The sequence below is a fragment of the Microplitis mediator genome, chromosome 10 (genome assembly GCF_029852145.1).
Source record: "Microplitis mediator isolate UGA2020A chromosome 10, iyMicMedi2.1, whole genome shotgun sequence".
In the NCBI taxonomy this organism is placed as follows: Eukaryota; Metazoa; Arthropoda; class Insecta; order Hymenoptera; family Braconidae; genus Microplitis; species Microplitis mediator.
In genome coordinates, this window is record NC_079978.1 from 5,151,071 (window position 1) to 5,258,059 (window position 106,989).

Here is a 106,989-nt window from a genome sequence, read left to right on the forward strand (position 1 = left end):
GTATAGCTTTATATATTTATATGCCTTAAGTGTAATTATTTTTAAAATTTTTTCTATTTAATTTCATTACGTAATATATATATTGGGATACTTCTTTTGAAAGATATTATGTATTAAATAATATTTTAATGTCTATCAAACTTATAAATTTATTTTAGTAAGAATAATATACATATATGTGTATGTACATATATATATATAATTTTGAGAGTTAATATTTGTCGAAATAAATATGGTTACAACATAAGTTGTTAACATTGGCGGATGTCGATGTCCAAACAGGTTTGCCCTTCAAGATCACACGATACATAATATTTTTTTTAATAGTACTTTTGAATAATAAAATCATACACAGGGTTAAAATCACTCGGTTCAAATAATCATTAATTTATTCAATTAATTTTTTTAAATTTCTTATAAGAATTATTTTATTTTCTGCTAATCAACTAACGGATTAAAAATCATTGCTTATAAAGAAGTGAGCACATAATAATTTAGTAGGTATTGATGTCAATTTTCTTTTGAAATATAATAAAAATTTTTTGAACTAAATAGAAATGAGGATAATGGTGATAAATTTTAAACAAAAACCGTAATTTTATAACTTTTTTTTTCTTGCGCTGTAATTTAAAGCCATTTATTTAACTATTAATATTTTTATTTTGTCAATAATAATGAAAAATAAATTATTTTTCTATGGTATATTATTATTTTTATAAATAAGAAATTTGAAAAATAAAGACGCATTTGATTCTAAAGTAAATAATAAAAAAATTAAAGGTATGAATTTGCCGCCTAAAATTTTAAAAAATATGTTAAATTCTGGCGTTAATGGAGATGCAAAACTATGCAAATAAAATATTTCTTACAATAATATAGTCGGTAAAAAAAAAATATTTCATAATGATAAAATAAAACCGATGTTTCAAAGTAAAAAATTTACTGTAATTTTTATCTTTTTTTTTTCATAAGGAAAATTTTTCGCTTAAGCTTGTGACCGACACGGACAGTACATTTATTATTTCACTATCTCTTATCATTGTTATTAAGTAAACTCGTTTAAACTTTGAGTGAACGCAGAAACAATAACGAGCAAGAAATTTAAGGTAAATAAAAAAACAAGCAAATACTTTGGAAATTTTATAAAACCAGATTAGTGATAAATAATGATGTTACCTCCGGAAAAAACTTAAGGTTGATATTTAAATATATTTGTATATCTACAGATACCTGTTTATATATATTCGAAATCTTAAGGAATCATCGGGAATACCGTGAACAGGTAGTGGGAGATAGTTTTGTTAATGTTTTACGGGAGACAGAGTAACTCCCATAAGTGGGACATACGCTCTAACATCCCCGTACTTCGTTGTAAACTCGCGATCAGTTCGGATCGTTTTGCTCACCTTAAGTGATTTCAAATATTTCAAGTACATTAAATACATACATCTATTAATTATTCAACAAAGGACTAGGACTTTTTATTTTTTTTTTTTTTAAACTTTACACTGAGAATAGGAATTCAAATCGTAAGTTTAAACTTTTATTTTATTTTATAAATGTCTGATATTATTTAATTTTTAAACATATATATTTTTATATTTAGTCAATTAATAGTTATTTGGTGAATTAATTAATTGATTAAAAAAAAATTTTAGAGTTTGGATTTAAAAATTTATTTTTGATCGAGAAAATTTTCAATGCTAATTATAATTTTTTTTTTTTAATTAATTGTCAATTGTTGTGTTACCATTAGTATATATAAGTGAACTTGAACTTGTTAATTATTTTAAAAAATATAAACTAAGAATGTAGAAAGTTAAATTTGAGTTTTTTTAAGTAATTATAGAGCCGTTTCATTATACTGTTAAGAACACGTGTAACAAAATCCATCACGCGTCACTCTTTAGTCCGACATACTTTCATAAATATTAGAAATCCATCTCAAAGAAATAAAGTATAAAATCATCATCAAACATTCATCACTTTTTTTTTTTAAGATCCTAATTAACTATTTATGAGATTGTTGATGATTATTAGGCAATTTTTTAAATTACTAATTCAAATTTTTAACGGTCATGAACCCAAAGAAATAAATGTTTAGAATATTATAATATCGAACTTACTAAAACAACTTTTTCATAATTTACATAATCAATTTACTATTTAATTATCGTCTTCTCTAAAGAACTTTTTTTTCAATTTTTTTTACTGACGTAAAATTATTATCATTTTTAAAATTTTATATTTTAGAATATTATTTTAGTTTCTTTTGATACAAAATAAAATGTAAGTTTTCTTTATCAACTAGCCGCCAATAAATGCTAATAATTAGCGATAACAATAATAGATAACTGAAGTTAATAAGCGGTCATATTATCGCAAAGTCAACTCGTCAAAACTACGTCATGCTTAAATTAACATTTTTTTAAATTCCGATAATTTTAAACAACTTTTTTTTTTAACAAATAAAAAATAAATTTCTGTGGTGTAATTACAGCTAACGGAATTTTTAAATAGACAATAATTTGCAACGAAATGAGATAGAAAGTCAATAAAAGTAAATTAACAAAGTAACGTCTGATGAGAATGGTATAAAAATTAATATATGAATTGAGTGGAGATCGACCTGAAAAGCGCCATTGACCTCGATCTTCACTCAAAGAAGAACCCGTTTACGTTCTTGTCTCTCTGTACATGTTCTCTTTTCTTCGTTTTTATATCTATATACACAAATATTATTATATGCTGTCTTTACTTCTTCTCTTCCTCATTTCACTCCCAGTCCTCCCTCCCACTTTGATCACATCTCGTGCTCGATAATATAACGGCAAGTCCCGTTTTCTTCGTTCATTTATACCTTCTCGTCTCTAATCCCATCCATGCAGATGACGTCTTATCACTTTTTTTTTTTCACCACATACTTTTTATGTCAACGAGCAATAGTTATTTCTCGGTAGATATTTAAGAAAATAAAAAAAACATATATACGTATACATGTATATATTTTTTTCGTATTAGTTTCTATTAAAAATTTCGTATCCTAGATTTAAAATCACACATTTCTTAATTTGAATCTATAAATTATTATATTTAAATATAAGTCGTAAGTGATTTTACCATTTATTTGACGTAACATGTTTCATTAAAATTTATTTAACAGCGATCAAAAGTAAATTTACAGCACGTATAATTTATATAAGACATTGAAATTCGCTGGTAAAAATATTCAATCTTCTAATGGAATAAAAAAATTCAAATTTCAGTATTTTAAATTACTAACTGTTCAATTGACCTTTTGTCTCTGACCTTTTTACTAAAATTTTTTTTCATCTGACGAAATTACATTAAATTTAAATGTGTGATTATCAAATTTCGACATAGGAATCATAAATTAAATTTAAAAATTTCGTTTGTTTTCTTTGAAATTAGGAAATAGTATCACGTAATTATTAATTTATTTATTTACAGATAAATAATGGCGCCGAATCTTTTTGGCAATTCGGCGACCCTATTTTTGGAAGCATCACAAAATGTTGCTCAAGATAATAACAAACCTAATGTAGATATAAAAACTAATAAGCCAGTAAATGTAACCACCGAACAGTCAATTACAAATAACACAAATAATAATAATAATAATAAATATAAGTGGAGTATTGTGTGGAGAAATGTTATTGCATTTATTTATTTACACGTTGGATCTGTTTATGGTTTATATTTATTATTCACTGGAGCTAAATTTTTAACATTTCTTTGGAGTAAGTACTTACCATTTTAATTACATATTTAAATAAATTAAAATTAATTATCAAACAATTATTTTAGTATTTGTACTTGGATTTTTGGCTGGAGTTGGAATAACAGCAGGTGCCCACAGACTATGGGCGCATAAATCGTATAAAGCCAAATGGCCAATGAGGTTTCTTCTTATGATTCTTCAGACCGTCGCATTCCAAGTAATTACTTATGAATATAAATATATATTAATTATACTTACTATGTAACCGTAAATAACGAACAATTATTTATAGAATCATATTTATGAATGGGTAAGAGATCATCGTGTCCATCATAAATTTACAGACACAGACGCGGACCCTCATAATGCAAAACGCGGTTTCTTCTTTTCACATATGGGCTGGCTTTTGATTCGTAAACATCCAGATGTTATCAAAAAAGGAAAAACTGTTGATATGACTGATTTGGAACAAGATTTTGTTGTTGTTTGGCAACGAAGGTTTGTACTTTTAGTGTCGGATATTTTTTAAAAATAATCAGCTTTCGAAAACTAACAGTTTGAATTTTTTTATAGACTTTACATTCTTCTGATGCCGATCTTTTGTTTTTTGATACCGACATGGATACCGATACATTTTTGGGATGAGAAACCTTTGTATGCATGGTATGCAACCATATTTAGATATACATTATCACTTAATCTTACGTGGTTAGTTAATTCAGCTGCGCATATTTGGGGAATGAAACCTTATGACAGGTAAGATAATTATTTTTAATTATTATTATTTAAAAATTTTTCTAAAATCTAGCTGTTGTATTTGTCCTCATGGTCGATTTTTCACGAAATTTTTCCGTAACATTATTATTGGTCGAGTAGGTTTCAAAAATACTACTCGTTAAAAAAATTATGTTATATAACCAGCCTTGTCGCCACGATAGCGCCTACAATTCTTATAGAATCTTAGTAAAATTATCTACATATCCTATGGATAATTATCTTCATCAAGTTCAAAGATGGGCTAAATCGGTTGATAACTTTAGAAGTTACGGTGTTTGAAATTTTCCCGATTTTTCAAAAAAATCATTTTTTCGCTATTAAAGTTTATGAAACTTTAAAATTAAAACTTATAGACAATTTCTGTGAAGAGTTTTCTAAAGTTTGTTTAATAAGCTTCAATTTTCGTCCTTAAACTAAAAATTTTGATTATTTCTTCCAACAAAATCAAGAAAATTACTAACTATGGTTTTAATCACTGATAATTTTAATGATCCTGAGTTAGCAGACAGTTAACAATTTTAGGATTTTTTCTCAACAATGTAATTAAAAAAAAAAAATGCACATGTAGAGAATTCAGAAAACTATAGGTGCAATTTTTTGAAATTTATCGTTATTAAAAAAAATTCAAAACCTATCAGACGTCAAATAATTTCAGTATCATTAATTTTACTGTTACTATGAGAACTCAAAATTTTGAGAACGTCTTTAGAAAAATGTATCTTCCATTCCGGCTGCGAGATGGCATTTTTTTATTTTATTTTATATTTTTATTCTAGCTCGATAAGCCCAACAGACAATTTAAAAATAGCAATGGGTGCCTTCGGTGAAGGATGGCACAATTACCATCACGTTTTCCCATGGGACTACAAAGCGGCTGAGCTAGGAAATTACAGTGGGAACTTCACGACCGCATTTATAGATTTTTTCGCTTACATCGGTCAAGCTTATGACCTTAAAACCGTCCCGGTTGCGATGATTGAAAAACGTGCTGCTCGTACTGGTGATGGCTCCAGGGTCGCTAAAAATCACGACGAACATTCACACGAGGGAGCAATTTGGGGGTGGGGTGACACCGATATGTCCGCTGATGAAATAAATCTAGTTCAGATTAGTAAGAAAAGTGATTAAAATAAAAATTATCACTATTAATTGATTAATTAATTAATTATTATGCAATAAAAAGTTTAGATACTTTTCGGCTCAAATATTATTAAATTCAGGATTAAATTTTTATAATCAAGTCATGAATGTTAATTAATAGATTGAAAACTAATATAAGTAACAAAAGTGCTTATTACTTATTACATATTAAAAGTCTGCGATATATATATTACTTAAATCAATTTCAATACGCACAATTTTTATATACTATTGCCTGAGTATAAATTTTATTTAACAAAAATATTATTATGTCTTCCGGTATATTATATTTATGTTATTGATATAAATATTTAAATAATGTATAGTTAAGGGAGTACTCCCAAAAAAAATTTTATTATTATTATATTAAAAATTTTACGGAAATATAATTAAATATTTTAATTAGATGATAATTTAATTCGATTATTGTTAAATTACAAGAACATTTTATTAAAAAAAAACAAATAATTTTCATGTATTATTATTATCTTAAGTCCTCTGATTTTTTAACACCTCACATGTGAATAAAAAATTATAATAATAATTACATTGTATTTATGAATAAATTATTACTGTAAAAATACTAAATTGTAATAAATAATTTAGCGTTACCCTCATTATTATTTTTCAAACGACTTGCACACGATAAATTAATTTTTTATATATGCGTTATAATTTTATTAACAGACATGAAGGTCAATAATTAAAATAATGTATAAACTATTTATGATTTTTGAAAAAAATTTTGTGTAATCATGAGTGTGAATGTAGCAGACAGTTAATTCATAAATTTTAAATAAAAAAATTAAACTAATGAAATTGAACAAAATGCGCGAACGGATTTTACATTGATCTGAAAACGGATTTTAAAAATTTTTATTCTACTGATAATTTATTTGTTTACTAAAAAATTTGAAAAATTGCCACTTGTCAGTTACATTCGCACTCATGTGTAATTACATTTGATTTATCTATTATTATTTTATGCAAATATGGATACAAAGGCGTTAAACTTGATGCTTGACAATTTACTTTTATGCGCATGACCTCCATACGGTATCTTATTAAATCTCACATTTTTTTAAATTATACAAATTTCATGTAATAAAATGTCAAAGTTCTTTGGAATAACAAAAAATTTGTAAAAAATTAAAAAAAAAAAATTTGAATAAAAACAAATTTCATATCCGTTTATTCTTTTAAATATTCGCGATTATCATTAACGTCATATTCATGATGAATACAAATTAATGAATCCAATTGTTCTACTTGAAGCTATTAACCCTAATTACCTTTAATTGAAATTAAACATTAATTAATTACTGAAAAAATTTAATTAAAATTTGATCTCGTAATTTTTTTATTTCTTCCAAATTTAAAAAATATTTATGGTCAATTATTTTTTGTATGGAAAAAAAATTAACCGGCGTTTGAGAGCACATTGACAATTACTCAATTTATCTCAATTACTCAAAGACATTTTAAAACCTGTTCGTAAGCTAGATTACGTATACAACAATAAGAATAGTGGGGTAATAGGGAGCTAGATAAGTTTAGTCATATTTTCTATTCGTGTCATATAACTAACAGGTTTTAATTTCGTCTGTAAATTTAAATATCAATAATAAAAAAACAAATATATATATATTAAAATTATATGTCAATGAAGGATAATTTGAAAAGTATAGAATTTGAATAATACTTTTATTTGTTGTTATAAAAATAAAAGTTATAAGAAATGAATAAAATAAATTTAAAAATATAAACGTGAGAAAGAATCATCAGAGAAAGTAAAACATTGACTATACAATTATACTCGCGCTTAAGTCTAGTATTATATATATTTATATCTCGTTTCATATACAAATCGTGACATGACTACTAGTGTGTCAGTTTCACTTTATTTAAACTCAATGTGTTATTACAAATAAAATATATTGTAAATTTACACTGAAAAATTGATGCCTGTTAAAATATTTGTTCAAGTCGTTGCAGTCAGGTGATATTTCATTATTTCGACTTTTATATTTTGAATTACATAAATAAGTGGGTCAAGTATTTAACAATAATGTGAGATATTTTATTGTGAAAAGAAGTGTTTAGTAAAAATTTACAAAAGAGTAATTAGTGATCAGTAATTGTTACCTTTGTTTTTTTATTTTTGAATATAACCGCTGAAGTTACTAAGTTTTGGCGCGTGCGCATTTAAAATGTCGGTGGATTATGATACAAATCCAGAGGTCAATGAATCCCAGCAGTCTGACAACATACAGAAATTAGAGATTGAAAATATACGAGACCGGAGAAAAAGTTCGCGTCGTAGTTTACTGATAGGTTGCTTGTCTGGTCTCTCATTATTTCTTACTTTACTTTGTTGTTTTTTAATTGCTGTTATAGTATTACTGTACCGTAAAAGTAATTCTTCAGACTTTATTCAAGGTGAGAAACAAATAATTACTTTTAACTTTTTATTTTACACCGCGATAATTGTTGCTGTGCAGCTGAAAAACCTTTTTTCTGCGCACGCGCAAGTTAAAAATATTGGCGCGTATTTTAAATTATCCAATCGTATGATTTTAATTATAATTATTTTATGGTGTTTAAAATTGGAAATTTAAATTTTATTTATTATTTAATTTAAACAGAATAAAAAATGAGCATAAACATTTATCGGATTTTAATTCAAAAATTACCTCGAGCAGCGAGATTTAAAAATTCGAGATTTTTGTCTATTTTAAATAATAAATTATCATTTAATCATAATAATAGTCATATATTTGGTATGTATCAGTTATATTTTTAAGCATGGTACTGATACATTTGATAGTAAGTTTAAATTACACAGAAAAAAAATATTTCTTGGCGGGAAAAATTTTTATTTGCTCCTTGGGAAGAAATCTATTTTTTCTGTATACTAATAAAATTGAATTTTAAATTTTTTCATGGTAATTTTTAATGGAAAAATTTTTATAGACCCAAATAACCCGCAAGTGTACTACAGAATGTCTAATAAAAACCATCAGCAATCAGAGTTGTCATTTCGCCTGCCAAAAGAAGTGAAACCGCTTCATTATGATCTTTATCTCCATCCAAATTTAGTTGATGGAACATTCAAAGGTCAAGTTACGATCTTAATTGACGTGATGGAAGTTAAAAATTATATTGCGCTGCATCAAAAAGATCTTAACATAACTAAAACAACACTAAAAACTTATGACCGCGATGAAAACTTTGAAATATCACTAAGGGAAACGTATACTATCGATAAGCTCGAGGAATTGGTTGTTAGTTGCAATGATGACATACAAATAGGTCTTTATCAGTTGTATTTTGAATTCAATGGGGCATTGCAGCCAGATAAGATCGTTGGTTTTTATGCCAGTACATATAAAGATGAAAATAATGCCACGAGGTAATAAATGTTACCTTCACTTTAAATTTATTTTATAATAAGTTATTATTTATTATTTCTTTTTTAATGTATAGCTATATCTATATATATAATTATTAGACCGCAGGCAATCCCATATCTGGCCAACTGAGTCGAATTCAAATTCAAATTCAAATCAAATTTAATTTTAAATCAGATCAAATTCAGGTCGGCGACGGGACGAATCTCAGGACCAAAAGACCTCACACTTTTTGTGTGAAAAATTCTTATGGCTTCACTGGGATTCGAACCTACGCCTGGCCAGTGATCAAGTTCGAGAGTAAATAATAATAATCCTCGCAGATTTTAATCACGGTGGAAACACCGTGGAAGTGTAAACACCGTGGATCCACCATGGTTACACGGTGGGTTTGTTCCATTTCACCACCGGGTATACACAGTGTATCCACTGTGATTACGCGGTGTATCCACTGCGTAATCATAGTGGAAACACCGTGTATACATGGTGGTAAAGCCAACGTGAAATCACGGTGGATACACTGCGTAATCGCAGTGGTAAAATGGAACAAGCCCACCGTGTTTCCACCGTGATTCAAATTTGCAAGGGAAATTAATTTATTTTTATTTATAGAACTATAGCGACATCTAAATTCGAACCAACTTATGCTCGGAGATCATTTCCGTGCTTTGATGAGCCATCATTCAAAGCTGAATTTTCAGTAAAACTTGTTCATCCAACTGGCGATTGTTATGGAGCACTTTCTAGCATGAATGTTGAAGTAATTGATGTTTCAATATTTCAATACCTTAATATTTACTTAGTATTAATCCATTATTTTAAATTAAAACAGAGTACTCTTGTGGATAAACCGGAAACGGGAATGACGACAGTAACCTTTGCAAAAAGTGTGCCGATGTCAACATACTTAATTTGTTTTATCGTGAGCGATTTTGTGGCAGTAACAGCACCGGCTAAAAAATTAGACGGTAGTAAAAGTTTACCAATTAGTGTTTACACCAGGAGGGCGCAAAAAGAACGCGCATCATTTGCATTAGATATCGGAGTTAAAATAATTGAATATTACACTCAATTATTTAATATTGATTATCCATTGCCCAAGTTGGGTATGTATATTAAATTATAATATTTGTCAGTTTCAGTCTGCGTCATCAGTTAATCAATCAAATTTTAACTCTATGTTAATTAAATTAATTAGATATGGCTGCAATACCAGATTTTGTGTCTGGTGCAATGGAAAATTGGGGTTTAATTACATATCGCGAAGCACGAGTACTTTATGATGATAAAACAAGTTCTACGGATGATAAAGAGGGTGTTGTCCAAGTAATTGCTCATGAATTTGCGCACATGTGGTTTGGAAATTTAGGTAAAATAATTTAATAGAAAAAAAAAAAATTTATTTTGCAGTATATAAATTTTTGTTATTTAATTAAATAATTTATTTCAGTGACTATGAAATGGTGGAATGATTTATGGTTGAATGAAGGCTTTGCAAGTTACATGCAGTACAAAAGTGCCGATAATATCCTTCCGCAATGGGGATTAGTATGTACACCCTAATTATTTTTATTAATTAGTAATGCAGTAATAGTTACTGGTAATATTATAATTATGATTCATGTTGTTTGTAGATGGATAGTTTCTTAACTTCTACACTTCATAGTGTGCTCGTGACGGATGCTAAATTAAGTTCACATCCAATAGTACAAACTGTTGACAATCCAGATGAAATCACGGCTATTTTTGATGTCATAACTTACAACAAAGTATTTTATTTTTTTTTTATTATTGATATGTAAGGTCTTCTATGTCACATTACTGTGGTCAAGTCAATGGTCATCTTTGATTTAAACATTTTTTTATTTTTTCATAAATTTCAAAAGTAGCTTTCATATAAAATTTTTAGTTTTTATAGTCGTGTCAAAAGTGAAGCGATTTTTTTCGTCTTAAAATAAAAAAAATACAAGAATTCGAGATTTGTCATATATTTTGTGTCATTAAATTCAAAATAAAAAAAATTTTAACCGTGAATATTTTCGATTTTTTAATTCAAATTCAAAAAATCCATAGTAATGGATTGAAAATAAATTTCAATGTAAGAAAAATAATGTTCTTATTTTTGTCGTAATCATTAAATTTCAATAAAAGAATTGCAATTTTAAATTCTTAAGATTTTGAATCTCTAAAGATTCAAAAATATTAAATTTAAATTTTTCATAGACGTTATCTTTAACGCGAAAACATCAAATCAAAAAGGGATTCGTACCACGACACGGTGATTTGACATAAAATGCCCTATCTCCATATTTCAAATAAATGTCAATAATAAAAAATATTTTCAGGGTGCATCTGTACTACGAATGTTGGACAATTTTATCGGAACAGATGCATTTATCGCCGGTGTAACGACATATCTAAATCGTCATGCATACAATAATGCAGAGACGTCAGATTTATTTAAAATTCTTCAAGAATCAATAAATAGTAAGATAAATATAACAGCAATAATGGACACGTGGACCCGTCAAATGGGATTCCCCGTAGTAAATGTTGAAAAAACAGGTTTAAATTTAACGTTAACGCAAAAACGTTTCTTGCTCGACCCCGAGGCGACATATGATCCTCTTGAGTCAGATTATCACTACAAATGGACAATACCGATAACATATATCACCGATAAAAATTCAACTCCAACCCTCGTGTGGTTCGACAAAGACTCGCCGAAATTGAACATCAAATTAACGGAACCCGTCGAGTGGATTAAATTTAATTACAAACAAATCGGCTATTATCGCATTAATTATGACAAGCAGTCATGGGAAAATCTCCATGACGTATTGCGTTGGCATCACAAGCGTTTCAGTGTTTCCGATCGTACAAATTTGATAGAAGATGCGTTCAGTTTAGCGCAAGCATCCGAGCTGGATTATTCCGTAGCGTTAAACATGACGTCATATTTAGCACAAGAGCGTAATGCAGTTCCCTGGGATGTTGCGTCTTCAATGCTACTGAATATTGATAAATTATTATTTTCGACAAGTATATCATCTAAATTCCGCGATTACGTAAGAAATTTAGTCGAAATTCCTTATCACGATGTGACATGGCAAGTTGACAGCATTGAAGACCACGATATGTTGAAATTACGCCGGATTATTTTACATTTAGCTTGCACGGTAGAGCACACCGAGTGTTTGGATGAAGCTGGGGTGATTTTCAAACGCTGGATTGATGATCCGAATGACATCAGACCTCACCCTGACGTTCGCGGGTTCATATACAAGTATGGAATGAGTCATGTTGGAAAAGAAGCTGAATGGGACAAAATGTTTAAACGATTTATCAATGAGACAAATGCTAATGAAAAACTTAAACTGATGAGAGGTTTGGCTGGGGTCAGATCGAGTTATTTGTTAAATAAATTTATTGGTATTGCTGTTGATCTTAATTATGTTAAATCACAAGATACATTTAATTGTTTGCTGTCAATTGCTGCTAATCCTGTCGGCGGACCCCTGGTTTGGGACTGGGTACGGGAGAATTGGGAATTTTTAGTCAAGAGATACACATTAAATGACCGTTACTTGGGACAATTGGTACCGGGTATCGCTAAAAATTTTGCAACTGAAGCTAAGCTCAAAGAATTGAAAGCTTTCTTTGATAAGCATCCAGATGCGGGGGCGGGAAAAGCCTACAGGACCCGCGCACTTGAAACTGTTGCCAATAACATCAAGTGGTTGAAGAAAAATAGCGAGATATTAGAAAACTGGCTGAGTTCACATGTTAAATAATTTTTTTTTAATACTTTATATTAATTATTAAATTAATAAACTTCTGCATTTATTCAATTTATTATTTTTTTTTTTATTTTTATTTACTCATTCATTTACAGATATGTGTAATGTACTGATTAATATTAATCAATTTATTATTTTATTAAAACTCTGTTCCACTTTTAATAACTATTAATTAAAATAAAATTAATTTAAAAGATTAATGCGTTCTTATTTCATCTGATGCACGTACAGTAGTGCTGATATAAAAATATATGATGTAAAGAATTGAAAGAAACTTGTGATATCTTATCAGCAATTCGAGCAGGTAAAAATATTATTCTGATAGTAAGTACTTTAATACATACGTTGGATTTAAGTGCACAGTGTCTGTGTCATCGTCGCTCAGGTATTTTTAATTTTTAAAATCACGTCAATTATGTAGACTGATTATATAATTTTAAAAAAAATGACACGTCATAAATTTTTCGCAAACAAATATTTTAAAATTGTTTTTGCATTCTTTTTCTTTGGGTTTTTGTTTTTTTGTACCAGTTTTGTAAGTATTTTTTTTTAAATAAATTTTTTGATTAATCAGAACTTTTTTCCATACACTGTAAAAAATTTTCGGAGTGAATGCGGAGCAGATGATTGTTTATTTATTTGATCCCCTGGGAGTGAAATTTACTCCGAAGGGGAGTTTGTTTTAATATTAAAACTCCGTATCATGAATGCGGGCTTAAATAAAATCCAGATCACTCCACTGAGAAAACAAATTCTTTATTTACTCCGTAAATAAGAAGTGATTTGTTTGAAAAACTCCGAGTGACAGAGTGAGTTCGGATTTAAATAACATCCGTAATCACTCCCGATTTTTTAGTGTAATTATTTAGAATTTAAAAAATAAGGATGTGAAAAAAAAAATTTTATACGGGCGCTTATTAAAAATTTTAATGTAATTTTGTAAATTTTACTTTTCTTGCCTAAAGCGCGGAAATTGACCGATTTAAATTGATAAGAAATAATTCTTGTCATTAAATTCTCTACATTAAGAATTGATATTAATGATAATGTTAATTAAAAATTAATCTTCAACTTAGTAGAATTATTTTGTAATACAAATAATTTATTGCCCTAGATTCTAAAAAAAAAAAAAATGTAAGAAATCAATTTAAAAAATTGTTCCTGATAATCACAGCCAGATTATAAATCCCGCGCGAAAAAATAAATTTTAAATAAATTGCAATTAAAAAAATTAATAAATACACATCTAATTATTTTTATATATTTATTTGATTAAATAGCGAAATATTAAACTATCTCGTATATATAAATTCCAATCATCAATAATTGACATAATTGATTTGGAAATAAAATATATGCCAAATACAATTTATCCTGACTGGGATCACTGGACTCCAATTGAATCACTAGACGGTCATATATTTTCTGCATACTTAGACACCCGCCCCGAAGTGATTATCGAAAATTATGATTCTTATGCGAATATTGTTTGGGCCGTAGTACGAATCATAGCAATTTTACCCTCTGACACAAAGACTGAAGAAGTTGAATGTATTTTCAAATTTGAATCCGAAGATCGTAAGAATTTTTACAGAAAAAAAGCTGCGAGCAAAATTAAATTTCTTGATGCCGGCTGGAAATTGAAGTACTCGAGTGCAGTAGTAACTTGCGATTTAACTCATACGAATTATAATAATTATGATATATTTTATCAAGAAAAAAAATTACCGCAATCCGTCGGAATTGTTCATAAAAATTCAGACAATACTTCTTTACAATTAATTGATATAAATTATCCGAAGCACGGAGTCAATCAGCCAGACACGTTTTCAAATAAATTTATGGCGCTTTGTGTTTCAGGTTCGTTAAAAACTTTTTGTAATTTAAATGAATCAACTAATTTTTTATTAAAATTTTCTCAAATTATTAATTTAATATTTAAAATTTCAGTTCTTCATCATAAATTCGATCGTCCTTTAGAACTGATTGAATTTATTGAGTACTATCGATTGATGGGAGTAAGTCAATTTATTTTTTATAATTCATCAATATCAGAAAGTGTCAGTCGTGTGTTAAAACACTATCGTGCAATTGACTATGATTTAATTAAAATTTTACAATGGAATTTATCATCTTCATACATTTATGAGCAAACTCTCAGATTAGAAGGATTATACGCGGGATTAAATGATTGTCTCTATAGAAATTCACTACACGATTATTTTAAATATCTCGGAGTATTTAATGTCGATGAATTTCTAGTTACAAAAATTCATAAAAATTTTTCAAATCTTATGGATTATTTAGATCCATTGGAGTATGAAGAGAAAAATGGTAATGCTGTGTCCTTTTTATTTCAACATATTTTTTTTTATACCATGTATCCTGACGATGAAAATAATCTAGATGATAAAGGTAAGAAAAAAAATTTTAATTTATTAATAGAATTTTTTTTTTTTAATATACTGGTACTGTAATTAAATTATGAAAAATTAGAGTAATGTACCCGAGTCACAAAAGAAATTCGGATGATTGACAACAGTATAGAAAGTTATCCTAGTTTAGTCCTCAAAGTAGTAGTTACGACCCATTTTACCACTTTGAGGACTAAACTGGAATAACATAATCTGGATTAGAGCCTCAAAATACAGTCGAATCGCGTTATAAGTCCATCACAGGGGTGTAGGGGAATATAATTCTAAGAATTCCTGTACCCCTACTTCTACTCAGCAGTTGAACGCCGTAATTCACACTTCCCCTACTTTGCAAGCGTGTGAGTGTGCACATGATTATTTTCGTAGTCAAAGAGGGGGAATGTCTTCCAAGTTATTACTTGGAAGACATTACCCCTAATATGTCGGCGAACTTATAACGCGACTGGACTGTACTCAAAACATAAAGGAATAATTTTATCCGCATTTGAATCTCAAAAGTCTCATTCGACGTATTCTCTCCCCTCCCTTTTTTCGATCAAAAATTTTTCAAAGTCCAAAGTATAACTTTTTATTCGTTGAGCATTTTGAGGTCTTACTTATAATTTAAAATCGATAAATTATTCGTATTTAGACCTCATAGTTCTCATTAAGGATTTTGCGAGTACTAATATAGAGTTACTATTTGGGCGGCAAATAAAACATTAAAGGAATTGATGCTTTTGAGGATTAAACTAGAATTGGTATTTTGACTCAGGATATTTACTTACAGATTAATTATTTTGTGTTTAGTTAAAATATCAAATAATTGATGCAAAAAATCAATTATTGAGAAAATTTTTTTTTTTCTACAGAACCGTATCTTTATACAAAAGAAAAAATTCAGCGACTGCGAGATCCACATGCAGCAGGTGTAAAAAGTAGATACATCATTCGTACTCGCGATGTTGTTGAAATTGGCAATTATCAGTCTACTAAATTACTCAAAGGTACGTCGGTAAATCTAATAGCGAATATATAACGTACTCTGTAAAATTTGAGGATTGAACGTGGATTAAATCCTGAGTGCATGTATGGAAAAATTACAGTTTTTAGTGGAAAAACAGGGCTCTTGTATGAAAAACTTCAAGTATTAAAATTTGCACTGAAATAAAATTCTTAATCATTCGAATTTCCCCCCGATTTTTTAAAGTGTAGTAAATTAAACTAAACAATTTTTTATCATTAAAGAATTAGCCAATTAAAGTATTAAATTTGATTTGAAAATTGGAATAGTAAATTTTCATATTTTTGCAGATAAGTTTTACGAAGTGGTTGTTAGACCGGATATCGCACTTTTACACCATTACGCTCCATGTGAAGCAGAAGAAACGGGATGCTATTTGAAGCCAGTTGTAATCGATAGAACTGCTGTTAGATTTACTGACAAACTGGGTAAAAATGTTGCTATCGCTTGTCGAAAAATATTCGATAACAAACGATGCCCTCATCCTAGAAAACGTATTCCTGGGGAAATTAATTCCTGAGTTGTTTAAAAAATCTAGAAGTTTTTGAGATAAATTTAAAAAATAAAATGTGCATTTACTCGATAGGTTACAAATTTTAAATATTAATTCTATTATTATTATTAATTATTTTTTTACTTCTACAAGTGAGAGATAAATAAAATTCTAAGTTATTTTAAATAAAATAAATGTATGAGAATCTCTTAGGAAAATAATTATTGTACTGAAAAAACTTGAAATAAAACTATAACTATATTATAATAATCCGTAAGAAAAAGTTACAATTGTAAGATTTATCTTATAAAACTATTTATCTATATATTTAAGTTTAAATAAAATTTAATAATTTTGTAAATAAATTTGAATTGAAATTTTTTAATTATGTTTCAAAGTTTTCATTCGTTTACTAGATTGCATTTACGAGTTCAGTAAAATTGTAACTATTTTATGTTCAAGAGCTTTCTCTACATATATTAGTTTCATTTTGTATATACATATATCCGATTTCCATTGATTTTTAACAATGAACCGGAAATAAAATACGTTCTGCGCGGTCTTTTTTTTTGTTTTTCATTGAATGCAGCAATTTATATCGGCGCCAAAAAACATATACATGTAAAAAAAAATCAATTGCATAACCGTCTTGGTATTCTCAAAGTGAACCGATGGTTCATTAATCGAAAGTCTTTTAAGCACAAGTCGTTCTGGCCAAAAGAGGTATCTCGTTACGAAACGGCTAATAATTTGCATATTTTACTAAAATTTAAATTATTATCTGCACGACAATTTATCTTACCATTTTACTATATATTGTCCTGCTTAATTATATTACCCGCCATTTTTTAAATATATTCTTTATCATTATTACTCATAAATAATTATTAATGATTTCAAAATTACAAGGAAAAAAATATTTACGGACAATTTTTTAATATGAAATTTTTGTTTTTAAGATTTATTATCATTGTCAAATGAATAAGATTTTTTTTTGAAAAATCTTGACACTTTTTTCCTCTTTGGTTGCGCCATTTATTTCATGGATCTTAAGGATCTAGACTATGGCCGATTAGGTTGTCGACTACACAAAATCCTTAGCATTCCCAGTGGACGTGTGGATTTTCTCAACTGAATTCATGGCCATATATGAGTACAGTATATAAATATATAAATATATATATACCAAACAATTGGAGAATTTCCAGCATTGATTGGACATCTCTTAAATATTAAGATATAAAAACGAAAACTAAAAAATAATAGTTTGAAATCGATATTAAATTACAAATTATTGTTGTCATACAATAGCTAAAATATTTTGAAAATGTCATTGGATTTTTTCTGTGAAATATTTTCTAACGATAAAGGCAATGAAAAAAAATTAACGCGACAAATAATCGAATGGGTTGAGAGAACAATCGGTTTTATAAAATCTCGTAGTTTATGCATGAAAATAATTTGTGTGAGATGTTTATCTACCGAAACGCCCACGCGCAATATAACTAAATATATACATGTGAGTAAAAAAAAATACAGATATGAACAAACAATAATACACATGAAAATATTAACCTCTGGTTATTCATCATACTTTTCTACGCTATCTTTTGTGGAGTAAATAAATTTCAATTCAATCCTCCCGGGAATCCGTTGGCACACTGTATACAACAAAATAATAAAGTCGTGGCGTACCAAAAAAAAAAATAAATTGTTAAGATAAAAAAGGAAAATGCGTAAATCGAAATAAAAAAAAAGATAAGATAAAAAAATAGAAAATTTATATCTCATATCCTGTAATTTATAATAAAAATAAATATTAATATTCTTGTCAAATAATACAACAGAAAGATTTTTTTTTGTTTTAAATAAAATAAAGTTTACTATTGTTAATTGCAAATTGATGATCATTTTTTAGTCAGAAAACTTATGAGGAAAAAAACAAACGTACAAACAAACTTGACTTTTTTTTTATTCTTTACTTCTTGATTTTCTTAATTATCTGACTAGATATTTTATCCGGGTGCGAAATGAAACGAGATACTAAAGAGACTAGTGAGGGAGAAAAAAGTTGAGCCTAGCTTGTACAAGAAAAACTTTTTCCAAACTTTTTTTTCAATATTTTTTCTTACGGCCTAGATTTTCTTTTCAACAAAATCTAAAAAAATGTATCCGTAATTATTCTTTACACGAGATTTTTTTTTAAAATTCTGTGTTATGATAAAAAAAGAGCCAAAATTATATTTCAAAATTTTTACTATTAATTGTAAGTACCTCTGACAGTCGGTCTACTTCATACGTTAAAACGACAGAATTAATTCTGAATTATTTGAATAAAATTAAAATTTTATGATATCGAGTGAATAGAAATGTCATTTAAGTTCTTGACTATTAGTTATGTTAGACAACGCAATAAATTAAATACTCTAGCACAGATTAATGTAAAAGTCGATATTTTGACGACGTATATTAATGAGTTTCTGCGCTCAATGAAAATTACGACATCGTAACCGTTGTGTCCAGAATTTATATACAGTCCAGATGCATTTCCACATACAGAAAATAAACTACAGATCTTTTATTTGTTATTTTTTACAATAAACGGATAAAAAATTTCAAGTCAGAATAATAATAAAAATTTTTCTTGGCCGAAAAAAGGTCTAGGTACACTTGGCTGAAAACTATCTAGGCCTAGATAATTACGCCTTAAAAAAGACCGAAAATAGGCTGACTCAATTTATTGGCCAATTTTCGGCCTGTTTATTAAAAACAATAAAATTTCGACGTGTTTTCAGCCTCTTTCTATAAAACTCTACGGCTTCAGCGTGATTTCGACAAAATTTAGGTCTCATTAAATAAAAAGTATCCGAAAATTTCCAAAAAATTGTAAAATTTTCGAAAACAGAAAATTTGAGAACTTGAAATTATAAATAAATATCTTCCCTTTTTTTAAAAATTTGCAATTTCCTTAGCGGGAAGTTAAAAAGAGCCACCGTACTATGAGTCAAACTACTAATAATACACTGTAAAAAATCACCGGGGTAAGTCCAAGCGGTGTAGGTGTTAAAATAATCGGTGTTAAATGTACCCCCGAAAGCGGTGTGAAAATAACGCCGCCCCCGGTGTAAATATTTGGTACCGGTGTTAAAATAACACCGTCACCGGTGTAAATATTCTTTACCGGTGTTAAAATATTTTACTTTGTGAATATTTTTATTTACTCGATCACTATACTTGTTAATAAATAATATTTTTTATTAATTTTCATAAAGAACTGACATTTTTTGTGTTTTATAATCTTTAAAGTTAATACTCCAAGCGGACGCAATTTACCCCGCTTCTACACCGACATTACTCCACTTTTACACCGGTTTTACTCCGCTTTTACACCGGTTACCCCGATTTAACACCGGTATCTTTAACACCGGTGTATTACTCCTCCTACACCAGTGTAATTTCATTTTTACACCGGGCGGAGTTAAAACGAGTCCATTTTTAACACCGCTCTTTTTACAGTGTAATAGCAATAATTACAATTAATTTAATTACTACATCATTTTAATTAAATAATAAATTCAAATTTGACATCACTTGTCCTAATTCCTTGGAATACCTTTCAAATAAAAACAGTACGTTAATTTTTTTACAAAACTCTCATAAATATAATTATCATAATTCTGGATCTTTAAATTAAAAAAAAAAACATGACTTAAATATAATAATCATGCGATTCCATAAATATTTATGATGTAGAGATGAGTATTTGGAGGCTGTATATATCTTATTGTATTGTGCCGAGGATCGAAAGGCAAATCGTATTTATCGCGATGAATAGAAGGAGAAGCCAGAGATAAAAAACGGTAAGCGATAGTAATGATGAGAAAGCTAAATAAAAAATAAAGTTAATAAAAGGGGGTAAAGAGAATAAGAGATCGAGTATGTGTACGTAGAGTCAGAGTCAGAGTAAAATTCAGCAGCAGTGACCGCGGCAGCAGACACGCGAGTATGTGATGAGAGTCACTCGGTGTTAGCGCTGACGCGAACTTGGGCTCCCACCCTCGAGCTCAAAGTCGAGTTCCTCCGACACGCAACCAGTCAGACATTGCAACTGACACGGGATTCAACCTGTGAAACTGTGCTTTACTTTTGTCAAAAAATTTTATTAAACTATTTCACACCCGATAAATCTTATAAACTTACCGACACTTACACTTTTTTAAAAATTTAAAATAAACTGTGTTTTAAAAAATCGCGTGTAAATCGAATTTTATCGGTAATACTTTAATGGAAGTCACTAAGTATATAATTATATTTTATTTCGCAAAGATTTTGATAAAAAGTTGAGATAAAAAATATTAAATTTAAGTATGTAATTGAACAAAATAAATTAAAAGCTCAGGAGTTTTTTATACTCAATTGCTTCAGCAAGTCGTTAGTCAACTTAAACTTGTGCAACAGGTTACAGCAAACTGATGGTTAAATTTCTCAAGCTTACATATATATTTATACACATCTACAGTCAGCAATAAAAAAAAAAAAAAAAAAAAAAAACAATATTAGAGCATTAAGCTCAATAATTTATAATCAATACACGTACGCGGCATTTATATAAAATTTAATATTTCTCAATAAATTTTTCTACCACAATCTTTATTAAATTTATATACCATCAAGGAAATGTATTTTTTTTATGATTTATAATAAAAATGTGATTGAATTTGCAGTAGTAAAATATATTTTATTGCAGAGTAGATTTTCATAAAAATTACAGCCAAGTATCGAAAAATCAAAATCACACTATCGGAATACGCATACACACACATGTATATTTATGTATATATATGTACTCCCTCTTTCATACGTTCCATCCACGTTTCATTGGAAGAAAAAGCCCTCGATCTCTTGCAAGAAGACCGTATCTGGCAGTTGTCCTCGTACTCCAATCGGCACGTACGATACCAAACCGCGACATCAGTAGTGATGTAACGAGGGAGGACACAAGAGTTTAATTCCAGGGATGACATTTCACCTATTGAGCAAAGTCTTTAATCTTTTGTTTGAGTTCGCCGTTTCGTTTTCATTTACTTAATCCCCTTATATTTATTTTATTTTTATTTTTATTTTTATTTATACTTCAAGAAGCTTTGGTTTTTCGAGTTCTCTTACTATCAGTGTGATAAAATAACGTAACAGTGATCCAAGTGATTGAATAAAGTCGGGGAATAAATGAATAAAAAAAAGGATTTTTTATATACCGCCAGTGCAATTCTACTGTAAGAGAGTAATAGTACATAAAAATAATACAAATTGAAAGAGGGTAATTCAATTCACTTGGTCGAGTATATTGACCGCCGTTTTGTCCACAATTTATTGTCGTTACTTCATATTACAGTAAATAAATAAATTATTAATTTAAAAAAATAATCTACTGTGTTAATAATTACTGAGTTTACTTTACGGTTAAGTGATCGTTAAAAATGACTTTAATAATAATAACTTAAAAAACAAATTTTTTTTGACCATTGCGAGTTCAAGTTCACTGAGGATAACTTGCAAATAAATATAGACCGTCATGAAAGTATTTATATTATATAAAAATAAAGTTTACTCAGCCATTGAGAAAAATTGAGATATATTTTGTTATTTTATTTTTTCTGCTTTCTCAATTTACTCTATAGGGCCTATGTATATATACATATATACATAAATATAAATATATACAGTAGTGACATTGAATAACGTTAAAATAATATAACATGATAACACGATTTATTGAAGAGAAAAAGTTATGTTTTATTGTGTCACGTCGATAAAAAAAGTTAAGAAAAAACTAAATAAGTTTGGGTGAATATATATATATATATATATATATATATAAATATATATAAAAAAAATGATTGAAAACGAAAATATAGTTTGGGTGGATAGTGCACGTGAGAAGCATTTGACAATTGATTCGCTGATATTTAAAAACAAAAATATCATTACTACTGATAACAATGATAATGAGTGGTTAAAATTAATGAAAAGTGACAATTATACGAACTCATTAACTGCAATGCTGACAGCAAGTGTAGAATCGAGTTTCAATCAAACAACGAGTGAGAGACGCGATGCTCTTTATGTTGTCATCCCAGTGACAATTATTTATGGGATCATATTTTTCACCGGTTTGGTGGGTAATGTTTCGACTTGTGTTGTCATTGCGAGAAACCGTTCAATGCACACGGCAACGAATTACTATTTATTTAGTCTTGCTGTGTCGGATTTATTACTACTTGTTTCGGGTTTACCGCCAGAGATGTATTATATATGGTCACACTTTCCATATATTTTCGGTGAATCTTTTTGTATGATACAAAGTTTTGCTGCTGAAACATCTGCTAATGCAACTGTACTTACTATTACGGCATTTACGGTTGAAAGGTAAATTTTATTTTATTAATTGATATTTGTACTTTCAGTGTCAATTATTTATAATTTTAATAATTAATGATACTGAAGTTAGCCGACGTCTAATAATTTTTGGATTTTTTTTTAGACGGTAAATTATAAAAAAAAAAATTGCACTTAGTCTTTTAAATTTCTACATGTGCATATTTTTAATCTTTTTTTGTTCTTCAAATTTAATTGTTAAAACCCAAAAATTTTTAATTGTCTGCTAACTTCAGGATCGTAATAATTAATTCAATTAAAGTACTTTGTAAAAAATTTGCGGAGTGAACGTGGATTAAATCTGGAGTGAATTTTCAGCGGATTTTTAAATTTAATTTTCTAAGGAGCAAAATTCCCTCCGATAGGGAGATTATTTTAAAATTAAAATTACGATTCGGAGTAAAATGAACTCACATCACTCTGCTGAAAAAAAACTCCCTATTGACGTATGTAGATTTACACAAATCCAAATTTACTCTGAATCACTCCAGATTTTTTACGGTAAAAAAAAATTTTTTTTAAGTATAAAATTTTAATTTGATGAATTTTTTTCTGAAAAATTTTAAATAGATTCTTTAAATTAGTCCTTTAATTATTAAAATAAATATTTGCTTTTAAATTTCTTAATACGAAATAGACCCACTTACTTTAATTAAAGTAAATAAAAGTTAAGTTTGGGTTGGTTACGAACTTAATCGTTTGAGTGGATGCTTAACGAAAAATAAAAATATCCAAAGTAAATTTATTTTTAAAAAAATTGTAGAAGATTTTAATGTAAAAATGGTTGCGGATCTGGATTTTATTTAAATACGCATTTACTCCGATTTGAGTTTTAATATTTAAATTCGCTCCTTTAGAAGTGAATTTCACTCCGATCCGGAGTTTAAATTTAAAATAAACTTTTCGGAGTAAATTTTACTCCAAGGAAATTAAATAAATACAGTCATCCGCTCCGCATTCACTTTAAATTTACCCCGGATTTAATCCGCGAATGATAATGAAAAAAAAACTATTTAAATTGTTTGTATAGATACGTAGCAATTTGTCATCCTTTCCTGTCTCACACAATGTCCAAACTTTCACGGGCTGTCAAATACATTGTCGCGATTTGGCTTCTTGCTCTGTGCTTGGCTATACCACAGGCTATTCAATTTGGGGTTGTTTATTCACAAGAGATGAATGGGACGATGATAATGGATACAGCAATGTGTTCTGTCAAGTGGGTAATCATTGAGCACGCATTTGAAATATCGACAATTTTATTGTTTGTCGGGCCGATGACAATAATCACTGTACTCTACATACTCATTGCCATTAAATTGAGGCATTCAAGACTACTTACTACCATTAAGAGAAATCCATTTCCCGGCTGTCTCAATCATGGTGATAGTGGCAGATCACGGGGATTGGCTCAACGTAATGTCATAAGGATGCTTGGTACGTTTTTTTTTTATTTTTATTCTTATATATATTTTATTAGCGTATTTTTATTATTAATAAAGTAGTAATAAAACGAATTGCTGATTAATGTCGTCTTTATTTCTTTATTATGGGTCAGAAATAAATTGTGGATATGAAAAAAAAACGTATTAATTTAATGTTTCAATAAATATTGTCGTAAACAAAAATAATATTATAATATTATTTTAAATACCAAGGTGTTATATTAACAAATTTATCTTTATTTAAATAACGAGAATGCAATAAAGTCTATAAATAATTTTTTTATCTACGACCTTACATAAAATTATCTAGAAAAAATTTTCAGACGTTTTAAATATCCGGTAATTTTTTTACAAATGCCAGATAATTTTTTGTCAGGACACTTCCAGATAAAAATTTTTGAGTTATTATTAAAATTTTTTTTAAATCTGGCGCGAAGTAAAAGAAAGTTTTAAAATCAATTATTTTTTTTTTTTTTAATTAATTTATAACTAAAAATTAAAAAAAAAAAAAACTAAAATATGCACGTGTGGAAAATTAAAAAAACTAAAGGTACAATTTTTGAAAATAATTTTTTTTACACTCCATCATTTTAAAAAAAATCAAAAAATCATTAGACGTCGGTTAACTTCAGTATCAAAATAATAAATCGCGTTATTGATTTAATTATTTAATGAAATCTTTTGTATTTTCTTGTATCTGCAGTTACGAGTTTAATGTCGTAACTGATGTTTATTTTTAATCAGCAGCTTAAATGCAGCATAATCGCGACAGATGTCTGGAACTAATATCGAGAGATCGTTACCGGCGCGTGGCTTAATGATGCAGTAAATGATTGTAATTAAAGCTAAAGCTAATGTCAAGCCAAAGATATTATTATCGGTCTCATTGATGCAGTCGGCGTTAGTTTAATATACATAAAAATATATATTTATATAATTTTATGTGTTGAATCTTAAGATCGAGTTGACGATACTGCCACGTGAAAGATTTAACGGCTGCTGCAACTTCACGAAACCGGTTAAATAAATTTTTTTAAATACTTTTCGCAATGGGAGGCTCTTATACAAAAAATTATCTCGCTCGACTTGATTCTTGAAAAATCGTTTATGGGTAATGATCATTAAAGTCTTCTGTTCATTGAGTTCTATGAAATATTATTATAAGAAACCTAAAACTCATCTTCTTTTATATAAACATCACTTAGTTTTTGTAAAAACAGGAAGTACTTAATTACTTCTTAGAGATAATTTTTTTTTAATTTTATTTTATACACTTTTGAGATGATTTCAAAATTTGCAATATTTCTCTGAAGTTATCGAGAAAATTATTTAAATTTATTTCTTATGAAATTTAATTAATGTCATTTTTCAGAAATATTTTCGTCTACACGCAGAGAATTTTACGGTATTTTTTGCATAAAAAATTTATAGAAAAATTACTATAGCCATAGTAACATAAGGACTAGGGTGTTTCAGAAAAAACAAATTTTTTTTTGGTATTCAAAAATTGAAAGTACACCTGAAAATAAAAATTTTGGTGCCAATCCGAGCTCTTAATAATGATATTAAGGTTTGCCTCAATCCATTTTTCTATTTTCCATTTAAATAACATAGGAAAAAATTTTTTTTTTTTAGAATTTTCTAGCTTACAGACCACTCAACGGATTTTTATGCGCAATAAAACTTTTTGTAGGAAATTGAACGCTCTACAAAAAAAGTCTCTTATTATTTTTTGATAAATCCCACTGTTCAAAAGTTATTCAAGTTTCAAGTCAAATTTATAGTAAATTTTAAGATCTTTTCACTTTTCCGGCGAAACTATCAGTCTTATTACAAAATGCCATAGATACTTTTTTGTAGGTAATTTTATTTCTTACAAATTATTACGAATAAAATTTTTCGAAATTCCGCATTGTTTTCAATTTATTTTCATTTCAATGTCAAGCTCTTAAAATTAATCAGAAATCTATTTTTTTAAGAGCTTGACATTGAAATGGACATAACTTGAAAACAACGCAGAATTTCGAAAAACTTTATTCGTAATAATTTGTAAGGAATAAAATTATCTACAAAAAAGTTTCTACAATATTTTTCGATAAGACTCATAGTTCCGCCGGAAAAGTAAAAAAATTTCAAAATTTACTATAAATTTCACTTGAAGCTTAAATAACTTTTGAAGAATTTACCAGGTTCATTATAATTTTGACAAAGCAACAGATAAAATTTATACTAACTGCATACTAAATATTCTGATTTAACCTAATAAATTTTACTATGCAGTTGGTATAAATTTTATCTGTTGCTTTGTCAAAATTACAATGCACCTTGTAAATTCTGTTCGATGTATTTCAAAAATTTCAACAGTCACGGTAATTTGTACAATAATTCCATACTGTCCTCATGTTACTATAACTATAGTAATTTTTCAATAAATTTTTGATGCAAAAAATACCGTAAAATTTTTTGTGTGTATTTTTTTTTGTAAATAATTTTAATAGACGAAATACAATTATTTCTTCGGCTCATCGCAGACTCATTAAATCGTCACTAATTCTCCGTGAAGTTTTTAAACACACGGTTAAACTTAACGTAAAAAGTTTTTATAAATATATAAATGCTTATATATATACAGGCTAAAATAAAATTTGCATATCTTAATGACAAAATTATAACTTTATTATTATTTACTATTTTTATCATCATAAAAAATACGCCTCGTATACCATATGCTGTCTCGTACATTTGTCGTTAAATATTGTTTTTATGTTTTTCTTTTTTTTTTTTCATTTTACTGATTAAATAAAGAAAGTCATAAGGAAATAAAGAAAGATTTTATTGCTATGGTATACGTAAAAAAAAAAAACTCAATCGTTTGGAAATATTTTGTGAAGGTCAAGACCTTCAACCCCACGTTAATTGAATAGTTCAAGAGTTAATTTTCGTAAAACCAATCCTATTTCCAGCCACTATTTTTTTTTAATCAAAAAGAGTTGTCTAGCATAATTAGTGTTCTGTAGACAATAATTCAAAAGTCCTCGTCCAATATCTTTTACTCCATTAACGTTAAATAGCAAAGTCCAGAATTAAGAAAATAAATAAATTCAAATAAAACCAAATTGTTTCGTTTGAATTACATAAAATAACTTAAACTTGCTTATTTTATTTTGGCTATCTACAAATTCTTTATATACATATATATATATATATATGCATATATATGTCAGTTACATCTGCACACTGATATTGCGAAATCTACTTCCGGGAAAATGAGGAAATGCGACGATCCAAGTTTATTTACTCATCCAATAGCCACACACACACACACACACACTCACACATATATATATACATGTCCTATATCTACAAACGTAATCAACCAAACGGTAATGATGAGTACGTCTGTCAATGTATATATTCTCAGATCAGATCTAAACTTCATCTCTTCTTATTTTCATAGTATACTCATATATATATATATATATATATATATATATATATGTATAGTATATGTTCTCTCGACTGATTACTTCATTTAAAAATATTGTTGCTATTTCTTTATTGTTTAAATTACTCTAATAAAAGCAATGAAATGCATCTGACGAACGTGAGATAAAATTCGAAAAATGTAAATTACTTTTTTTTGCAATCAATAGAAAAAAAAAACATCTAACGCTTCAAGTCACGAATGCAAATGACGTGTTTATGAAACCGATATAATAGAAAATATTCTGCAAAACATCTGATTTTTCTGAAATCCAGTCACATTTTCCGTATATAGTAGCAGATATATCTATATACATATATAAAGTAACAATTTCGCGAAAATAATATTTTTCTGGTTAAAAAAGTTAAAAGTTTAAATAAGTACGTGAATTAAGTTCTTGTACGTGGATCAGACTTAGAACTTTTTGAAATTTAATATGAAAACGTGTGTGGGCATAAAAATATTTATCTCAACAAGAAAAACCTTGCGAAAAAATATATGAGTAAATATAAAATACTAAAAAAATAATGCGCTATATTTACGACATGTTAATAAATAAGAGAGTAATTTTTTAAAATTCATAAAATTTATTCGAAAATAATTTAGCCGTCATAAATATATATATATATATTGATAAATGGGATGCCCATAAAAATATTTTGATTAACGTCTTTTTTTTTCTTTTTTTCTACGTTTTTGGAAACATCTCCGGGGGCTACTAAATCTTAACCCTCATCTCTCCATTCAAATAATGAGATTGTGTACAAAAGTATCTCAACTTGGTATTTTATTTTTTACTTTGATTCATGGCTAATTTTTTTGATTTTTTTTTTTTTTAGTAAACACGATTTATGATACACAAAATCAGATTCAAAACTGTATAAGCTTTATCGGAATATATTCAATCCTTTAATAAAAAACTTATTTTAGTTATCGCTGTGTACGTAGATATCACTCTATTCTCTCGATTCTCTATTATACTTACAGTCATCCGATAACAGATAAAACTTTGTAAAGACAAAGAAAATTAAGGGGCTTCGATTTCTTTTATTTGTTCAATATAAAGTCTGGACTGACAATTTATTCCTTTGACAAACTTTTGCTACATTTCCAATCAGCAATTTAATTAATTCATTTAATTACATTAAATATTTTTAATTTAACAAGAAAATTTTTCATAATTTTTAATTTAAATTGAATTTACCGCCAAATAAATTTTAATTAGTTTCAGTTATCAAACAAATTTATTGTCATAAGAAAAATCCGTAGCAATAATAATAATTACGTCCGCTTTTCTCAGTTGTAAGTTTTAAATAAAGCCCTATAAGAATCAATTACTACACTAGCGGAGAATAAAAAGTAATAAAAGTCAGTATGAATGTACTTGTGTAATAAAAAAAATCCTTTAGTTGGCCGAGTGTAAGACGTAAATGAAAGCAAATGGGCTGTAGTATATTTAAAAGTATCTGGTAGTACATCAGTGTCATCTAATAATCTTTAGTAGTGCTGAAAATTCTTTTTCATTAAATTTCTAGGTCGTTTAACGGCAACTTCATTATTGAATTGTATTAATTGCTAATTATTTTTAAATGCTCTAGAGAAATTAATTTTTAGAAATATCGTGTTCTCTTCTTACGAAAAATTATGCTACTGGAAATTTTAAATCGAATACAGTTTTAGTGAAAAACATTGAAAATTTCGATCAAAATCATTTTCTTGGTCGAAGAAATCTGCCTAGCTCGAAATATGCTGGTCTACTTTTTTTTTTTAATTATGTAAATAAACTTCGATAGAAATACAATATTTATAAAATAGAAAAAAATAATTAGCAATTAATTATAATTCAAGTAAAAAGGGCAAGTAGAAAATTTTCTTGGGGTGTGTAAAAATTTTTCGTCACGAAGTCTTTTTTTTTGTGTACTTATTGGAGGGAGGAGCACAAAGGGGTACTTAAGGAAATACCAAGTTTTCGAGAAATTAAATACACTAAATCTTTTTAGTTTTAATGAAATTCAAAGTAAATAGAAAAAAATTTCAGTTAACGTTAAAAAAAAAAATTTGACAAAATTGGGTACCCCCTAAAAAAGGTAAAAAAAAAAATTCTGGATTTTAATTGAATTTCATTTTTTTTTTGCAATTAATTTACATGAAGAAAAATGATATTTTTCATGATTATTGGATACAAAAGAAGAAAAACAAATTTTTAATAGTTTTTATCATAAAACAAACGTCATTAAATATTCTTCAGTTTATGTACCTTTACGTATTGGAGAATTATTTCCTTTATGTTCTAAATATATATTATACTTACGTGATAGAACTAAAATGTTACAATTCTGTACTTGCCATTAGGCTCAATGCCTTGGCATATAAATTTAAAATAAAAAAAAAAAAAAATTAACATTTTTCGACAATTGATTTTTGGAAAAGTTTAACAACAAAATTTCAAACTAACGCTCAATTATATTTACAAAACCCTGCTTACAAAATCCGATAGATTCCTATAGCTGTATGTATAAGGCCCTATACTTAACTATAGAATTTCTTATAGAACTCATTCATTCTCATAAAATCTCTATAGGAATTTATGAGAATCTATTGGATTCTATGACAGTTTCTAAACAGGAAAGTGATTTTAAAATGTTTAAAAACCGTTTAAAATATAAAATTTTGGGTACCACATTTTGCTTACCCTACCCTCTTTTGCCCCCTTCCCCCATACACTGTAAAAAATTGGCGTAGTAAATACGGAGTGGATGACTATTCACTTAATCCCTCCGGAGTGAAATTTACTCCAAAACAAAGTTTAATTTAATATTCAAATTTCGGTCCGGAGTAAAATTCACTCCAATAAGGAGTTCATTTTAATATTAAAACTCCAAATCGGAGTAAATTCGGATTGAAATAAAATCCAGGTCACTCCGCTTACAAAACAAACTCCTTATTTACTCCGTATGTATAGTAATTTTCTTTTACTCCGAAACTCCGAGTGACGGAGTGAAATCAGATTTAAATAAAACCCATAATCACTCCGAATTCACTCGCAATTTTTTACAGTGTAATTATAAAGTAATAAAATATTATTACAGTTGCAGTTGTGGTAGCGTTTTTTATTTGCTGGGCGCCGTTTCATGCCCAAAGATTACTTGCTGTTTATGCCCAAAGTACTGGTAAAGAACCCCATGCTGTTTTAGTAACAGTCTACACAGTCTTGACATATATATCAGGAATATTTTATTATCTTTCGACGACTGTCAATCCTCTGCTGTACAACATAATGTCAAATAAATTTCGCGAAGCGTTTAAGGTAAAATATAATCCAGCGGTAAATAAATAAATAGATAATTAAATTAATAATAATAACAGAAAATATTTTTTTAGACGATGTTGGCGGAGCATTGTCGTACCAGATCTTCCAGATCATCACAAAGACACAGTCCGCAGTTATTACAAACTTACAGTAGTTTTTCACGCAATCAAAAGTCAACATTAAGGAGACATGATCCCCATTCATCTTCATCGGCAAGTGATGACACTCAACAATTAGCACCGCTGACTAAAAAAAATAATAAAGAACAAGTTATGATGCGGCATTATTTAGATAATATTAATCCGTCAAATTCGTCGTATTCGTCGGGCCAAGTTATTAATTGGCAGACGAAAAAAAAAATAAATAATAATAATAATAATAATAACAATAATAATAATAATTTTAAGTCGAGGTCACGGCCAGAAGAAATTACTTTAGTAACGTCTCTGGCGAAAGGTTTCAACGACAGCTGTAATAATAATGGAGGGATTTCTCATGCTATCAATAGATGTTACAGCAGGGACGAAATAGCTATTAAACCAGTGACAATTGGTAAATATACAAATAAATATATATTTATTTTTATTGGTTAAATTGTCGAATTTATTTACAACTTTAAATTCATTGCTTTCAGATATTTTTAGTGATAATGGTCATCAAAATGAACGATTCAAAAAAAAATGTTCTGTAGAAAATGAAATTTTATCGACAAATCATCAAGTTAATAAGATAAAAAGTTATCCATGCATTGAAAGTGCGAATACTATAAGTAATTCAAGCCTTCAAGATCTAGATAAAATTGAATTCATGGGTACTGAACTTGCGCGATATATGGGAGTATTGAATTTTGATCATGTCACTTGATCAGAGAACAGGAAAAAAATTGTATGACAAAAAAAAGTGTTATAAATATCTGTAACATATTTCAAATATTTATATCAAGGAGACTTTAAAAAATCTATATGATTGATATATGTGATAATTGAGATTGATTGCGGTACATTTTGATATTTTATAGATTTATATTTTATTTTATTGTTGTAATTATTCTTTTTTTTTACATTGTGGATTTATGTGTGATGTTGTATCTCTTGATAAGAGATGATAAATAATTAAAAAAATAGTACTTTTGATAAAGCGATTTTATAATTTATTTGTAATTATTAATTTGATTTTTTTTACGTGTATTAAATAATTAAAATATGTAACATGTAAATTATTGCGTATGAGCTACCTGTGATTTAATTAATGCTGTAAGAAGATTTTAAAAAATTAATAGTTAGGAATTAATTAATTTATTTGACTTTTAAATAATTAAATCCAAAGCTAAAACTGTACGGTAAAATTTTTTGCCTTTCATCTCATCAAATTTTTAAAACTGAATTATGAAAAACAAAATTTTGTAGTTTTTCTAAATTAATGACAAAGTAAAATTTAAAAACCAGTAAGTTATTAAACTTAAATTCTTACTAGTGTAATTTAAAAATAAACCGCTTGAAGATATGTAAAAAAAAGTCCAGTATCGCCCGAGTCAAAAAACAAATTCTAGTTTGGACCTCAGAAATTTTAATTCCTTTGATCTTTTATTTACTGCACGATGAATGATACGATATTGTCACTCTAAATCATCATTAAGAATTATGAGGTCTAAATTCAAACTCTGCATCGGTTTTAAATTCTAACGAAGCTCTCAAAACCCTCACAAAATAAATTACCGTTTTCTGGACTTCGAGTTAAAAAATTTTCCGCAAATTTATACTTAATTATTTATTTTTGGGTCAATTATATTGAGATTCTCAGTCTTGAGTATCAATTTAAAAAAAAAAAAAGTGAGAGAACCTATATATAGATTACGTCATTTGAGAAATTGAGGCCTAAACCTAGAGTAATCAATTTTATTATGTCACGAGGATTATGAGGCCCACACTAAATTTATTGAATACCATTTTAGCCCTCAATTATGTAAAATCGCCCGTAAGGACAACATTGAGGCCTAAAATGTAATTACTTTCTACACAGTTCTTAATCTCCGAAGTCTAACTTGTCCCTCAAAAACCTCACGTAGTATTTTGAGGTCCGAACTAGAATTTGTTTTTTGACTCGGATCAATCTGTAATTTAGTATCAGAAAATGATTTTAATTAAATCGCCTATCGCTAAAAACAATGCAGGTTTAAATAATAATAATAAAGTCGTATGCAAATTAGTAATTATTATTTCAAAGACATATTGATTATATAGTGCATATAAAAAAGTTTAATGTGCAAAATATCTGAACACCGCTTGGCACGATTTAGTATTTTATAGCTGAACTTTCGGACGTTTATCCAAGTAAGCCTTGACGTTAGGATGAGCACGAATTTTGTCCACAAGTTTCTTAAGTTCTGGATGATCCTTGTTTAAATCGTGACCAAGTACATTAGACAAGTACTCAGTATAGCCTGCATAAAGTAAATCCGCCCAAGACATCTATGGAATAAAATAAAATAACAGTGAGCAATTAATGTAAAATTAAATTAAATAAATTATTATTTAAACAAATATATATAGATATATATTGTACCTTATTATTGACGAAAAATCCTCCATTCTTTTTTACTTGATTTTCAAATTTAGCGAGCAGCATATCCTTTTTTTCGAATGCAGGTTTCTTAAGTGTTGCCTTGAATTCTTCGTTTTTTTCCCAGTGGTAAGTCGATAGAGCTGACATAAATATGATTTATAAGTTTACTAAAGTCTTTGTAAAAGTATGATATATATACACTGTAAAAAATTTTCAGAGTAAATTCGGAGCGGATCTGTTTATTCATTTAATCCCCTCGGAGTGAAATTTACTCCAAAGAGGAGTTTACTTTAATATAAAAACTCCCAATTGGAGTAAATGCGGATTAAAATAAAATCCAGGTCACTCCGAAATTACTCTAGTGAAAAGACAAATTCCCTATTTACTCCGATGCCGAGGAATGTTTATTAAAAACTCCGAGTGAATTCGGATTTAAATAAAATCTGTAATCAATTCGAATTCACTCCCGATTTTTTACAGTGTAGCATTTCAAACAAGAATAATTTCTCCATGTTTATATACAGTGGCGTCTACAGAAAGAGTATCTGTAATATAAATAGAAATAAAAATAAAAATGAACTTACGAACTCTCAAATCGTCAATAGCATCAGCAGTAGCATCAATTTCCCAAGCTTCATGATCATCCGACCCATAAAGACCGAATTTTTTAGCCAGGAATCGCATTATTGCTTTAGATTGATTGTACATTTTCCCATCGATCTCAAGAACCGGCATTTGGCCTTGAGGCATTTCTAAAATTTGTTTTAAATAAATCAACTGCTGTATCATCCTCTATAACCACTAATGAATTTAACAACTTTCATTACATTCAAATAAATAAATAATACATACGCTCTTTATATTTAGGCCATTCCTCAAAACTCAGACGTTTGTCTTCAAACGGAACGTTGTTGTAACTCAGCATATAGCGAATAGGTTCACCCAAACCGGTAATATTAAAATACCAAAGCTTGTAAGTCGGCATTTTTAATGGCAAGTTAATTATTCAATCTAAAAATAAATAAATATTTATTTATAGTTTATAAGAATACCAATAAATGATAATGAATCTGCGATCTGTTAAAATAATTAATTTATATAAAAAATTATATAACGACCGGTATAAAATTTAACCGTGTCAACTACAGTCGGCAAATCCTTGATACCTACACGCAACGAAAGTCGTGATTAAATATCCTGAATTTCGCGGAGGCAGGAAAGGCAGCTCTTGATGTGAGAACACTTGAGTTGCAACTGACTCACGTACTCATATTCGCTAAGCATAGAACCCAGCTTGTTATTGCATCTAAGCTAGTATATAGTTACATCACCATCACTATCATCATCATCATTATTATCATCATTATTATTATTATTATTAATATGTTATCTTCTCTAACAATCCCCTCTATATTTAAAAACGGGGTAATCGTTTCGCACAATGCTGACTCATGGTCATGTCTTTTTTATTATTCTACATACTGTAAACTGTGCATGTCTATTATATATTTTATATATACATATATCTATATCTATATTATATATACGTAATATCATAGCAAGCTATCAACTATTATAACGATGTTCAGAGACAACGTTTATTGTTAGCTTTCTGTTTAATAGAAATTTATACTCATTGTTTTTAAAATCAATACAATAATATCGAAGAACTCAATGATTAATTTTTTTTTTTTTTTATAAGAAAAAGTATTTGTGTTAATTATAAATGAATGAGTCATAAAAATCTATAGATCAATAACTTGTACATGTAAATTATAGATTTGAAAAAAAAAAGTTTCTATGACTTGTAACAATTACGCGGCCTTTGTTGAAAGAAAAATAATTAAAAAAAAATTTATAATTGAATAATAAGATAGTTTTTTTTTTTTTAGAATGATATTTCTTTAGAATAATAAAAAAAACTTATCCCTTTCAATAATCACGTGAGGATGTTGCAATTGAATGTAATATATATTGAATGAAATAAAATAACTTGTCTTCAATTGATACAGAAAGGAATGTTATATTCTTCGCACGAATGTAGAAGGTCTTAGATAATTAATTAAAATATTTTAATACGTAATTTCATTAATAATGAGGTTTAAAATAAAATAAAACGACGTTGTGTTGGTACAAAATATTTATTATAAAATTTTCTTAAGTAATTCATCACACGTTTAAATATCAGTAATTATTGTATATATATTACAATATATAAATATTTATATAGTAAGTAATGTATGTAAAAAATAAAATGCAAATATTGGGTCTTGTACTGACTATAATTAAATGATATGTACTTAAAGATCAGTTTGAGGACGTCGTTCAATCCATGATTTTATTCCAGGGATATCAAGAATTTTTTTTTTCAGACCCGTCAAGTTATCATATTTTTCTGTTATATCAAACTTGGCCATAAAGTTTAAGTAATCCAACAATGCGACGAATACCAAATCAGCCCATGTAAGTTTTCCATCTATCATGTATCCGCCATTGTTTTTTACTTGGGCATCCAAACGTGACAAGTAGAACGGAAGAATTTCAGTAACTAATGGTTCATATCTTGCTTCTTTAGCTTCAAGATGTGTTTCATAATGATAAGCAGCTATCTCTATTATTAAACAATTTTTAATTATTATTATTAATTTAGTTTTACAAAATTTTTATTGGTTAGTTTAAAAGGAAAGATGGATAAAAAGCTAATGTAAAACTTTTTATTTCATTCGCCGTTTCGTCAACTTTGTTGACTTCTTCAGGGCTCTACCATGAGAAACATTATTACAGATTATTAAAATTCACAATCATAAAACATATCTATATAAAGACAGATATGCTACGATAAATTATAAATACTAAAATATGTAACAAAACTCCCGTGTAAAAAAAATTATCAAAAAAAGGTTAAAAAAGTGTTGACTATTCTGAAATTCAGAACGTGACACAACGACGAACTTTTTTTGAACGTCTTTTAAGATTTTGAAAATTCAAGGGAAAAATCAATAAATGTCCTAATATTATTAAGATATGCTAAAACCGAAAAATGGTCAGACATAATTCGAAATCCGTTTTTTTCTGAACGTATTTTGTACTGAAAAATGTTAATTTGTAGTATTAGGTCAATTGTTTTTTTCTGTGCATTTTTAGAAGTTTGAAAATAGTTTAAAAAAAGTTCGTCATTGTGTCAAGTTTTGAAGTTTAGGATATTCAACACTTTTTTGACCTTTTTTCAATAGTTTTTTTTTACACGGACTATTTACCAAAAATTACACGTTTTACATATTAGTCAATGTCAAAGGTATTAAAATGAAAACCCACGTAGTACATAGTTGTTTATAACTGCTCCACATAACCATAACAATTTTTTATGTTGTTTTAATAGTATTCAGTTGTGTAAAAAAAAATAACAAAAAAAAATGTTAATGTTCTCTGTTATAACCGGTTCTAAAACTTTTACACATTAAAATGTTATCTGCAACACACTTACACACGTAAAGTGTTGATTCAACAATTTATGTGTTATTTTGACACATAAAAATTTATGTACATAAGCTTAACAAGTAACTTCAGAAAATTCAACACATTCTATGGGTTACTTTAATGAATTAACACGAGCTCTATTTTAAAGTTACATTTTCACGGAAAAAAGAGCAGTAGAAAAATTACAGTTTTGAGTGCGAAGACAAGGCTCTCGTATAAAAAACTTCAGGTATTTTAGTTTGCACTGTAATAATTGATACTATTTCTTATAATAAAGTAATTACAATTACAGATACCAAATTTTACAGTTTCTAATACACGGAAAAAAACGTAAGCAAAAATTACTATGTGGAAATGGATCTGTTTTTTTTTTCGTGATGTATTTTTAGATAAACGAAACTTTATTATGAATGAAACGCTACTAAGTACTGGCAAAAGTCTTGTATGAAACTGTAATAATTACTAAATAATTGCAGTGTCTCAGAAATAATGTAATTTTTACAGTTTCAAAGTAGAGGGACTTTGTTGATATTAGAAACTGTAATTTTCCACTATTCTTTTTTCCGTGTTAAAAGTATTGTTTGGACAGTAACACTGAGTAAATGTTACTTTTGTTTCAATAAGTATTTTTTTGTGTTAAAAATGAACTGATCAAACAACAAAAAATCAGTATGTTAAATTAACACAAAAAAAAGTTAAATATTTAACATAAAATTTTTAACACAGCCTTTTTTCATTACAGAAATACGAAAAAATTTTCACTGTGTATATAAATAAACTTGATAATTGATAAGTATTTTTATTTACTACATTGTTAACTTATCTCTTAAAATAAACATCTCATGACAAATAAAAATAATTTATGGATAAGACTTACTTGCACGAATGTCGTGTATGGTTTCGACAGTCGCGTCTATTTCGAGGTTCTGCCAATCATCTTTGCCGGCAAGTCCGTATTGTTTTGCTAAATACCGACAAATAGCCACTGATTGATTTATTTTTTTACCATCAACTTCAAGTACTGGCACTTGACCATACGGCATTGCTATTAATAATTTTATTTATTATAATTTCAAGTCATTCTTCGATAATTAATTCAATAAAACGCCAACTCATCATTGATTTTATTTTATTCAATTTCATTTATAAATACAAACTTACTGGGTTTAATTTTCGGCCAATTGTCTCGTTCAAATCGATCATCTTCAAACTCCACACCCGCATAGCTAAAGATAAAACGAATGGGCTCGGCCAATGCCTTGGAAGGGAAATAAGTTAACTTGAACTTAGGCTGCGGTTTTACTGCAACTATCATCAAAAAATTTCAAATATATTCAATTATCTAGAGCGAGCATTAGTACAAAAAATCGCACTATTTGCAATTGATAAAATAAAATCTATTAAATAAAAAAAAATGTAATTTTTTCTCTTACTTTGATAAGGTCGCTTATGACAACACAATCAGGTAATGTTATTTCACTTATCACTGTTATAGTTTGCGTATATGGTTGCAAGGAATATTCGCGAGTAAAAAATTTCATTTCTTAAAACAACTTCACAAAAATATATTAAGTACACAAGGAAAAAAAACATTCATGTAAATATTTATTCGTTTATGATTTTAATTGAATTACATCTCAGTAAATTTAAAAAAACTAATCAATCGTTTATATCAGAGGAACAAATAAATTAACAACAGTACAATAAATTAGTAATGATCGGGTGCATTTCAGTAAAAAATATTCCAATTAAATGTCGGGAAAATAACACACCAGTAAATATGTTTTGTAATTTAGTAGTAACATTTGTAACGATGGGTAATTTAAAAATACAAAAGGATAAATCAATAAAGGAATATTGTTTTATCATTACATTTAAAAATATTGGAATGCGTATTATAAAACAATGAAGATTGCGACAATAAAGTATGGGGTCAATGACCTACCAGCGGCGTGGGCTACACGCCGACAATGCATAGAAATGGCATTGAAAAATTTCGGTATCATTTTGTACTTAAATAATATAATTAAATATATACTATTTGATAAATCTAAGACGATAATCTAATCTTCTGGTAGTGAAGATGAGCTTGAACTGATTACTTACTACAATGTATTGTTGGGTACAACCGATTATATCTCTCGCTATAAATAATTACCGGAATGAAATATCCTTTAAAGGTCTGCTACAATTGTCGCAAATAAACTACGATATGTAATTTTTATTTTGTATTTGAGCTATACTTAAAGTACTGACGGCAAGTATAGTTGAATAAATAAACGTCAGATGACTCGAATAGTACCAGAAAAATTAACGCCCATTACCGGCTACATATGAGTACTAATTACTATTTATTTATAAATATGACATATGCCTTAGATTTGAAATTTACGAGGTTTTAATTGTAATGTCATTAAAATGACTTGCATATTTATCGTTATATAACATACTCATTTATCGTTCTCGAAATTTCACAATTTTCGATAATTGGCATTCATTTTTTTTTATTTTATGGCGGCTATCAAATTTAAAAATTCCTTATCAATTCTCCTAGAGATTAAAACGTTTAGTGATGATAAGTAATTTTGATTTATTGCGTCACTTTAAAATAATTTGCTCTGTAATTTGTAATGATGTTTTTTTTCTAACAATAGTGCTATTCAAAAAAACAGTAATCGTTTTACAAAGTGTCTCATTATCTATTTATTTTTTTTTATACTGTACTCCCACAACAATCATCATTTAATGTTATGACATTGTCAAAGAAAAAACTATTGTTCGCCTTCGATTTAATAGAAACTGATACTCTATTTACACAATTAATTTGATATTGTCATCAAATAGTTGCTATTTTAAATCAATTATTTTTTAAATTACAAAAAAACAAATTGATAGCTCAGTCAATGCAATAATCTGTCAGCTATTTTTAAACCGATAACAGTTTTATTAGTCATGATTAATGGTATACTTTTTGTTATTAACACATTTAATGTATGAATCTTACAATATACCTTGTACGGAAACGTTAAGCTTCTTATTTATTTATTAAAAGTTTCGATTACGTCATTTGACTAATGATTAGAAAAAAAAGTAACGCTTGTTTTATAGATATAAAATAAACATTGAGACATTAAAATACTGATTAATATGGATGTTGAAGTAAAAACACTTATAGCAAACCAGGAAAAAAAAAATAAATAAATAAGCGATGGCTCGTTTTTGCTCATTCTTATATGAATAAAAATTGCTTAGTATTCTGCCTGGAAATATTTTTATAGTGAGTTTTTATTTTCCATAAAACTTGTTCCTTGAAAATCTTTATAAGTTCTTATACTTTTTGGTTAGACAAAAGTTGACCATAAAGTTTTGGGAATCCAGTGACCTGACGAATAATAAGTCAGTTTATGACTAAATTACCATCAACAATAAGCCAACCATTTTTTTTTATCCTTAATCGCCTAAACAAACGAAACAAAATAGAATAATTCCTTTTTTCTGGGGATTAATATTTTACTTCCTGGTTCTGAAGACCCCTGATTAAAAGAAATGATTCGAAACGATTTGCAATGTCAAATGTCCATAAGAAGGGCGATTCAAAAGTATTCAAAAGTACTTAAAATTTTTTTTTTCCAATCATTTTAAATTGTTTCTTTTAATAAGGGACCAGCAATTGTATCATTAATGCGTCTTATAGATTTATTTCCAATTAAATGTCAATTTCCAAATTACTTCTGAGTAGATATTGATATTTATCAAATTATTTCAAGATAAAAGCAATAAGTTTCTTAGAAAATTTACATAGCTGTTAATAAATACGTGGCCTTGAACAAAAAAAAATCAGGAAAAGAAGGACGTAATTGGAAAATCAAACAGGTGAGTCATAGAACAAATATTTAATAACTGCAATAAAATTAATTCTTTTCAAAATCTCGTACTATGCATTGTAAAAATACTTAAATAAAATCAGTATCAAGGATTACAAAATAAAATACTTGATTAATTTTAGAAAATATTTATTGAAAAATATTTTTGATAATTCAACATTCACTTAATACGAATATCAAGTGAATATAATATAATAACGATTTGGTTATAAAATTTAGTATTAAAATAGTGCAAAATTTATAATGAAAAAGTACAAATGGAAGAATGTCGAGCCTCGTGTAGCTAATACTACTAAACATCAAACAACGTATTGACAATTGCTTAACATTCAGACTGAGGACGTTTTTCAACCCAAGCCTTGATCTTTGGCAGAGCAAGGACTTTTTCTTTCAGAGCCTTCAAGTTCTCGTGTTTCTCAGTGATGTCAAATTTGGCCATGAAGTTCAAGTAATCCAACAGAGCAACAAACACCAAGTCAGCCCATGTCAATTTACCACCGACCATGTATCCTCCATTTTTCTTAACTTGTTCGTCCAAACGATCCAATAGGAATGGAAGAGTTTCTTTCATCAATGGCTCATACTTTGCTTCCTTAGCTTCTGGATGTGACTCATAGTGCCAAGCACCGATTTCTTGAATAATAATAAAAATTACCAATTAGTTTATTTATTTCTTAACATAAATATTATTTTCACTTCCGTTTATAGTCAACCAGAAAATTGTTAATGGTTTAAATAAATTATGAATACTTACTAGCACGAAGATCATGAATATTATCAACGGCGACATCGATTTCAAGATTTTCCCAATCATCTTTACCAGCAAGGCCGTGTTCCTTAGCCAGGTAACGGCAAATAGCCGTGGATTGGTTTACCTTTTTACCGTCAATTTCAAGTACTGGTACTTGACCAAAGGGCATGGCTATGAAAATTATTTTTTGCTGTTATTATAATTCAAAAAAATAATTATTTGTAAATAATAACTCACTGGGCTTTATTTTTGGCCAATCATTCCTGTCGAAACGATCATCTTCAAACTCCACACCCGCATAGCTCAAGATAAAGCGGATGGGCTCGGCTAATGCCTTCACCGGAAAATAAGTCAACTTGTAGCTTGGCATTTTAAACTGTAATAATTACAGAATACCATCAAGATTAAATTATCTTTAATCAACGTTTAATAAATTATTAAAATGACAGTTTCTCAGATAAAAGTACTTATCAAAACATATTAGTCATTATTTACGTTCTACTTTTATATTAATAGGAATGATAACAGATTTCGAAATAAATGTTAACTAAAAGATCATAGAATCTAAGTATTCAATACCGAAAATTAAAAATTTCCATAACTTTTTTTAAAAGAAAAAAAATCCAATCACGTTCATTTTTAAAACATTAAAAGCTGTATTTCAGTTCAATAAAAATTCTGAAAAATCAAGTAATTAAGACCCTGCTGTAATTAAGTAGAATTATTCGAAATGATTCAAAACAATTTGAAATGATTTAAAATAATTTGAATCGACTGATATTTAGATATACACTTAGTATGGGTTAAATTATTTTTCATAATCAGGGTGATTAAGAAAAATTATTTGAAATTATTCAAAACAATTTGAAATGATTTGAAACAATTTGAATCAACTGATATATAGATAAACACTTAGCATGGGTTAAATTATTTTTAATAATCAGGGTGATGAAGAAAAATTATTTGAAATTATTCAAAACAATTTGAAATTATTCAAAACAATTTGAAATGATTTAAAACAATTTGAAATGATTTAAAATAATTTGAATCGACTAATACATAGATATACACTTATTAGCTTATTAGCATGGGTTGAATGATTTTTTTAAATCCGGCGTATAAAAAAAGTGTGGAAACCCTTACAAAGACGCAATAATAATTATAATAGCAAACTAAAGTGACAGTAATTAATCAATATTACAAATAAATATACCAAAACCCAACAATTATAAATTACAAATGAAAACTAAATTCCAGCAACAATAAAATGGGATCAATGATCTATATACGTCAACTTATCACACCGGCGTTGTTCCAAAATGGCATTCAAAACTGTAGTACATTGTTTTAAAATAATAAAATTAAATTAATAAAATAATCAATAACTTATGAACGGGTTTCTCTAATGAAATTATAGTCAATCACTACTTACCGAAATATTCGATCACTCGTAGCGAAAATTAGTGGACAATTGCCGCTCAATAAACCGAAGTGTAATAATACGACAAGACAATCAATGACAATCTGAACCTGAACTGAAAAAAAATGTTTGTTACTTTTGACTATATTATTTCAGCGATCGATCGTCAAGTGACTTTAGTAGTACCGCGGCGACCAAAGAGTACATATGTATCCCCTCTCGCTACCCAACATGTACTTACTTATGTGAGTGGGTTTTCAAGCACACAGACACACACCAGCCTAGACCAGCACCAGACCAAAGACCAATTCAGTTATACGGCTCAGAATATACCAACTGCCAACGAGAGGCCATCAGTTGAGCCGCAGTGACGTCACACCACCAAAGGTTTAATGCCGTTCAGCGATTTCTCAGCAAGTCCCACAATACGTCTATGCCTTGCCTTTGCCTTTGACTCATACTGAACGCAATCCTGAAAGCTTCATCAGGCATTGTTGCTATGGAAAGCTCTGCAAACCAAAACAACTACTGCAGAATTAACGTCCATTAAATTGATTTAATTTTTTTTCAGTTTCCTCAAGTAAATCAATGCATCATTTATGAGACAAGGAACCAGAAATTAGCAGAAGGTTTATTATTATAATTGCCGCTAAATTGTTATTGGGTCAATATTTGAACACATGAAATTTTTGGGGTTAATATTGTAGAGGTCAAAAAGCTTGACCCGAGTCAATTACCTTTAGGCAAATAAAATATACATTTATTTAATTTTCAAATAATTAACAATTATAAGACACTGAAAGTCGCGCGTGCGCAGATGTGCGGTATGTATAATAAAGAAAGATAGCGCCACCGTATTTTACTTGCAACACACTTTTTCCTAAAAAATTTGTCTCCTTACTGTCCTAATAAATATATTTTTATTCATATTTATTCAATTTACTGAAAAAATAAAATTTCAAGGATTTCTTGTTTCAAATTTTCAGACAAACATCTTCAGTGGAATTGAAAGTAGAAAGCTTATGAATCAAAAAACCTGCTCAAGTATCCAAAGTAAAATATATCGATCTTTCCCAACATTGCGAAAGCCACAAAAAAAATATTTTAATTATACCGAAGTACATAAATTAAGTTGCAGTACTTTACTCGTACTTCAAAACGACTGTAAAATTTTCTCAAAATTTATTATCGCGAAGCGTCAATGAGCAAAATAAGCATTGACACACTTCCTACCATACATATATATATACACATACATATACATACAACAACGAAAAAAAAATATTGTATATAAATGAGAAAATCCCAAAAACCCATGAGTTTTTCCAAAAATTTATTGCGCATGCGTAAAAATCGTATAGTCAAATAACGATCGTGAAATTTTTGAAAAATTATAAAATTGTATTTAAAATTATCGGGTAGGGTAATTAAAAATTAATGGCAGATAGATGCGATAGTTGGGTATTTATATAAACTGTTGTAATTAGTAAAAATAGTATTTATTAATTAATATATTGTTAAAATGTACAGGTTTATTGCGGGGTAACCACATTGGACACAATTGCAACACTGTGTGATCTGGCAACGTCGCATCAGCCTGTTCGGATTTTGCTGAGTTGCGTAGATTGTCGGATACAGCACATTGCGCGTCCAACTTGGCTGAAACTTCATTCACTGCGTGAAATATTTTATAATTTTAAAAATAGTTTTTAAATACGTGTATCGATAATATTACTTCTACTGAGTCCTGATATAATGTAAGTATAGTTTATATATCAATATCACTTATATTTAAGTAATAATGATTATTTTGTAAGATCTTGTTGAAATGCCGTGTGCTGTAGGATTGGTCGGGTAGAGGTGGAATGCTCGTACCCTTGAACTCTACATTGTTTATAACTATCACCTATTTTTAATAACAATTACTAATTATTATATTTATTTTATTGTGGGTTGACATTTTTAAAACAGGGTTCTCTTAAATCTCAGCTGTTATATATTTTTATATGGTATTGGGACACACTAAAAATTTTTAGGTTAGAATTGGGCTCGAGCCAATGTCGAGGTATCAACTCAAACTTTTGAATTTGATCATTATTTTCGATAGAGCGTATTAATAAATAATTTATTATTTAGTAACACGGCCTATCGAAAATTTTGACTTTACCCCCCAAATAATAATAATAATCAAAAATTTAATGGCCAAATAATGCTTAATTTTTGAGCTGTATTATATCGGAATCAAAAATTCCCCACCCTGTTAGAAATTGGTTTTAAAGAATTTAAAACTTAGCTATGCGGTATATATTCTACATATTTAATCTTGCGAAAGTATATGCGAATTCACAAATAAAAGCAACAGGAAATTCCCTGATAGTAAAAACTTTTGAATAAAACTTCTTTTCAACGATTGAGACCCTGGTCAATTTTAAATGGAACATCATTAGGGACAATTTCATTCTCTTATGAGATGAGCATACATGTTATATATATATGACTAATTTCGATAGTATCATTTAGCGGTTGTCGCGACTCGGAATAGTAGGGCAGTACAGTTACAGAAAAAGCTGTTTCGATATTTTTGGGCAGCCATCGATTAATTATTCGAATTTATTTAAAAAATATTATTATAAAAGCTTATCGATTTCTCGCAAGCTATAGTCGTATGTCGTGTGGTACAAATACTGCTCGTGGGGCCTTCTACATCAGTTTTTCATTGTCACGTGATCATTATCATATGACGAAAGTCCATACGAATATGAGCGAAGCAGCAGAGTCATTTTTTTAGAATTTCTCAGCGATTATTAAACCTGAATAATATAGTCGACAAAATTTTTTGATTTAACAGAAAACAATATCGTCAGCCATATAAATAAATCATATATATATTTACATATATATCTATGTATATAGAGTACTATTACATAATGCAAAGCGTAATTTTGTGAACGCGCAGAATCGATTAGTTTACGAATTGAACGTCACCGTCTACGAATACAAGTACAAAAAATTTACCGTTGGGGTAATTTATGCTAGGGTGTAGTACACACCATATTGATAACTATTTCTCGTACGATAATTACATTTTTTACTCCCATTGATACCAAATAATACCACCGTAGTAAGGCGCCCTATTAATGTGTGTGTCCATTCATGCACACATAGATATTCAATATATACCATTATATTAAATAATAATTGCGCAGACATTCATGACCAACGTATCAATAAATCAATGGAAAAATATACATGGGCGCCGTCTATCGTTCATTCGTCTACTAAACTCCTACTTCATTCTAATTCTAATAATTTTTGGCAGCAGTCAGTAGTCAATAGAAAATACATTCGCTTTATTTCGTCAAAATTTTATTATATTCAATTACAACAAACTAATCATTTGTAACTAATAATTAATCAATTACACGAAAATTATTCTGTAATACCTCTGATTAAAAGAAACGATTCGAAACGATTTGCAATGTTAAATGTCCATAAGAAGGGTGATTCGAAAGTATTCAAAGTATTCAAAAGTATTAAAAAGTATTTAAAATTTTTTTTTCTAATCATTTTAAATCAATTCTTTTGATAAGGGACCCTTCCATTTTTTTCTTTTGGTTCTCATTTTGGGCGCAAGGACCATTAGCCCTAAAGAACAATTTCGAATTATTTTTTTCGCCAATAGATGGGATAATTTTTTTTTTTTTTCTTACAATTGAACATCGAATGTTGATGAAATAATACGATGCCAGTAGTTTAAAATTGGGTAATTTAAAATTAGACAATTTACTGTATAATGATAATGGTCGCGGTTGATAGCCAGACCGAAAAGTAGTTAGGGAGTGATATAGATTGTTAAGTATCATGATTAAATAAATAGTCATTTAGTCAAAAATAAATGTATCTATATGTGTATTAGGTACGGATCGAAATGGATCCTTTTAGAGAGCATTATACCGCCATGTTTTTTGACTTCGTGTCCGTTCGGTAGAGTTCGGATTATATGGTACCCCGGGGCCTAGGTTCAGTGTTCTACGTAAAACTTGCAATGCCGTCGATAAATTCGCCTTGCTAACTTTGCTCATACACGTTATTTATTTACAACAGTATTCGAGTGTTTAATTGTAAATATTTTTAAATACACATGGGTGGCTTTGAGGTAATCAGTTTAATTATATTAATAATTGAGCTTTTATTTACTTAAATCATTAAACAATCGGATTTACATTTATTAGTACAGTAGTGTAAAGTACTAGATAGGGTTGTAGTAGTGGGGTACTTGCGCTGTGTACTGTAGAGTAAGACGCCACGACACGCTCAACTTTACCAGACTTTTACTTTCAGCTGTTTTTAAACCAGGGCCGGCACATTATCAGTTTTGTTTTAGTTTTTTTCTTGATTTCTCAAATGATAAGTTTTTCGAAAATTATTTCGTTCATTTTTTTCGAAATTTCAAAAAAAAATTATTCATTAATCAGACCTGGGGTAAATCAGCTCCGAAATTTTTGAAAATTCAATAAAAGTCAAAACTGGCGGCATTTTTATATAAAAATCTAATTTTTCATCTCAAAATCGAAACTGAATTTGAAAATTTTATTTTTTGTATGATTGGTTTTCTCTTTTGAAAATTTGAAGTTTTTTTTTCTGAAATTCAAACTTTTTTGGGTATTGAAAAAAAAATTTGAATATAATTTTGACAGGTGTTTATTTTTGAATAATTTTCGTGTGTCCTCATTGAAATTTGATGAATCAATTAGTTAGTTAGTTAATTAAATTGTTTGAAAATTGGTAAAATAAAGGAGGTTAGAAATCTCGAAGTGAAATTTGAATCGACTTCGATGTATCGTTTCGACCATGCGTTCGATTACATTTTGTTGAGCGCGCTCATAATATCCTACCCCAAAGTTGTGAATATTTATAACATGCGCGCCGCGGAACAACATTTTTTATATTGATGTTCACAATTTAAAATTAATTAATTAAAGTATGTGCCAATATTTGGAAAAAAAGTATTAGACCTTTTTTTGCTGTACAATATGAAATACAATTTTTTGTATTTTTTTTCTGTCCTAGAATTTGAAGCTCGCCTGTGAAGTACGAAAAAAATCAACTGCAATGTTGTTTATTTAGTTCAAATTTGATTTATAAATAATTAAGTATTAAACAATTCACTGCCTTCTATAAGGTAATAATCAATTGCAACATGAGTATCAATAATTAGTTTTGATTTGTAAATATTCAATAAATTTAATATTCTAGAGTCTTTTTTTTACCAATAACGAAACGAGCAGCTTTTGTTCACTCATAGTATCATTTCTTCTATAACTTGAAAAAAAAAACAAATATAAATAATAAAAATCGTTAAAAAACAATTGAATAAATGATGGAACCAATAAAAACACCAACAATGCATGTGAGCGAACCCAAAGCCCTTTGTTCTACTTTGTCATGCACTGGACGTGGAAACGATGAAATATCAAAAAAGTTAGAAGACGAATTATTGTATGATGCCGGTGAAGATGGAGACGAGGATGATGCACTTTCAGATGATAGTTTACGTTTGAGGCTATCAGATGATGAAGCAGATGCTGATGATGAAAGAACATCTTGTACTTCCAGTAATCATCACAAATCCTTAAAGACTGAGTCACTTGGTGAGTCATCAACCCTAAGAAAATATTCATTTTTTACTAACATTTTGTAGTTGTTGATTAATCGTTAATTAACAGTCAATCTTCCTATTTCTTTATTTTATATATATATTTTGTTTGTTTGTTTGTTTGTTTGTTTGTTTTGACTAACCCACATTTGAACAAAACTAGTTTAGCGCGTGGTAACTAACAGATTTATTACGTCCTTTTAAATAAAAGGGTAATTTTATTTTTTTGAAACATCTATGATCCAAAGTTTTGATCAGAAAACAAGGAAAACCTGTTTCATATATTTAAAATTCAAATAATTATTTTGTAATTAACAAAAATTATAAATCAATTTTTATTATTTATTTATTAATCTTTATATTGAAAGAATTAAAGCGCTCATACAATAAATCAATTATCGGATTAAAATTGATAAATAGTTTATTTTAATTCTCATTAATACGATTAATAAGTTTGAAAACTAAATTAATCGATATTAACTTGTCTGAAATAAGTTATTTATTAATTTTACAACATAACCTGTTTAAAATATAATATTTCTGTTGTTACCTGCAAGTAGAATTATTGTTATTTCAAAAGTTTAAAAATTTGAAAAAATTGTTTTGTGTTAAACAAAAGTTACTGTTATTATTAAATAACAAAAGTAGGGAAGAAATAAAATATTGCAAACAGGTTTTACAAAAATAATTGAAAAACCCTTGGAGAATATAAAAGTTAGAGGTTATTCCTTGTTGGTTGCAGACTCGGGATCTGATGTTGATGCTCCGGATAGTTCATTACACCATCGATTAATTAGAGACAATTATTATAATTATAATTATTACGATTATTATTATTATTATAATAATGATGCTCACTTAGTAGATTGTGATTTTACAAATGATTATGACTTGATGGAGCATTATTTGAGTGATGATAAAGAGCAAACCATGAGTTTACTAAACGAAACACCCGACGAATTTAATCGGTCCTTAAATACCAGATATAGAAGAAATAATTTCCATTCTAATTCATTTTCAATTAATAATAATAATAACAATTTAAATTCGTATTACAATAGTAATAATAATGATAATAGTATTGATGATAGTTCTAATAATTCCGGTGATAGTGATACTTATTATTACAATAAAATTTTAAATTACGGAAGATCAAAAAATTACAAAAAATATGGAATTCGTTACTTATCAAAGCCGTCTTCATCACCGTGGTCGTTTTATGATAGAAAATATAATTATAAAATGGGATTTAATTCCCTAAAAAATGTTTCAGCTGTTGCAAATTCATCCAGTACTGATGATCGTTTAAACGGAATAGATAATGCTCATTACAAGTTGGATAGTAACCAAGATGATAAAAAATTTAAATCACTAGGTGACAGTAATAGTTTTCCCGCTAAAAAAGAAAAGCAAGATAATAATGAAGAAGAACTCATTAAGGAAGATAAAATTGAACAAATAGAAGTTGAAGAGGATGAAAAAATAGACGTTAAAGTTGAAAAAGAAGATCAATTGTCTTTGGATAAATTAGATAACTCTTCATCGGTTAACGGTTTAAATATAAATGATAAAACTAATGAGGATAATGAAAAAACTTTAACTTGTGTTGACAAACAGGATGATAAAATAAATGATGAAAATATAACGTCAACTTCAACATCAACATCATTGTCATCGTCAACATTATCATCGAAAGCTTCATCGGTAGTTAATGAACCGGATGCTGTTGAATCGCGTGATTGTATCGTTGACGATTGTCAAGAAATAAATAATTGCGATTCGATAACTTTTGAAGAGGAAGAATTGGAAATTGAAGAAGATAAACAAGAAGAACATAACGTCGTTGAGGAATTGGAAGACGAAGTTGAAGAAGTCGAAGAAGAAGAAGTTATACATCTAGAACCTGCTGAAATGGAGACAGAAAAAGTAGCGACTAATGATATTAATTTTGATAATTCAAAGTCCCCTGTTGTGAATACTGATGATAATTCTGTGATTAATATTGATGATGATGAAAGTAGTAAAGTAAATAAACCAAGTGAAACTAATGCCAATGAATTGGATAAAAATAGTCGTGTTGATGATAAAGTAAACAATATTATTGTTGTCAAACCATTAACAAAACTAATGGGCAATAGTGAACCAGATACTACTGAAAAACCAACTGGCAAACGTCGTCTGAGTATTTCGGATGACGTTTTTGAGAACGCGAATAAAAAAATAAACTGTATTGATACTTCGATTTCGTCTAGCACAACAATTCCGTCATCGACAACAATGACTACAGCAGCTACGAAAAAGTTTGATGATAAAAAACAAAATGATGTTGAAAATGTTGATGTTGAGGATGACAATATGAATGTTGAAATAGTTGAGATTCAAAAGGATACTATTGAAGTTTATGATGTTAGCAACAGTGATAGTGCTCAGAAGACTGTTAAAAATGGCGAGATACTGAATAATGTCAATGGTAGTACAGATTGTAATAAACAAGATGTTGCCAGTGGTATAGAAACAAATGACACTGCCAGTACAGTAACGGAAACGGAAAAAAATCTAGAAAGATCTAGCCCGGAACGTCAAAATGACGTCCATCCGAAAAGAAAACTTAGACGTAAGAAAAGGAAAAGTTCACCTGCTAGTAGTACTCTTCATCAAGGCCAAGGTAAATATTTTATTTCAATTATTTTTTATTAAATTAATCAATTTTTTATTGACAATTTAATTAATTATTTCATGCTCAGACAATGCCCCCACTTTTTAAAAATATGCAATGACTTTCAACTGTCATAAAGTTATTCAAATTTTATAAATTAATTGAGGAAAAATTAAATCCTTAATTGAAAAACGGACAATTTCGCCGAGATATAGAATTTAAAAAAAATTACATGCAGTTGTCATCAATTAGAAATTAAACGAAATTCGTTGAATAAATTTTAGCCTACAAAATTTGAATTACAAAATTGACATGATTTTACTGAAAATTATTTTCCAAATTTCGTTCAACTCCCAATTGACATCAACTGTAAGTAATTTTTTTTTAAATTCTACATCTCAACGAAATTGCACGTTGTACTTTTCAAAATTAATGCTTTAATTTTTTTTTAATTAATTGATAAAATTTTGATACGCTACTGACAGTTTAAAGTCATTAAAATTTTTTTCAAAAGTGGGGACACTGAGAATGGACTTAAGGGCCAGTTTTTCAGAGGAGGTTTAAATTAATAATAATTAAAACCCGGATTAAAAATAAACTCGGTTTGAAAAACTGGCCCTAACTTACCTCAATTATTTGTTTTATTTTTCCTACATCCGGTATGAAGTTGGTCGATATTAAACAGACATTACTTTGATGTCTTTTTGTTTTTTTAAATTGAGTAATTCTGTAACGTTAATTAAAGACAAATGAATATGGTTGTTATTAGTAAATAAAAAATGTATGTGATTGTTGATGAAAAAATTAATGAAACAAATATTATTCTAATTACAGAGAAAGAAAATGTTCGACAAAAACGTGAAACTGCACAAAAAGCTCAGGAAATGATTCGTAAATACAATAATGAAAGTGATTCAGAATCTAGTGAACAATCATCGTTAATTCAATATAATAAACCCAATAGTCATAATAATAGTAATAATAATAATAGTAGTAATAATAATAATGTTAATAATAGTAGTAATAATAACAATCAGCACAATGCACGATCGACATCACCACCGGCGTTAAAACGTAACTGTTTTGATAAAGACGAGACACTTAATATTGGTGCTGCGTTAAAAAAACCAAAGAGGGATATGGATAATGATGACAAAAGCGACATTAAAAATATTACTACCCCGGAAAGTAAACAAAAATCTCTGGAACATGTTAGAAAATTTTTCTTGAGAGATTGTAAACAAAAATTGTCAAAATTTACACAAGAGGTAGGCAATTTATTTAATAGATTTTTATTTAATTATAATTTAAATTAACAAACAATAAATATTTTTATTTACTTTGATAGGAGTTAGAGGAGTTGTTGGTTCAAAAAATAGTTGAGACAATAACGATGCGTGATGAAATTGGTAAATTACGTGAGCAAGCTAAAATATCAGAACGTAATCAAGAAGCGACGCGTTTAAAATGTCAGCAATTAGCTAAGCATGTTAAAGATTTTGATATGGTATTAAAACGTTATGAAAATGATCGTAGACAACATGATAAAACTGATAAACTCATATCGCCAATAAAAATTAACAGATCTGTTGGATTACAAGTAAACTTTGTAACGGTAAGTTTATATTTTTTTTAATATTATGATTTTTAAATTGAATAATCAAATGATTTATCATCAACAGGATCATGGATTGCAAAACTTGCGGCAATTGATGCACAGTAAACCAACACCAGGAACGATTATTAATGGCGCGACTTATCCAATAAAAACAAATGAGGAATCGGTTAATAATATCAATAGTAATATCGGTCCCGCGACTAGAGGTGTCAAGGGAATTAAAGTACGATCACCACGTAAGAATGATAGTCCTGGAAGTTCACCAAGTGTATCAACGACATGCATAATACCGATTGCAAGTCATATTCAGACTCAGCCGCCCCAAGTTGTTATACCAACAGCAACATTGCCACCACAACAACAGTTGCAACAGCATCAGCAGCAACAACAACAGCTTCAACAGCAGCAGCTTCAACAGCAACAACAGCAGCAGCAACAACAACAACAGCCTATTCAACAACATAAACAACAACAGCAACAATCAATACCTATTCATTTAGCACACCCTGTCGCAAGCGTAACACCAGCGGCTTTAGTCGTTTCTAAACCACTTGATAACCGGCATCCAATAACTTCAACCGCACAAATTATTAATCATCAATTACTGCCTAATGTAAATATAAATATATATGGGCCGTTCATAAAATACGTTCGCACTTATAGAGGTGGAGGAGGTGACTCTTACTGAGACAAGGAGGGCCGGGGGGTCTCAGGAAACGACGTTCGCAGCTCATCAAAAAATTTTGCAAATTTTTCTCTCGATTTACTTTAATTTTAAGGAAATGTGACGAAGGGGGGAGGGGGTCTAAAAATGTAAAATTTTGCGTGACGTATTTTATGAAGGGGCCCTAGAATATTTAAAAAATCTAATAACATGGTTGTAATTAATTATCTTATTTTAGCAAACCATTTCGTTTAATGGAGTGATGACAACTACTCAAAATGCAATCAATCGATCAGCGAAAGTGCTTAATGTAAGAAGTAATAATGTTAATGATAACACATTAATCGATCTTACTGGTGAAGAAGAAAAGAATAAAAGTATGTTAATTTTTTTTTTAGTACTAGTAATAGTAATATTTAGTAGACACATTTGATGTGGAAGAAACATTTATTTATTTATAAATTTAATTTTAATTTTTTTGTAGAACCACCACCACTGGCTGCGATCGCACCCACCCCTAAAGATCCTTCAGCTACGATTATGCCTAAAGGCCCACCTCGTTTCCAGCGAATGGTTCAATCGGCACCAGCACAAGCTATGACACTAGGGCAACCTGCTAATATTAAAGTCATACAACCCTCAGACCGGCCTACGCCGACTGCATTAGTTGTAAGTATTTTAATTCTTTATAAGTATTAAATTATAATAATTAATAATAATAATCATCCTTTTTTTTTTTTAAGAATAATATGAACATAAATTCATCTAAACAATTATTCGTCATGAAAGGAAATGGTACTGGACAACAATTACTTATAGCTAATCATCAGGTAAATAGAAGAAAAAAAAATATAGTAAATATTAATATATAAATTACGAGTACTTAATATTATCTGATTATTTTATTTAGATTCGGCCAGCGGTTACAACAAATTCCCGACAATCTTTTCCTGGAATTGCTTATTCAGGTAAGGATTAAATACTATTAATTATTTAAAATTATCGTAATTAATTACTACAGATTTACTTATTCATATTTATTTATTTATCAGGTGTACAAACATTAACGAATGCTTCATTACGAGTTGTACAAGCCCCAAATAATATTGTACCAGCAGCACTAAAAGCTAAAGTAAAATATTTTATAATTCATTAATAATTACACTGAGAAAAAATAACAGAAATATTATACTTTATTTCTACAAGAAATTATGCTACAGTAAATTTTCAACTTAAACTTTATATATTTCTAGTTTCATAATTTGAATATTTCATTCAAAATAATTTTCTTAATCGAAGAAATCTGCGTTTAGTTGAAAAAATGCTCCTTATTTTTTTGAAATTGTCTGAATAAATTTCGATTTTTTTCTGTTAATAAAATTATTTTTCAAATTAATGATGACATTAATATTTATTATTTTTACAGAAGTTATTTTTTTCCCAGTGTATATTAAATATATAAATATTTATTGATCTATTAAATTTAAAAAAAAACTAAAATGATTTTAGCATCCCGCGCCACTTCCAGCACCGACGCCTTACGCTTTAACTCCGACATCAAAACTACCACCTCCAGCACCATCGTTGAAAATATCTAAAGTTCCAACTGGTATGCAAATTATTGTTGATAAATAAAGTAATTTATCTGTCTTATTAGGATTATCGCTAACGATACTATTGATATTGAATTTCATTTTAGGAATTGTTTTATCTTGGAACATGGCACTATCCGATAAATACGCGGACATTGCAAGTTATCAGTTATACGCGTATCAAGAAGTCGTCGGAATGGCACCAAGTACAACAATGTGGAAAAAAGTTGGTGATGTTCGGGCATTAGCCCTGCCGATGGCTTGTACATTGACCCAGGTGATTTATTATATTTTTTAAATTTTATTTTTTCATGATACCAGCATCGAAACTTAAAGTTTCAGTGTCTCTACAGTCAGTCGAAAGAAGTCTATTTCAGTCCAATGCCACGAATGAGTATCAGCAAACGCGAAAATTGTGAATGCCCAGTCAGCGGACAGAAAAAAACTTGTTTCGACCCTTGGGAATAAAATAATGTTTCTGCCCGCTGACTGAAGGCTTTCGCAATTTAAACTCTGATACTTGGCATTTGTTTAAGAACCGTTTTCAAATAATTTTGTCCAAGCTTTTCTCTGAGATAAAAACCCTAAACGCTAAATAAAGACACAGACCCGATGCTTTACTCTATGAACTAGCGAAGTGCACTTCAATTTTTTGACAACTTCCATTTGTTTACGAGAAAAGCTTGGACAAAGTTTCTATTTACTGTACAAGTGCAACAAAGATAGTACCATTTATCCACTTGAGTGCGAATAGAGAAACAAATGAAAACGCCTCTTAATAGTAATTTCAAACCATTAATTTTATTTACGTAAATGACAGTTCTGACTGTGATTAAGTTTTATAAAAATTACTGTGAATAATAAATAGTATTTATAGTTTCTGCTTAATTATAAATTGCAAATGACAATTTATTAGTTGATCACGCGATTGGTCTTAAATTAACTTGTTTCTGACACTAAAACTTGGTTCCAATGCCATCAGGAAAAATCTAGTGTGTAACTCAGGATGAAAGACGATTTCAGACTGCGGGTGATGTCAGCCAACTTCACCCTGGTCTGAAATAGTTTTGTTTCATCCCTTGTCACACAAAATCCCAAGTAGTACACTTGACCTCGTGACATCTATAAGATATCAGTTTTTGGGCTGTTTTTTGGCATATCGATTAGAAGACATCAGACTTGACACGGGTGACAACAAAAAGTAAATTACAAATAATTGTCAAGTCGTCTAAACGATTTTTTTTATGGCTCCTAGGGCCAACATCTGTACGTCTTACGTATATAAAAAAAACTTGACTTTGAGACAAAAAAAATTTGTCTTGTCCTTTTAAAAGACATCTTAAAGTAGTCTCTGTGCTACTTGGGAAACTAAAATTTAAATCAACAAATTAAATAATTAAAATTTTTTTTTATTTGCCTACAGTTTTCTGAAGGGAACAATTATTATTTCGCTGTTCGAGCTGTTGATACTTTATCCAGACTTGGACAATACAGTCAACCAGGAAGCATTTCTCTGTAACTAATAAGTGATAATTAAGTTAATATTAATTGTGTTGAAATACTTATATACTACTAATAATAATATTAATAATAATTATAATAATAATAATAGTAATGATAATGTTTTATAGCTAATATTTGTTTTCAACACAATTAATTAAATTAAGATATTAATTAAGTCCATATTATAATGATATTATTTAATAATCATCACATACATTTAAAATTTTATTTACAAAAGTACTGTGGATTGTGTTCCGGGTATGTTTTTATACTCATACAATGTAAATAGATGGTTGTAAGACTCCATTTTTTTTTAATTGAAGTAATGGGTGAATGAAAAATGCATTCTCTTTTAATTGAAAACAAATTAACAAAAATTATTTATATTTTTGAAAACAAACAAAATTAAATATCTCAGGCATTTTATTATTTTATGCTCACATTACTATTAACTTTTTTTTTGTTCGTAATTAAAGTACAATGTAACTCGTTGAATTTTAATCGTTTTCTATTATTTACTATTAATTTATCTAATTTGTTTCTTTTATTATATTTGTTGTTTGCTATAATTAAATGATTCTGTACTTTATTTATCGAATTTTCATTTACTTTATTATCTTATGTTTTGCTAATTTATTTAATTGCGTATCGTAGATTTAAAACAGTTTAATAACAGTTTTAAAAAATAGTAATTAAAGCTGGATTGTTTATTTTTATTTTATTTAATTAAATACAATATATATATTTTTATTTTTTCTTTTACTTTTTCTTCATATATCAATTATCAAGTACATGTTTGTTTACAATCAAAAGATACTAAACCAACGTTATAAAAAAAAGAACAAATTATTAATTTTTCAATTACTGAATACGAGAATGTACAATACTAGATAATAAATAATATTTATTTGATGAATAAATGAAAATAAATATTCAAAATACTGTTAAAATAATTATCTTATTATTTTCATTAAAATTTTTTGTACACAGAAACAAAGGATTTATTGGCGCGAAAAATTTTCATTCGCCCTAAGAAATTTTTCGCATCAGGAATTGAAAGTAAAAATATTCTTGAGGCGGGAAAAAAAATTCCTTAAGTCAAGAAATTTTTTCTAGTATTAAGAAAATTTTTGTTTTCAATTTGGAACACCCTTTTACTGTGATTTGGCTTGAATAATTAGAGTGTGACTTGCTTAGGAAAGTAGAAAATCTATCAGGGGATGAACAAGCGGATGATTGCTTATTGGGAACCTGGAAGAGACAAGTGGAGGAAGCCCTTTAGATAGAGTATGGGAAGAAGTTGCAACCCACCACTAATCACCACCATAAATTAATATTTGAGACAATGAATAAGAAATTTACTACTTTCAAGTACGAAACCATTTACTGAGAGTGTATGAGGATGGATGAAGATGAGTGAGGATAATCCTACGCGACGATGTTGACTAGAGCTTGGAGTCTGGTACCACGGGGGGCCTTTCCAAGTCCACTGTGACCAGAGTCTCTTTATTTCCTGAGATGGAAGCAGTGTTTGGCCCGAGAGAGGTAGGACTCGTGGTGGCTGTGGTTAGATACCCTAGGCAATGAGGATTTTTGATTATACCTCCGGTCAATGTCTACCTTAGTCGTCACTTAATTATATTTTTCGACTAAGAGTGTCGTCTGGGTGGAAGATAGGGATGCCCGCAGCACGTTTATGCCCAAAAAGTTGAGGAAACGGCCTCTCGTCAAACGGAGGTGGATTTCGGTCCCGTTACATTAATTAATTAAGAAATCTTTTTTTTCTGTGCAGAATTGCTTTTATTTTTCACCATCTATTGTCTCAGTTTATAAAACTGACATCGTAATTTTAAAATCACAAATTTCCCAGGAAAAGGAAAATAATTTTTCGTGTAAATAAAATCCCTAGGATTATAAAGAAAAGGAACTAAACCCTTGTAAAAACAAAAGTACCAAAAGTATTTCCGTTAAAAAATATTACATCATTTCCTGCGTTGGTAATCATGAGTCATTTCAATAGTAACGACAAATGCCGGAGACGCATTAATTTTACAAGTTTGTTTTTTAGCATAAATTATTAAATGTAAACAATTAATTAAATACTTAAATATCAATATATTTTTTATAATAGAACAGGAAGTATTTTTTTTAAATTAACCGGTTGTTTCATCAAAAATGGTTGTTTCGAAGCAATCGAAGGTAAATTAAATTTAATAAATTAATAAATAATAATGATGTCATATTATGTAATTGTAATATTGATTTTAGCACCCTGCACCACTTCCATTGTCGACTGTTTATTCTGATAATGCGACGTTAAAATTGCCACCACCGGTACCATTACTGAAAACTTCAAAAGTTCCACATGGTATCAATTTTACAATTATGGTCAATTTTTCAAACCGGGTTTATTTTTAGTCCTGGTTTAAATTATATCTATAGATGTTATTATTTAATTTATTTATTTAACACCAATGGCAGTATATATAACTATAATACATATTGTAGTAATTGGTAACTTAAATCAATATCACTTATACTGCAATGATAAGACACTTAAACTAGAAATAATAACACCACAATTAACAGCAGTAAAAGAAACGGCAAGAGATATTTAGTTTATTGATACACAGATATATGCTGTTATGCTGTCAATATATGACTGACTGACTCTAGTCGCGCTTCTATAAAAAAATTAAGAGAAAAAAGGCATTTTTCTAGTTACTCAAATATTTTAAAGAATCAGTTTCACATTCGTTACAATATATATTTAAATTTGATTTAAAGAAAAAACAAAAAGAAATTACTGCTTAAATAATTACAAAGGTAATTATTAACTGCACTGTGTACTTTGGCTGCCCAATTTCAAAACACAGTAACTGACAACAATAAAATTTTTGAAGTATGTATTGAATCATGTTGACAATTGTCAACTGGTTAAAAAAGAGAACTAAAAAGGATTGAGCCATGTAACGGGGCCATTTAAGGGTCGGCAGTACTAAACGAATTTTCGAATTTTACTTTTCTAATTACGTTTTGAATAATTACGTCACTCGAATGATGAAAACTTTCCGAAAATGTTTGTCTTTCACATTTTTTCGGAAGCTATAAAAATTTCTGTAATAACAATTGATTAATAAATTAAAAGAAAAGTAAAATTCAAAAATTCGTTTAGTACGGCCCAGCCTTAAGATAGGACTGGCAGTATTAAAAAGAATTAAAAATATCGAAAAATAAATTCTTTTGAATGCTTTTTGATTTTTTTTTTTAATCAGGGAAGACTCAACTGGAACTAAAAATATCGATTTTGAAAAATTTGTCCCTTTCTGTGTTTTGAAATTGGGCGGCCGACTTTCTGATTCAAAACAATTTCATTTTCATACTATGTAGATATACATTCATCATTGAGTAAATCATTTTCTTTAATCAGGACTAATTACTTAAAACATACAGTAATTTTTTCACATTTACTAAGAAAGAAGTGAGAGATTCACCACAAAATTTTTTGATTAATGTATAGATATACTAGCAATATTAATTTAATCCCGGATAAAAACAAACTCGGTTTGAAAATCTGGCCCTTAATGTCAATTAATATAAATATGTGTATATATTTATTTGTTTGTTGTAAATGTTGAGTATATATTTATTTAAGGAATTATCGTATCTTGGAACATGACACTGGACGAAAAATTCGCGGAAATCGAAAGTTATCAATTGTACGCGTACAAAGAAGTTCCTGAAAAGACACCTAGTACATCAATGTGGAAAAAAGTCGGTGATATTCGTGCCTTAAAACTACCCATGGCGTGTACACTGGCCCAGGTAGTATTCATAATTAAGAAAAAAAAAAAAAAACATCATAATTTAATATGTTATCTTTTTATTCAGTTTTCTGAAGGTATAAATTATTACTTTGCCGTCAGAGCTGTGGATGTCCATTCTAGACTCGGAGAATTCAGTCAACCAGCCGTTGTTTCCTTATAAATTAATAATTATAAGTACCAGATAAATACTATATTTATGTTGATATATTTTTTAATTATGTTAACTAATATTTATAATAAAAATAAAAATTAACTTAACTAAAGTTTATAAAGAAAAATAAATTTATTCTACAGAAAATTTAAATATATTCTTAAAATCTAATTTTTCCCAAGAGTTTCCTCAAATATTTCAATAATGAAAATTCCCTAGATGACAACAGACTTGCGTTTGTTTGTTTTTCTTTAAATTACACTAATAACATATAGATATAACAGCAATAATAATTTAAACCATGAGTGCAAATGTAGCAGACAAACAATTTTTAAATTACCCATAAAAAAATTAACAAATTCAAAAACCGAAATTCAAAAAAATGCACGTACTGATTTTTAAGTTTTCTATACATGCATTTTTTTATTATTTCTACAAAAATTTTAAAAATTGTCAGCTGCCGCTAACTTCACTCTAATTGTATCTTAAACCCGGTTTGAAAAACTGGCGCTAAAATTCTTAAACAACAAAGAAAATTTAAAAAATGAAACAAACAAAACAATCATCATAACCATTAATCAGTAAATTGTTTCCACAAAAAGTTACTAGAACAAAGTGTAAAAAAAAAATGTACATGTATCTAGGGATTTAATGAGCCGGATGTTATCACAACTGACTCAACAATTTTCAATGAACTTCAGAATAACCGTGTCATCGCTACTGTCGTTTTATTCGCCAGCTAAAGAGTTTTTCCGTAGAACGTGAATGAAGAATTTCTGAATTGTGGGTGAGTCTTTAAATAAGCAACAAAGATACAATACAACACATACATATATTTATATTTATATATAAATACATACGTATATATAAAAAAAACCATACAATCATCATCTTCTAATCCACATATATATATATATACATATATGTATAGATACATATATACATATATACTGATATGTATGCATAATATAACATGCTGCAAAATTCTCCCACTCATATCTACATATATATATTGTATATTTAAAAGTTGTTTCTTATTCTCGGCAATTCTCTGTCTCAGTGTATCCTTACCTTATTACAAACGTGAATATAAAATGAGTCACACGGGCGTTATGTCGAATCCAAACAAAAACAACATACGTACAAGTACATATATTACAATGTGTCAATCATTGAGTACATAAGTTTTCAAATTCAAAAATTTAAAATGGCTCGAAAAAAATTATAAAAGTTAAACAATACTCTGTATATTTAAAAACTAAATAATCAAATCTACTATATAGATTTATTTAAAAACATTAGTGTGTTATTGTCACAAGTGTTTTAAATATTTATTTACATATTAATATATGTATATATATATTATATACATATATTAAATATTAACAATTGTGATGTTGTCAAGTACAACTTAATATTTAACGCGTAAATAACCGGAGATTAATTATAATTTTAAATATCGTAATTTATGTATGTATATGTAATGTATATATATATATATATATATGAAGCATAAAGTAACAAAATATCCGTAATCCTTAAAGAAAAACCGTGACGACAGTATACTTTAGTGCCTCTCTAGCTTGACAGTGAAAGTAGTAGTGATTTTACCACAATATCAACATTTATATACATATATATGTATATATATATGCAGATATATACATATGTATAAGATATAACAGCACCGCTGCAGTTATGAGTGCGCGGAGTCAACTATGTCAAGCACTTGGTGTAATGGAGAAAAATAAATTAACGTGTGTGTTAACAGTGCTACCAAAATTATTAATATTAATAATTAAAATAATTAATTGTCATTTAGTAACAATAATAACAGTAGTAACATTTGTAAAATGTATTGTTACTATCAAGAATCATCAGTTAGTTGTTTTATCAACAACAAATTTGACGTAATTTTTTTATATAGTTTTTTTTTATCCTCTGCTATTTATATTTTGTATACTAAAAAAATTAAAAAACAATTTTTATCACATTTACAACGAATTTTGAAGTAATAACAATAATAATAATAATAATAGACTAAGTATAAGTGATAGTGGATTTTACAACTTTATTATTTATTTAAAACAATAGTGATGGTGATAGTGATGATGATGATGATGATGATGATTATTATTATTGACAAATGTTGATCCATCACGAGTGGATGGAAAGATCTGGGTGTTTTAATCTCAACTTACAGCACCAGTAATACTGTTATCTCCATAACGTGAAATCGTGAGTGTATTTTACTTGAAACAGTTGCATATATACATATATATATGTATATGTATGTATATACATAAAAAATTTTTTTCTTTATTTTATCACTAATACATTTACTTGCTGGTAGTATCGTTGATGCATCGAATTTTATTTTTGCAGTAGGATCAGTGTCATTGAAGATTGTGATAATAAGTCCAGTATGTTTATCTTGTGGTTTTAGTACACAAAGAAGTGCATAATGACTGGTAAATAAAGTCAGTGATTTAAGTACATAATAATATGGATAAATATTTATTATTATTATTATTAATATTATAGTAGTGATAATAATGTAAATAATAGAGTGTAAGTTGTAAAGTTTCGAAACACAAAACTCTAATCAGGGGATGCCTAGCCTACAATCGCTCGTCGTACGACGAGCTCCTCTCATGGATATGGGTACTGCTACCAGTTCAGTAACTTCTGTTAACCCGCCGTCATCAAAAAATGGAACAATACATAAAAAAATAGACAGTAGTAATAAAGCGACAAATAAACTGAGTAATGTCGGACTTAAATTACCGTTGGTTAAACAAGAGCACACCAGTGGTGGTAATAATTTTTTGTTAACTGAAAGAACAATTGCAAAAGGTGGTCTGAGTGCTATAGGTTTGAGTAACTCTGTAATGGGAACTGGTACTGGTACTGGTACTGGTACTGGTGGTTGTGATAATGGCAATGCTGTAAACAGCTCCAATGGGGTTGATGTACCACTTCTTGGCCGACAGGAGAGCAGTACCAGTCTTGAAACACGTGTGTCAATAGGAACCGCTGATGTTCCTGGAGCACGGGGTGGCAGCTGGGCGAACTTGTCACCAGGGAGTAATTTACGTAAGTGCGAAACTGCTGTTGGTCTGAGCACACTGCATCTGGAGAACAGACCCATCAATAAGAGCCGAGTATGCTCCAGATGCTCTAGTTTACTTTCCCTAGCGTCCAGTTCGAGATACAGTTTGGCTGCTGGTAATTTCGTACCGGCTACGACTAATCAAATAAATTTACAACAACAACAGCAGCAAACATCAAGTCAATTTCTCTGCAAGCTTTGTCTTGTTGATGTTACTGTGTCTAAAATATTCAGGATTGAAGGCTGCGGATGTTTTTATTGTAGAGATGTAAGTATGACGTCACGATTGATTTTATATGGATTAAAATAGCATTTAGTCGTTTATTTATTTTCCTTTTTTGTTTGTTTATTTTTAGTATTACTCTGGTCATTTAAATGTCGATTGTTTAATTAATTGTTTTATTTTATTTCAGTGTATGAAGGCCTATGTTGAATTTGAAATAGAAGAAGGTGCATATGAAATTAGCTGTCCGGATTCGCAGTGCGATTGGGCTTCGATTCTTTCGTTAAAAGAAATATCGACGCTCGTTAGTCCAGAGTTAATGGAAAAACATAATAAATTTCGACTTAATAGAGGTATTTATTTCAATACGACAACAATAATAATTTTAAAAAAATTTATATATTTATATATATAGATATATTTATGTATAATAAAAATTTTATTAATCAAACAAACTAAATGCTAAAGCAAACTGCAGATTAAATTACACTTTTATTTTTTTATTTCGAGAATACAAAGTCTAAAGAACTTTTTTTTTATATTTATGTATAAGATTAAATTATTTTTTTTTATTTTATTTAATTATTGAGAATGTAAATTAACTTTCAATGATTTATTTGGACGAGGTAAATAAATATCCGTTGGTTATTAAATTAATAGTAAAAATTTAAAAAAAAATTGAGAATTTGAAAATTCAGTAGACAACTTGACGAGTATTTATTAATTTTATTATTAATAAGTATACGATTAATAATTAGCGGATTTAAATGATATTGTTAGACACTAGGTCAAGTTCTAATGGATGACTCATCTGTGAATTTATTGATTTTATGCAATTTCAATAAATTACAGAGGACGTAAAGTTACTTAAAATAGATTAAATTATTCTCCGTCTTGTAATAAAATATATATGTGTATACATTTATATTTATATTTATTTTTATTGATCGAATTAAGCTATCAATTTTTTATTCAACGAACGATTAATATTTAAATTTTGAAAAATTGCTTATCTTGGTAATTAAACGTAAGTTAATTTATTGATTAATAATTATGAGTGCTACAATCTAATGGTAATTAATGCCTATAATTATAACAGTATTAAATTAGCAACAATGTATGACGCTCTCGAATCTGTAGAGAAAAATAATATATTTTTAACGATTATTGATTGTTGCGTAATCTGGTGTCAAATCGTATTTAGAAATTTAGTTTTATTTTAATTATTATTACGCAATAAATTAACTATGATAATTAATATTTTGTTGTTATAAATTTGAATAATTATATTTATTGAGTTGTGTGAAAGAAAAAAAAATATCGTAAGTTATTTTAAAAAATCACAATAACATGACAGTTTAAATATTTTTTAAACAAATAAATTTTTACGAGTCTGCTGATTAATTGGTAATAAAATTTCATATAAAAAATATGCATAATTTATTACTTTTTTTTTTAATTAAAAAAACGAAGTGTAATTTAATCTTGAAAAAGTAATGAGTAAGTTTGTTTTGTTAATTGCAGTATGTTTAAATGTTTTGATTAAAATAAATTTTATTTGTACAGATGTGTCGATGGACAAAGACCGCGCGTGGTGTCCACGTGCTGGCTGTGAGACGATTTGTTCCATAAATAGTCCAGGTAGTAATGGTATGTCTCCGGGACCTGTGCACTGTCCGAATTGTTCTACGGACTTTTGTTCAGTATGCCGTGAATCCTGGCACAATGGTCCGTGTCCAAATCTTCCTCTGGGTATACCATTTGACAATGATCATATTAAATGTTGTCCGATGTGCTCAGTGCCTATTGAAAAGGACGAAGGCTGTGCACAGATGATGTGCAAAAGATGTAAACATGTGTTCTGTTGGTATTGCTTAGCATCGCTAGACGTATGTTTATTTTTTTTTAAATATACTGGGTAATGAGACCAATAGCGGGACAGCTAAGAAATTCTTTTCAGTTTATAATTTTGTTATATTGAATTTTAAAAATAATTAAGGTAAGAGACCTAGTACCCGATCAGGGAACTAGTACCCGATCACTCGTGTATTTGTATATCGATATTTAGTAGAATTTAGTAAATATAGATATACAAATATATGGAGTGATCAGGTTCTATAGTCTACTTCTCCTACTACGAAACTTTGTGGCAAAAAATTGCCATACGGAAATAAAAAATTAAATAAAATAGAGAAAAATCTGGCGAATCTTACGGTACGAAAAAGTTGTAATTTTTTTTGTTATTAACAAAAACGTTTTGCAAGTAAAACCTCAGTCGACTTTTAACGGAATACTGGGTAAAGATTTTTCTCATGCAGTAAATTAAATGTACCAAATAAAATAATTCAATCTTTTCTGAATCGTTTAGCCACAAAGTTTATATGAAAATGTTAATTATTAATTATGAAAATAATTATTTAATTTTATCAACACAAAAAATACTAATACCCGCGGGTACTAGATCTCTTACCTGAGTAATAAAAAGAAATTTCTTAGAAAAATCATTAAGAAAAAAAAAATTATAGTTGTAGGGTCGAGGTATCAATTTTGATCACTTTAGGGTCAGTTTTGGACAAGAAAAATTTTAATAAATTAATTTGTAAAAGACACAATAATATAATTAATTTTATAAATATATTTAGAAATACTTTTGTCCCACTGCTAAAATATAAACTTTATTTTACTCTTTCTCATTAATTAAAATAAAGTATTCAATGTCCAAAAAAAGAGCAGTGGCTACAAATGATAACTCTACCTTTTTTTTTTTTACATTTATCAAAAGAAATAATTATCGACCCTCTATTGGTATCGTTACATTATTAATAAATACATTAGATATTTAAAAAAACTGTATTATTTTGACTACATGAATTAATTTTTTAGGATGACTTTTTATTGCGGCATTACGACAAAGGACCATGTAAAAATAAATTAGGACATTCTCGAGCTTCTGTTATTTGGCATCGAACTCAAGTAATCGGTATATTCGCGGGTTTTGGCCTTTTACTTCTCGTAGCCTCTCCACTATTGTTATTAGCGGCGCCGTGTATTGTTTGTTGTAAATGTCGTGTATGCGGATCATCACGACTCGATCATGATAATAACAATGGAAATGGTAGTAGTAATGGTGGTGGTACTAACGCTGGTAGTAATGACGATGCCTCGACGTAAGTTTTACGATTTATTATTTTTAAAAAATAAATATATAAACTATAATAATAAAATCCAACGGTAATAAAATATACATTAATTAGATATTTAAATTAATAATATATACTAAGTCGCGATGTGTCGTTGTATTTGATACATGGCTTTATATCAATGCAGTCAAAAAAAAAAAATTAAATATCTTTGTTGATTTGAAAATATTATTAACATTACGATTATAAATATCAATTATTAAAAAATTAAAGCATAAGTGTATATATATATTTATGACTATATACATATACGTATTAAATATGTGTATATATATGAATAGATTTTTGTTTTTTCATATTTATCGAGGTGAAGTACAACTTGCCATATGTTTATATTTTATTTAATGTTTCGAGTGTAATTATTTCCAATGATCAATTTTTTTTTTTTTTTAAGAACAAAGTTAATTATTAAGATTTATAAAAAGTTTAATTTATACAAAAAATGATTACGTGCATTCCTTTATAAAACTAAAGAAACATAAAATAATTTTAATGTTTTGTTTAAATGAGAAGACTAAATTTAGTCTGCAGTAGAAGATTTAATTTTATTTAATTTCTTTTTTTTTATTATACGTAATCATATTTATTTTTATATAGAAAATATAATATATATAATGTTATATAATACGATATATATTTATTTATTATATTATATTTAGACATTTCGTGATTTTTTTTTAATGATATGGGAATAGGGGTACTTCAGATTAACTAATTATTAATTATTATTAATTGATTAATTAACAATCTAATGCATTTGTCGGACATGTGGTCACGGATATGTGATGTATATTATTATTAATGTGATTGTTTTACACGTCACTAAATTACTGTTAACGATAAAATGAATGAAAAAAAAAAGATCAATCAACTTACCATTAAGTACAAGAAAAATAAAACGAAAAAAAATGCATACGGATATTTAAGTCCATATAAATAATTATAAATTAAAAGAAAAGTTACCGCGGTGATCTTATATTAATAATTATATACATTTAATAATTAATGACAGTTGTAATTATTTATGTTTGTATGTAATAAGAGGGAAAAACGTTGAATAGACGATTTAAAAAAATAAATAATGAGATAAATGGACCAGAATTATTTACGTTAATGTTTGATGTTAAGGAAAAATAATAAAGAAACAAAGTTCTGATATACATTTTACAATACTGACTAATTATTAGGGTAAGATAAATAAAATCGTTTATTTTTAGTTGTTTGTATGGCATACTCTTTTTTTGAGAGACCGCATTGTACACAAGTAAAAAATAGTTATTTAAATTATTATTATTAATTATTGATTATTAACTAATTCATCTAAACAATATAATATTTAAATATTAATTATTATTATGAGTAATTAATAAATGCAATAGATCAAGTCTTTATTAAATTTAAATTTAAATTGCAGTAGGATAGATGACCAATTAATATTTTAAAAACAAAATATATATTTAATATTTAAATAAATAAATAAAACAAGATACATCGATATGTGAATTTGAGTCTAAGCATTTTACGAATCGCGATGCTTTTGCTGTATACTTTTTTTTCGGGTTTATCCTTGCCCATTTGTACTGTTCCCAGATTAATTGTTTACAAATACTACTTTTTTTTGTTTTTAAATTGAACAAACTTGCATTTTCTTCAGTTGTCATTATAGTTATTAGGGGTGTGAAAATCCTGTTCGAATTGAATAATTTGAATTTTTGAATTATTTGTAACTTTACAAATTACTCGATTCGAATCAAGAAAATTCCAATTAGTTCAAATATTAAATTTTTATTTAACGGAAAGCTTACACTGAAAAATCGGGATTACGGTTTTTATTTAAATTCAAATTCATTCCGTCACTCAGAATTTCGGAGTTTAAAAAAAAATCACCGCATACGGAGTAAATAAGGAGTTTGTTTTTTTAGCGGTGATTTTGGAGTGAACTGGATTTTATTTAAGTCCACATTTACTCTGATTCGTAGTTTTAATATTAAAATAAAGTTCCCTTCGGAGTAAATAAACAGTCATCCAGTCTTCAGTCACTCCGGATTTAATCTGCGTTCACTCCGTAAATGTTTTACAGTCTAGTTTTTAAAGTAACCAAAAATGAGCTCTATATTTACCTCTGACAAAAGTTTGAATTATTAGAAAAAATGATGTACCTGAAGATCAGAACTTTTTTCGCGCAACAAATTGAAAAAAACTTGTGATTTGACTGCTTTAGGGATAATTGGGGGTGACTAAAATTTTCGGCTAACATACGAGCGCCTGTGCGAAACATTTCAGATATCTAGATCCAGTAAATTTTTCAATTATCATTGTGTTTTTTTATTTCAGTATCGCGAGAAACGTTTCGATCTTCAGGTACATAAAAAATGTTACAATTTCCAGTCGTTCAAAAGAATAATTCATCATTCGAAAACTTACACGGAGAAATTATTCTCGTTTGAAATACTATGGTGCCATAGTAAAATCTGACCGTGTTGGCCACCTGCGGAAATATAAATGAACACATGGAAAAATTACGATGACCATGTTACAAACTGTAACCATTGTAAATTTTACTACGGTCATTGTAATTTTTCCATGTTTTCGTTTCATTTTCCGTCAGGTAGTCAACATAGTCCGGCTTTACTATGACACCATAACATTTCCGGTATCAGGCGTTTTGAGCACCTGACAAAATATCCCCGACAAAATATCTCCGACAAAATATCTCCGGACAAAATATCCCCATGAAAAGAAAGCAAAAATAGTGAAAAAAACTGACACAAAACTGGGGATATTTTGTCGGGGATATTTTGTCAAGTGCTCAAAACGCATGGAACCAACATTTCCGAATAATTGGTAAATTTGAACAATTAGCACACCCTTAATAATTATATATTTTATACTCGTTATTATTATTTATATTATTTTTCTTTTTAAACTCAATTTCTTTGTGCCGTATGATATCCTTTTTACTGCCTTATAATACCAGCTTCCTTCTTTTTACGTCGTATAAATGCCAAAGAGGTTGTATATTCTCATTTATCAGTAAAACGCGGCACGTTGATAAATGACGATGGTAACGTGCAACTAATCTATGATAAAAGAAAAAAAATTAAAAAGTTTAAAAAAAAAAATGAATAGAAAAAATAAACAAACATTGAAAGTTTCTATTATTTTACAAATGTAAAAAAAAAAATTTGTACCCTTGCCGTAGTAAAACTCCATAAAACGGAGAATGTTTGTTTGTTTATTTATTTTATTTATTTGAATGTTTGTTTTTAAAAATGTAATCGAAAGATAAAACAACTAAAAGTTATAACTATTATTATTACTATTAATAATGTCAACACATTCCAGTGGAATGGATAAAATCTTGATGCTCTGCATTAAAAAAAATAACGTAGGCATGTTGTACATAATAAAATTATTTAGGAAAAAGAAAATTAAAAAAGTTGTTTTTCGTCATCAATTCGCCAACACATAAAAATATTTTCCCGCCTCCATATTCCTATTTTTTAAAAATAAAGTAAATGAATAAGTTTAGAAAAAAAATGAAAAGAAATTGAGGAAATTCATTAAAATTTCTCTCTTGAATTTTTTGACGGACTAGTTTAGAGGTAACCCTTCTTCGTCTTCAATTATTTTATACCCTCGCTTACCGGTACACGTTTATTTTTTATTATTATTTTTGTTAAATTTATTTTTTTTTAATTTATACCGAATATATATACGTATATATCTATATATATATCTTTTTTTCCCATTTTCTCCATCGTATTTTTAATTCTCGTTGAATTTTTTTTTTTATTTGCAGCCCGAGTCGTCGGGGCGTGAGTATTTTTCGGTGGAAAAGGAAAATACGCGGTTGATGGTGTAAGTGCACATCCATATATAAATTTTTTTATATTTTTTTTAGTGAATACATGTATGTGTATATATTTTGTTCACATACATAAGTGTACGTTGACGTGAGTGCAATAGGATGGCTGGCGGCTTGAGGCATGCTCAGCACTCCCGCGTGTTGGAGTCCAAATAGATGCAGGTGTATAATAGAGAGAAGCTTGTAAAGAGTGTGGAAGACTGGTGGTTGTAGGAGAAAGAAGAAAGTAGAAAGCGTTAAAAAAAGTTAGCGAGTGAGGGAGAGAAAGAGTGAGGGCTTTCGGTGAGTATGAGAAGAGAATGAGAAAGAGATGATAAAAAAGAGGAGAGGAGCTTGGAAAAAAGAGTTGGTGGCAGCGGGGGTGGTTGGTTAGGAGTAGTAGGTCCGGCCGGTCGATATATCAGGGCTCGGGTGCAGCTGTCTGTCAGGCACGCGGACTCCACGCTAGACGACGTCGGGCCAGTGAGAAAAAATCGCTCACTGGTGCTTCTGGGTAATTTTTCATCGTTGTGCAGCGGACGACAGAAGCGCCGTGATGGCATATACGTATATACATATATAATATATATAATATAGAAGGGGCGACGTTGCCACAGACCATGGCATACCAAGTAAAAGCGGGCACTGCTACCCCCGCTTAGTGTGCCCGTCTTTTTCGTCTTACCCGCACCCTCTTCGGCAGCGGGAGCGGGAGCAGCAGCAGTAACAACCCCATGCCAGCTCTGCCACCCACTACCTCTTACCCTCTACATACCTCTCAACTCTCTACCTCTATCTCTACATCCACATTCGCAGCTTACCCACACTCAGTCGACCACTATCGCGAATTCTCCCCCAAATGGAACCCTGCATATATACTACACTACTCGTATGTGTATAAGTTTTTACCCGCACAAATGTACATACACAGTAGTACAGTAGACGTCGAACAAGGCGTCCCGACGGCGTTGCGAACCCTGCAGCCTCAACCACCCTCTTTCCTCTTTCCTCTTTCGTTCCCCAATCCACCATTCCTGGGGTAGTAAAAGTATAAAAGAGTGGGGTGGATCGATTTTTACTGGGGCAACTGCTGCCCCCCTATGTCCCCTACCTGCATTCGTCCACCCCCTGATGGTGCCTCTTTCCTCCGAGCCACCTCTTTTTTTTCTCTTCCTCTTCCTCTTTTTCTGAATACTACTACTACAACTACACCTTCTACTACTACTACCAGCTCTTCATCCTCATCCTCTGGCTCTTCGTCGGCCCCCTCGTCCTCTCCCCAGCCCCCTCTGCACTCGCCTCTTTTTCCTCTGCTTGCTTTTTACCATCGTACATATACATATATATACCTTCTGAATTTTTTCTCTCTACTTTTCGTAGGCACTTGCCTCACCGTCTAACTACTATCATATATAGGTATACACCGACATGTACCCTCTGTAACCCTCTCTGCACCTATCGCGCCCGCTCACGTTCTAATGCACCGTCTAGCTGCGAACTCTTCAAGGGGACACTCCATGTACCACCTTTCCAACCACTCATCTCCGATTTTTCTTAATAACCCTGCTGAAATTCTATGCCAATGATTATTTTTTACATTTTTTTTACAACTTAAATTAAGTGTTTTTTTTTTGTATTTTTATTCATTCACTTTTAGAATTTTGTGTTTTTTCTTCTTCTTTCTATTTTTTTTTGTGTGGAAAAAAAATAAGAAAAAAACAATAATTTTATTAGCACAAGTTACAAGTGACAATGGTTTGAGGCCGGAGAAAGGATGAGAAGAAATGAAAGTGAGGAAGCCAAAAGATGAGGTCATGGGCAACGAAGAAGTTTGTTGTTACTGGCGAGGTTCGAGTAGAGTGAAGGAACTCTCTTGCTCCAGGAGGAACAATGCGAGAAAGTACTATATACGATAATAATAAAAGGAAGAAAAGGAAAAACAAGCAAAGACGGCTAAGAAGAAGAAGAAAAAGGAATATAACTGGGGTGCGGTTATGGAATTCAGGGGCGCTTCAACTTGTTTTGCTTGTTTGTACTCTTTTTTAGTTATTTTTTAGTATTTTTTATTTTTTTACTCCAAGAAGTAAGAATCGCGTCGTACAGCAGGCAACTGGTCTGAATGGACCCAACGGTAGTCACTTGCCCCACTAGTGCCCTACTCTACTCTTCTTCCTCATCTTATTCTCTCCGCTTTTATAATACTTCTTTTTCTTTAACCGCCAGAGCTCGTTCACTTGCTAGCCCTCTTCTTATTCTTCTTATTCTTACTCCATACTACAACTGCTGATGGTGATGTTTCTGATACTCCTACTTCACCACCTCCTTCACCTTTGTCACCTCCGCGAGACTTTCCGGCGCTTCCGAGTCTCACATTCCCATAAGTTGTCTCTTTCATAAAATCAAACGTTACCCATTTCATTGTTCCCAGCTTCATCCATTCCATTGTAATTACAAATATAATCATAATTATAATAACAATCACCCAGAAAAAAATCATTTCTTGGCGCAAAATATTATTAGAATTTTAAATTTAAAAAAAAATTTTTTTGTGCTCTAAGAAAATTTACTCTCGCTCCAAGAAATTTTTTCTTTTCAATTCATAATACGAAGAATTTTCATGATACTGAAGTTAGCAGACGTCTAATAATTTTTGGATTTTTTTTTAAACAATAAATTATAAAAAAAAAAATTTTTGAAAAAATTGCACCTATAGTTTATTAAATTTTTTACATGTGCATATTTTTATTTTATTTTTTTACAATTCATTTGTTGAAATACGAAAATTCAAAAATTTTTAAATGTCTGCTAACTTCATGATTATAGAATTTTTTTAGGACAAGTAAAAATTTCTTACACCAAAAAATTATTTTTCTTCCCTAGTCGAAAAATAGAATCTCATTTAAACCTCTTTAGAGGTTCTAAAATATTTATCTTTACCGCGTAAATTTGAATTTGAAATTGAGGTTCAATTTTTCTACCCAGGTTCTTATCTGTGCCCATAATTAATTAACCATTCGTCAGTTGAATCTTGATTTTTTTTTGGCTGTCAAAGTTATTAATATAAAATATGCCAACAAGTACCGATGGATAAGCGAGCCGGCTTTGTTGATGAATTAGTTAGTTGCATGATTGGTCATATAACAAGGTACTGCCGTGAAATAATAATTGAAAACAGCTAGTGTTGTATTTAACAATAGTAACAACAAAGAAAGTCATGGTGTATTTTTTTAAACCAGTCATCTGTGGTTAAAAATTATTCCACCTGGCCGAAAGTTTTCCAGTTTGACACACAATCAAGTGTTGAAGCGATAATTCATATAATAACACCAACGATGACCCAACAAACATTTTATTAGGTGTTTGTATATACACCACTGACGATTAGACACAATATATCGGCTCATTGATTTCAACTTTGTTTTTTTTCTTTTTCCTTATTTTTTTTTTTTTTTTTTTTTTTTTTCGTGTTCTGTCTATCTATTACAATATCATCCACCGTCTATTTTTATATTCAATAAGTTACAATGCTTCTTTTTTTTCATGTAACTCATTTACACTTTATTTAACATAGTCCGCCTCCTCTGCATGTTTACTTACTCCGAGATATTTTTAAAACATACGTACATTTGGTGTGTACCCTCTATGGAAATATAAAAAATTTTTACCTCAATAATTGTTTGCAAATATTTTTACTATGTGTAATTGCGATTCCCAGAGAACGTAAACATCACTTTTTGTGATGCACATATATATATAAATTTTTTTTCGCACTGAAATTGATAAAAAAATGAAAAAAAAAGGGGACGAAAAAATATTGTCTTTAGCAAAAAAGTGAATCTTGATTCGTAAATATTTAGTTTTTATATTTATAGATAAAAAAATTTAAATAGACGTAAATATTGTAGATAGGCGGGCAAAGTTTGGATAGATTGGAGTAAGTTTTGAGTAGTAGTCGGACAAGTACCGCGATCTTTTCTTCGAGATATCTTTCCAGTTGAGTCCAGCGGAATATGTATCTGATGCTCCAGGAGTTGAAGGATGATGCTGGAAGGCTTCACAAATAAATACATATATATATATATATATATAGGTACGTAGGTATATATGAGCTGGTTCCATCACACACATACATAACACAGGATAGGATGAAATGAAAAGAAGTAGGGGTTTTTCGCGTCATCAGAGCCTGCAGTTGCACTGTACAGGAGCACAGATACACATTGGCTCTCCTTTGCCAACTCTCCTCCCAGAAACTCACATTTACTCTCTTTAATTCTCCAGCTCTCTCTCTTTCAGATCCTCGCAGGCATCCTCTCGCTCTGACAACCGGGCGGTAAACAAAAACTCGGTTGCAGCGTTGTCGGATCTTCCCGCTCCTCGTTGACTCCACCTCCCATTGGCTACCGGATTTTTCTTTCTATTTTCTTTTGCCTCTTCCAACCTACTCTACGACCTCCCTCTTTTACTCTTTCTCTTTCTCTCACTACACACCTACTTATAACATCGAATACCCAAGTTTATGTTGTAGTTTTAGTGTAGTAGTACCAGTAGTTCCAGTACACCAGACTAGTACACAGTCTAGAGGGTCTGCCAGCAAGGATACAGCAGTCGCGGATTTTTACCGTCGTTTTATTCGCACAAAATGAGCTTGATATCAAGCACCAAGTAGTTGATGCTGCTGGACAATTTTAAGCGACCCAACTTGTAATAGATAACCATTGACTATGACTACGACAACATTTGCTGTTGATGCTGTTACTGCTACTGAAATTATGAAGACCAGCAAGAAGATGATGATGATGATGATGATGGCAGACTGAGAAGAGTAAAGGGCGTGATAGATGTTGAGGAATTTCTTTGGTTCCTTTGCTCAGACTATTATACTAAAAAATACAAGCAACATCTCCCACCATTTTGTTAGCCAAGCAACGACGTCTCGTCTCATCCATGCACCTTCGTGACTCCCCTTCTTCTTCTTTCTCCTATTTCTCAGCCCCTTTTTTCGCCCAATCTTTCTTACTCCCTCTCAGAACCGAGAAGTATCCCTCATTTTTTTCCCCTCCTTTACATTCGCGAATTGCACCTAGAGTCAACAGAGCCAAGAAGGATAAGGAGAAGTAGTAGGAAAATAAAATAAGAAAAAGTAAGTAAGAGACCGAGGGAGAGACGAATACGAAAACACGCGAATTCTCCGAACTCCCCGTAAACGTCTCGATGACTTTGCCACTGATGTCCTCTCACCCTTTCTATCTTTTTTTACTTAAATCCTCTTTCTCTCTCTTCTCTTTTTTTATTTTTTATCAGCAAACTCACGTTTCAAGTACCCGGCTTACAGTTTTGTAGGTTTAAATTAGGTTGCGTTCTACAATCGGTGAGCGTTAACTGAATCCTTAATTACTATTCTGATTGCATTTTCTCCGTCCCCTGTTGTTATATACATACATATATAAATATATAGAATCAGGTATTTCTCATTAACGTCAAAATGGAGCTCTGCGCTTATAAATAAAAAATGAATTTCGATTCTTATAATATTTAAATTCATTAGTCTGAATTGAATCGTTTTCATATGAGGAATTAGTTGTCGCGACAGTCGTCGTCGTAATGATGCGTAGCGTGCGGTAGTATCTTATAGTTATCCTGAGTAACCACTGGCGTAGCGCGACAGTTTTGATTCGCGCGTATCCACATTACACATAACGCGTGAGCGACACGGCGAGACGGCGGATTCCCCGCTGGTAGTTCGCAGCTCGCAGCTCGCAGCTCATATCGTATCGGCCTAAGGGACGTAGTTGTCGTCGTCGCTCGCGGAAACAGCACACGCTGGTGTGTGTTATATAGAAATAAAGATCGCTAGAGCCATCTTGCGATATTTAAAGAGATTGACCGTACGCCGTACGTAAAAAACAGTATGGCCGAAACTGTTGATCTGAGCAATATCATAGGTCGAATTAAATGTGTGCTATCACAATAATAACGTTATAACAAGGAGCCAAATGAAACATAACAATTACTTACATCAGGTAATAATCATCATAACCTTATAACTTAAATTTTACTCTATAAAGTTATACTGTTATTTAGAGCGAGTTTAAACTATACGTGAATGAATTATATTCGAGTTGAGGTGCGGAAATAAGAGGTTAGCCAAAACCAGTGTATGTATACTAAGAGCGGTCGAGAGTTCCTTCGTGATATATAAATATATATATATATAGGTAGATAGACTAGTATACTAAAGTAGCTTAGCGCGGGCTAACTTTGAAATTGGTTTACGCCTCTTGTTTTACCTATTCTGTTTGCGGAGCTATGACCCGAAATCTCTCCACCCCCTTGTTCGTTTTGCTGAGGAAAGTCTTGCAGCAGCCCTGTCTCTCTCACCAGCTTTTCCACTTATCTATTTCTATCTCTTTTTATCTCACAGTGAGTCTATCCGGCGAGTCTTGAACGAACCTCCTCGTCGTTCAACCCATGTGCCATAAGCTGACTCCATGCAACTATTGCGTCGACCTGTTGCGCTTCATTCATTTTAGTACTGATTCACTACCTGACCCGTCCCTTTACTTGGATGACGCGTTTACCCGCGCGAAACTGCTAAAGTTTCGATACTAACAGCCCAACGAGTACAACAAAACCTCGACAACTACCTTACAAGTACGGCCACCAACCAGACCGGAGCAGAGACTCAGACACTCTGACCTGCGTTTTCCATCATCGCCCTTCCGCCCGCACCCTCATAAAAATCTTTTACTTAAACTTTTGTTGTCTGTATACATTTGACAATTGCCGGAGTTTTCAGACAGGGAAAACCCGGAGGTTAACTATTTTCCAGTTACAATAATACAATAGCATTCAACACGCCCTCTCTTTCAACAATGCCGACAATAACAACAAAAAATAATTTTATTTAAATAACTTTAAATTACTTGTTAAATGATGCGGTCATACTTTATTTACTTTATTTATTTTAAAGTCATTCTGTTTTTTTTTTGTATAGAATACAAAGGCGCGAAGTTTAAACAACAGCAGTAACAGCAACAAAAACAAAAATAACAACAAGAACTAGCATTGTATGGTTACTGTATGTCTGTGATTTTGGGGCAACAGGTGTACACAATACGTGCATGCATAATGCAAACACCACACGCGTTATTCGATGCGCTGCACGCGTACCACTAGTAGATGGCTCTGGTGGTGGCACTCGCGGCAGCAAACCCATCACCCACACATTAAATCGCCGTTATTAAATTTACATATCCGAGGAGAGCGTGCGAATTAAGCTATTTGTTTGCTAATTTTATGTCGACCCTCGCGCTCTATGGGTTTATAAACGTCTCAGTCTCTTTTGCTCCCGTATATATATATATATATATACTACATACATATGCGTTACACTCTTGCTGTGTATTTAAACTTTAACTTGTTATTACTTTATTCTTTTACTCTGAAACATTTATGTAATATATGTAATACTGTAATGTATAATGTATATTATAATAAATGGATTAGTGTAATAAGTGTAATAATAATGTGGAGAAAAAAGCGCGAATTTATTCACGCAGGCACGCGTTTATGTTTACAGTCATGCGAATATATACATATGTATGTGCGTACATTTATATCTTTATTATTATCATTATTATTTATATATGTGGATATATATATAAATGAGATGAGGGTGAACGCAAGTTCATGACAAAGACACTACCGGATAATTAAAACTTTGCACGAGCAAAGATAGTTTGGCGGGTTGCCATCCTCGAGTAGTGTATGGGTTTGTTTCTTTTCTTTCTTGAGCTTGTCGTCGCACGTTCACCTTTCTTTTCTTTTGATTTTTCATCTCTATTTACCCGCGTTACTTTATTTACTTTTTTTAGTTTACTCCTTTTTTTTCCCGGCTGATTCGCTCGACCGTGGCTGCCAAACTCTTGACGTTCCCCTCGTTGTTTTCTTGTACTTTTTATTATCATTATTTTTTTTTTATCTTCAGGTTTTTTATTTTTCGCTAAAGTCTTTTTCCGTGTGTTGTTTATTTTTTTTTACGACTTGATACACTTTTCGCTTGACTATCGTGCTCACGTTGCTGCAGTGGTAAAGACGAAAGAAAAACCTTGGGTATGCGGTTCAGGAGGTCGTCCAAACTAGAACGCTCTACGACTTTAACCTTCTCTCTTTTTATATACATCTACATATATATATAAATACAGACAGACATATGCACCCTTGAGTTTTGGTCATTACCAAGATATTAACTTTAAATTTAATTAATATTTTCTTCTCTGTAATTATATTTTACAAATCAAAAGTTATAACATTAAATTTAAATGATAAAGGAGTAAAATTAATAACAATAATAATTATAAATAATAATAAAAAAAATTGAAATTAAAAATAAAACCGAGAATGCAGATAATTATTTCGCAAAGAAAATGAGAAAGTAGCGCAATTTCGTGCACGAGTGATTAGCTCGATTTTCTCATTTAAAAAAAAAAAGGAAGAACAAATAGTTACCCCGAAAAAAAAATAAATGTATATAGAAAGAGAGAAAAATAATTGCTACAAAAATAGGTAGAGGTGGTGGTAGTGGTGCAGTGACTAAAGAGAATGAAGAATGCACCGCGATCGAGGGAATTATTTTGGTACATATAAAACTGGTGGCATCCCGCTGGCATTAAGTAAAGCAAATGCTGGTTAAGGAGGTGCGGCCTTATACCTTGTACCTGATATAACAGTGGTATCTGCTGTGTAGTGTATAGTGCGGGATTGCCTACTCTTGGATGATAGGATAGGCCAGGGCAGGGTGTAGGATAATACAACGAACCAAGTAAAGTCAGCTAAGCGGAGTTGGCGAGTAAGCAAGCAAGCAAGTAAAGAGGGAAAAAGACAAGTTAAGAGTTAGGATCGCTACAGTGCACTACACAACACTAGGCACTAGGCGATGGATGATGGCAGTGAGCTTGACCGAGTGGCGCTTGGCGAGGCCGGCCGACGCCCTTCCTCATCTCCTCTCCTCTCCTCACCCTTCACTGCACGTCTCTCTTCAATTCTGCCACACTCTGTACTCTTTCTCTATGATGGTACACCTCTACCTCTACCTCTACCTCTACCTCTGGTTCTGCCTCTGCTTCAGCCTCAGCCTCAGCCTCTATTTCTAGTTTCCTCGCTCGCATATCACCCTCAATTCACCTCTTCTTTCTCTCGTTTACCGGTGAAAAAAACTCCTCTCGATCCTCTCTTCCATTTAGCGTCTCTCTCTTGCCCATTCGCGAATCCAAGTCCTCGTCTTTTTTAACGCTACTTGCTGCTGCTATGCTGGCTGTGCCTCCCTCTCCTTTACACTCTAGTTTCTCTTCTCTTCCTCCACTGTGCAGCACACTGAGCTCTCTCTCCTCTCCTTTGCCCCTCGGAACCGCTCTTCCGCCTCCGAACCTCTACCACACCTGCATAGATTTTTCTATTCGCGATCGCGAGTATCCAGGCAGCTGCGCCCGCCCGATGCTAATACCCACCCGAGGCAAGGCTTCACTCTACTACTTTTTTATTTTTTTGTTCCTCTCTCTCTATTGCCCTCTTTCATCTCTCTTTCATCTTTCTCGCGCTTTTTATATGTCTCTTCTTTCTTCTTCTTCTTTCCTCATTCCCTCATTCACTCTTTCCGTTCGCCGGATTTGCCTCCCGTTTTTTCACTTTGGTAAAATCACGCGCTAATCGAATGCACTGGACTATGTGCTTCTCCTATTTTATCCTGAAACTTCACCCGGACTTCTAATGAGTTTTCTTTCATTATTATCATCATTATTATTTCATTGTATTTATAAATATATATATATATATTTTTTTTTATTCAGACAGCTACTTGCGCTGCAGAGCACATGTGCATCTCTAATATTTATTCGCTTTTATATTTTATGTCTAAATACAGCTATTGCTAAAGGATTTTTTTTACTATAAGTTTATTAAAGGATTAAGTTTTTTTTTATGATAAAAAATTCAAATTTACATTTTTTTATGATATAAATATTTGGTTAGTTTTATTATAAGCCGCGCATATTGCGCGATACAGTTTTTAGTTATGGATTGGAGATAGAAGATAAGATTCTGTGCCATGTGTTTTTTTATATATACATTTTTGCGATAACTTATTAATTTGAATCGCTATCTCGTGATATTGAAAAAAACTTATAATTTTTTTTTTTATCTGCCATTAAGGTATTTTTTATAAAAATTTTCCCGCTGCAAAATAACTTTTCACTGCGTTAAATAAAAAAAAATGCCGTAAAGAATGTCTCGAAATACGAGACTGTAAAGCTCGCGAAGCTATTTTGAGCTTTGCAACTTTTAATGGAGGAAAAAATTATCCATGCAGAAATAACGTCAGAGAAGCCTTAATAATTTTTGAGGCTTGATACACACCAAGGTTCAGCGTGAATTCCTTGTTAATAAGGAATGCAACTGCGAAACCTTTTAATCGTCAAGGACATCCGGCCCTTTTTTAACTCGTTATTATTTTATTAACAGTGCGCAAGCTTTTTACGTCACTTTTTAAATTAATTGCTTTACTATTTTTATCATAAATTAATCAGACACACAAAGAAATAACTTTTTGTTGTTATTTATTATTTTATTTTAATCAAACAAGTGCATAAATGTCAATTACTATCTCAATTACGTGACAATCGTGACAATATTTGAGTTTTATGATTAATAAAATAAATAATTTATCAATTTTGAATAAAAACCTATCATCAGTATCATCAAAATAATAATATCAAGAAACATATATATATATATTTATATGTATAATAAATAAAAAGATTACAAGAAGACATCACATGAAAAACTCGTTTAATCAACTACTCAAAGTTATGATGATCTTTATCGCGTTATACGAGTATATATTTATATATCAGTAAAATATGATCCAGTAGTTAAGTTTAAAAAAACAAAGCACCGAGGAGCGTACAGCGTTATTGCAAACACTTTTGACTTTTAAGCATCTAACCGTCTTAAGTTGTTACTCTTTACAGAAATAAAATAAATAGAACAAGTTTAACCCAAGCAATAGAAAGAAGAAGAAGAAAAGAAGAAATAAAACCGGGAATAAAAATAATATAAAAAAGAAATACTATAAAATAAAACGATGAAAGTTTACTAGTAGTATAGCAACCAGCAGCGACACTGACTAACTCATTTCTTCGAATCAACAGGCGTCGTTACGTCATCTACTACTCAGACTCACCTTCGATTTATTGTAGACAAATAACATACATATTATAAAGTCAGACAAACACGCGCCAAAATATCATCACCATCATCCTCATCTTTATAAATCTCATTCTTTTTCTTTTTCTTTTACCTCAAACTCTAAATACGTAAAACTAACTCAACTTGTTTTATATTAATATTCATATTAGTGTCCATTTAAATGCCCAGCATCTGATCTCAACTCTTTTTTCTTCTTCTGCTAAAAATCTAAACTCCGTTTAAAAATATAACGATGTTTGTTATTTAACAATAACAAATTTTTAAAAAAGACTTGATGTCATGGATGCAGACAAGCATCAAGCACTTGGATTGCAAAGACCGTGGAGGCTCATAATCTAATGTAAGAGTGGCCGTGGCGGAGCAGGTCGACGGGTACATGACGGATGGAGACAGTTGTTGCATCGCACTCTCTGATGATGGCTCTCCCAAGAATATCTTGGGATGCTGGCTCTGCAACACTCTGGTTATACACACTTGCATACAACTATAATAAAACATATATATAAATATATACTCACGCTATTTTTCCCCCATCGTCATTCCATCTCATCCCTCAGACTCTTGACCGTCTTAAGACTAGTCATCTTTCATTTATTCCATCTCTCTTCTGCCATTTCTTCTTTTTTCTTTTTAATCCTTTTTATTTTACCGCTGGCATACAGCAGAAACCAGCAACAAACCCAGTTCACACTCGTCAACTTGCCCTCTTCTGTAAAGAATAAATATTTAATGTATAATTACACATGTCGATATACATTACAACCATGCATCCACTATTTTATCTAAACTTAACTGCAATCTCGTTTATACTTTTTTATTTACTCTCGATACGCTACTCTGCATCACACATCATTTTATTTAAAATAATCTGGCCATCAGCTAATACATATTCATGTAACAAGAAAATAATTTAAAAATTAGTTCGTTTCCGTGTGCATTAGCAAGTGTTAAGATAAACTATTTCTGTACACATGTGCATAGACATACATATATTTAAATATGTGTGAGTGTACGTAATGTACCTTTCAAGAGAGATTTAGTTCATAAAGCTAGATTGCCACTTATCACAACGACGAACCAAGAGGATTCAAGAGGACGATCTTAGATCATTTACCCGACTTTCCTCAATCATATGTACGCTTTCACGACTGACAATCATCTACAAGATATTAAAGATTATTAAATATAAAAAATATGTATATATATTAACAAGTAATAATAAGAAGTATTAAATGTATATAAAATATTTAGTACATACATACATGGACTTATTATATGCACACGTATATATTTATGGATGTGTGTATTAAGAGGATGAATGCGTATATAAAAAGAGTATTAAAAAGATTTGATATAATTTTTTGATACGTTAGTCGATGATCGTTTGATCGGTCTATTGATAGACCGATATTGAGAGCACACCTGGGGCCGTTTCTTGTGCGCTGAATATCATCGGCGCGCGACGGCTGGATGAGAAAGGAAGTACATAAATGAAAGAGTGTAGTGTGAGAGCAAGTTAAAGAGAAAAATAAATGTTTAAAGTAAAAAGAGTAAAAGAGGGAGTGAAGAGTAAAAGAGATAGAAGGACTTGTGAGTTTCGCTCGGCGCGCCTAACCTAACGGCTTTGTCATTTTTATCGGATTTTATCCATCGAGATGCGGTTGCTGCTGCAGCAACGGCGCTCGGATCGTCGACTTTGCATGGATAAAAAGCCAAAGTGACTAATAAAAAAATCTATGGATATATATATATTGTAAAAATAATAAAAAATAAAAGCTGTAAAACAACAAACGACTAACAAAAATAACTTACTGCTCTTGCGGCTTCCGTTAACTTACACGGTAGGAGTAGAGTAGTTGCGATCAAGAAGATTCTTCATCCAAAGCTCCATGATATGCCAGAGCTGAACCGGTTTCGCATATGCACGTTAACTCTCTCATGAAAAATTATAAATTCATTTTTTTAGCGCCCTACTAGCTCACCCATCTTATGCTTCGCTCCATCCATCGTATGGACACTTGGGCGTAGGCCTGCTAGATTCCATTAGACTCTGCTTTATATTTAAGTCCGTCATATCCGTGCATGGAGTTTTATTTTACTCATGTACCGAGGATAGGCTGACGATTAATGACAGTGTATCATAAAAATTAGATGAACGGAAGAGGGCGTATTGAACTGGAGAAAAAAAATAACAAATAAATAAGATTCTCAGTTCCTGGATCGCGTAACGCTTTTGTAAGAGTAGCTCGTTTTGACGTACATTATAAACGTATATGATCATAATGCATATGCAAGTTATCCGAGAAACACAGCATCTGATATTTATATATTAATATATTTATATTTAAAATAAATACAGCAGGATGGTAAACCAGTTGTAAAGAAAATCACACCTACAAATATCTCCTCTTCGAACGAACCAGTAATTTTGACGTCACGAACAGACACGTGAACAAATCAACGCCATGGCCATAATTACCGGGATTCATTTCCGCCCCTATACATATGCTCTCTTGATGCAGTATCTGCCGGTGCAAATAGAAAAATCTACAGCTGAAAACTCGGATGATTACTTTGCTGTACGTACATGTATGTATGAATATTATAATAAGTTTAAAAAATGAATAAAAAATGAGCAACGACGGCGACGACGACCTACGATCGAAGAACGGCCTAACCTTCACCACGGTGTAAGTTAGTGCGAGTGGACGCGCGTAGAAAACACGCGAATGAGTTATTAATTGCACTTGTCTTACTCAGCGTATTTCTTTAACGAAACCCAATCATTGATTTTACTTGTTTATACTATATGTATTTATATTCCGTGTGTATATAAGTATATACATAAAATAAAAAACCCGCAATACATTCATATATATACATACGCTCGGCCATTTGCGATACAAACAACTTTTTGCTTTGCCTCGCGCTTCTTTCATCTGTGTCCGTGGTCAAGGTCGTCCAGACTCCGGACGAACGAGCAACCAGAGGAGCTGCTGCTGTTGCGTTCCTCCGAGAGATATACTTACCAAGACTGAGGAAGATTAAAACCAATATATATATATAAATGTCTATATATTATGTTTTATGTGTTGTGAGACGAGAATGAAAGAAGAAGGCGCCAAACGCACAAGTCGAATGTCTTGTACACTAATAACATTCACCTAAATGTATTGCGTGCAACTCGCGGTCTTAATCTCTGCGCTACCAATCAACAGATTTTTTTTTTTTTAATTTTTTATAACGAGGTTATAAGTACCTGGGATAAAATTATTTAATAATAATTAAGATGACATTTTTTATTATAATTCTGGTGGTTTAAATTAAAATTATAGAGAGGTGATAATGATCTATGGACGTACATTAATTAAATTTTCGAGAAAATTAAGGCAAAGTGGGTGAGGAAGAAACTGTGGTGAGAAACGAGAGTCAACCGCAAGTAGACAGATATACTGGAGTTTGTCAGACGAGGGTCTGCTACACGCAAACAACTAAAACATAACACAGTAAAGAGTTTATTGTATGTATGGAGCGAGAGAGCTAGAGAGACTGTAAGAGAGAACAAGTCGAGATAAAGAAAAACAACAAGTTTAAGAAGAGAAGGACCAGAAGAAGAGGAACAAGAGGAGAGATGGAGGAGGACCCTTGGGCTAACCCGTGAATATTCACTTTTGAAAGCGTACCAGTACAGAGACTCTTAATTTTAGTCTTGCAATTCTCAGCTCAAGTCTGCACTCACGCTGGAGAATGACCCACAAAAAACGACCCAAAGTGGATGTCAATGATGTTTTACTCTTGAAATGAAAATTACATTTAACGTACCAATAACCAACCAGTGTATTGAGTTATTTTGAGGATTTAATTCAATAACAATTGGTTGCAATCATTGAGTTTTATCTGCAGCCATCATCATTTTCATCATTTCTTTTTACTGTTGGTATTATTATTATTATTGTAGATTAAAACTATTGGATAGTATAGTAAGTAGTAAAGGATAATGATATCTTTTTTATCAAAAATTTTTTTAGTATTTTTATTTTTTTTTTATCCTGCGTATAGAGGAAACGATAAATGAGTTGTAAGATGAGAAAGATGAGCAAAAGAGTATAATTGTGGCCCTTTAAAATACAATCTCCTCGTTTTTTTTCTTCTTTTTTCGCAACACTGTTACAATTCCAAGCGCAATTCTCAACTTATATTTTTTATTATTCTTTACTACTTATTTTTTTAATTTTATTATTTTTTTTTCCTCCCCATTACTCTTGTTATATTTATTTTTATTTGATTTACTTTTTTCTTTTTCTTTATTTTTCTTTCTTTATTTTTTTATTATTTAGTTTTTATTTTTTTTTATCGGAATAAAGTTTGTTGACCTTGCATCGCGCGAAACGCCAAGAATACAGCGAAGTAGAGAAGCAAGAGAGTGAGCGAGAGAAGTTGTATTAAACCAAAAGAGGAAGACGCGTAAGAGAAAGAGAAAAAAAGGTATCGTTTGAGAGGGAGAAAGAGAGACGTGGGCACACAGACGGCGGTTGCGACGGCTGCGACGACGACGGTGGTGGGTGACGGTGGCAGCGGGGGTGCAAGTGCTCCCTCGTGGCTGGGGGGATGTCGGGGGATACACTTGCCCCCGCGCTCTGACGGAGAGAGTGGGATGAATCGTAGGGCGACGAACTTAGCCCGCGCGAAAACTCCGCGCATCGACCGAATTACTCGACTTTTTTCATTTTATTTTATTTTTTTTTCATCCCTTCAGATTTTTTTTCGTCTACTTTTTTCTTCCATTCAATTTTTTTTTTTCTATTATTTTTTCTTATTCTTTTATATTTTTTATTTTTTCTTCCGTCTACCTATTTCTCATTTTTATTTTATCTATTTTTCGCGTCTTTTTTATTCAACTTGATCCCTTTTAAAGCTTCCCGATTTTATTCCACCCAATTTATCATCGTCATTGCGATACTCGTTGCACCCGATACCTATAATACGTGTATTGGTGCATGAAAACACCGTTGTACATTTTATGTATATACAAACAAACTATAAATATAAATCCATGTGTGGATGTATGGTGAGCTTTCATAGCGGGTAACGGGCTTTGTAGGCTTTACTGTGTGATGGTTTGTGGGCTCGCTTTAAAATTCAATTTTCATCAACTAAACTGGCTGCCGCTGCCCCGTGCCCTCTCTCCCATTCGGTTCACCGTCATCACTCGGTCCACTTTAACACGCGCAACAAGTGTCATTTTTGATATTTGGCAATACACCGAAGAGCACACCGACCAAATGAAAGTGCGCAACGGGCTGCCGTCATTTGCACCCTCCTCGATTCATTGGTTATATATACTGATACATACACAAAGAGTGTAAAAGAGCAACACCGAAAGTGATAATACCATCAACGATCAACAGAGACAAAATATCTCTATTAAATTATTTTATCACCATCACCGTCATCATCAAACCGTTCCATCATTCTGTTATTATGATTTTAAATATCTTATCAATTAATTATTTATTTTCAATTCATATTTCACATATATATTTACCACTAATCTCATCAAACTCTTTGTCATTAAATGTAGATCCATTGGGGGAAGATAATTTTAAATTAGGTCACCCGTAAAGGCTTTTGAATAAGTGAGAAATGAATGGTTATACATTATCTTACACAAACTTTACCTTGAGTGTATTAAATATAAGTATGTCTATATGTGTGTGTGTGAGTGTGTTAGAGTGTGAGTGTCTGTAATGACGATAGTTTGTATGAAAGAAAGTCCAAGAAGCGCGTCATTGCTCATGAATTATCGGCGGCAAAGAGGAAATGTGAGGTAAAAAAGTGCAAAAGGAGAGACGCTCAGCGGAGCGTAGCGAGAGCTGCTGCTGCTCACTGCAGCAGCACACGAGGGTGCGTCCGGCACGCCGGCTTCTCGCGGGATTCTCGAGCTCTCTATACAACTACCAAACGTCTCTCCATCTACTCCATCTACTTCTTTTCTCTTGCTCTTTCTTCACTTAATCCTCATTACATCTCTCTCCTTCAGCCTCTGCTCTCTGCTTTATATATATATATATATATATATGTATATAAATATTCTTATACACACTCGCGATGTTGGTTGTATGCCCGTGCTGTTTCTCGGTCCGGCAAACGAGTCCGATGCACATTCGTTCGCGCTGCCGCTCGTTAGATATAAATACGTCGCGACAGAGGGCAAGGAACCACGCCTGCGACGCTTACAAGAGCATCCGCGCTGCTTCGGATGCATATACATATATATGTATATGTATAGACAGATAGATATTTATATATGTATATAAATCCAAGTGCTAAGACTATACGACTATCTTCAACTTGTTTTATATATCTCACTCTCCTTCCGTCCGTGGGGCGATGGGATTCTCGATGATTCTCTTGCTCTTAACTTGAACCAGGCGACGGGACGACGTACATTCATGTATATGTATGTACGTGCAGATCCAAATATTGCATTCGTCGGATAAATATAGACATCTTGTGCTCATAGTATACCTATACAGCAAAGCACAAAAACGACACTCTGAGTATCTTAAAACCAACCTCGACGTTTTCTATTCGCACACTTAACTCGTGTTGTTTTTGGGTTCAAGTCATCATCCTTTTTTTTCTCCTTCTTTATTTCATTTTATTTTTTTTTCTGTCTATGTATTTCCCATTTCGTTGACTTTACCTCGACACTTTTGAGTTTCATCAATATTATGTGCACAGACATATATATCCATCTATCCATCCATCCATCTGTATCTGTATATCTATAGATCTATAGTATATAAAAGAGTTCCTCGTTACTCTATAGCATGGCGAAGTGAACGTTTGCCTGGTCCAGCGAATTGAAGGTAGAAAAAAGGGTATGGAGTAAAAAGTGTACGAGGATGGTGAAGAGGAAGGAAGAAGAGTAGGACGAGGATGAGGACGAGGACTCGGATGAGGCGGTGTGGAGGACGAGGAGAAAAGAGAGCGAAGGAAAAAAAACGCAAAGCCGCGGACGGGACTCGGGCGAGAGAGCGTTAGTCCAGGCAGGTCCGGATAGGTGGGCGAGGGGCGGTGGGGTCCGCGAGGGGAGAGTAGTGCGAGTCTCGCGCTCGGATCCGACAGGAGTAGCGGAGAGAGAGAGGTAGAAGGGTTTCCAATGAGCGGCCATTTATCTCCCGGGGCATCCGCCGACGTTTTTCTTCGCTAGTGTATCGATTTTAGGTTTAGGCCATTACACCCCGGTTGCAGGCGTCCATCCTATCAGTGCCCAGCACTTGCAGCTGCGCTCTAAACTCATCTGCGCAAGATATCTTACATTTAATTTTCATTTTATACTTTTTTATCACTTTTTTTCTCAAGAAAAAAAAAACATTTTTATGTCATTTTTTTACGGACATAATGTTTGTTTACATCCTTGCGACCTTGAGCAGTATCTTATTGGGATACGTCGGCTTATTGTATATATATATAAATATATATACACATACATCTATATGTATGAATGCTGTGCATGCAGTGAGAGTCAAAACTTGGAGGATATGTTTGTATATGTATACATGGATGTATATATGTATATATATTGTGCAGTGAGAAGTTGAGTTTTGAATTTAGGGCAGTGGTCGTTGCGACTCATCGCGCAATGACTACACTCAACTCCACCACCTCGTCTGACTCCTCTTTCACCTCCTCCTCCTCCCCACGGCGCCCCTTTGGGACTCTGACGGTTTACTCGGGAATGCTTGAGAGGTCTAGGCGACACTCGACTCCAAGTTCACTCACCAATAAACTCGTCAAGGTTACATATTGTCTCCTATATATCTTCACCACCAATCATTTGCATAATGTTTGGCTACTTTATTTATTTTTTATTTTATTTATTTATTTATATTTATTTCTCTCTTACTTTTAAATATAATACAACAATGAACAAAAGAATAAAATATTACTCTGTAAATTTAACTAGATAAATAAACCCGTACGTCGAGATATTTAAATTTAAAAAAAAAAAACAATATTTATATTTGAAATTCGATCTCATGGATTTTATTGCATAACTCGATAGCGATTAATTATTTGATGGATTAAATTTTAAATTGAGTATTAAGCAGAAGTGAAAATTTAGTTGGTACTTAAGTGCATAAATATCTGGATTATCAATGAAATTTTCTCACGGTTTAAATTCAATGAAATAAATTATTTAAAATATCATTAAAAAACAATATATATATGTATACATACGAAATGAGAGTTAAAAATACATGTGTTTAAGATTTTATCCGCGACATGAGTAAAATTTAATGGCATCAGTAACATTTACGGCAGCAGCGGATCTTATGTAAATGTTACACATATTGTTGAGTTTAAATTTATTGCAGTATTCAAAAGACTTTGGTCAGTACGTACCTTTTTTTGCGCGGAAAAAAAAAAGATTTTTATATTTCGCAAAACCAAATCCTCCAACACTCGATATTATTTTTGAATAATTTATTAAAAAATTAAACCATAGACTTTAACGGTATATATTTTTTCATTTGAATACAAGTATATAAAAATAAAATAATATATTGGCAATGGGTAACGGACGAAAAATTGCCGGGCAAGAGGTTATCGATGCAGAGGATAACATTGAAATTAATCTAAAAGAAAAAAAACCAGAATAAAATATAAAACAATCTTTTTGAACAATAAAATAAAAAAGAAATATCCTGGAAATGAATTTCGCCGTGGTCTGCATAGATGGACTATCTCGGGTGTATCTCGTGGCGCATCTGTGGGCATCAGAGAGTAGTGTTCAGTATATAAAGTGATGGAAAAAAAGCAGGCATATTCCACCTTGCCGCAAGGTCGTAACAAACAGCACCATTCACGCAACATGTATATACTTGCTCTTTATATACCTATATATTATATGTATATATATATTTATGTATACAGTATATACTATAGAGGATAGAATCGAGTGATCTGACTGAGGGAGCGCGTAAAATGAGATCGGAGTATAAGCAAGAGGGCAGTCATTGCTTTAGATATATATATGTATGTATGTATGTATATGTATATATATGTGTGGGCATGTGTGGAGATGATAGTTGTACTGGTGACGGCGGGAGCCCGCGAAGCTGAAGGAAAGAGAAGGATATAGAGTAAAGTATATGTAATGTATAGAAAGAGGTTTTTGCGCGCGTGTAGAGGTGAACGCGTGGTGATGAGAATGATTCGTCGTGTAGGTACACTCGAACGGCCGCTCGGTGAGCCGCGTGCGTTTCTATCCCTCGTGCCTCTGCTCGGCCGCTGCTGCTGCCGAGTGTAAACGACTACGGAGAGACGTGAACGGGGAAGTCGTGGAGAAGCCAGTCTGAGAAAGTGGCGGGAAATACGTGCCTCTAATCCACCGCGTAAAGTCAAGATACTGAATAACTATAGAGTTGTTATATGTAATGTCCCTTCGTACTTGAATAGATCCAAGGGATCTGCATATGTAATAATACACATAGTAGTTGTTGTTTTTGTTGTAGAATTAGTAGTATTTGTATTAGTAGTAGTAGTTGTAGTAATAGTTGTTGTGTAGAAGGGATAAAAGCTCTTTTCAATTCATGTGGACTAGACTTCTACATTCTCTACATGTCCTATACGCGGTATAGTATTATTATTAATCGAGAAATGAGTCGCGCGCATGAGAACCGTCGTTAATACTTTTGGACATGTCGAAGGCTCTGACGACGATTACAGGTACGTTCTTTGGTGCTTTTATTTAATTTTTTTTTCTTTACTTTTTATTTTATTCCTTTCTACTCATTTGTCTCTCTTTCTCATTCTCTCGTTCTCTCTTGCTCTTTCTCTCCTTTTTTTTAAACGAGTGATATTGATTTGGGAGAGGCTTCGTACTCGTGGCACGAGCGTACCATGTGACTCCGTAGGTAGAGAGTCGGGCAGAGAGTCGCGATGCATCAGCGCAGCGCGCATCGAGGGGGCACGTCGCGGCTGGGAAATCCCTCCCGCCGTTTGCCAAATCCCCCACCGTGTCTATATTCTCGTCGACGCGCAGAGTCGTAGCTTGCGCTGTTTCTCTCCCTCTTTCTGCATTTCGCATGTCGCTGCTTTGCCTATCTGTATGTACAAATGTATATATACATACAATACCAAACCGTATTATATATGTATATATATAGTATGAGGAGCAGCAGCAGCAGCAGCAGCAAGCAGCAGGAGTAGAAGCAGCAGCAGCAGCAAAGCCCCTCTCCCGCTCGCCCACCTCGCGGATCTATCCGCGAGTCTGCCGCTGGCCCCTATCACCCCGAGAGCGCCCTTCACTTGGCGAATCCCTACTACCACCAACGGTCCAACGGACAACTCGCTTGACTTGCTTCTCCTCTACACTCTTGGTGCTCCCTCTCTAGTCCTCCACCCTCTTGCCAGTACCGTCCGTCCACCCGCTCACTTCTGACAACGTCCTGGGTTAGTATTCCCGCCGGCACCACCGCTACCTCCGCGACCGCCGTCGTCGTCGTCGCCGCCTCGACAACAGTGAGTCGCGCAGCAGAGTTTCTTTCTCCTACACGTCTCCTCCTCATTCGCCTCTTTCTCCGCTCCACAGGCTTCTCATCCCACGGCCTTCTATATGTACTCTGGCTTCTACTACTCTGGTTCTCCTTCTCTGTCATATCGACAGCACTGCGTCTCTCTTTTACAACCGTCCCAGTGCATTGTGTGTCTGGTTCTTTCCCGCTATAGCAGTGGCGGCGGCAGCAGCACCAGCAGCAGCAGCGGCGCTCCATCCCGTGTCCAACGTCCCAAACCCAATCCAGTCCAGAAGTCCCCACTCCAGGCTTATGCCGGCGACGGAAGTGCGGCAACGCCGCGGCGAGCGTCTCGGTCTTGGCGAGTACACACTCGGGGGGCCAGCCGAGTCTACCGAGTTTGTCTACCGGCGCGGGTACCAAAAGAGAGCGGAGAGATAAGTCGTGAGTTTTGAATATAACACGGCATGCCGAGACGACGCGTTGCGTGAATTTAACTAAGAGAGACCGTCGTACTCGTCGTGATCGTCGTCGTCGTCGTCGACGTCGCGTCGTGTTACCGTCGTCTCTCTCTGTCTCTCTCATTCTTTCTCTTCATTATAACATACTACATATATCCCGCCTCGTGTTGTATTTCTCTCTCTCCTCTTTCACTCTCCTTTCCTCTCTCCCTCTTATCCGCGCTCCCTCCAATACAATCCTACTACTCTACCCAACCCCGCGTGCGTGAGACGTCGCACGCAACACACAACGTCGTCCAGACATTTTTTTCGGCTCGCGATATTACCAGTTGCGAATTAAACACGGTGTAAATGGCGCTCTCCGCACAGAATCAGTCAACGTCGTATGTCAACCTCTATTACTCGATCGTCCAGCGCGCGGCGACACGTTATTTTAAGGAATATTACAATTCCGGTGAGTATTCATTTGAAAAAAAAAAAAAAAAAAATTCAAAAAAAAAATTCAAACAAATCTACACAAGTTCAAATTAAAGTAATCGCGAGTGTGGTGATGTATTTATATATCTATGTATAAACTAATACATACATACGTACATACATCAGCGTGTATGTGCTGAGTGAATTGTAATGTGTGAGTGTGCCTGTGTGTATGTGTTGGAATTTTTGTGATCAGTGTATTACAATACTCTTCCCGTCTTCCTGGCACACACATGCAACACCCACATTCACGCTCTTTGACACCTTTCTCTCTAACTCTCCTCATCACGCTAATTCCTACGGCTTCTTTTTTTTTTTTTTTTTTTCAAAGTTAATTTTTTTTCCCATCAAATCCATCGCACAATCAGCACATCCTCCATCGTCATCCGTCCAAATCCTCTCTCCATACTAATCTTACTCTTAAAAAAAAAGAACCAAAAAAAAAAAAAATTCCAATCCATCATTAGTACATTTGACTCCGCGCGGTTTTGAACTGTCCCGCCATTGCCCTTTCCCCCTTGTTGCCTGCCTACCAGCCAGCCACTAACGCCACTGTCGCCGATTCTCGCTGATCGCTGCGACGATAAGGCGCCTACATTGCCCGCACCAATGCGGTATACAATACCGTGTGTTCTATAGATATACATATACATATATCTACATACTTATATACATGCAGACATAGACATCTACACATGTGTAAAGAATACTCTCCGTCGTGTTAAAACCGCGTGTCGTTTTTTAAATATCGTTTTATTATACACAGGAATCTGTTTCGTCAATAGACGACTGAACACAACCGCGCTTTCTTTAACGTCGACGCCAAAACCCACGTGCTCATATATGTGTGCTGTTAACACCCATCACGATTATTATTATTCCGTTAATGATCAACGTGTTGTTACATATATTTATATCCATACTCTTCACATGACAAACTTTAATACACGTACATTAACATCTACACCTAAAGATATAAATATATATGATAATAATAAGTACTAGAAAGATACTACACTGGTGCTCGTGGTAACAGTGAGACTTTACGATTACAACTACGGTACAGAGACGACAAACAGCCGCTGGCACGAGTATTTTATTAAAACTACAATCGTCTGAGCGACGGACTCGCTAAAGCTTAAAAGGAATTTAATTTTTATTCATTTCTTCCTTAAAAATGCAAAGACGATAGTGGGTCATTGGTCAACCAAAATCACTAACCCGCGTGTATTTAATCTCAGCGGACGTAAATCATACGTATATCATCACATACATATATATATATACTGTACAATTATGTATGAAGACTGATAGATAAACTGTTACGGCAATAAAATCGGGCGTTATCAAATGCTCGGCTCGCAATGAAAACTCGGTAGGAAATAAATCCATGTGTGTATTTATATAGATCTATATATGTATATGTATAAGTATATGGATATGGATGTATAGCCACGATGATGATGATCGGCGATAGGAGGGTTCCTTATATACTCCCAACAAAGAAAACTTTGTGCGGAGGCACGTCGTCTTGTAACTGTAGTTGTGCTCTCGGTCTCGGTAATTCGCCATGTGGCATTCGAAAATATACTACATCGTTCTAAGTTATATATTTAGATACACAAGAAACGAGAAAGCCAGAGTGAGATAGTTAGACATATAAAAGAAACGAGTTGAGATTACGTACGTTGAACTTTGTCGTCAGTGCAATGTATTCTGTAGCAATATGCTCGTGGGCATGTAAATATATTAATTTTTATTTATTTATTTATTAGCTATTCCTTTTTTTTATTTTTATTTTCATTCCACTCGGGTTATTATTGTAGCCATTGATTTGATTGTTACTATTGCCGCTGCAGATAAATTCATCGATTAAAAATAACGTAACAACTGATTGTCATTTCATTGAAAACCGTCAATGGATTGGACGATTGGAGAGAAAGGGACGGTTGTGTTACGGTCTGGAGACTAGCTTAACTATATTCTGTTGTATTATTATGTCCGTCTGCGAGCTCGAAAGTACTTACGATTAGAGCTGTTGCGTTCCTCGTAAAGGCCACGAGAAGGTTGCTCTTGCACTCTAACTTTACTATCATATATCCACTTATATATAGACAAATATATGCATAAAGTAATTTGAATAATTAAATTGAATAGAGTGACAAAATACTTTAGCTTAATTTCAGTTATGTCTTACTATTGTCGCTGTTAATTGTCACGCCCGTGTCTGATACACATCATATTTATAAATATCATATGATAAATGATGTGTATATTTAATATATATGAACATGAAATAATAATTTACGGGAACTAAGATAATTCGTGTATGTATTATACACTTTTTGTTATTTTATTTTTTGTTTACTTACGTGTGGTTCGGTTGTGTGATTTCAGGAAACGGTAATATAATGTATATTGTAATTATTTGTGGTTAGTTGGTTACACATTGGGATAAATGGAAGAAGAAGAAGATACACGTACAAGTATTAGCAGCACCGACGACGAGGACGAAGACGATGTATTCGGTAGACCATCAGGTACTTACTAATAATAATGGCGAACCGGTTTAAAACGTCATTGCTTTAGCAAATCGCAAGGGAATACCCGCTCGTTGCGGCTGGATATTTTTTTTCGACGGGTACCGTCTACCCTTTATTTGCTAACAGTAACAAAAATAATGATAATGATAATAACAACAAAACGGCAGAACAAAAAAAGGCAACAAGGTTTTATTACTATCCCTTTTTTCCCTTTTCTGATAAACTTTAAACCCTGGTTTTAAAACCCTCACCGTAATATCAAGTGTATTAAGACGTAATGATAGCTTATATACCTGCCGCGGCGGTTACAATGTAAGTTCTTTGTTACACATTAGTTGGTAAATGACGACGGCTACAATGTCGGGAGTTAAGACACCTGAATAGAATAAAATGAGTAATAATAATAGTAGTAGTAGTGATAATAACAGCAACGTGGATTTTTTTATATTTTTTTTTTTCACTAATTCACTATGGTGTAGAGTATAGGTAGCAGTAGTTATATATATAAACTTGAATTTGTTGTTTTACAAACTCCGTTCGTGATTTATGAATATTTTATAATGCTGAAATTTTTATAAACTAGTCCTGCTTTGCATCTTCCTCCCCATCCTACCGCACCATCAACGATTGAATTTTTTATTTATTAACTTTATTATTATTTTATTTTATTTATTACATATATAAAAATATAAATTTTTTTTTAATTTTTAAACATAACTTTTTGGTGATTATTAAATAATACGTCAGAAGTTATATTTAAAATAATAAAAATGACGTCAACAATTGTTGATTTGTGTTTTTGGTCTTTGATGTTGATTGCAGATACTGGCGCGCCGTACGTATTGTACAAGGACAACATGGAGAGACCCCAGGGCCAGTGGGCTCCGGGGCCAGGATCTCTCCAAGATGGTGGTCTGTATGCACAGCAGCAGCAACAGCAGCAACAGCAACAGGCATCATCCTCCTCCGGTAGTCCACAGCAGCCTTGTGGTCCACCGGTCGAAGGTGGTGAAACGGGACCTCCACCAACACTGGCGTCTCCCGTGCCCTCACCATATCCATCGGCACCACCCGAGCCTCAGGCACTGACCCCACCAGAGGACGACATACAGTCCGGTCAGTCGTCGGCTCAGCAACAGCAGCAGCAGCAGCAACAACAGGCACAACAACAGCAACAGGCACAACAGCAACAGCAACAACAGCAGCAGCAGCAGGTCCAACAGCAACAAGTCCAACAGCAGCAACAGGCACAGCAGCAGCAACAAGCACAGCAGGCACAACAGCAGCAGGCACAGCAGCAGGCACAGCAACAACAGCAGCAACAACAGGCACAACAAGAGCACTCGCCACAGCAGCAGTTGACACCACACGAGGTCGACCGCAGCGACTGCTTTCCTGGTGCAGGTGAACTTCAGCAATATCCTCAACACTACTTCAAAGAGACTCGGCCGCATCCGTCGCCCTCGGTACCGCCACATATGCTAACTCCGGGTGGTTTCTCAGCGCTGCACTACTTAAAACAACCGGGTGTTATGTTGACGTCATTGGGGCAAGGCGACGGAGGGGCGAGTTTAGAAGCTCACCAGTACGCGAGTCCCGGTGCCCCAAATATGGCAACCGTATTGCCAGATATTGTTCAGCAAAACGGCAAATCCTCAAAGGGTGGTGCTAATAGTGATCTGCGGTTGTTCAAGTGCTTAACGTGCGGAAAAGACTTCAAACAAAAATCGACATTGCTGCAACACGAGAGGATCCATACGGACAGTCGGCCGTACGGATGTCCAGAGTGCGGAAAGCGGTTCAGGCAACAGTCACATCTAACGCAACATCTAAGAATTCACGCGAACGAGAAGCCCTATGCTTGCGTTTACTGCGAGCGTACCTTCCGGCAGCGCGCCATCCTCAACCAGCATCTGCGCATCCACTCGGGTGAGAAGCCATACCAATGTCCGGAGTGCGGAAAACACTTCCGTCAGAAGGCGATCCTGAATCAGCACGTCCGCACACACCAAGGCGAGCATTTCTCTCTGCCTCCCCAGACTCCCAGAGGGCGTCCGCCACAACCACACTGACCCATCCACCGCTTATTACTATCGCTGCTGGTCGCTATTTTTACTTACTACTATTTTTTAATAAACTACTATGCTACCAAACTACACTACCAAATTCATTCTATTACAAATACACTCTCAGTACCACCGGGAAAGAAAAAAATCCACCATCTCCTCGCTCTCTGTTATGTGCCAATTCTCTCATTACCCACCTCTATCAGTCTTTAAATATATATTTCTCTCAATCTCTCTCTCTCTTTTTTTCTTTAGTTTATTTCTTTATATTCAAATCTCCATGGTGTATAAAATATTTCTCTAATTATTTATAATATTCTCTCTCAATTTCTCTCTTTCACTCTTTTACACTCTCTCGACCCGTATCCACTGACTCCTGTTCCATATCGGCGTCCCCTGTTCGGAGGCCGGTTCCCCTTTTCCCCCCTCCAAGGTCGAACGTTTTCCGTTTCCGCCAAGGACAAGAGGGCAGTAGTATTATGCGGCGGAACGGCTTATCTCTCGCCACCTTTTTTTCCGCACTTGGTTCCTGACGATCGTAACGGGCGGGAATGTGTTTTCTAATTGTCCGAGTATTATTGATTTTACCAAAAAATAAAAAAAAAAAAAAAGAAAAAAAGAAAAAAAATAAAACGCGCTGAACATAATAAAATGCTTTTATTATATTTATCCAATTTAATTAAAATAAATAAAGTTATTTATTATTATCTTTGCAACTAATTAATTTTTTCATGAATGATATTTAAATAATTTATTAATTTAACAACAAGCCTTAAAAAAATATAAATTATTTATAAAATTATATATTTATTTTTATTTTTTTTATTGTTATTAAAAAAAGAAAAAGAAAAGAAAAAATTAATCCTTCACCTGAGTAACCATCAGCCCGTCAATCCTAAATATCTCATTGTTAATTCCAGATGTGAGTCCGCATCTGATCTTCAAGAATGGTATGACTCCAACGCTCTGGCCGCAGGACGTACCATTTCCCCCGGAGGAGGGCAAGGAGGAGGTTGCCTCGACTTTCGGTGATACCGACACCCAGTCGGGGGCATTCAGTCCATCACCGGACGGCAATTCCATCCAGTACCCTGCCTACTTCAAAGACCCAAAAGGCGGGAATCACGCGGTCTTCGGGGCTGGTGGACCTGGCAGCTTCGGTGCACTTCAGTACATTAAACAGCAGGGTGGGTCCAACAGCGGTCCCAACGGCAGCAAGTCCTGTTTACCAGACGTCATTCAGCACGGCAGATCTGCGGGTATGCCTCTCTACGTTAGGTGTCCAATTTGTCAGAAGGAGTTCAAACAGAAGAGTACCCTTTTGCAGCACGGCTGCATCCACATCGAGTCAAGGCCGTATCCATGTCCAGAGTGCGGCAAGAGATTTCGTCAGCAGTCACACTTGACGCAGCATCTTCGTATCCACACAAACGAGAAACCCTACGGATGTGTCTACTGCGGTCGGAATTTCCGACAGAGGACCATTCTCAATCAGCACTTGCGCATCCACACGGGAGAAAAGCCTTACAAATGTCAGCAATGCGGCAAGGATTTTCGTCAAAAGGCCATCTTGGATCAGCACACACGCACGCATCAGGGGGACCGGCCCTTTTGCTGTCCCATGCCCAACTGTCGGAGGCGCTTCGCGACCGAGCCAGAGGTGAAGAAACACATCGACAATCACATGAATCCACACGCAAGTAAAGTGAGGAGAAACTCGAGCAGCGACGGAAAATCTTCTGGCACACCAACGGCACTTGGGCCTGTACCAGTTCCACGTGGTCTTACACCGACAGTCGTAAAACCTGAGCTATACTTTCCTCAGTGCTACGCACCCGCATTCAATCATCAACCACCAGTTTCATCCTCACAGTTTCCCGGTCAAACCAACGGAGTTGCTGTAACTGGAGAATTTAAACCACCGTCGGCACTGCCACCGCAGTGACTAACCGTCCATCCTGCAGCCTATTAGCAAGCAGGAATCCCGCTAAAGTATCAGCGTTGCTTCACGCCCATTGGAAATAATTCTGGAGCTAGTACTTCTGTAACAACATCATCAACTCCACCAGATCCAGCTTCAACTTCTGATGTATCGTCGCATTTGTGCCAGCCACTGCAGCAACACTACCCGTGACATTTATCGTGCATTTATTAGCATTTCGTCTTTCATATCTTTCCGGTTTGCTTTACTTTCATTTTCATCACATTATTATTATTATTATTATTGTGATTATTATCATTATTATTATTATTATTACTGTTAGTTTTTTTTTTTAATATTATCATTAATTGCTACTACTATAATTATTACTATTCTTCCATTTTTCGTGCCGATTTGTTCGATTACATCTAAACATATACATATAATAATGACGGTTACTCGATTCTCGTATTTTTTTTTTAAACGATTACGAGCGCGTTGTGAATTTAAAATTCGTGTTTTCAGCGATTTATGTACAGCGTAACGCATTCTGAAATCGTCAAAGGGAAGAAAAGCAAAAAAATTAAAAAAAAAAAAAAAAAAAAAAAAAAATCGTACTATAAAAAATTTAAAAAAAAATAATAAAACTCGTACTATATAGTTATAAAACCGTAAAAAAAACGCGTTTCTTTCCCTCAATGGGTTGAAAATGTTCGATTTCGACCAGACTGAAACGATTGTGATACAATATTTAACTTGCCTATGTTTTAATGAATTGATTGAAGTCAAGTTGAGTATATTGTGAATCTTGGAAGAATTTAAAAATAATTAATAAGATGGACGAAATATTTATCCCGATTAAATGGTGGTAGAGGACGTCTGTAAATATGTAAAACGTGAAATAATTAATCGTAAAAACAAAACAAAAATGATAATAATAATAAATAATAATAATTAATAATAATAATAACAATAATAATAATAATAATAATGTTAAAAAAAGAAAAAAATTAAAAAACATCTAAACAAAAACGGTGGTGGATGAGAAATAAGATGCGACGGAAAAATAGAGGGTGTTGAGGCAAAGGGAACCAAGAGCAAAAGGGGTTGCTGTTGATGTTAAAAACGATGATGCGAGTGTGTGGTAAACACGAAAGCGAGAACGTGAGAGAGCGTCGGTGAAGATTTAAGATGGCCGCGAGTGAGAGAAAAATCGTTTAGTTTTGCAGACGAATGCAAGAGACGCGAACAAAAAAACGTAGTATATATATGTATGTATGTATGTATACATACATGCATATATGTATGTACATATATATTTAAAGCAAGTGAGCTGATGGGGAGTGGTCATGAAAGTTGCGAAGGAATGTGCGTACAAAGTAAAGAGAGAGAGAGTGAGGTAGAGAAAAAAAAGTAAAAGAATCACGCGAAAATGATCGAAAATATAATAATAAAGAAGTAATTAAGTAATTAATTGACGTAATGAAAAGGCTAAACCATAATAATAAAGAAAAATAAAGCGGACGGATACCCACTGTGCTACGGAATACGAAGATTACACGTCACAACAGATTGACGATGATGCGATGTACGAAGAAAGGTATGACTCTTGTATACTATTACAATATTTCAATGTATATTTATACACCAGGTAATTTACTATTACTATCTATACGACGATATTTTGATTGGTTTATAAAATGAGATTGGTGCTGATAACTACTTAGGTAAGCATTAAAAAAAAAATTTTTTAAATAATAGTAAAAGTGAAATTTAAAATACAGACACGAGGGAGGGAATTTGTGGACGAAGGCTGAGACACTAGAGATTTAAATTCCTAAGTTTTTAATAAAATATATATATGTATCTATATATATATATATTATAAAGTAGACAGCCGCGTGGCTCAACTAAGACCGTGTTTAGCTGTCCGCTCATCAGATTTATTATTATTATTATTATTGTATTAATTAATTATTATCATAAATCCGTAAATTTCGTGGCAATACTTAAAGAGGAAGCAAATGTTTTATGTACTAGAAATAGTCTTATAAATTTCTATATTTAAGACGTGTGATCTCTCTAATTATTGTACATTATATTGATAATTGATCTGTATCTAGGCATTCAGATATAAGTAACGTTATTATTAATTAATTGATTCATTGGTTAGTTATCATTATTAATAATAATAATTATTATTATTATTATGGTTATGAATTATGTAATAAGTATTCTCTACATAGTCTTATGATTTAGAGAAGTTTAAAAATTAAAATTAAAAATAATAATAACAGATTTGAGATGATAATTGTGCGGCCATATTCAATATGGCCTGATCGTAGTGCCTCGGAATTGCTGCTCGCGGCAGTGATTTGATCATATTTTAGGAATGGTATATTATATTGAAAAATAAAAAAAAAACCGCAATTAATTATCGGTACTCTCATACAAGTACTAAAAAAAAAGAAAAAAAAATATAAAAAAAGAAAAAGAAAAAAAAAAATACTAAAAAAAAAAAAAACGAAAAAAAAAAAAATCGTGTCATTTAATTGTCACGCTAAACTATTATATATTTAAAAAAATTTTGGTTTGATATTGTCGTACGATTCGTGCAACCGCCAAAATGCTGTGCTTGACGATGTGATCGTTTTAATATTATTATTATAATTATATTTATATTATTATTATCATAATTATTATATATTATTATGAATATTATTTTTATTTTATTGGCACGGTAATACATTATTGTCCAATTAAAAAATTAATGAACAAAAATAAGGGCTTGGCCAAAATCTAAAATACGTAAAATTTTGAATAAAATTTGAGAAAAAGAAAAAAAAAAAGAAGAAAGAGATGTAACGAAAAATTGAATTTTTCACATAAATTTTATATTTTATTTAAATTTAAAGTCTAAGTTATTTTATATAAAATAATTATATTTAAAGTGCCGCTTTTTAATTACTAGTAAAAAAAATAATTTTTATTTAAATCAATAAGTTTTTTTTCCTGTGGACTCGTGTATAGATAGTGATATATAAAAATATCTCGAATAAAAATCAAAATTTCAGTCAAAAACTTTCGCGAATAATAAAAAAAATTTGAATTTGAATTTGAGACAAATATAAAAATAAACTTAAATGAGTTGCCATCAAATGCCATTTTATAAATTAATTAATTTATACAAATTTTTTTTTATATAGAGTATTAATTATAAATGTTTCTATTGTACATTTGAATAATATATATAAATATCATATATATATATTATATATTATTATTACTAAATATAAATATATATTATATATATAAATACATATATAATTTAAATGTCCAGTTAGATTACGATGTAATAATAAACAATAGCAATTTATTTTATTTAATCAATCGAACAAATTATCGTATCAAAAATAAAATAAAATAATAAAACAAATTTATATTTACGCACAATTAACGTGTCGCGTTATCAACTTCACTTACGCTCTCCGTTCTCCATAAAACAAACTGTTAAAATAGCTGACAAAACCATAAAACAAATTCTAAAAACAAATAGTTACATAAATATATACATATATATATATATATATAAATACATATATTTTTCTTCTATAATTTAAAACTGTTATCAGTGAATAGAATTCGCTCAAGACAAGATAAATCTCATACACCAAATACGTACTTATTAACTTTCCATATTAATTTGCTTATCAGTCTCTCCACTATACGTTAATTGTTTCCCGTTTTAATGAATTTAAAAATTTTAATTTATTTTCGGACGTCCTCGCGGACAATTGACAGTGACTCTTGCCAATATGTCAAACAAAATCTGAACAAGTCTTGAAAAAACAAGACTTTGAACAAAAAAAAAAATCAACAAAAAAGAATAATGAGGCCTACGACATGTAGAGTAAAAAGTGTAAAATATACATCATTGTTTTATTTTTTAATTAATTAATATTAATATTATTTACTATTATTTAATTTAATTAATTAATTATACAACACAACTATGCGTTTTTTAAAATTATTAATTAATAATATTAGTTTGTTATTAAGTTTTAGAGAGATTTTGCATATAATGCAGTGGTTAGTTTTTATACTAGAGTTTTCAACTTTTATTATTATTATTATATTATATCTATATCTTTTTATTATCAATATTATATTATTTTGTATTGAAATATTGTAGATGCCTTTTAGTGTTTATTAATAGTGATAAATATTTTATAATTAATTACCAAGTCTTTAAATCTCGCAGTCACAAAACTAAATAAACAAAAAATTAAGCAAAAGTGAGTTAAAAAAAAACTCAACGTCATGTGATATTCGAGCGATATGACAATATTCGGAAAATTGTTTTTTTAAAAATTTTTTTATGTATTTTAATTGAATTATAAAACCGCACTTAGCAGCTATAGAATTGTACTGCGCTTTTAAAGAGGTGCTTTGTTTTTTTTTTATTTTTTTTATTTTGAAAGTTTTCATAAAAATTGCATTTATTTATTTTCTTAAAGAAAATAATATTTGCTTTAATGTATAATTAGTTTTGTTTCTTTATTATTTTTACACATGTATAGTAAAAAAAAACTGATGTATGAATGCGTTAATTTTTATTATAATTATTATTATTTTATGCCTTTATTTTTTTTTAAGTAAAGCGGACATGTGAACAAAAATACTACGAGTGTAAGAGTGATAGAATACTCTATATATATATTTTTAAATATTGGTATATAGTGATTAAAAAAAAATGATAAGTAATAAAAATTTGGGCACAACATCCCTCATAGCTAAACTAAATGCTCAAGATTATAATTATAATTACTTATTATTATTATTATTATTATTAGTATAAATTAGATTAAGTCTTTTTTAATTAATCCATGTATCAAAATATGTAAATTATTTTTTTTTTTCACTATAAGACTCAGTCAACTGGCCGTGTGCAAGCCTTTGACTTTCAAGCGACGGGATGATGCGCCCAAGAATAATTTTTCATTTATTTACGCCATTTTATTGTTTTATTTTATATTATTATTAATTAATTATTATTATTATTATTATTATTATTATTATTATTATTTGCTGTCTCTTCCAACCGTCTCTATTGTGAGAGTGAACAATTTGTGTTAATTATTTATCATATTTTATATATATATATATACATAGATAGATTTATATTATATATATATTTAAATATATATATATTATAAAAAAGAATGAAAAAATTTTTTTTATCACGAGAAACAAAACTCGTACTTAGCAATTTCTTTTTGTCTTTTGGCGACACTGCGCTTCAAAATTGAGCTTTAATTAAATAAATGATTGAACAAAAAAAAAATATATATATAAAAAATAGTTGAATGAACAAAAAAGTATATAAGATAAATATATAGATATATAATAAATAAATGCCCGAAACAGTGCGCGACATAGGTGCAATAAATAATCTATTATTGGGTGGCAGTCGGACCACGTCTTGCACCCGTTTTCACTTGTCGTTAAAATTAAAGTGAGTACGGTGTGCCAAGTATCTGGTACTGCGCAATTAAAAATTAATAATTCACATACAGAACAAAACATACAATTTTTTTTAATTATTTAAACGAATAAATGCGTGACTTTGCCATATGTATACACACTTATTCCAATTAAAACAAATGTAAAAAAAAAATATATATATAATGGAAAATAATAATTAATATTTTTGTTTATTTTTTTTTTATTTTTAATTGTATAATATGAAAAGGAGTAAGACTGTCAATTATATTATTACAATCAAGTCACGCAATAATTCGGTGCTTTTGTTGTTATGTCAGAAGCAAATCGAGCAACAGCAACAACGGAACCTGGTTCCTATATAATAGTGATTTAACAAGTGGGACAAGTGGAAGAATTTATATTAATTTACGTCTTATAAGTATATATATATATACATATATATAAACACATTAAATATATGTAAATATATAAATATAAATATATATACATATTAGCTGTTATAATTTTGTGACTGACGAGTGTCTCGAGTTTGCGAGTTCTAATCACCGACTTACGCTCGTCTTTTCCCAAAGATCCAATTAACAAGAATATCATAACAATTATTATTA

At 31.1% G+C, this 106,989-nt stretch overlaps 9 protein-coding genes and 1 long non-coding RNA gene across 31 annotated transcripts; 7 read left to right on the plus strand and 3 right to left on the minus strand.

Moving 5' to 3' along the window:
- Positions 1 to 1,256: 1,256 nt before the first annotated feature.
- On the plus strand, positions 1,257 to 6,058 carry LOC130676033 (acyl-CoA Delta-9 desaturase-like). The gene is made up of 6 exons (XM_057481989.1): positions 1,257 to 1,529; positions 3,472 to 3,761; positions 3,829 to 3,959; positions 4,035 to 4,240; positions 4,316 to 4,498; positions 5,296 to 6,058. The coding sequence occupies exons 2-6, from the start codon at positions 3,479 to 3,481 to the stop codon at positions 5,645 to 5,647; spliced, it is 1,155 nt and encodes a 384-aa protein (XP_057337972.1). The 5' UTR covers positions 1,257 to 1,529; positions 3,472 to 3,478; the 3' UTR covers positions 5,648 to 6,058.
- A 1,695-nt stretch (positions 6,059 to 7,753) lies between these two features.
- LOC130676031 (glutamyl aminopeptidase) lies at positions 7,754 to 13,064 on the plus strand. 2 transcript variants are annotated; one of them, XM_057481987.1, is made up of 9 exons: positions 7,960 to 8,098; positions 8,305 to 8,439; positions 8,633 to 9,071; positions 9,682 to 9,829; positions 9,902 to 10,175; positions 10,268 to 10,438; positions 10,520 to 10,617; positions 10,704 to 10,838; positions 11,415 to 13,064. In XM_057481987.1, exons 2-9 carry the CDS (start codon positions 8,313 to 8,315, stop codon positions 12,861 to 12,863), a joined length of 2,841 nt encoding a protein of 946 aa, XP_057337970.1. In that variant the 5' UTR covers positions 7,960 to 8,098; positions 8,305 to 8,312; the 3' UTR covers positions 12,864 to 13,064. The 2 variants fall into 2 exon arrangements, with proteins under 2 accessions (XP_057337969.1, XP_057337970.1); XM_057481986.1 differs by lacking the exon at positions 8,305 to 8,439 and having other exon boundaries at positions 7,754 to 8,098.
- Positions 13,065 to 13,237: 173 nt separating this feature from the next.
- Positions 13,238 to 17,072, plus strand: LOC130676032 (uncharacterized). Its single transcript, XM_057481988.1, has 5 exons — positions 13,238 to 13,254; positions 14,150 to 14,729; positions 14,820 to 15,284; positions 16,156 to 16,290; positions 16,598 to 17,072. Exons 2-5 carry the CDS (start codon positions 14,225 to 14,227, stop codon positions 16,825 to 16,827), a joined length of 1,335 nt encoding a protein of 444 aa, XP_057337971.1. The 5' UTR covers positions 13,238 to 13,254; positions 14,150 to 14,224; the 3' UTR covers positions 16,828 to 17,072.
- Positions 17,073 to 20,882: 3,810 nt separating this feature from the next.
- Positions 20,883 to 33,934, plus strand: LOC130676035 (pyrokinin-1 receptor-like). The gene is made up of 6 exons (XM_057481995.1): positions 20,883 to 21,098; positions 22,579 to 23,226; positions 24,266 to 24,672; positions 31,254 to 31,471; positions 31,546 to 32,026; positions 32,109 to 33,934. Exons 2-6 carry the CDS (start codon positions 22,694 to 22,696, stop codon positions 32,336 to 32,338), a joined length of 1,869 nt encoding a protein of 622 aa, XP_057337978.1. The 5' UTR covers positions 20,883 to 21,098; positions 22,579 to 22,693; the 3' UTR covers positions 32,339 to 33,934.
- Positions 33,666 to 39,637, minus strand: LOC130676036 (glutathione S-transferase-like). Of its 2 annotated transcripts, none has more exons than XM_057481997.1 (5): positions 39,620 to 39,637; positions 34,889 to 35,047; positions 34,621 to 34,788; positions 34,037 to 34,176; positions 33,666 to 33,942 (listed from the first exon to the last, which is right to left on the minus strand). In XM_057481997.1, exons 2-5 carry the CDS (start codon positions 35,019 to 35,021, stop codon positions 33,775 to 33,777), a joined length of 609 nt encoding a protein of 202 aa, XP_057337980.1. In that variant the 5' UTR covers positions 35,022 to 35,047; positions 39,620 to 39,637; the 3' UTR covers positions 33,666 to 33,774. The 2 variants fall into 2 exon arrangements, with proteins under 2 accessions (XP_057337980.1, XP_057337979.1); XM_057481996.1 differs by lacking the exon at positions 39,620 to 39,637 and adding an exon at positions 35,207 to 35,363.
- Positions 36,159 to 43,750, minus strand: LOC130675770 (uncharacterized). Its single transcript, XM_057481612.1, has 7 exons — positions 43,581 to 43,750; positions 42,386 to 42,524; positions 42,152 to 42,319; positions 41,725 to 42,030; positions 38,675 to 38,821; positions 38,391 to 38,558; positions 36,159 to 36,647 (listed from the first exon to the last, which is right to left on the minus strand). Exons 2-7 carry the CDS (start codon positions 42,516 to 42,518, stop codon positions 36,337 to 36,339), a joined length of 1,233 nt encoding a protein of 410 aa, XP_057337595.1. The 5' UTR covers positions 42,519 to 42,524; positions 43,581 to 43,750; the 3' UTR covers positions 36,159 to 36,336.
- Positions 43,751 to 45,173: 1,423 nt separating this feature from the next.
- On the plus strand, positions 45,174 to 61,388 carry LOC130676034 (bromodomain-containing protein DDB_G0280777). Of its 4 annotated transcripts, none has more exons than XM_057481992.1 (19): positions 45,174 to 45,325; positions 48,639 to 48,750; positions 48,825 to 49,219; positions 50,498 to 51,889; positions 52,715 to 53,148; positions 53,229 to 53,495; positions 53,563 to 54,111; positions 54,401 to 54,539; positions 54,647 to 54,831; positions 54,906 to 54,992; positions 55,073 to 55,130; positions 55,215 to 55,294; positions 55,672 to 55,771; positions 55,862 to 56,031; positions 57,178 to 59,312; positions 59,389 to 59,456; positions 59,526 to 59,625; positions 60,913 to 61,082; positions 61,149 to 61,388. In XM_057481992.1, exons 3-15 carry the CDS (start codon positions 48,946 to 48,948, stop codon positions 57,271 to 57,273), a joined length of 3,831 nt encoding a protein of 1,276 aa, XP_057337975.1. In that variant the 5' UTR covers positions 45,174 to 45,325; positions 48,639 to 48,750; positions 48,825 to 48,945; the 3' UTR covers positions 57,274 to 59,312; positions 59,389 to 59,456; positions 59,526 to 59,625; positions 60,913 to 61,082; positions 61,149 to 61,388. The 4 variants fall into 4 exon arrangements, with proteins under 4 accessions (XP_057337975.1, XP_057337977.1, XP_057337973.1 ...); XM_057481994.1 differs by having other exon boundaries at positions 57,178 to 57,283; positions 57,404 to 59,456; XM_057481990.1 differs by having other exon boundaries at positions 57,178 to 59,456.
- A 576-nt stretch (positions 61,389 to 61,964) lies between these two features.
- LOC130676240 (uncharacterized) lies at positions 61,965 to 68,158 on the plus strand. Of its 3 annotated transcripts, none has more exons than XM_057482354.1 (5): positions 61,965 to 62,022; positions 63,621 to 64,615; positions 64,761 to 64,923; positions 66,137 to 66,459; positions 67,454 to 68,158. In XM_057482354.1, the coding sequence occupies exons 2-5, from the start codon at positions 63,848 to 63,850 to the stop codon at positions 67,739 to 67,741; spliced, it is 1,542 nt and encodes a 513-aa protein (XP_057338337.1). In that variant the 5' UTR covers positions 61,965 to 62,022; positions 63,621 to 63,847; the 3' UTR covers positions 67,742 to 68,158. The 3 variants fall into 3 exon arrangements, with proteins under 3 accessions (XP_057338337.1, XP_057338336.1, XP_057338334.1); XM_057482353.1 differs by lacking the exon at positions 61,965 to 62,022 and adding an exon at positions 62,159 to 63,473; XM_057482351.1 differs by lacking the exon at positions 61,965 to 62,022 and having other exon boundaries at positions 62,159 to 64,615.
- Positions 68,159 to 71,584: 3,426 nt separating this feature from the next.
- On the plus strand, positions 71,585 to 106,553 carry LOC130676239 (myeloid zinc finger 1-like). Of its 13 annotated transcripts, none has more exons than XM_057482338.1 (4): positions 77,426 to 77,640; positions 96,744 to 96,886; positions 97,712 to 98,902; positions 99,876 to 106,553. In XM_057482338.1, exons 2-4 carry the CDS (start codon positions 96,805 to 96,807, stop codon positions 100,898 to 100,900), a joined length of 2,298 nt encoding a protein of 765 aa, XP_057338321.1. In that variant the 5' UTR covers positions 77,426 to 77,640; positions 96,744 to 96,804; the 3' UTR covers positions 100,901 to 106,553. The 13 variants fall into 13 exon arrangements, with proteins under 13 accessions (XP_057338331.1, XP_057338321.1, XP_057338330.1 ...); XM_057482344.1 differs by lacking the exon at positions 77,426 to 77,640 and adding an exon at positions 77,742 to 77,759; XM_057482343.1 differs by lacking the exon at positions 77,426 to 77,640 and adding an exon at positions 92,603 to 92,620.
- On the minus strand, positions 82,240 to 85,050 carry LOC130676241 (uncharacterized). Of its 3 annotated transcripts, none has more exons than XR_008991400.1 (5): positions 84,721 to 85,050; positions 83,905 to 84,041; positions 83,676 to 83,761; positions 83,401 to 83,591; positions 82,240 to 83,332 (listed from the first exon to the last, which is right to left on the minus strand). It is a non-coding gene; the product is annotated as an uncharacterized LOC130676241 (long non-coding RNA). The 3 variants fall into 3 exon arrangements; XR_008991401.1 differs by having other exon boundaries at positions 84,145 to 85,050; XR_008991399.1 differs by having other exon boundaries at positions 84,141 to 85,050.
- Positions 106,554 to 106,989: the final 436 nt, after the last annotated feature.

Bases quoted from the DNA above. Each gene is read 5' to 3' on its own strand.
- LOC130676239 (XM_057482337.1), top strand. From the start codon at position 94,221: ATGGCGCTCTCCGCACAGAATCAGTCAACGTCGTATGTCAACCTCTAT. The intron at 94,324-97,711 runs GTGAGTATTCAT...TGTTGATTGCAG, and splicing joins TAAGGAATATTACAATTCCG to ATACTGGCGCGCCGTACGTA. The intron at 98,903-99,875 runs GCGAGCATTTCT...TGTTAATTCCAG, and splicing joins GCACGTCCGCACACACCAAG to ATGTGAGTCCGCATCTGATC.
- LOC130676036 (XM_057481997.1), bottom strand. From the start codon at position 35,021: ATGCCGACTTACAAGCTTTGGTATTTTAATATTACCGGTTTGGGTGAA. The intron at 34,177-34,620 runs GTAAGTTCATTT...TATTTATGTCAG, and splicing joins TATTGACGATTTGAGAGTTC to CTCTATCGACTTACCACTGG. The intron at 33,943-34,036 runs GTACAATATATA...TTTATTCCATAG, and splicing joins GATTTTTCGTCAATAATAAG to ATGTCTTGGGCGGATTTACT.
- LOC130676033 (XM_057481989.1), top strand. From the start codon at position 3,479: ATGGCGCCGAATCTTTTTGGCAATTCGGCGACCCTATTTTTGGAAGCA. The intron at 3,762-3,828 runs GTAAGTACTTAC...CAATTATTTTAG, and splicing joins ATTTTTAACATTTCTTTGGA to TATTTGTACTTGGATTTTTG. The intron at 4,499-5,295 runs GTAAGATAATTA...TTTTTATTCTAG, and splicing joins GGAATGAAACCTTATGACAG to CTCGATAAGCCCAACAGACA.
- LOC130676034 (XM_057481990.1), top strand. From the start codon at position 48,946: ATGATGGAACCAATAAAAACACCAACAATGCATGTGAGCGAACCCAAA. The intron at 51,890-52,714 runs GTAAATATTTTA...TTCTAATTACAG, and splicing joins TACTCTTCATCAAGGCCAAG to AGAAAGAAAATGTTCGACAA. The intron at 54,832-54,905 runs GTAAGTATTTTA...TTTTTTTTTAAG, and splicing joins CTACGCCGACTGCATTAGTT to AATAATATGAACATAAATTC.
- LOC130675770 (XM_057481612.1), bottom strand. From the start codon at position 42,518: ATGCCAAGCTACAAGTTGACTTATTTTCCGGTGAAGGCATTAGCCGAG. The intron at 38,559-38,674 runs GTAAGTTTGTAT...AATTATTAATAG, and splicing joins TTGGCCGAAAATTAAACCCA to CAATGCCGTATGGTCAAGTG. The intron at 36,648-38,390 runs GTAAGTCTTATC...GTTTAATAATAG, and splicing joins CATACACGACATTCGTGCAA to AGATAGCTGCTTATCATTAT.
- LOC130676031 (XM_057481986.1), top strand. From the start codon at position 7,870: ATGTCGGTGGATTATGATACAAATCCAGAGGTCAATGAATCCCAGCAG. The intron at 9,072-9,681 runs GTAATAAATGTT...TTTTATTTATAG, and splicing joins GATGAAAATAATGCCACGAG to AACTATAGCGACATCTAAAT. The intron at 10,176-10,267 runs GTATGTATATTA...TAAATTAATTAG, and splicing joins TTATCCATTGCCCAAGTTGG to ATATGGCTGCAATACCAGAT.
- LOC130676032 (XM_057481988.1), top strand. From the start codon at position 14,225: ATGCCAAATACAATTTATCCTGACTGGGATCACTGGACTCCAATTGAA. The intron at 14,730-14,819 runs GTTCGTTAAAAA...TTAAAATTTCAG, and splicing joins TATGGCGCTTTGTGTTTCAG to TTCTTCATCATAAATTCGAT. The intron at 15,285-16,155 runs GTAAGAAAAAAA...TTTTTTCTACAG, and splicing joins AAATAATCTAGATGATAAAG to AACCGTATCTTTATACAAAA.
- LOC130676240 (XM_057482354.1), top strand. From the start codon at position 63,848: ATGCCTAGCCTACAATCGCTCGTCGTACGACGAGCTCCTCTCATGGAT. The intron at 64,616-64,760 runs GTAAGTATGACG...ATTTTATTTCAG, and splicing joins GATGTTTTTATTGTAGAGAT to TGTATGAAGGCCTATGTTGA. The intron at 66,460-67,453 runs GTATGTTTATTT...TTAATTTTTTAG, and splicing joins ATTGCTTAGCATCGCTAGAC to GATGACTTTTTATTGCGGCA.
- LOC130676035 (XM_057481995.1), top strand. From the start codon at position 22,694: ATGATTGAAAACGAAAATATAGTTTGGGTGGATAGTGCACGTGAGAAG. The intron at 31,472-31,545 runs GTAAAATATAAT...ATATTTTTTTAG, and splicing joins AATTTCGCGAAGCGTTTAAG to ACGATGTTGGCGGAGCATTG. The intron at 32,027-32,108 runs GTAAATATACAA...CATTGCTTTCAG, and splicing joins TATTAAACCAGTGACAATTG to ATATTTTTAGTGATAATGGT.